Genomic DNA, 127,441 nt, shown 5'->3' with positions numbered 1-127,441 from the left:
GAACCTCTGATAGGGAACTCTTGAGTGAGGACAACTGCCACCAATGCAGGTTAGCATTGTCTGTGCAACTGACAGTATTAGAGGATTGCCCCAAGCACAAAGAGGTTAAGTGACTTGCCCAGGGTCACACAGCCAGCATGTGTCAGAACCCAGGCTTTTCTGGTTTCTGGGCCAGTTCCCTATCCACTAGGCCATAATGCCTTGCATAGTGGGTTGTTAATAAATCTTAGCTGAATAAAATTGGGGGTATAAGACAGACTTTAAAAAGAAGATGCCTACAATTTATTAACACACAGTTTCCATATTTAAGGTTAGACTTTATTTTAAGGCAAAGGATCATCACAGGTTTTATATTAACAAGGTGGCTGTTTGTACATGTGGATATTGCACTGGTAAGCGAACATTATAACATTGCTTTAAATACTATAAATTCCAGTTTCTATTGGGTTATTTACAATACAAAACTAGTATAGAAAACACATAGGAAATGTCACAGTGTTTTAGAACATTGTAACAGCAGTTTGTGAAATAGTAAGGTGCATTTTCTGCAAAAGCAGAATTAACCTTGGTTCTAAAGAGACTACATCGTACAATGGCTGGGAGCAAACAATTAGAATTACAATTAGAAGGGAAATAATATTAGGCTATAGCTCTCACTTCCTTATTCTGTGAGCAATCAATACAAGAACTTAGGATGTGATCAGCATTTTGAAGTTCGTTCTTTCAGAAGTGCACATCAGGCCACTCTGCCCTTGGACTCCTGTTTATAATTATACCTTCATATGTTGTTCTGTCCTTGGACATGTATCTGCTAGGTTCCATAAATGCCCATTTTTTCCCTGGCAGACATGTCCATTTAATTTCATATACAATTCATTGCATTTCTCTGACGGGACAGAAATATTGAAGAAGTTTTATATTAGGTTTTGGACAACAGATCACTAGGATCCTTATGTTTAAAAAAAAGATATATCAACATGTAACTTTCCAGTATACTTGAGACTACTGCTATGCTATAATTTAATTTAATTTAATTGCATTTAATTCAGCAACTTATGACCCTGTGGAATATGTTAAAGGATTTGGCAAAGTGCTGGTTGTGTTTGGACCTAATTGCCGTATGTCTATTTTTGAATGTACCCAAAAGTACCAGAAACAATTTGCTCAGTTGTTTTCAAGATAGCCCAGGGCCTTTCGCTTCTACAAAAAGACATTTGTAAAAACAAAAAAAAAAAAAGCATCCGCCCTTTACCTTGCAAAAAATCATTAAAAATTTGAATTATATGATGCGGAACTAGTGTTAGATTTAGCATTCTAATGTGCATTAGTAGAATTTTCAAGTGATAGTTAATTCTTATTATTTGACCACTCACTGATTGCTTCTATAGTTATATATGCATATGTCTGTTTGTGTAAGTATACATATATAATAATAGGTACGTATATACTTTACTAAATATTGTTAATTTTTGACTTGTGACCCAATGCAAATATATTACAAGGGATGTCATTTTATCATGAATATCATTGTTGCTGTTGTGATTCATGTGAACAGTGACATTAATAGTAATTCTCAGATATGACTAGGCATGTTAGTAAGACTAACAACAAATTATTCCTTTATGGTCGCATGGTAATTAATTAACTGCTTTAGTGTACTACTACTGCATATGACATATTCGTAGATTGTTTGACAAGGTGATAAAACCCTGTTTCTATAATTACTATTAGCTCTGTAAAAATATTTGTGCAATGAAGCAAATTCTGTGCTATTCTTTTGGAAATTTTCCATTCCTATCAGTGATTAAGATGTAGCATTGCCATACAAGTCCTGAGTGTATCTGGCATATGGCTTTTGGATATAACTCAATTTTAAAATATTCATTTTCTGGATTTTTGTCAATGTAGATTTGCTATAGCAATCCAAAAGAATACAGCACTCACTTAGCCATTTTTCACGTTAGTGATATAAGCTGAGGTCTCTTTTACCACCCATTCCAATCTGCAGATAGATAATGAGGATCAAGCCCATTCATCCATCTGAGCAGAAGGCCATTGGATGATCAAAGATGGAAAGAGTGTTGCCTTTTTTGAAAAGAAAATCATGGTAGAGGTCTCTGTCAGATTGATCCTAGATCTAATTTTTGCCTTTGGTTGTCACGATCTTACTCCTGTGAGGGTTTGTATAAAAATGAAATTGAATCAAAGAAGAGCACAGAGTTGCTTACAGCTATTGCCACCTTCAAAAGACATCTATAACACTGAAGGGTAAAAGGGTCCTCCCCCATCACAGAGAGAGAGAGATAGAGAGAGAGAGAGAGAGAGACAGAGAGAGAGAGAGGGAAAGAGATTTGGTCCTATAAACAAATCTACTCTGAAGAATATTTGTACTGTGAAGAAGAAGATTCTCCTAATCAAGTGCATTTATCACTGAAAAATGGAAATTATCTAAAGACCCTAAAGAGATGCCTAACTTGAGGCCTCTGTTAAGACCAAATTATAACAAAAGTAACTTGCTGATGATTGCCAACAGGCGTAAGTAGTATATAGTTCCTTTAGACTAATGTCTACTGCATTTTCTACTTTATAGAATACAGACAATGACAGTACACAAAGATAAACACCATAAATTAACACCACAGACAACAAAAAGCAAAACATCAGCCAAAGCTGCATTTCTCTGCTAGATTCCTATATGCCTTATGTTTACATCGATATACATTAAGATGTTTTACGTTGAATGTCCATAAGAAGTTGTCTTCCTCCCCCTACCACCTTCTCCCTTTAGAATATTGATATTGCGAAGAAGGAGACACAGAAATTGGGGTTATTTTGGAAATTGATACAGGCTCATGCCCAAAGATCTATTACAAACATTCAGATGATTCGGTCATGTATATAAAGCTGTGGTTGTCAGATCTGAAACAAGCAAACAAAAATATACGAGAGTTTCTAGTTTGATTGAGAGTAACAAGAAATGATGCCTCTGGGGAAATTGAGGGGTACAAGAGGAGCGCCCAATACCTTTATTTCAGCAACCCATTTGGAACATCAGTAATGACTTTCAAGATAACTTTCCCAGAAATTAGGCAAAACTGTTACTGTGAAAGCCGACACAATCTATTCTTGGAAAATTGAAAGGAGGAGAAGAAAAAAGGGAGGGGGAGGAAAAGAAATGAATAGAGATCTGAATTCAAACATTTTATTACAACATACAATGGAAACCCAACTTGTGTTCTAAAATGTTCTACAGTGATAACCACAGTGATGCCTTTAAAACCACAAGACCCTTCCATTTTAAAGGGAAAGGAATCCAGTATTCTCTCTAGAAGGAATTATAAAAGTGAGGTGCCAGACTTTCCTTGTTAATAAAAAAAGAAGAGGAAGATAACGGTATGGTCCAAAAAAAAGAGATGTAACATCTCCAAGGTACTTCACACACAGTTAAGAAGTCTAAACTGAAACTATACATTAAGAAGGACTATAACTGACGGGTTTCAGTGTGGTTCCATTCCGTTCCCCTGGGGCATTTTCTTCCTCTACCTGAGGAAACCTTACTTGGAGTAGGTCTGTCCTCACTTCACTGGAATGGTTAGTCAGATTTGTACAGAAAATATCCTCCAAAAGAGTCTAACAAATAAATACAAGGACTTCAGAATCAGTTATTAACTGTGTGCCTTTGGGCAAAGTCCCTTAACCTCTGTGGGACTCGGTTTCTTCATCTGTAAAATATGGGTGGCAATATCTGCCCTACTTTCTTCCCAGGGTCGTTGTGACCAAATTTGCTAATGTATCTGAAAGTGCCTCAGAAACTGTCAAGGGCCAAAGAAACATAAGCTCTCATGATTTTTAGTGTTCTTCAAGGAGATAGATTGATACATGGTGCCAGGACTGGGACATTTAATTTAACACATCAAAAATATTTATTTTAAACATATTAAAGTAAGATGCTGAGTTTTCTTCATTGATGAAATGAACAGGCCGGTTCTATTCTCCCATTTGTGTGAATTCAGGCCTTAGCAGGAAATAAAGCCATCTTTGAACCTCATAGGGGAAGGGAAGAATCATTTGTTAAATACCAACTATGCTCCGGGCACTGTGGTGAGGACTTTTACAAATATTATTTCATTTGATCCTTACAACATCTCTACAAGGCAGGTGCTATGATTAGCCCTATGTTACAGCTGAGGAAACTGAAACAGAGTTAAGTGACTTGCCCAGGGTCACACAGCTAGTATCTGAGGCTGGATTTTAACTCCTGTCTCCCTGACTCCAGGCCCAGTGTTCTTTCAGCTGTGCTACCTAACTGCCTCAGCAAAATGAAGTCTTTTGTGTAAGGTGACTCCTAAAATAAAGTCTGTCTCTGTCATACTCCTTTCGTTCTTGCCTTGTTGTGCATTCACGTCTGACACTTCATGACCCCATTTGGGGGTTTTCTTGGCAAAGATACTGGAGTGATTTGCCATTTCCTTCTCTAGCTCATTTTACAGATGAGGAAACTGAGGCCAACAGGGTTAAATGACTTCCCCAGGGTCACACAGCTAGTAAGTGTGTGAGGCCAGATTTGACCTCAGGAAGATGAGTCTTCCTGACTCCGGGCCTGAACTCTATCCCCTGCATCACCTAGGTCCTCTAAGGGGATGCAAAAGTCTATCCAGCTTGGGGGAGCACTATAGCTACTAAAGGACAGGTGTGCAGTGATTAATGAGAGGAGATTATCATTCAATAGATAGATAGAAGACATGACTAACCAGGAATGTGAATGATCAATATCAAATATGAGAACCAAAGATTTCAAGAGGAGCAAGAAAACAATAACATGCCCCATGTATTAGGCCAGGGGTGGAGAACCTGCGGCCTTGAGGCCACATGTGGCCTCCTAGGTCCTTGGGTGCAGTCTTTTGACTGAGTCCAAGTTCTCTGTACCTAATAGACACACAGCAAAAGTTAAATGGATTTTTTTTTTGTTTTGCAACATCCATTTGCTTAGTTTTAACCACAAATCATAAGCGTAGTTTATTTGGCTACTATCAAGTACATTCAAAGCCTTGGTGATTTACTGTCTAAAGCAAGGATAGGGAACCTGTGGCTTCAAGGCCACATGTAGCCCTCTAGGTCCTCAAATGCGCCCCTTTGACTGAATTCAAACTTCAAGAACAAATCCCCTTTATAAAAGGATTTGTTCTGTAAAACTTGGACTCAGTCAAAAAAGCCACACCCAAGGACCTAGAAGGCCACAGGTATCCTTGAGGCTGCAGGTTCCCAACCAGTTTGAAAAAACCAAAATGAGAAGGAATGCATCTGATGGAAGCCTGGGGGCTCTTGGGCAGATAACATTAAAAGGGGAGTCAAGGAAAGAGCTCAAATTCAGACAGCACTAAGAAATGCCATTGAGCTGATAACCACACTGCATTATGGGGAATATCAGGAAGGGATATTATTATCTTAATCTCTCATTTACTAGATTAAGAAATTGCCCTAATAGAGCTCACTAAAGGGTCCCAGTTAATAGGATTCAAAGTGAACCACTTCCAATATCAGAACTAAACGACCCACATTGGAAATAAATTAATCAAGCTTTCCCACCACCAAACAGTGAACAGTACATGCTGGATAAAACAGAAGTGGGGATAGGGATGATTTACAGTTTTATTTGAGGAAAAGAAATATAACCGTAGGATGGGCTTTCTAATTGACCTGATCTAAATGGAATACAAAATATCATTTCATTCCTTTTTTATGATTCCTCACAGATCAGCTTTTAAAATCTTTCATGACTATGTCCCTTAAACCTAATATTGGACTTCTACCTCCAATTATGAAAATGAAATGCTGTTTTACCTGCATTTAAAAGCTTCTAAAGACAAAATCCTATAGTTCCAGAAGATGTACTGTTACACAAAAGACAAGTCTTTGGTTAATAAAATAAGATTGAACAAATTCCAAGCTTAATTTATCATAGGTCCCTAGGATTAATCTCCCCCACTTTGCCCTTGCAAAAACAAAACAAAGTAAGTCTTCACTCTCGTCCTAGCTTTCTTATTTTCCTACTTCTGTACTATCCCCTGAGTCATACAGGTTTTCGACCTCAGAGATGTCTCTGACTCTCCTCTCTCCTTCACCTTCCATATCCAGTCAACCGTCAAATCCTTTCTCTCCACTGTACGTACCCACCTTTCCACTCCCACTGTAACCACCTTCATTCCCTCCTTTGTCACCATCTCAACTGGATCATTGAAATGACCTCCTTACTGGCTTTCCTGATTCCAGGTTGGTTGAGGCCTCCCCAGTACATCCTTCCTATAGTGCACCATCTCACCATTTTCCAATACATGGCTCCGATTACATCACTCCTGTCCTCAGAAACTTTCTTTGCCAAGAAAGCCCATTCTTTATTGGCCCATTGCCAATAAACAAAGGCAATTTACACTCTTTTTGTTGGCATTTAAGGCTTTAAACAATATGGTACCAATCTACTTTCAAGCCTTTTCTTTCAGCGTTTTCTTTTCATGTCCTCTACATTAAAGGAAAAGTGGACTACCCCCTGTCCCCAGTTCTTCCTTCTCTAGCTCCTGTATCCTTTGCTTTCTTGCTCACACCCCTGGTCTGAACTGTTCAATGTTAAGTCACCTAGTGTGTATGTTCTAAAACAGGATTTTTTTGTATTCATGGGTGGAAGGATCTTAGAGCATCAAGGGATTGTGCATTTATTTAAAGCTGGAATAGGTTTTATCTAGACCAACACTTCCTACGTGGACAAAAATGAAAAACAAACCACACAACAAAACATGCTATTTCACAGATGAGGAAGCCAAAAACCCAAAGAGGTTAAGTGATCTGCCCAAGCTCACATAGATTGGGTGATTGATAAAATCCTAGGCACCAAACCCCAAGTCCATCTCTTCCCACCACACCAAACAAGTTTATTCCTTAAAAAGAGAAGAGAACTCCCCAAATACCTGTGTGTTTACACTTTAGGTAATTTATTTTTTTTAAAATGTAGATTCTGGTAAAGTCAACCCATGCTTCTAACCTAGAAGAGTGAAATATTTAAAAGAAGAATAATGTAACTTATTTGGATCTTTCTATGGAAATGGTATACAAAAAGATGCTTTGGCCCACCAGGGTCATATTTTTCTTCCCCCCAAGAAAATTCCATTTAAATGAAAATAAATAATCATATTAGGGGTTGTTTTTCTATCATCGTTATTCTTAGAACTGAAGTAAAGGCAGTAAGGTAAGTTCTTTTGTAACCTTGACTTAATTTATTTTCTCAGTTCTTTATTTTAAAGGAAGGTAGTCAACCAGATATAGAATGAAATAATGGAGCATTCCAAGCAGGTACCTTAATGTGTAGCTCTCATTAAAATTAAAAAAAAAAAACTTTTAAAGTGGCTATGGAAAGATCTTGCTTTGATTGAGTGCTATTTGAATGTTCTGGAGGCTTCTGCATAACAAGTTTTAGGCTCTGCCCAAGATTTTCTGTTTCCTAACTCCCCAGAATTGAAATCACTGCTTCAGATAATGCATATAGGTCTGTGTTTATAAATATGAATATTCAATTATAGACAAAAGAACTACATTAAAAGTTTCCGCTTTGTTTGTAATGAGTAATAAATAACCATTAATGAGCAATTAATAATGAAAATATAAGGGAGAGCAAGTTATTAGATATGAGACTCGCTTAGAAACAGTTTTTTCTATTAAAAAATTAAATAGCCATCAAGGGAACAAAATACACAACAAATACAGTAATATAAATATAAAGAACAGTAAAAGAAACCAGTTCTGAAGAAATGTAATGATCTTTTTTGACCTAAGAGATCAGAAAATAAAATACATTTCCCAGTGCAGAGATGAGGAGCCCCATGCGCAGGATGCTGCATATCCTTTTGGGAGTGGTCACTCTATTAACTGGTTTTTACTCACTTGTTTAGCTGTGAGTGTATCCAGTCATGACTTTGATGTAAAGACAAAAGTCATCTATTTCTTAGGGAAAGAACATGGTCCATTGGAAAGACACCTGGTTCTGGCATCAGATCACATAGGTTTGTATCTCTCATCTCTCATTCTTACTATCTGTATGGCTTCAGGCAAGTCAATTAACCTTCTGGGCCTCAGTTTTATCATCTGTAAAAAGAGGGATAGGGACCACATGGTCTCTTCTAGTACTAAATGAACAGTACCAAGCTCAGGCTAACTTATTAGCTAGGGACAAATGGTTGTGTAACCAACCTTCTTTCATATGCTACACCTTATAAACTCCTTTGCACAAATTCAGTATCTTATTCATTTGCATATCACCTTAGTACTATAACATTGAATCTTACACTTAGTAAGCTCTCAATTACAAATGTTGGCTGTTCTGAATCTTGAAAATATAAGTGTGTTTTCAGTTTTCTCACCACCCTATAGTAGAAAATGGATCATCACAAAAATGTACAGATAAGCAGACAAAGGAAAACAATTTATACAATGTGACAACAACTTTGAAGGCTCTAAGATTTCTGATTAATGCAACGACCAACCACAATTCCAAGTGGCCCACAATAAAGTACAGTTGCCACCCACCAAGAGAGAGGTGGTGAACTCAGGGTGCAAAATGAGACATTTATTGGACATAGTCAATATAGAATTTTTTTTTTGCTTGACTATGTATATTTGATACAAGAACTATTTTTAAAAAAATTTTCCCTGCTAATGGCAGGGGGAGGTGGGAAGGAGAGAAAATAGATTTTTGTTGATCAACAATATTAAATAACAAAGTATGTGGGTGCATTCAAAATTCCGTAGTGTTTTGCAACTAAGTCTGCACTAAAACTGTTTTAAGATTTTTATCCATTCATGGCAGGGTTTAACCTTCTTTGACAGCTTGTCTTTAAAGCTGTGGAGCAATTCACCTATTGAATAGATGCCTGTGGAGACAAGTGAAACAATCTAAACTATTAATTTTACTGAGAGCAATGTTTTACCCAGGTTCACTGTATGAAGTCCCTTTGAGTCTCTGACCAAGATGCTGGGTCAGAGATATCCTACTGACAAAGAAGCTGACAAAAATATGATTTTGTAGTTAATTACCCCAGAATTGAAGTAGGGGTGTTGACCAATAGTTTTAAAATTCAACTAATACCCTAAAAGACAATACATACCTAAAAACGTTATTTAAAAAAATATTCTTATGCCTCATGCCTGAAATTGATCCACACCATTGCTCCCAGAATCCTTTTCCTTCACAGTCCATCTCAGATGCCACCTTGTTCCTGATTCTCTGAGCTAGAAATAATCCCTGCTTCTGCTAATCTCTCCTCCTCCTTATCCTGCTGGATCTCTTCAATGGACTAGCTGATAGTTTAATGTGTATTATAGTCACTGTATACAGTTTTCTATCCCCTGTACTAGATCGCAAACTCCTGAGGACAGGGACTGAGGTTTTTCTTTTTTATCTTTGCGTACTAACACCTAATATGGTGCCTTGCACAGAGTAGAAGCTTCACAAATGGTTGCTGACTTAAAATTCAATTACTAGACAATACTGTTAACACATCAAAACAGAGAAAAGTACTTGACAGCGACACTTGCTACATTTGCTAGGCTAAAGAATTTTATGTGCATTTCTATTTATTTTAGTGAAAGGGAAAGGGATCAGGGAGAGATACACTATGAGGTTGAAGGGAACTTAACATCTCTGGGTTTAGAATTAATTGTGAAATCGTTTCTTCAAAGTGTCCAAAACAATGTTATAAATTCAGGCTCTGGGCAAACATATCTGTTCAGTAAAAATAACATTTCCATAAGTATAGATCACAAGACTTAAAACAACAAGATTTTGTCTTTTCATCCATCAGAAAGCTTTACCCGTTTACAAAGTTTTCAGCTCTCGAAGACTGATTGTCTTTGTTCTTGGATTTAAGGGTGGGGAGCTCCTACAACTGTTTAGTTCTCTTTCCAATTTCCAGGGCATCCATATTTTTTATATTTTTGTATTCCATATTCATTTGTTTTTTTATGCTACCATCTGAAAAGTGATTCATGTTTCTTTTTCTTTTCCTCACCTCTGGTCTTATGTTTTTTTCCTTAAAACAGAGAAACTTCTAAGCTTTTAAGAAATGTAATTTTTTTAAAAAAAGATGCAGGTTTCCCTCTCAAATCTGGTATCATTTGCCATCACTTGAACCCCCAACATGCTTCTCTCCTTCCCGCCTCTGCCCCCCACCCCATACCCCAGCAATGTTAAGGCTAGTGGTAGTGATACCGCTGTCTGGCTTATGTATAAATTGCCTTCCCTGTATGCTAAAGGAACGTCCCAGACGCCTTTGCGTGACTGCCCTGGTGACTGTCATCTTCTAAACAAAGACGCTGAAGAGAGGGAATTCAGCCTGGCCAGGTTGCAGCAAGTCAATCAGGAAGCACACAGTTCCGGAAAAGCCTTCATACAGACTGTAAATACTCTCCAGTACCCGGGAACCAGCTTTGAATTCTTCTGTAAACAAGAACTCTGCAAACCTGAGAGAGAAAGCAAATAAGAAAGCATCACTAGTTTGCTAGTGAGAATTTCCACATTATAAGCCTTTGGGTTATTTGTTTCATCAGCCTGGGTTGTGTAACATCCAGTGAATTCAAGTTTGACTATTTCCTTTCTTGATTTTGGGGGGTTTGCCCCATTGCCTTTGTTTCCACTTAGAGAGAATGGACTTGGAATTGGGCAAATAAAGTGACTAAAATAGCCAGGTGATTCAACGGATGTAGTCCTGGACCTGGAGTCTGGAAGACCTGAGTTCAAATCCAGTTTCAGATACTTATTAGTTGTGTAACCCTGGGCAACTCACCTAACCTCTCCTAGCCCCAGGTTCCTCATCTGTAATGTGGCGGTAGTAATAACGTCTACCTCTTTGGTTATTGTTAGTATCAAATAAGAGATTTGTAAAGCATTTTGCAAATCTTAAATATTATTAAATATTTAATTTAGTTTAAATCTTAAATATTACTATAATAATAAGGAAAGGGATCAGGGAACAAGGTACTATGAGGTTGAAGGGAACTTAATATTTCTGGGCTTAAACTTAATTGTGAAATCATTTCTTGAAAGAGTCCAAAACATTAATATAAATGCAGGCTCTGGGCAAACATATCTACTCAATAAAAATAACAAATGTTGTTATAGGACATAAGCCTTAGGACAATCAAGATTTTGCCTGTTTGGAAAGATATTTGCAAGGGGTTGCTGTTGATGATGGTGATGGTGGTGATGATGATGGTGATGATGTTATGCCTTTTGACCAGGAGTTTCCACTGCTTAGACATGTACCCTAAGGAGGTCATTGATAAAAAAGAAAAGTCCTATACAGACCAAAATATTTATAGCAGCATTTTTTTGGTTAGCAAAGAAATGGAAACAAAGTGGATGTCCATTGTTTGGAAAAATGGCTAGACAAACTGGGATATGTGAATATAACAGAATCTTCCTGTTCAAATATGAATACAGAGAAGCATAGAAAGTATTACATGAACTGATGCAATGCGAAGTAAGCAGAGCCAAGAAAACAATATGCACAATGACCATAACAATGTAAGTGAAAAGAATAAGCAACTACTACAAAAAATGGAAAATGAATGCTGTGGAGAAAAAGCATGGCCCCAAAGAAGGGAGATGAGAAGACACCTCCCCTACTCCTCTGTAGGAGCCGGGAGTTCACAGGTGTGGAACATTTTATATAACTGTCAGATTTTTTTTTCAATGCATTAATCAGTTTTGCTGATTTTTTTCCTCTTCTTCCTTTTCCTTTTCCTCAAAAATATATTTGTCTTATATGTGGCTCCTCTTTCTCACTCTGGGAGAGAGGAAGAAAAAGGAACAAGGCAATGTAGAAACAAAACATATCAAGGAAATTTTATTTTAAAAAAAGAAATTCCAGTTTATGTAACCATACTGTAGATTTAGAGGCAGAAGGGACCCCCAAGATCATCAAATCCAATCCCCTTTACTTTACTTTTGAGGAAACTGAGGCCCAGAGACATGACTTACCCAAAGTCACATAGGGAATAAGTAGCAGCACTGGGCTATGGACCCAGGTCCTATGTCTTGAAATCCAGCACTCATTCCACTACAGAATAATTAAATAACTGTTGATGTGTTTTGTGCCAAACTATCATTTTGTCAAGCAAATCTAAGTAATTTCAGTGCTTACAAAACAAGGCAGTTTGACTTTCCATGAAGACTCTTCCACCCTCAACTGAAGCAAAAAAGAAAAAAAAATCAGTAGCCAGAGTTCTATTCACACCAAATAGAAGCAAGTGAATATTATAAATGTTTCTTTTAAAAGAAATTTGTTACATTCCTCTGGGGACAGTAGTTGACAGAGAATCTCTGTTATAAGAAAATGTTCCAGGTTGTACTGTAGGTTCTATTCTTCAACAAATAGGGATGCAAGCCCTTTAAAAGAAGGCAAGTGTTGTAGCTTACCTATGGCATCAAATCTTGTTGTTGAGTCATTACAGTCATGTCTGACTCTTCATGACTCCATCTGGGATTTTCTTGGCAAAGATACTACAACGTTTGCTATTTCCTTCTCCAGCTCATTTTACAGATGAAGAAATTGAGGCAAACAGGATTAAGTAACTCAGCTAGTAACTGTCTGAAGCCGGATTTGAACTCAGCTCTTCCTAATTCCAGGCCTGGCACTTTATCTACTGTGCCACCTGGCTGCCCTTTATGGCATCAAACACCAACACCAAAGCCAGACAAGCCAGATTTCAATTTTTTTAAAGAGAAAAAACCCTATCAGTGTGAAAATGTTCCATGAGGGAGACATAATCATAATCAATTAATTCAGTAATTTATTTTTTTTTGTTCATTGCCTGGACCACTTTGCTCTGTATAAAAGAAAAGAAAAAAAGGCAATCAATATATTAGATGCTAAGAGATGATGAGAACTCTTTTCCATTTAAACAGCAGCTGCTCAGATGTCATGTTGTTTAACAATTTCACAAGGGTTTATATGAGATTCATTAGCCATTTTATCTTGTTGAAGCATTTGGACTTTCATGAAGGGTACTTAACATAAGTAAAGGCAAGACCTTTCCAGTCATTTTAGAAGACACAATGGGATTCTGTTCGAATCCTTTTCATATCATTTATTTTTTTTCATATGCCCCAGTATGCAAATGTTTAGCTGGATTATTCAGTTTCATATTAATGCTTTGTTTTTAAGGGAAGAATTTTCATCCAAGAAGGACAAAAGAAAAAGATCATAGATATTTTTTCCTTGATAACCATGACAATCTTGAGAAGCACAGATACAACAAATCATGGCAAGCAGCATTTCCATTTTCCTGATGAAGGACCAAAAGCACAGAAGAATGGAACCGGGACAAAAATCCATGTCATCTTAGACCCTTATTTATACCATTGAGTCCATTAGGCAAATATATTTAATGTTATCAGATAATACTGCATGAAGGTACAGAATTACTCATCTTCACTTCCTGGGTCCATTGTGTCTCAGAAAAAGAGGGGGCCTTCCTCATTTGCAAGGCTAATTCCCACATCTGTGGACTTGATGCTTTTCTCTTCTATTTTCATAAGTGCTTTACACCAAGAACTAGTCTCCACCTCTCTGGCTTCTTCAGTTTCTGTGATACCTTCCCCTTTGCTTACAGCTCAATGCTGACCAAATATATATGTGAAAGACCAGAATGCAGCAAAGCCAGGGGCAGACAATGTCTTTGGCCCAGGGACATAGTCTGTTCAGGTCCCTTTTCCCCTTCCACACCTTTGGAGAGGAAAGCAAAAGGGTTTGGAGTTAAAAAAACCACTGGATAGCCCTAAACTCTGCCCTTCCCTTTTTTTTTCTTCATAAAAGAAGCAACTAAATAGATGCTGACTGGGAACAGTTAGCAATTGAAAAGTTATATAGGGAATTAAAAAGATTTTCTGACTCTAAGTCAGACATGGTCTGTTGGTGACTACTAAAAAGATTTCAATACGGTAGCTAGATGGTGAAGTGGATAGAGTGCTGGGAGTCAGGAAGTCTGGAAGTCAGGAAGACTCATCTTCCTGAGTTCAAGTCTGGCCTCAAACACCTACTAGCTGTGTGACCCTGAGCAAGTCAGTTACCCCAGCTAGCCTCAGTTTCCTTATCTGTAAAATGAGCTGGAGAAGGAAATGGCAAACCGCTCCAGTATCTTTGCCAAGAAAACCCCAAATGAGGTCATGAAGAGTCAGATATGACTGAAAAATGACTAAAGGACAACACTTAGTTAACAAGGGACTTCCTCTTGGAGAGAAGACATTCATTCTATTCAAGGCTCAGAGAAATGAACAGTCCCTTATGAGAGCAAAGCCATTGAGAACTTTTTCCTAGTTCAATGACAAATTGTGATAAATTTCAAAATGAAGGGTGGCAGAAAATCCTCTGGGTTTGAAGCTGAAAGAACGATGGCAAAGTCTATTCCTCCTTTAAGGAAACGGTGGTATCTCTGCTGGGGAATTTAACTGAAGGAAGAAACTGGAAGTAGAGCAAGTCTCTATAGTATGGCCATAGGTTCGGTGCAGCTGGACCTGAAAGCACCCACAGGACTAGCAAAACAAGGCCAAGCAGTGGCCACACAAGACTAGCATGAAGCAACACTTAGCAAAGACTCCATATCTGGTGGAGATAGCACACCACGCAAGACGAGCAGAAAGCAGGCCTGATAGGAGGTCAGCCAAAAGCAAGAGTAGGAGAGGCATGTTGTTGTTTGTCCTTCATTTCAAAGACCACCAGTGACAGCAGGGGGTGATGTCTTGACTTGCACATGAATTGAATTTAAGTGAGGCAGAGTTGTGCAAAGTCATCAGCCTCATTGTCACCTCCTGAGTCATCAAAATCCAATGGTAGGATGAAAGTCAGGACGACTGGCGATGGCCCAGGATGCAGTGAATGATCTTGGTGTCTTAGATGCCTGAGCTCTAAATGCTCCATAGCACCTGTTTCAGCTGCCTTCATGGCCATTGGAACAAATTGTTCTCATCTGTCCATTCTACTGGGGAAGTCTTCACGTGCTTGGGGTGGACATACCCTAACTCATCAATGTGTCTGAGGCCTGTGCATGACCCTCAACCTGGTTTAGCCCATCTGCTAAGATGGCTTTAAGGGGTGTGACTATAGTTTCTTGGATCCACAGGTGAAAGTTGGGTAGCAGGTGGACACCAAAGGTGGATGTGCAGCCCTGAAAGGGATTTGTGAAGCCCTCACACCACAGGTGCTAGTCTTCCCTGAACACCCCATAAAACATTCCCAGAAGACCTTGGTGGCTCTATAGTGATAGGGGCTTGAGTTATTACTTCACATGTTTGTGTGTGGCCCGGTCACATTTGATTCCTACACTGTGTACACCCCTGTCTATGCATTTTGGTTGCATATATTCCCTATTTGTATTTCTCTCCATGTGTGTTCCACATGTGTGTGTATATTTACATACATATGAGTGTATATGCATATACATGTATCTGGATCCATATTCATGAGCGTACGCACATATATACTCACATATACACACATATATTTCATATATATATGTATATACCTTTGCACTCCTAGACATACTTAGAACACTGGACCTGAAGTCAGGAAGTCAAGTTCAAATCCATTTTCAAACATTTACTAGCTGTGTGATTTTTAAGCAACTTTAGTTCTGTTTGCCTCAGTTCCCTCATCTATAAATGTGGAAATATTAGCAACTACCTCCCAGGATTGTTGTGAGGATCAAATGAAATAATATTTTGAAAAGAGCTTTTCAAACCCTAAAATATTATATAAATACTAGCAATTATTGCTACATTGAAGCAGCTAGGTAGCCCAGTGAATAGAGTCCTGGAATGAGGAAGACTTGAGTTCAAATCCAGCCTCAGACATTTGCTAGCAAATCACTTAACCCTGTTTGCCTCAGTTTCCCCATTTGTAAAATGAGCTGGAGAAGGAAATGCTTTGAACCATTTTAGTATTTTTGCCAAGAAAACCTCAAATAGGGTCACGAAGAGTCAGACATGACTGAAAACGACTAAACAGCAAACACCAATATTATAGCTATGTATATACATACAATCTAGCAGGAGAAATTACATATGTGCAAATGAATGTATGTAACTATGTATGCATGTATGTATCTGGCAGGGGAGATTTGTCCTGTTCTTACAGATACTTATTAACTATTACTTACTATAAAAATGGTTCTTATTAACTAATTATTGTGATCAATGATTGAGAATAAGGGGAAAGTAAACAAATTAGAGAAAATCATATTACTTGTATGCTGTCCCATAGTACAGAAACTTCTTTCAGCATGTAGGATAAAGGGATCTAGAGCTTGATTCCAGAGAAGAAGAGGGATGGTGTGGCTCATGCGCAGAATTTGGGACAGGTGCTAAAGTTTGGGTTACTTTACTGCATTTCCAATTCTGTTGCTCACTGGGAAGACTGGAGCAAGTCTGTACAGAGACATAATTTACTAGCAAATAATAGAAGACTCTTCATTCCAATCACCATTGTGTATGAATACCTTCTTTCAAGTCAATCAACGTTGCTTTACCCTACTATCACACAACTTCTTTGGGGGACCCAGTTAAGCAGAATTCAGGAAAACTGAGAAAAATTAAGATACAAGTCCTTAGATGAATGAATAAGATTTGAAATGAATCACCATCATTACTGATTCTTATGCTATTTTCTCAAAGGACAGAAAAAGAAAAAGGAGTGGTGCCACTTAGTGCTGTTGTTCTCAAGGTATGAGATGCAAAGTGAAAAAATTTTGAATCTAGGGAGAAATCTGGGTATTTTTGGTGAGAATAAAAACATACATCAATATGATGAAATGTTGTACTATAAGAAACAGTCAATATGATGAAAGCATGGAATGAATGCCTGGAAAGACTTAAGTTAAATGATGCTGAGTAAAGTAGGTAGAACCAAGAAAACAACGTACAATGACTATAATGATGTAAATGGAAAAAAATAACAAAAAAAAACCCAGCTGCAAAATTACTATGGCCAACTTGACCCCAAAGAAAAGATATGAGAAGACATCATCCTCTTATTCCTTGCAGAGGTATGGATCCATGGGTATGAAGCATGACATATCAAGTCAGAATTGTCCAAATTTTGTTAGTTCTGCTGAATGTTTTTCCCCTTTTTTATTTTTTAAAATTCCTTATTATAAGGAAGGGATGACTTTTTTGGCAGAGCCAAGATGGTGGCTGGAAAGCAGGGACTAGCATGAGCTCCGCGCCGAGTCCCTCAAAAAACTTATAAAAAATGGCTCTGAACCAATTCTAGAACTGCAGAACCCACAAAATAGCAGAGGGAAGCAGGGCTCCAGCCCTGGATAGATCTCTGGATGAGGTCTATCCCGCATGGAGCTGGGAGCAGAGTGGAGCAGAGCAGAGCCCAGCATGAGCGGCACGGACCAACCAGACCAGGAGCTGGGCGGAGCATGCCCTAGCGCCCTGAATCAGTGAGCTGCAGCAGTTACCAGACTTCTCAACCCACAAAAACCAAAGACAACAGAGAAGGTTAGTGGGAAAAGCTGCTGGGGACAGAGTGAAAAAAGGAGTTCATGGTTCGGTTTCCGTCCCGGGGGCAGCAGAGGTGGGGCAGCTATAGAACTACAGCTGCAGTTGCCTCCGGCCCGAGGCCCACCTGGTGGAGAATCAGAGCAGGAGTGAAGAGCCTGCTGAAGATCTAAGTCCAGTCCGGGTTGGGGGTCCTTGGGGAAGGACGAGTGCTGGTGTGGCAGAGCTGGTACATCCCCCCAAGCTTGGAACATAGAACTCTTTACTCTACAAGCAGTCATACTCTACTGAAAAACTCAGGGGTCAAGTTAGTTGGCTGGGAATATGGCCAGGCAGCAAAAACACACCCAGATTCAGTCTCAGACTTTGGATTCTTTCTTTGGTGACAAAGAAGACCAAAACATACAGCCAGAAGAAGTCAAAGTCAAAGAGTCTACAACAAAAGCCTCCATGAAAAACATGAACTGGTCTCAGGCCATGGAAGAGCTCAAAAAGGATTTGGAAAAACAAGTTAGAGAAGTAGAGGAAAAATTGGGAAGAGAAATGAGAAGGATGTGAGAAAACCATGAAAAACAAGTCAATGACTTGCTAAAGGAGACACAAAAAAATACTGAAAAATATACTGAAGAAAAAAACACCTTAAAAAATAGACTAACTCAAACGGCAAAAGAGCTCCAAAAAGCCAAAGAGGAGAAGAATGCCTTGAAAGGCAGAATTAGCCAAATGGAAAAGGAGGTCCAAAAGACCATTGAAGAAAATACTACCTTAAAAATTAGATTGAAGCAAGTGGAAGCTAGTGACTTGATGAGAAATCAGGATATTATAAAACAGAACCAAAGGAATGAAAAAATGGAAGACAATGTGAAATATCTCATTGGAAAAACCACTGACCTGGAAAATAGATTCAGGAGAGATAATTTAAAAATTATTGGACTACCTGAAAGCCATGATCAAAAAAAGAGCCTAGATATCAATTTCAAGAAATTATCAAGGAGAACTGCCCTGATATTCTAGAGCCACAGGGCAAAATAGAAATTGAAAGAATCCATCGATCGCCTCTTCAAATAGATCCCAAAAAGAAATCTCCTAGGAATATTGTTGCCAAATTCCAGAGCTCCCAGATCAAGGAGAAAATACTGCAAGCAGCCAGAAAGAAACAATTTGAGTATTGTGGGAACCCAATCAGAATAACCCAAGATCTGGCAGCTTCTACATTAAGAGATCGAAGGGCTTAGAATATGATATTCCGGAGGTCAATGGAACTAGGATTAAAACCAAGAATCACCTACCCAGCAAAACTGAGTATCATGCTCCAAGGCAAAATATGGATTTTCAATAAAATAGAGGACTTTCAAGCTTTCTCAGTGAAAAGACTAGAGTTGAATAGAAAATTTGACTTTCAAACACAAGAATCAAGAGAAGCATGAAAAGATAATCAAGAAAAAGAACAAGAAAAAGAAATTGCAAGGGACTTACTAAAGTTGAACTGTTTTGTTTACATTCCTACATGGAAAGATGATGTGTATGATTCATGAGACCTCAGTATTAGGGTAGCTAAAGGGAATATGCATATATAGCTATGTTTATGTATATATATATGTATATGTGACTGTGTACGTATGTATATATGTATGTATATATAGAGAGAGAGAGAGAAAGAGAGAGAGTGGGCACAGGGTGAGTTGAAGACGAAGGGAAGATATCTAAAAGAAATAAAATCAAATTAAGGGATGAGAGGGATATAGTGAGAGAGGGAGATAGGGAGAGATAGAATGGGGTGGATTATCTTGCATAAAGGTGGCAAAAGGAAGCAGTTCCGTGGGAGGAGGGGAGAGGGCAGGTGAGGGGGGAATGAGTGAATCTTGCTCTCATCATATTTGACCTGAGGAGGGAATACCATACATACTCAATTGGGTATCTTACCCCACAGGAAAGAAGAAGGAAGAAGATAAAAAAAGGGGATACGATAGAAGGGAGGGCAGATGGGGGTGGGGGTAATCAAAAACAAACACTTTCGAAAGGGGACAGGGTCAAGGGAGAAAATTCAATAACGGGGGATAGGTTAGGAAGGAGCAAAATATAGTTAGTCTTTCACAACATGAATATTGTGGAAGGGTTATACATAATGATATACATGTGGTCTATGTTGAATTGCTTGACTTCTTAGGGAGGGTGAGCAGGAAGGGAAGAGGGGAGAGAATTTGGAACTCAAAATTTTAAAAACAGATGTTCAAAAACAAAAAAAAAAGGTTTTTCATGCAACTAGAAAATAAGATACACAGGCAATGGGGTGTAGAAATTTATCTTGCCCTACAAGAAAGGAAGGGAAAAGGGGATGGGAGGGGAGTGGGGTGACAGAAGGGAGGGCTGACTGGGGAACAGGGCAACCAGAATATACGCCATCTTGGAGTGGGGGAGGGTAGAAATGGGGAGAAAATTTGTAATTCAAACTCTCGTGAAAATCAATGCTGAAAACTAAATATATTAAATAAAAAAAATTCAATTAAATTTAAAAAAATTCCTTATAAGAAAGGGATGACTCTTTTGGGGGAAAGGTAAGAAGAGTATGAACAGCAGTTAATATAAAACCAAAAATTTATCAATAAAACATACATTAAAAAAGTAAACAGAAGATAGTTATCAGTTGCATTACTCACAGACGGTTTGCAAAACAAAGCTAGAAGTCATGCCTCTGATCCAGAGAGCAAATAATGAAACAAACTTCCCTTCTCACTGCAAGGAGGGAAACTATTAAGATAGATAATTGTAACCATGGTCGGATTCAGTCCCTGTATGGTATGTGTTTTCTCAGTTGGTTGTTAGAGGGAAGCTTAGTCTCAAGTTGGGAGAGATTTTTTTTTCAGTTTTTTTTTTGGTCTTTTTCCTAGAAATGATTGTGATGTGGTGGGTGGGGGGGGGGGAGTATTATGAAACATTTTTGATGATCTGCTCTTTTCTTCTTTCAAAAGTTTTAGTTATTTTTATCAATACATTTTGTTTCATTATCACATTTGTTTCTAAAAATATTTCTCTTCTATGTCCTACCTACCGAGACATCCCTTGTAACAAAGATTTAGTAAAAGAAAAAAAAAGCAAGCAAAATAACCAACACATGATTAGCAGGAAAGATGTGCAATATGTCTCAACCTCAGCAATGAACAGAAGGAGGTTTTGTTTTTCCAATTCTTTGCTACCAGGTGTGTTCATTGTAATCACATAGCATTCCCTTTTTATTGTGTGTGTGTGTGTCAGTCATTGTGTATATAGTAAAACTCTTTTAAAAGTTAGGTTTCTATAAATCAGGGGAATTGGCACAGGGAAAAATTGAACAAACAGCAGGTTGTACCCATGTGTACCATTAAGGCCTTTGACTAAAGGGGCAGCTGATAGGATTAATAAACAAATAGGGGATTTTATTGTTGTTTCTTCATTAACAGCTGGGAATGATATCTAGAGCTCTGTGGTAGAGAAGGCCTTCTGCCTTTGTGGGGAAGAAGGGGAACCTCGAATGCAGATTAGGAAAACCTTGAGAAAAAACTGGGCAAGACCTGAAGTTGTGACATTAAAGCAGCAGAGAACGTCTACAGACCACTCCTTTGACCTTTTGGCTTCTACCTAAAAGAACACTGACAGACAGACAAACACTGTCCATTGAAAAGTCTGCTTTACTTTGATTTCTGAAACACTCATTCTCAAATATCATTCTTCTTTAACTGAATGCTCCTACAAACAACACAGAACAATTATATGTTAGAAAAAAAAACCACCTCCCAAAAAATGCCTCCCTCTTTTTTTATTTCTTTTCCACCTTCCTTACAATGGAACATGCCTTCTCCACACTGCAGCTCTGGATATAAGGTCTTTTCTGAGGTTTATTCCTGTCTGTGTGACCTTTAGATGAGAAAAGGTCTTGCCACTTTAATTCATTTCTGTGTGCTACCTACTACTGTACTACGGGACTGACAACATTTGATTGACCAACATGAAATAGTAACCACAGGGCAGCTGTTAGTGTGGACCCAAAGGACAAAATCTGACTGCTGTGATGTGAAGCTTTCCTGACAGTGTCTTCATGGATATTAGGTGTTAAATGAATATGAGATGGAGCTAATTTTTCTGTCTAAATGAAAGGTTCCCACCAAACAAGTGCTATAAACCCCAGGGATGCCTAATGCAGTAAAACCTTGGTTATTTGACACTCTTTGGGGGAGGGGGACATAATTCTGAGAAGCTGAATTTCCTAGATCTGAGGTATCAAACATGTGGCCCACAACATGTGACCTAACCCACATTAAAATGTAGTTCTTATCTGATTCAAATGCATTGATCTATTAATCACATATATGTATTTTATATATGTATATGTAATATATGTATATGTAATATGTATATGTAATATATGTATATATGTGGTTTTCTAGTGCAGCTAACTGGTGCAGTGGATAGCAGGGCCAGGCCTGGAGTCCAGAAGACCTGAGTTCAAATATGACCTCAGACATTTACTAGCTGTGTGACCCTGCTTAAGTCACTTAACCCTGTTTGTCTCAGTTTCCTCATTTGTAAAATGAGCTGGAGGAGGAAATGGCCAAAGCAGCATCTTTGCCAGGAAAACTCTAAATGGAGTTACGAAGAGTTGGATAAGATTAAAAAATGACAGAACAACATTCGATTTGCCAAATCAATATGCAGCCTGATGGGATCTTTATGATCTAGGGGCCCATATTTTTGAGTTCTCAATAACTGAGAGATATTACTCACCAAAAAATGGTTTTTGTTACTTTTTTTAAAGCTATTTGAGATGAAAGTATATATATATATATATATATATATGTATATATATATGTATATGTATATGTATATATATATACACACACATATATACGTGTGTATGTATATATATGTGTGTATATACATATATGTATATATGTGTGTGTGTGTGTGTGTGTATATATATATATATATATATATATATATACTTCTCTGACTTAAAGCTGATATTGAACACAATTTCAACCTTTCAGGATGATTCAGGATCATTATTACGAACATCTGTTATTGAACTATCTCATACTGCTGCTCTCAGGACCTATAGAAGTCTAGAACTATTTACCAAATGGTCCAGGAGTACTGTGCTTTTTGAGTTATTGGGTCTAATTTTTGTGTCTCCTGTTGTTATTGTTCATCCTTCATTTTCGAAGAGGACCAATAACATCACTAGGTTGATGTCTTAACTTACAAGTGCATTGGATTTAAATGAGGCAGAGCTTCACAGAGTCAATGGCCTCAACTCTCTCCTCCATAGACATCGGAGTCCAGTGGCAAGATGTAAGTCAAGACGACTGGCAATGACCCAGGAAACAGTGTGAGACCTTGGCCTTTTTAAGCTAAGGTCTTTCCCAGGTCTCAGTTTGTCTGAGGGAATGCCCATTCAGTGATTAAGGGCTAGGTGACGGTGTTTGTTCTTCATTCTCAAAGAGGACTGTGACGTCAAGGAGGTAATGCTATGACACATAAGTGAATTAGATTTAAGTGAGGGAGGGCTGTGCAAAGTCACCAGCCTCACATTCTCCTCCAGGGCCATCTGAGTCCGGTGGCAAGATACAGATCAGGACAACTGGAGATGGCCCAGAATGTAGTGGGAGATTTTGGCCTTTTTAAGCTAAGGTCTTTAACAGGTCTCAGTTTGACTGAGGCAACACCCATTCGGTGATTAAGGACTAGGTAAGAATTGAGACAAAAGATGGCTACTTTGCTATCACAAAAGAATAAGTCTGGGAAGGAAAGTCTCAGAGTTTTTGGCCAGAACAGAAAGTAATTGCTATTTAAAGACGGAGATTAATACTTCTAGGGAGCAACATATTCTGTCTGACCGTATCTTTAGGTTAGCTTGTGGTTCTCTATGACAAGCACTCCTACACAATGATCTAATAAACTTTTCCAAAGGAAACTGGAATTACACATTTCATTTATTTTCTCAGGAGACCATGGTTCCTTTCCAGTGATGGATGCTATTAAGTCATGAGCCAAGAGAGACTCCACCGTCTCAATGACATCTTTCTCACAAACCTTAATGGGAACAGATATGTGTGAATCATCATGAATACATCACTGAATACATCGATGACCCTGAAAGTACCTTCAAGACCTAAGATCACAAGTATACTCAAGGCCACTGTTTCACCGTGCTGAGATAAGGCCACAATTCTTTTGCCATATGATACTGTATACCATACTTCAGGGCTTAATTAATGCTACCACTAGATGCCCATCAGAGCCACAACTAGGAATTTTTATACCTGGAGCAAGTATCACAAACTCCTGAGGCAAGAGGCAGGTGGAGAAGTAGGGTGGAGGAGGATCTTGCTTCTTCCTGCCTGCCTGGTAGCTTCTTATTTTAACTAATTATTGTTGCTAATTAACTTTTAAGTTCTGTCATTTCTGTTCTGCTGAAAGACTAAAGTGTTATCAGAACCTATAAGTGTGGCATACATCCAATTCAGTGTCCTGGGACAAAGCTCTGATTGCCCTACCCCAGTTACAGAATCAGTACCCATGTGAAAGTTATGCAAAATTACACATAAGAGAGCACTTAATTCTTCCCAAGTGCATTTACTAGTGTTATATATTTAAACTTCCTCTGAATCTTACTCTAATGCCATTTACTAGTTCGTAGGTAACCTTGGGCTTTCCAAGCACAGCACAAGTTTAAGACTTCAAAGAAGAGCTTTGTTATAGGCTATGTGACTTCTGAGGACCAGTCAAGCTAAGTTCATAAAGGCCAGGTTGGCTATAGAGTGATAAATTTGTCAGTCACAAAAATTCTCAATGATTGTCAACCAAGTTGTAGAGAGTTGACAATCCATTGTTGGAAGGAAGTCATACCCACACTTAATGAAATAATAGATTTCTGAAGTATGAAAAGACATAAATCCTGAAAAATGACATCTGGACCATAAGATGCCACCATGTGGTCTAGGCAGGCCTCCTGTGGCTCAATGGGCATCTTAGCTGCCTTGCCTAAAGTAGTCTTGCTTCCTTCCACCTACCTTCCCTCTTATTTTTGCATGTGTAATAAGCTTGGGTCTGCAGAACACATAATGCACTTCAGGACAAATATGTCAAATAATAACAGCTATCATTTATATTGCACTTTAAGATTTGCAAAGCAATTAACAAATATTCTTTCATTTTATACTCATGACAACCCTGGGAGGTAGGTGTTATTATTATAGCCTTTTATAGATAAAGAAACTGAGATAGAAAGAAGTTAAATGACTTATTCAGGGTCACACAGCTAGTACAATGTCTGAGGCTGGATTTGAACTTTTCCTCCTAACTCCAGGGTCAGCACTCCATCATGTGCATGACCTACCTGCCTCAGAGTGAGGATTAGAGGTTTCCTTTTGAGAAAAATACATGGACTTTGAACTTGGGACTTGGACTTTGGAATATCTACCTTGGATGCTTGCATGTTTTTTTCTGCTTATTTTCCAGTTCTCAACTATGCTATAGATATTGCCAAATGGATGACTTCTGGTTAGATGAGATGTTTCTATACTTATCACCCAAAGATCATGATCAAAGATAGAGAATAAGGGGAAAATATATAATTGAGACAAAACCATGGTATTTGTATGATGTAAGTAAAGAAGGGATCTCTTTTAGCTTGTATGATAGAAGGCTCTAGATTCTGCGTATAAAGAGGGGTGGTGGGTCAGCTAAGTGGAGAAGTGAATAGAGCACTGGCCCTGGAGTCAGGAGGACCTAAGTTCAAATCCAGCCTCAGACACTAGCTGTGTGACCTTGGGCAAGTCACTTAACCCCAATTGCCTTGCCTTCCCCCTTTCCAAAAAAAGGGGGGTGGTGTGGTTTAGTTGGCAGAATTTAGGGCTTGGATGCTAAAGTTTTAGTTACTTTCCAAATTTCCCATTCTGAATTCCCAATTCTGCTACTCACTAAGGGGACTGGAAGAAGTCTGGAAACACTTTTACAGCAAGAGTAACAAACATATGGATGTTTTGCTAGGACAGATAATAGGGATGAAAAACATGAATGGGTTCAAAAGCATTTGACATACTCATAGACCTTTAAATATTTATAATGACAAGTTTTAGGGTACATTTGTAAACCCTGATAGAAAAAAAAATTAACTTTTTCCCCAAGTCCATTCAAAAGAGATAATATAGTACCAGATGGCTTGTTGGTCTGACCGTTTTATTCTATAAGTGGCTTCTACCCCTCAATGTCAGATCAGACAGGATGATTATCCTCTTTCCTCATTCAGGTGTAGAGCAGATGAATGATGAAAATAGACCAATCATGCACTAGGAATCCGACGTGATAAGGGCCCCCAGCATCACTAATCCTCTGTTTCTTAAAGCGGGAAAGCTGTAGCCTAACGGTTCTACAATGGGACAGACACAATTAGAAAGAGGTGTAATTCTTTGGAGATACGGCTGACCTTTGCGCTCTGTAGATATATTTGGAGTTTCCAGTCAGCCTGTATAACAGGAGGAATACGTAGGCACTGCCAGCCACACCATGGCAGATCCCAGGTCCTTTCTTCAACAGGCCCTTTCGCCACGTGAGCTCCCCACACCGGATACAAGTGTCCAGATACTGAGGTTTCTTGGAAATCAGGTATGCTTTGGCAAACAGATAGGCAATTCCTGTAAAAATATCAAAGGCATCCAAGTTGGCATCTGTCAGTTGACGCAAGGGGGCATACTTTTCAATTTATAAATGAGATTTATCTTCTCACCTGTGAGATTTATTTCAAATTGTTAACGATTCTATTTGGGTACCCTTTGGGGAAAATAGGACTGGAAATATTAGATTGGGATAATGCCCTTAATTTATAAGTGGACCAATATTTCCTATGGATATAGATAAATAATCTGTTGCAAATTTGAGTAATTGGCAGTGACTGAATGTTTGCACAGCTTAACTTTCTCTCACAATGTCAAAATGCACAATGTCTAAATGCTGCTATTACACAACATTTGTTAAATTAAAATCAGGAAAACCACTAAAAACCAACAAGACAACAGGCCCTTTGGAAGCCTGAACTGGGCAGCTGTGGAACTGCTTCTGCTCTCCCTCCTCCCATGGTCTTCCTGCATTGTTTCTGGGAGGAGACATTGATTTCAACATAAATCCATTTGATCAATAAAACATCAAGTAAGAAAGTGAGACAAGAAATGAACCAAGAAGACAAGTAACCTGGACTAAAGGTGCAGAGGCTCTAGCTTCTAAACTAAAGGTTACAAGATTAGGGGCCTTAGAGACCATTCAGATTTAATGAGACACCTCATTTTAATGATAAAGAAAATGAAACCCAGAGACAGTGCTTGGACACTTGGTGAGGAAGTTGCCAGACTGGGATTTGAACCTAGGCCTTCTGACTCCAGATCCCACGCTAATTTCTTGTAGTGACCAGGGCTGGAAAATTCAGTCATCCTTGATGGTAGTGCCACTACCTCAGAAAGAAACAGGAGAACCAAGAGGACTAAGACACTGTGTTCAGCACTAGCAGCAAAAGCTAATCTTTCCTTAGTGCATCAGTGTTTACAAAGCACTTCCGCTACAACTCTGTGAGGTAAGGTAGTGCATTACAGGTGAGTAAACTGAGTGAGGTCAAATGATTTGCGCAGGTCACAGAGCTAGGAAGTGTTAGAGACAGAATGCAAATCCAAGTCTCTCTAGATTTCATCCATCTTTTTTCTACTGATCCACACTTTTCATTTTAGACATGCTGAGTTTCAGGTAATTTGTAGGACAGCCAAGTGAAAACATCCTATAGGCAATTAGAAATAGTTTAATTACACCTAATGCCAAACTGCTTAATAGTATGTAATCTAAATTATATGCTAATAGATTATCAAACTAGATTACCATATAGTTTTACAGATTTCTATGTGTGAATGTATACATTAGGAAAGGAAAATTAGACAATTATGAATTACAGTGCATTTTATAATTCTATCCTAAAGGTAACTCAGGGGTTCTTAACCTGCAGAACATGAACTTGTTTTTTTTTTAAAATATCTTCATAACTATTCTTCCAGATATTTTATTTCTTTTGTGATCCTATGTGTTTTACACATTTAAAAACGCTATTCTGAGAAGGTATTCATAGACTTTGACAGATTGCCAAAGGATTCATGACAAAAAAAAATTCAACAGTTCATTATTTTTGAAAATTTCATTTGAAAAAATTTCTTTTTTAAGTTAATGAAATTCTATTTTTCTTACTCTGGACTCCCAAAAAGAAAAGAGAACCCTTATAAAACTACATTTAGTCATACAAAACAAATTCCTGCATTGACCATATAAAAAAAAATGTGTCCTGAGTCCATCATCTCTTATCAAGAGATGTGTAGTATGTTTTATTATAGCCTCTGGCATATGCATTGGTCAAAGTTTTTAGTCTTTCAGAGTGGTCTTTAAAATATTGTTCTTAATGTATGGATCATTCTCCTGCTTCTGCTCACTCTACTCTGTCTTCATACATGTCTTCCCAGATTTCTCTGAAACCATCCTCTTCATAATTTCTTATGCCACAATAATATTCTATTTCATTCATATCCCATGATTTGTTCAGCCATTCCCCAGTTTGGGGGCACTCCCTAAATTTTTATTTCTCTGCTGTGATGAAAACAGCTGTGATAAGTACTTTTGTGTATTTAGGTACTTTTCTTCATTTTTTGATCTCTTTGGGATATAAGCTTAGTAGTGGTATGCAGAGTTTAGTATTTGTTTTAGAACATCAACTTTAAAGAGCCTTTGGTCCCACTTTGGTGCTACAGTTCACACATCAGCCTATAATCCCAGGGGAGTGAGAGAAGACATGTTTATCATATCCCTGCATAAACTGTTTAAGGAATGAAGTTTATGAGATCATCATGCTGGTGCTGATTACTCCTTCTTGGGGTATGCTGCCCTTAATTCCTCAGTCTTTAGAATCTCTTCTAGCATCTACTTTCATACTATAGATGACCTCTGATTTATTGTTTCTGGATCATACACCATCTTTGGCTCCTCCCCCTACCCCTGTGGATTGCCCTTAAGCATCAGAACACAACAGAGCCATAGAAATTGGGGCTGAGGATTACACAAAATTTACATATTGATTTTAAGTATTAGTACAAAAAAAAAACCTTTGGTGAAATCTGGATTTCTGGTACAAAGCATGGGCACATGCTTTTACATGAGAATGAATGCAATAATAGGATTGAATAAAGTAGCTATACTTTCATTATTTTAGAAATTCAAAATTGTAGTTTCACCACATTTCCCAAAAATAAATTGAATGAGACCAGGGGGAAATATTATGTATAGATTTTGATGGTTGAAAATGGAGAACGAGAAGTATTTTAAAGATATTTTTCGTGCTTGACAAACAGTAAATTTAATGTTGACAACTAGGAAGACTCTGATCTTAGATCCTCTCTTGAACAGTAAGAGAACAATAGGTCTGGTTTTGTTGTCACTTTATCTCTTGGCATCATATCCTGGAGGAGGAATACACTGACTGTAGTGTTCTGGAAGGAGAAAGGACAGTTTTTGAAGCCCTGCATCAGCATTTCTAATGACATACACAGGGCAGAATGCTGTGACAAGACAAGGAACAGTACCCAGGCGCCAGCAGAAGGAAGTGTCCTTATCTAGTTTGTCTGGCAGAACTTTGGAACTTTCCAACCCAAGCTTTGTGCGTAGGAATGAAATTAATCAGTGGGCAGGGATCTCTCACAGTTGGCTAAATTTAGTCCTGGGTGCAACCACCTGTTGTGCTGTAAATCTGTACACTGGTTTTTCACTGTGCACTTCCTCCATGCTGTGGCTTAGAAACAGGACAGGTGTGAAAGGCTGCAAGAGGCTAAAGTAATAATGAGAAAAAACTTTTCAAGTAAAAGATAAAAAAGGTGTAAAGGAGCATGGAAGGGAAGAAAGGGAATGACTCTGGTGGGTACCCATTGGCATCAGAGCCTCTAAAATAATCTTTGCTTTCTAAGCTACATTTTGTTTGGGATTCCACAAAGAAAGAAAGCATTTCTCTGAAGTGACACCCCAGGAGTTTTATAAGTGGGACTAGAAGTAGGGGCAGGGAGGAGGCAAGGCTGGAAGGCAGAGTATCAAACTCCTTCCAATGCCTTCCTTTATAGAGAGCAGAAACTGAACTCTTGCTCATTCCACTTTGTATCTGCCGCCCTGCCTGATTTTAACTCCAGGAAACAAGATGCCCCTCCCAGGATAAACTCATAGCTTCTAATTTCATCAACAAGCTGCTCACTCAAGCTTTGATTGACACCACCCCCCTCATTCTCCTCTCACCTCTAATTGGAAGGCTGGAGGGCAGAGTACCAAACTCCTCCCAATGCCTTCCTTTATAGAGAGCAGAAATTAGACTCAGCTCATTCAACTCTGTATCTGCTGCCCTGCCTTGTTTCAATTCCACAGAACAAGATGCCCTCACACTTGGTGTCCTGTCCCCTCTCCCATTTTCTTGTCTCCTTTTGTGTGTTGTCTCTCCTTTTGTGTAATAGGGTCCGCAAGGGCAAAGGTTGTCTTTCTTTTTATTAATTGCATACCCAGAACTTAGCACAGTGCCTGGCACAGAGTGGGCACTTAATAAATGTTTATTGGATTGGATTGGATTGGAAGGTAATGGCTGTAAAGAAAGGGCTGGGAAGGGCAGGAGTGCTACAATTATTCCACACCAGCCATTATTTTAAAGCAGTAGATGTAACAAAGGACAAATAAGGGGAATTTGGAGAAATTTGTAATGATATAAACTGGTACAGAGTAAAACAAGCAGAACCAGGAAAATCACACAGGACTATAAAAATGTAAATGAAGAAAACATGAAAAGGAAACTTAACTAAGATTAATTGCAGTCTTGGTCTGAGAGAAAATATGACGAAACATACTTTCTGCTCTCAGGAAAGAGGTGAAGGATTACTGAGTCATAATGTTATGTACCTTGTCAGATCTGGTCATTTTGTTGGTCAGTTTTTCTGAACTGTTTTTGTGAGGGTTCAATTGGAGAGAGGGTAGGCTAGGAAATTGTTGTGGTACTAAAAAAAAGTATCACAAATTTCAGCACAGTGCTTAGTAAGGTAAATTTCCTCTCACTTAAGAAACACTATTACTGCTGTCACATGTAGAGGTGGTTGAAAGGGGGGAAGGGGAAATTATTACAGAAACCCATCTGGATTACTAGAGGAAAATGTTTCATCTTGGGCTTGCTGGGATTATTATTTTCATCTCAAGCTTGCTGCCAATTCAGTATGATTCTGGGCTGGATCATCACTTTTATTTCCTGTTAGCTCAGAGGAGCTAAACAAACAAACTCTAATGCCATCTAAACAAAACACAATCAGAAAAGAAATTCTGCTTTAAAACCATTCCAAAAATAGACTCCAGAGGCAAATGCTGACAATGACCTCCTAGTTTAGGATTGTCCGTTCAACTGTCTATTAGTATCATCAATTGAAGGTTCACACTACAATTTCTGATAGCCATCAGGAGCACTTCTCTTAGACACTTCTGTAACCATTACTAACAACAGACCAAGAAGAAATAATGATACGTTGAACATTTTGGTTTCTCATTTGTTTGTTTCTTTGTTTTCTGAAAAGGTCTGGTTTTATAGTTCAGTGAATAAATGGTTGCAATGATTCTGAGCTATAGCATATGTTGCAATTTTATTAAAGACACTAAACAATAAGAAAGTGGGAAATCCAAGTCATCACTATAGTAAATCCTAGAAAAGTCCTCCACCTAATGAATATGGACTAAAAGGCTTATATCACCATGACTCCTACATCATTGCATGCTTTTACTCAATCATAATTCTGTGTATCAAAAGTTCCTCCTAAAGAAAGTAAGCCTTATTATCTAATGTTATAGATTCATATAAAGGATTTACTTGTTTCCTCAGTGTATATATAATTTGCAAAGTCAGGACTAAGGCACAGTTTACTTGACTCTTTAGTTGAAATTTATGACAACTATAGTGATCCTCTATTCAGCACGGTTGAGAATTGAATTATTCAGTTTAATTGTATATTCTAGTTAACTGAGAGCTGTGATATATACTCTTACCAATTTTCAAGGTACTAGAATAAACTATATGAAGATCACATGGAACATAATTTAATTTTTCTTCAGTTTAGCGATCACTAAGAGTTGTTATGAGCATTAATGATAATTATATAAAAAACTGCCTTAATATTAGGCTGCATTAATATTGCCTCTTTGGCACAGTGCCTGGCCCATAGTAAATGCCTAATAAATGTTTATTGGTTGATTAACTCATTAATAGAAACATGATATGCAAAAAAAGGGGAGGTAACAGTCAAGTTTTGCTGTCCTATGGTCAGACCACATCTGGATCATTGGTTTCTTGGTGGCACATTTTTAGAAAGGCTACGCACAAGCCAGTGAGGAAGAAAGCAATAGTGAGAGAATGGCATATCAAGAGAAGACTTAGAGGGGGACCTGACAACTCTCTTCATGTGGAAATGATGCTACTCTTCTTGGCCCCAGAGACAAGACCTAGCAGCAAAAGTTGCTTGGCAAAAGTTGCCAAGAGGCTGATTTAGGTTCAATATAAGGAAGGGCTTCCTAATAGTTAGGGCTCCTGAAAAATGGAAGGCACTGCCCCAGGGATAGAGGAATGTCACTGCAGACTTTCAAGGAGAAGCTGGAGGATAAATTCTTAGTACACAGGGCTCCTGTTTAGATAAGTATCAGGTTTGGATAAGCATAAGACCCTACAGGTCTCTTCTGACTCAAAGATTTCATGATTTTATGATACAAGATGATCTCTGGGTTCTTCTCTGAATTCTATTATCTTAGCTGAAATGCGCTTTTTATTTTTTTTTGTTTTTTTTATTTTTTTTTGAAATGCACTTTTTAAACGAGAAGTTTTCCATGTTCATGATATTTCCTCTATAAAATATTATTTATGAAATTACACATTATTTTAAAAAGAGTTTTATATGGCAAATTTGGATATTAAAAGCAGGTTTAATTCTTTTGGGGGGCTTTCCTAATTTTTCAACTTCCCCCCTTCATCCTGAGAGTATTTCACATTCCATCAGAACATTTATTAGTTCTATGAATGTAATTTGAACATTAATGTGATCTGCAGCTATAAATAATACTTGGGGAAACACTAGACTATGTAATAATATTATTAAAGTATTATTAAAATAATATTATTAAAGAGGGGTTACAGGGATAGGTGCCAATGGAGCCAGAATTAGAATGAAATGATTCTCCCAAATGAACAACTGTGTTGACATTTATCAACTTGTGAGGCATTTAGGCTCAGTTTCCTCCACAAAGGTCCTGCTTTGATATAGCACAATGTGGTAGTCTTTCAGGTCTCAATGTTATGCAAGGGGAACATAAGCCCCGATGGTCTCAGACTGTATTTGGGAGATGGCTCTGCAGCAAACTACTTGCTGACATTTTTTAAAAAATCTCTCTAACACCAGTATTTCTTCCAGTGATGTGATATGGCTATAAATCATGGAGCAACAAAAGCTCCAAAGTGACGGTTGACAAAAAGGCAGTGGAGAGATGTTTGGTAGGCATACGTAGTCCTCAGCATATTAGCAATAATGGACTTGTGCATGAAAAGCAGCATAAAAGATACAATCCAGGACATATCTTACTGGAAAAAGGTGTGGGTTTATCGTGTAGGAAGAACAAGGGGTAACAGGAAGATAATCCCTGTGATGCACTGTTGCCTATGGAATGTTTAAAGACCTAGAGGAAAGCTGTTGGCGCATTGTATAGATCCATTAAGAAGAGTTTGTGGGAAAAATACAGGCAACAATTGCGCAGAATAAGAAGGCAGAGATGGGTTTTTAACAGTACCACTGGAGGGATCACCTATATCAATGCAATTACAGCTCCATTAAAGTTTGTTTAGTTAAGAGCTTCATCAAATAAGATGGCCAAGTAGGAACAACAACAAAAAGGTAGGTTAAATAGTGACAGCAAGGGTTAACAGGTGAATGGTTCAAGTTTCACTGTTACACTGATATCCATGACAGTTTTTTTAACTCCATCATGTTGGATAGACATCTCCAGAGCAATTATGTGAACAAACGGACAAGAACAGCACAGAATGAGAAGGCATGGATGGAGTGCTATTGGCACTAGAGTAGGAAGTACCCCCAACCAATGGGAACACAGAAGGTCCACAAAAGTATTAAGATATGGAAAAATTGAAGAGGAGCCAGTGGGAATGAATGAAAATGATTGAAGTGTTACTATGTGAAAAAACTGAAATGGATTCACAAGAGACCTGGGTTCTAATTCTACCTTTCCCATTAATTAGTTGTGCTAACTTTTGCAAGTCATTTGATTTCACTGATTCATAGAACCTAATTGGCAAAATGAGGATTGAAATTCTCTGATTCTCTGACTGGGAAACGAAGCAATCAGAATATATGCCATCTTGGAATGGGGGGAGGGGTAGAAATGGGGAGAAAATTTGTAACTCAAAATCTTGTGGAAATCAGTGTTGAAAACTAAAATATTAAATAAAAATGATAAAATTCAAAAAAAAGATATTCTCAGATTCTATACATGGAATACAAGGTCTATTAGGAGACATAAGGGAAATAGGAATTAATATTCTGCACACAATGGCGTATATCCAGTCTATAATTATCTAAAGTTATACCATCTGTGCTAAGAGTAATATCCAATGTCCTAAGCCCTCCCCCATGTAAGTTAGGCTAATTGTTCTTTCAAAAGTATCAAGTATAATAACTTTACATGTGTATCTGTGTGTGTGTGTGTGTGTGTATACCTACACACCTGTTTGAGTCTAATGGTAGCCATGTCTAGGGTGAGGAGAGGGTAAGAAAAAAAGAAATTTATGTGATAACTTTGTTGTATATTTGAAGGGAATAGCAAGTTGTGCATAGCAGATTTGCAGTTTCATGTGCAATCATCTTTTTTATCATACTATGTTATAGAAATGCTTGTTTTATTCCACAAATTAAAAATAAAATTAAAAACAATATATCGAGACCATCCTTGAGTGTTAGTTGGCTCAGTGGACTAAAGATACAGGTTGTTGACATCATTTCGTGGTTACCTGAGTACAAAATAGTTGCAAGAGAGTCTGGTGGTGCTCTGATACTTAGTTGGTGGATCACAATGGATAACTGAGGGAAGACAATTTCGCCCAGCTGAATTAATTAAAGGTGTCCTCCAAGCCCATCCTTATTGATTACCCTTCTGTTCTGGCTAAGCAAATCTCTTCTTGCTAACTGTTAAATGATCAACAAATATCTCATTTTGTTCCAACATTGAGCCTTAAACTACCAGCAGCCTGACCTGCATCAAGCTTAGCCCAGAACACCATCCAAAATGGCCAACTGTTCCTTATCAATAAGAATAAATCAAGATGTTATAGAAGACAGAATTTAACAGAAGTAATACCATGGCAGGAGAGGAGGTGAATAAGGCTATTTTAAAGTCCCTTTCTTCGTAGGAATGTAAGTCTAAGATAGAACATCTGGAATGGTTAGGTGCAACATTGTCTATAGACAGAGACATCATAAACGGCTGAGGTCTCAGAGTGGATTAAAACGGGGTAATAAGCAAGGAGCCTACTGAAAGCAGGCAAGTCAAGGCAAAACTGAATGATGTAACCAATTCTCAATTGCCTGTGCTTCTGAAGGACTGAAGAGCAAGCACTTAAAAATTAAAACCTTACACAATTCCCAAATCTCACATTAGCCCATACTTAAATATCTTCCCTGTTCAATTTTTTCCCCCACTGAAACTAATAACTAGCAAAACCGACTGCTTTGAGGGATTAAAAAAATTTCCCTGAGTTCCCTCAAATAAGATACTAACAGGTAATAAAATGGAGGGGGGCGGGTCAGGCAAATGGTCCACAAAGAAGAAAAACAAATAAGACCCTGAATTACTAGAAGTAAATCATAGGCTACTTTTCTTTTTACTTCCCTTTTCTTTGAGTTCTAATGGGAAGGAGTATTTCAACCCTGGTGGTGATGTTGCCTCTCTAAGAAGGCAATAACTCCTAGTAATTAGAAGAGGTGAGAATGGCCAGGTGAGAAATAAATAAAAACTTATAATAATAATAGCTAACGTTCATATAGCACGTACTATGTGCTAGGCACTGCACTAACCACTTTACAAATATTTCTCATTTGATCCTCACAACAACCATGGGAGGTAGCATTATTCTTACTATCCTCATTTTACAGATGGAGAAACTAAGGCAAATACAGATTAAGTGACTTCCTCAGGGTCACACAACTAGTAAGTATCTGAGACTGGATTTGAACTCGGGTCTTTCTCCATCACTGTACCCCTAGCTGTGGTGTTAATTGCTCACTATGTTCCGGTCCACTATAATTCTTCTTGATCTAAATAGTGTAACCAATTCTCAATTACCTACACTTAAGGAGGAATACAGAGAGAGCACCTAAAAACTAAACCCCACATTTAATTCTCAAATCTTTATTGGTTAGGAATAGCTGACTACTTTGATGGTATCTTTTCACGTACTTAAATAAGGACAGGCTAATGCAAATTTAGCACATCTAAAATAATTTTTCAGGGCTTAGTGATTCTTTTAGACACTCTGCCAAGCTGAACTCTATCCCTTCTGCAGGCTCCTTGAAGTCTTATGCTTTTCTGATTCTGGAAAATGTGTCCCTGAGCACTTTATCTCATCAGAATGACATAACACTTTGCAGAAGCCACTAGAGGTGCTCTCTCTCTCTCTCTCTCTCCCTCCCTGTCTCCCTCTCTCTCTTTCTCTCTCTGTCTCCGTCTCTCTCTCTCTCTGTCTCTGTCTTTGTCTCTCTCTGTCTCTCTGTCTCTGTGTCTGAGTCTCTGTGTCTGTCTGTCTGTCTCTATCTCTGTCTCTCTCTGTCTCTGTCTCTCTCTGTCTCTCTCTGTCACTGTCTCTCTGTCTCTGTCTCTCTCTCTCTGTCTCTCTGTCTCTCTGTCTCTCTCTCTCTCTCTCTCTCTCTCTCTCTCTCTCTCTCTCCTTCCTACTACACCAGATGGGAGAATACTTTCAGCTAAATTGAAATGTGTAACCTGGAGCTCCGTGACACCAGTGGACCAGCTCATTTTCCCTCTCAATCATTTCTCCTAGCTCAGGTGGCCAGTTGCAATTTTGTTCCTGCTCCATGAGGAAGTTAACACTCTGCCAGACCAACTCCCGATCAGCAGGTTGGAGGTGCTCGTGGTAAGAGAGCAGCATCTGGAGAATGGAAGACAGACCATGAGCGGCACCTATAAATGAAAGCAAAATGGAGTAAAGCTTCACTGTGGTACAGTAACTGAGGCCAATCTATATTAGTGAGGATATAGTTATAGATTTTTTTAAAGGCAGGTTTATTACTTCCAAATAATTGCAATTAGGCCAACAAAATATAGTCTCTAGGGAATCTACTTTAATGTAAAATTATGATGATATTTTTTATTAGCACATAGGTTTCCTCACTATTTTCTTCTTGAGATTGGGTCTCCACATGTCACCCAGGCTGGAAGTACAGTGATTACTAATATGCCTGTTCCCAATACTGATTGGCACCTGCTCCATTTTTCTGACTTGGGCTAATTTGTCTCTCTGTGAAGAGCCTGGTGGCCCTTCACCTCTGAGAGGCTCACTTTATTGGTGTCAGACTTAGTGTGGGCACCCAATTGGCTTTAGTCCTATTGGAGCTCAGAACTCCTGAACTCAAGCAATGAACCAGCCTCCATGACCCACAAAAGTAGAGATTACAGGTGTGAACCACCACACCAGGCCTATCTGTGAGTGCTTCTAAAGTGCTCGAGTGTACTTAAAAAGTCTTCAAGTATTTGAAACAGTTTCTTCAGCAATACTATTCACACACTATTCATTTGTACTCTCTTTAGAGGAACAAAAAATTATTAAAACAAAGTTAAACTTTACTCCTCTTTCAAATTTGAGTTAGTGTGGTATTCATTAATGGGGAGGCACCGTTGTCAATGTACAAATCTCTGGCTTGCTCTTTAGGCGACTTTTCGTATGCGATGCTCTCTTCCTCCCACTCAGACACCTTTGACTTTGCTCTTGCTAGCACACAATTTATTGTCTAGGCAGGAGCTATACTTATTCTTTCAGACTGGTGCTTTGCTGTCTTTTAGAAAGCTTTTTAGCTTTCTCATCTCCGTCTAATTTCTAGTCATCCTTATCAAAGGATTTGAGGATAAACATTGCTTCATTTTTTTTAATATGCCAATAATGCCTGAACTGCAAAAGGAAACTCAAGTAAGCATCTTACTTCCAAAATCTCGGCTTTCAAAATGACTTGTAAGGAGCTTTCTGGTCTCTGGATTAAAAATGATCATCTTTAAAATTAAAGTCAAGAAACTTGAAAGCATTGTTTTCATCCTTCACTGGCAGTTGTAGAATGGTTAAAGCGTCAGTTTGAAAAATCTGTTTTGTAAAAAAATGTCGACCTATCTTGCTACTACAAGAAAATAACTTTAGTAGAAAAAAAAAGTTTAAAAAAGTATTCCCATGTACTGCCAAGATAGAGTGGGCTGCTGTTAATATTGCTATTTAGAGAAATAAATGGGGAATTTTTTCATGTGATACGTGCACAGGATTTTAAGTGGATAACATACATATTTTTAAATCATTGTACTGTTAAGATACATATGCTGTGTAATAAAAGTTTATTCTACACATATGAACACATATGTAAAAACTATTGCTTTGTTGTTATTCAGTCATTTCAGTCGTGTCCGACTCTTGGTGACCCCATTCAGAGTTTTCTTGGCAAAGATACTGGAGTAGTTTGCCATTTCCTTCTGCAGCTCATTTTAGAGATGAGGAAACTGAGGCAAACAGGGTTAAATGACTTGCCCAGAGTCACACAGCTAGTAAGTGCCTGAGACCAGATTGAACTCAGGAAGATGAATCTTTCAGACTCTAGGCCCAGCCCTTTATCCACTTTCTCCTGGCTCGGGAGGCCAGTTGCCCATGTAGTAGAAAGAATGGCTATGGATAGCATATCTAGCCATGGCCAATCAAATTTATAACCAGAGGGCAGCTCAGAAGTCACCTAGCCCAACCCTCTCATTTTACAGAAAGAGAAAACAAGGTCCTGAAAGGTTAAGTTGATTTACTCAACATCACAAAGATAGCGAGGGGCAACACCAGGATTTGAACCTGGGTCCTCTAGACTCCAAATCTGGTGATTTTTCACAGCATAATGCAGAGAAGCTAATAGGTTAGGTTCATCAAGAATCCTTTCAGGAAGTTTCTGTTCCCGTGTTCTGTAGACTCATTCTCACAGGTACTCAGAGTTAAGAGACATAATCACTTCTCATTTGGTTTGGATTGTACCTCTATAATTATTATCAATCAGCAGTCTTAGCTTTTGGTCTATCTATTTTAAAGCTGTTTCTTAAGTGAAAGCAGCTGCAGTCATGCTTCCCTACTACACAGAAGAGATAGAATGAATTTTTCAAGGAGTTTGAAAATATTTCTAACTCTATCTAGGAAAAAAATCTACATCTACATTACAGGAACCTTTCTAATGGCTGTGTTTCAACCTCTGCTGCTACATGATGGCAAATAAAAGCAGAAATTAAACTATGACTGCCCATTTGCCTTTATTTTAAATGATTACCATCTCTATAGTTCTCATTATGTGAGGTTTATGATTACTATTTAAAACATTCCAGTTTGCTGCAAGTGTTATATTTAATCACAAAAGACCTTCATCCTTCGAATTTTCTTTACTCCTTCTACTTACCCAAGTATTCAGTTCCATAATAAGAATACATTAAAGGAAATGGTTTTCTCTTTTTTGCTGCATACTGCTTCCCTGATTCCAGGATTGCCTGGCAAATCGATTTGATCTGTGCCGGGGTCAACACCTAAGTAAAAAAAAAAAAAAAAACACAAAAAAAGAGGAAATACTGTTAAGATTTTTCTCTTCTTTCCTTCCTTCCTTCCTTCCTTCCTTCCTTCCTTCCTTCCTTCTTTCCTTCCTTCCTTCCTTCCTTCCTTCCTTCCTCCCTTTGTTTTTTTTGTCAAATACAGACCTTTATTATGGTCAGTTCATATATCCCTCACATCCTTTGTATGTATGGTAATAACTTCTGTACAATCCTTATCTTACCTGACTATTAATTTCTCTATCATGAATTTTTATTTTATGGTCATATCATATCTTCTCTGCTCAGAGTCCATTATCACACATACACACACACAAAAACACATACCTCTTCTGTTACAGGCTCTAGCAGACCACTTTTCATCTGTTTCATCATTAATCATTGTCACCTGGCTAGAGGCCTGGCTCAGACAACAGCCAATAATAAGCATCTTTATTTTCTGGCTTAACTAGTCTGTTACTCTTCATGTGCAGTACAGGTCAGGCCCGGACATTATGCTTCAATTAGAAGACATTTAGATTGTGCTTAGAGAGGCACTATTTTTGAAAACCACCACTGCCTGACATGCTCAGCTAAAGCTTTTAGCCATCATGGAACGATTTCACCACTGAAACCAAAGTTGAATAGATAATTATTAAGATAAATTTGCATGCATCAAACTGATGTCTCATAAAGGTCAAAATGAGATTAACTGCAGCATGACGTTCTTCCTGCAATGTTTGCCATCTAATGCATCAGTCAATATGATAAGCAGGATCTTCCAGTCATGGGAAATGGACAAGGCTGTTTGAAACAAAACAAATAGAAAACAGTTCCCTGTATAGTTCAGTCTTGCCCTGGATAAATATATTCCTGGATCAAGGTGAAGTCCATTCAGCTTTGTTCTGTCTTCTGAGATTAAGACTTCTAATTAATTCACATTATATCTGGCACTCGAATCACTACTTCATTCTGCAGTTAGATAGCAATGATTTATTAACCAGTTACAATGCACTACTCTGATCTGCTTGACCCATTTTATTATTTGCCTGATCCATATTATTATTAATAATAATAAACAAATACTGATTCAATAAACAAATATAACTGTATGCAAAGCACTGGGAGTTGGGGAGGGGGGTGCAGTGGCAATCTTTGCCCTTAGGGATTTTACCATTTGATTGTGGGAGGAGAAATGGAAAAAAAAAACAAAATATATACTATATATAATACAAAGTAATAAAAACTGTGTTCTATAAGTGAAACTAAAAAAAGTGCTACAGTATCATAAATACCCAATAAAATTGGACTTTCTCATCTTCATGAAGATTTCATCTTTTTTTAAAATCTCTTTACCAATGTAATGTTTTTATATTTTTAAGCAATTTCATCCTTTTGATTAACAATTATGGAGGGGTCTACTTTTTCAACCTCTCTTTTCTTAGCCACCTTTAGGGTGATACTAAACTGTCCTTCTGCTTCAAAATTTCAAAAACAACAAAAACCCACAGTTCCCTGCATCCCCCCCAATCAAAATCAGGCATTTTTCTTGGTTCTCAATATCAATTTTCTCTACTTTATCTTTCCAATTCATTTAAAGTGATCTTTCAAAATAGAAAAAGAAATTCCACTTTAAATAACTACATACAGTGTAAGTGGGTGCCTACCTACTAAGACATACACAGGAATACAATTACAAAACACTTTACAAATAAAGATAGTTCTAAATAATTAGAGAAATAATTAATCAAGCAATATAAAAACATAACATTTTATAAGTCAATATAATAAAAATAATAATTCTGCCTAGATTAATTTACTTAAAGTAGTGTTGATGTGATTAACAATCTTCCCTGCCCATTCAATAGGGCCTTCACCCTTTTGCTGACTAGGTCAGGAGAGGTGTGAGGCCTTCAGGGCCCTAAGGAGAGGTGCTAAGATCAGAGCCAATTATATGTGCACTGAGTTCTAGCCAATCAGATGTGCATGGATTCAGCCAATCAGAGACCTGAGTTCTAGACAACATGATGCCAGCTAGGACAGTTATATAAAGAGAGCCCAGAGGGTGAGAGCAGCAGAATTGAGAAGTAGAATTGAGAAGCAGACATCAAGAAGACATTGAGGCAGCAGACACTGAGAGACAGCCAGCGTCAAGAGAGACTGCAGAGCAGAAAGTGCAGACAAGAGAGTTGTGGAGATGAAAGAGTTGAGAATCCACAGCATTGAGAGATTAGAGAACTGAGAATCCAGAGAATCCAGGAGACTGCAAGGACTTTGAGAACTGCAAGGGCTTTCAGAACTGAAGGAGAGGACACAGGCAAGCAGTTAGGATTCCTGAGTGATTGTTTATGGGAAGGCCTTAGCAGGGGGGAAAGTTACAGAATGACTTGGTTCCTTGCTATAATATTGTGTTATAATTTCCTTGTTGCTACATTGAGGTGGGGTTACTGGTTTTGGAATATAATTACTGCTATATTGAATTGGAGTCATTGGTCTTGGGATTTGATACTCTGGTGTCTAAATAAATGTTATACTTCCTCTGCCTTCTTCCTAGAGAGTTTTTTATACTTTGCGATTCTGAACCATACAGGCATGTTCATGGTCATCCTTGAGGTCATGAATCTTGCCTTAGTGATACACTTATTCTCTGTCATATTAATCAAACTATAAAAGGACTACTTTGTAGAGCAAGAAAAATAATTTTTAAAAATTTGACTGGAGTAACAAAAAGGTCAAGAATATCAAAGGAATCAACGGGGAAAAAAAGTTGGGAAAGGAAAGGAGCTTAGCAGTACCTGATCTCAAACTATACAACAAAGTCATGAAATAGAGACTAACCAGTGGAATAAATTAGGTACACCATGCATAGAAGCAAATCAACACAGTAACCTAATGTTTTTCATGAACTCAAAGATCCCAGCTCTTGGGGCCAAAAATCACTATTGAACATGATTAAACAAAAACCATTGGGAAAACTGGAAAACAGACGGGCAGAACTAGGTATAGCGTAGAGCAACACCATATAAAAGCTAAGCTCTAAATGGGTACATGTTTTTAGAAATAAATGTGTCATAAGCAAATTAGAGAAGCATGGAAGAAATTACCTGTCAGATCTATGAGTAAAAGAAGAGTTTATGACCAAATAGGACACAGGACAGAGAGAGAGAAAAAGAAAGAGAGAGAGACAGACAGAGAGAGAGAGAGAGAGAGAGAGAGAGAGAGAGAGAGAGGAAGGGAGAGCGAGCACAAGTGTTTCACAGTAGGTAAAACAAGCAATTTTGACCACATAAATTAAAAAGTTTTTTTTTTTCACAAATAAAACCAATGTAGCTAAAATTAGAAGAAAAATAGGAAATTAGGGAAAATATTTGCAGCAATTTCCAAAGCCTTACTGCTAAGATATACAGGAAATTGAGACAGATTTATGAGAATAAGAGCCGTTCCTCAATTAACAGTCAAAGGCTACAAATAGATATTTTTTCAGAAGAAATACAAGCTATCAATAGCTATATGAAAAAATGCCTTAAATCACTAATTATTAGAGAAATGCACATTAAAGCAGTCACACCCACCAGATTAGCTAAATTGACGAGAAAGGAAAATGACAAATGCTGAAGGGGTTATGTATAAATCATTGTTGATGGAGTTGTGAACTGATCCAACCATCCCAGAAAGCAACTTGAAACTATAGCCCAAAAGTCATTAAACTGTGCGTATACTTTGACCACTACTAGGTCTAGGCCCCAAAGAATTCAAAGAAAAAGGGAAAAGACCATATGTACAAAAAACATTTATAGCAGCTCTTTTGCGGAGGAACAAAAAAATTAGAAAATAAAAGACTGCCTATCAATTTAGAGAATGGTTGAATAAGTTATGGTATGTGAATGTGATGAGACACTATTATGCTGTAAGAAATGATGAAGGCAATGTTTTTAGAAAAACCTGGGAAGGCGTGTATGTACCAATGATGAAAGAAGTGAGCAGAACCAATTTATGCAAAAATGATATTGTAAGAAGGGCAGCTAGGAGGCACAGCAGATAGAGTTCCAGGCCTAGATTCAGGTCTGAGTTCTTCCTAAGCTCAAATCTGGCCTCAGACACTCACTAGCTGTACAGTCAAATTGCTTAACCCTGTTTGCCTCAGTTTTCTCGTCTGTAAAATGAGCTGGAGAAGGAAATGGCAAACCGCTCCCCCCACCCCAGTATCTTTGACCAAGTGGTGTCATGAAGAGTTGGATGCAACCGAACAACAAAAATATAATGTGTAATGACCAACCAAAATTCCAAAGTACTCAGCAAAACAAACATACTATCCACCTCCAAAGAGCTTATGAACTCAGCAGATCAAAGCTGATCAAAGATCAACTCCTTCCTTCCTTCCTTCATTCCTTTGTTTCTTTCTCTTTCTTACTTTTTTTCTTTCTTTCTCTTTTTTTGGGGACAGGTGGAAATTCTAATTCTAAATTCCAATATGGAATTTGTTTTGTAGACTGTTTGTATATATATTGGCCTTTGTTTTTCTTGCCTTCTCAATTGGTGAGGAAAAAGGAGGAGGAGGGAGAAAATTCGGAACTGAAAATAAAAGAAAATTGAAAAAAAGAAAAAGAAACACAAAGTAATCTTCCATTTCTAATTCCACCCCTAACCCTTACCCTAACTCTAACTTTAAATCATCTTATTTTCTCAATACCGTAATAATCTCATCGCTTTTTGCTGTTACATCAACCGATAAGATTATCAGTGACTTGCCCAAGGTTTCACATTACAGTTTGGAACAGGGGTTCTTAACCCAGGCTCCTCAAGGTATCTACTAATTTTGGAAATTATTTTTTATAACTATGTCAATATGCTTGACTTCCTTTATACTCCTTAGTATTTTATTTTAGGCATTTAAAAACATTGCTCTAAGAAAGTGTCTATAGACTTCACCAGGCTGCCAAAGTGCCCATGACACAAAAGAAAATTAACAATATTTTTTCAGAAAGTTCTTTTCACACAAGAGCCACTAAATAGTGTAAATATTATTATATCTAGTTTACAAAGAAGAAAGTTGAAGTTCAGAGGGGTTGCTCAGTAACTTTAAGAACAGGAACTCCAACCCAGGTATTCTGCATTGCAATACAGACTGAGGGCCAAAAAAGACTTTAGAAATCATTTAGCCCAGCCCCTTCACTTTTACTGATAAGAATTTTTCAGTACCACAGGCTGACTTTCAGTGGTGTTAAACAAAATCTTAACTCAAAATCTAGTACCATTCTGGATAGATAATGAAGTTATATGTCTTCTTGAGCCTTAATATTTTTAACCTTTTCTCTAGGCCACAAACTCAATAAGCTTTGTGTCACTTACCTGAGAGAATCGTTACTTCTTTTTTTTTAATATTTTTTTTTAATATTCTAATATCCTGTCTGCCTAATTTGGCTCTTGGATTGACTTAGCCAGGAGATTCCACAAAGTGGGCAAGAACAATGCAAAGGAAGACTAAAATGAAGGGGTTTTTTTTATTAATCTGATAATTTGATAATCTATGCTTTCCCTATCTCAATTTAGTAAATTAATTTGAGTCATTTGTTCCCCAGTTAAGCATTTATCGCTATAAATTTATTTGGTTTACTTGGTAGCTTGTTTATTTGATTTTTTTAACCAGAAAAAAAGAGTATGTTTGATGGGTCCTGGTCATTTTTCTTGCATCTCTAATCAGCAGCTTAGAACAGAGAACTAGTTCATGAAATATTGTTGTAAAACCTCCTCAGGTCATGCATCCTGTCTGGGTGGTTTTCTCTTATCTCTCAAAAACACAGTAAAGAAACAAAGAGAAGCAGAAGCTCCTTCCACTGGTTAGAGACTTGTTATGCATGCAATTCCTTATCTCAATGCACAGACCAGACCTTCCCTAGAGTTTATTGATCAGCAAATAAAAAGAAAAAACAGTGCTCATTCCAGGGGAGGAGGGGGAGTGAAGGCAGGAAAATAGGTCTATAGATTCTCTCACTTTTCCCTCCCTCTCCCTCCTGCCCCCCATCCACGCATTCACTTGCCATGAAAATCTACCACTTGGAGGAAAGAAAGGTAAGGCATTATAATTATGTCTTTGATTTTAGAAATAATAATCGTTAGCATTTATACAGCATTTACTATGTGCCAGGCACTATACAATCACTGTCTTATTTGATCCTGAAAACAACTGGGGGGGGGGGAGTTTATTATTCCCATTTTATAGCTGAAGAAACTAAGGCAAAGAAATGTGAAGTGATTTGCTCAGGGTCTCACAGGTCATGTGTCTGAGGCTAAATTTGAACTTGAGTCTCTAGACTCCAGGGCTAGTACTGTGCCAAGTAACTGCATATAATAGGCAGTGAGTAGTCATCAGGGTGGGCGCCTCTGGGTGAAAAGAGTGGAGGGGGATTGCTATGAAGGCTCCTTTGTTCATTTAAGCTATTTCAAGAAGAGGAAAAGAGTGGGAGTGGGGGTGGGAAATCACTACCATGGCATTCTATCCCCATCCATACTGCATTAGTACCCTTCCTTGCATATGATAAAACTGCCTCCTGTAGACTGAGTTTCATTGTCTTATCTGAAGGCAGAAGATACCAGAGGGTATTGAAAGTTATGATGGATCCATCTCCCATGGTTCCCAATCCTGCTTGTCAATCAGCGTTGGAGAAGGTAACACCAAGTGTGCACCTTTTTGTATTACCTGCTACGTGTCACACACCCCTACCTGTGACATATGTACCCTTACCTGCAAACTGCAGTTCTTGTATCCTCGGTGAGGATCTGAGATGCAAGGACCCAGCCTCTTTCACTGAGGTGGACTTATCCAAATTGTCTTTAAAGTTCCCAATAAAAGCTGGCCTTATCTTGAAGCCACAGCCTATCTCCAGGGCTGTCTGCCACCTTGCCATACTCATAATAAACTCATTTAATTCTCTTTTGTCCTGAGTTTTGCCTCATTAATCAGGGTGAAATTTCAAATGAAGAATTTTCCTTACAACAATCTTATGGACACTAAAGAAAGTATAAAGCAAGTGTGAAGGTTCTTTGATTAGGGTAGAGTCCAAACAACCATTGAATTATAAATATTTAGAGCTGATGGGGTCTTTTGTGTCCAAGCCCTTCCTTTTAAACAGGAGAGAAACTGAGGCCCCAAAATGTCAAAGTCGGAGAATGCCGGAGGAGGAGAACAGCTGTGCAAGGGGGAGGAGGGGTGGGGACACAGCTGCTCAGAGCTGCCAATTAGTCCCTAGAGCTTTGTCTAAAAAAAAGAAAAAGAAGAAATGGGATGTGTTCCCAGTGCTGGCATTTGAAAGAATCATTGGGAGTGAAAACTAGCTAGCCTCAGGATGTACCGAGGAAAGAAAGGAATATGATGTTGTATTTAGAACGATTCAGTCATGTGAATAAGAGGGGGAGAGGAAGTGTGTGAATGGGAGCCATGCCACCTGTGTGTAGGAGTGACAGTAGCTTGGAATCCCCAGTGCTTTGTATGGTCAGTGTTTATAGTTAAAGCTGAGAAAATCGAAGTGAGTCAAGGCTAGGGTTATTATCCCACAAGTGTACATGCTTCAAGTGTAAGGCGTCTGCTGGCTTTGGGGTTCTTTGCCCTAGTTCCCCTCCCCACAAGTGGAGATGGCAAGGGGTTATTAATCAGATTTAGTCTTGTATCATTTATTTGAGATAGCTGGCTTCTGGGCTTCATCTAGTCTTCACAAGTGAAGCCCAAGGGCCCAAAGCTTACAAGGGGAAAGCAAGGCTCTGGCTGTGAGGGGAGTGCTTGAAGATACCCTAACACAGAAAGGGGAGACTGATTTCCTCCGGGTCGCCTAGCTTGTTCCAGAGCTAGAGTCTAGTCTTTCTTTCCGGACATCCTTTCACTACACCACATTCCTAGTATGTCCATCAGGTTCTGATTCCTCTCTATTAACCCTCATCTCAGGATTGTAGAGTTGTAAAGTATCTGCTGTTTAAGTGGCCTCTATTATCCAAATCCATATGGAGGGAAGAGAAGACATGCACTAAATGTACAAGGTGCCCTTTAAAGTACCAGTATAGCGGGCATGTATGCACATATTCAATACTGTACTTAAACAAATGTGGGCATGGCCAAACTGCCCTAGACCAGTGGTCTTCAAACTTTCCCACACCCCTGACCTGCAGTGATCTTCAATGTGAGCATTTGCGCCTCAGAAATTAGCAAAAATACTAAAAATTGTTGTTTCATTTTTTTTTATTGTCTATCCCTGGGGTTGGGAATCTGCGGCCTTGTGGTCACACATGGCCCTCTAGGGCCTTTGGTGCGCCCTTTTGACTGAGTCCAAGTTTTACAGAACAAATCCTTTTATTAAGTGATTTGTTCTGTGAAGTTTGGATTCAATCAAAGGGCCACACTTGAGGACCTACAGTACCACATGTGCCCTACAGCGTTCCCTAATCGCCCTTCCCAAAGGGGCCAGCGAGAAGTGGGAGCAACCACCCCTAGGTCTTGATGGGGTTGAGACAGGCACAGCTTGAGCGTACTCCTAAATCCCCTCAAGCCTCAATGGGGACCAGTTGAGGCAAACACAGATTGCCCCCAAACCTTGTGGGGGCCGATCAAGGCATTGCAATTTGTGCATTCAACCCTAAGGGTTCCCTGCTCACTGACCAGTGCCCAACTACTTTATAGGGCAACAGACAAGGAAGGCATATTGGCAGCAATAGCCTCACTAGTTTACATCCCCTCATCCCTGTATCTCACTGCAAAATTACAGTGGATGTTTACAATTTAAGCACAAATGTTTATATTATTTATCATTATATAATGCTGCGCAAGCGTGGTGGAGAGATTTTGAACCATAATCATGAGAACTCATATCTAACACCTGAGAACAAGAGATTGTTATGGTTATGGATCCTAGGAAGCTAAAACTCTAAGAAATAATAACAAAAATCCACTTTACACACACTAAAATCCACCTTACTTACACTAAAATCTGCCTTTCTTACAGGGAACCACTGGCAATTACTGAGTAGAAGAGTAACATGGTCTAACCTGTCCTTTAGGGAAATCATTTTGCAGCTAAGAGAAGAATGGATTGGAGAAGGAAAAAACAAGACTGGGAGACCAGTCAGGAGGTTATTACAATACTGGAGGTGAGAGATGAGGAGAACCTGAATTAGGGCAGAGCTTCTCCTCCAAGGAACAGCTGCCATAGCGTGGGGATGGAATCACAGCTGCTTCTCTAAGTGCTTGGGATCCCTGAAGGCCTAGTGGCCAGCTTTGAAGGAGGGAGGTTGGTAGCTTGCACTAAAGGGGAAAGAAGGGTCACTTTTTCTTGTTTGGGTGAGCACACACCCCTTGTGTCAGGCCACAGCCCCAATGGGGAACCCTGGTCCCCACTGTGGAGACCATTGCCTTAGAGTACTCTGGACGGAAATTGCTGGGTTTCTCATTTGGCATTCACATGACTACTGCCACTGAACAATGACTAAGACATATCCTATATATATATATATATATATATATAGATACATACACATATATACACATATATACATATATATGTATATGTATGTATATATGTATATATATATATATGTAGGCATTTATTTGAGTATATTTAGAACTTCCCAATGACCTGGTTCTTGCTCCCTGAAAAGGAATATTTGATAGATAGAGATATATAGATACAGATGCATACAAATACACTCATACAAACATATACATATGTATATATACACATGTGAATATAGCACACATGGGGACAATACACATGTGTATATACACATATACATGCATATATACTAACGTGTGTGTGTGTGTAAACACACGGATCAAGGATTATGTATTATCTAAATTCTATCTATTCCCCCATGAAGCGAGTGTCAGCCCCATTCATTCTGTTTAATGGTGTTTGTTGAACTGAATTGAACAATTTGGATGAAGTGGAAGAATGTTGTTTAGAAAATTGTGTAAGACAAGGCTAGGGAGATCAGAAGGAGATCCACTGAAGAAAAGGGCCAAGAAGAGGGATTCTTAACCTCCAGCGGGTTCATAGACACATTTCAGGAGATCTATAAACTTGGATGGGGGAATAAAAAAAACCTTACATCTTTATTTTCACTAACCTCTAACGGAAATTTTGCACTTTTTTCAATTATTTACAAATATAATTCTGAGAAGAGATACATAATTTTTACCAGACTGCCAAAAGGGGATGATGACACCAAAAAGATGAAGAATCCCTAGCCTAGAGTGACTTCATAAAGTAAGAAAGCTGTCTTGTATACAAATGTTTACATTGCCAGAAAACCAGAAGCATCGCCAGCAGGCAATTCTTTCAATGTACCACATCAGGAGAACTGTGTACCAAGGTATGAGTGGCTGGGGATGCTTAACCAAAATGGTTTTGTTTAACATATTTTTAATTACCCTTCAAATGGAGCACACCTGGCTATATAAAGTCTCTTCTATCTGAATTTACTTGGTGTTTTCTGACTATTATGCTTGGAATGTAAAGTAAGAGAGGAGTTTGAAGGAGGCTGAGGAGTTTTTAATTACCCATAACTCATTAAAGTGATTGAACAGAGGAATCTGGTTCTGAACATTTAGGGGAGGAAATCATTTCAAAGCTGGTGCTTTTCCATTCTGATGTTTAAAAAAAATACAAACCAGGAAAACACGAGGAACCAGTGAGGAAAAACAGGTCTTAACCCATTGCCACACAATGACCAACAAAAGCAAATATTTATAGACGTCTTCTGGTAATGCTGTATGCACTCAGTGTTTTCAGGAAGGAGTTAGTATTTTACTTTCAAGAGCTTTCTGGATGGCTTTGTTAGAGCCAAAAGGACCCCTAAAAACTAATTCCAGCAATATTCTTTCATTCTGCTTTAGAGCAATGAAGCCCTTTACTAGGTATATTTCTTTTTTCTTTTTCTTTTGAGAGGCAATCAGAGTTAAGTGACTTGTCCAGGGTCACACAGCTAGTATAACGTGTCTGAGGTCAAATTTGAACTCAGGTCCTCCTGACTTGAGGGCCAGTGCTCTATCCATTGTGCCACCTACCTGCCCATCTAGGGATATTTCTAATAAAAATATTGTTTGCTGGCAGCTCACTCCTATATATCAGCATGCAGCTGTGTGCCTCAGTGGCTAGGACATGTGGTCATGGTATGTTCTCATACTGCCTGAGTGAGGAATCTGAATAATGAATAAGAATAATACCAAGCATTGATGCAGCACTTGAAGGTTTGCAAAGCATTTTACCAATATCTCATTTCATCCTTACAGCAACCATGGGAGGCTTTTATATCTTGGAGGTATTATTACACCCATTTTACACATGACGAAGACTGAGATGCTCCTTTCCCCCCATCCCCCAAAAGTTAAATGTTTTACACCCAGTCACCCAGCTAATAATTGTCTCAGGCTGGATTGAAGCTCGAGTCTATGCTCTATGATAGCCCTTCCTTTTGGTGAAACTTGTTTACAACTCTGTGTGTGTGTGTGTGTATGTGTGTGTTTATTTGTGGTTCAAACCTGACTTCACTGATGCAGATAATTCAGTGCGTTCATTGATCTTTCAATGTACTTTAGATCACACAAGAGGCCCTCCTATGATATTTCTTGGCAAGTCACTAACTTCTCTCTGCCTCAGTTTCCTCATTTGTAAAATGAGAGGACTGGAGTATTTCAAGTCAAAAAGCATGTGTTAAGCACCTACTATATAACAGACACTTTGCTAAGTGCTAGGGATATAAGGAAAGACAAAATAAACAAAACCAAGTCCCTGCCCTCAAGAGGTTTACAATCTAATGAGGGGGACTACATGCAAACTATGTATAAAAAAGGCATATACAAGATAAATTGGAGATTTATCCCGCTCCCTCCTAAGTCTAGAACTATTATTTTCAACTTCATAGTCTTAGCAAGTTGTCTAGGGGCATTGTGAGACTAAGTGACCTATCCATGGTTTCCCATGTGTTGAAGACAGAACTTGAGCGCAGGTCTTACTTCAAGGCTGATTTTTTTAATCCACTAGGACATTTTGCCTCTCTTGATCAGTCACTTGGATGTTTTTGTTGTATTTTTTTTCCTTGTCTCTATAAAGAAATTCTTTCCATCAGCGCAGACCAGTAACTTTTCTGCAACTTAGATTCCTGGGGCTACAGGAAGGTTAAGTGACTAGGGTTAACCCAATCAGTATATGTCAGAGGAGGGGCTTGAACCCAGTTCTTCCTAACTCTGGCTTACTCTCTACCCACGACTCCATACTGCCTGTCATTATATAAATACAGAGCAGATTTCAGTCAGTCGATATGGTCTTTCCTTCCTTCATTTTACGATAATAATAATCCAGTAGGCTAAGAGCTCTTTGGGAATCCGAGATCATATACATGTTCCAAAAGCCTTAGAGCTGTTTTAAGCTGTAATTATAGCTTAAAAATATGCTAGAACTCTGATCAAGACAATGATCCAAGATAGTTCCAAAGAACCCATGATGAAAAATCTGATGAACTCTGAATGCAGATTGAAACATATTTTTTAACTTTATTTTTCTTAGTTTTCTCTATGTGTGTTTTCTTCAGCAACATGGCTAATGTAGAAATATGTCTTGCATGACTTCACATGTATAATTGATATATGAGATAGGTGTGGGAGAGGGAAGATTTGAAACTTGAAATTTCAAAAAATTAATGTTAAAAATTTTACGTGTAAGAGAAATATTTTAAAATTAAAATATATTTTTAAATTTTCTCATTAAAGTAAAAAGCTATAGTAATAATGATAACTTAAAATAATGTTAAACTGTAGTAGCTTAAAACCTCTCTAAGACTTTTGGGACACCCTGTATTTTACAGCAAGGCCACAAAATCCCACTGCAGTGAAATTGCATCATATCATTATAAGTTAAGCTCCAATCAGCACAGTATGTGAACCATGACCACGTTCTCACACAGAAGCTTTTTCACAATCAAAGCAGAATATCATAAAACCAGTCCCAGGTTGCTGTTTTGAAATCCGCAATATTTGTTTGCCAAAGTTGGAAAATGTTCATCCTCACAGTATCCTAAAGAAAATTATCCCATGTTATTTAATGGGCCTCTAGATGACAGTGCCATACCAAACCCTCAACTAATTCACTGTCTACTGACTGTGCAATTAAGGTATTTTCAAACTGCAAGGGCATAACCTGTTGTCATGACTTCATTTGTTATTCAGTCATTTTTCAGTCACATCTGACTCTTCGTGAATCTATTTGGGGTTTTCTTGGCAAAGATACTAGAGTGGTTTGCCATTTCCTCCTCCAGCTCTTTTTACAGATGAGGAATTTGAGGCGAACAGGGTTAAGTGACTTACCCAGGGCTACACAGCTAGTAAGTGTCTTGGGGCCAGATTTTAACTCAGGAAGATGAGTCTACAGGCCCAGCACTCTATGCACTATGGCGCCACCTAGCTGTCCCTGTAAAATAGTATCATCTTAATAACTGTACTCCCTAACTGCCAGGTTGTTATGAGGAAAGTGTTATGTAAATATGAGTGTTGGTACTAGTGAAGCTAAGGACTTATATTTGATCCCAAAGGCTTCAGTTAATTTCGTTCTGTACTTTAGCCCCAGACAACCCACTTTGACAATTTATGCCATTGGTCACAACAGCTGTTGGTTGAACGTATGTCAACCCATCATTATTATTATTTAAAAACAAAAGTTCAGCCCTCGACCTACTGATGGTGTCAGTAGCTTCATCTTAGTAGGTAAAGATAGCAAATGAATAGAAATATGTGCATGTTGGGGATTTTTTTTTGTCTACACCTGCGATTCCATCAGTGTGGAATATGCACAGATCAGCAATTTATGTGTAATGTATAGTGTTAGAGAGTTGAGTTGCCTTGGGTGGTGAGAAGCTAAGTGACTCATCCAAGGTCACAAAGCCAGTATGAATCAGAGACGGGACTTGATCTCAGGTCTTTGTGACTCCAGAGAAACCTACTGCACCTCCTCTCATATAAACTTGTATATATCTGTACATATATACACATACACATATCCATACATGTATACATGGATATACACACATATAGACATGCATTAATAGATGCTCCCATAATAATGTTGTATCATGAAGAAATATGTCCACAAAGAATATTTGTGGATAAATTAACTTCTAGACAATAAGTTATTAATAGTGACAGATTTATATCTCAGCCTTCCACTAGAATATGTTAGTCCATCAAATGGCATTATCAAGAAAACTGTCACTTTGACTTTTCCCCTCAAACACACATTATCTGTTCTTTGAGAATCTGAGCTTCCTTGGAAAATTTATGTTGGCCACTCCTGATGTGACTGGTGTTTCAGAGCACTTGATAGATGGCACCCTTTGGATTTCTTCCTTCAAGGAATTTTTCATTCTCTGCTCATCACCCCACATTTAGCCACTATCCATTCATCTTCCTCCCGTACCATCTGTGATTCTTTAGCACTGCTCTGAGGATTGTTTCAAAGGCAATGAAAGAATTGGAAATAGAGGGGTCTGGTCCATGTCTTTAACCACTATGTTCTAGTCTCTCTGCCAGAGGCTATTATATTTTTTTCATTTTTAAAAAAATTTATTTTATTCTGAACTTAAGAAATAAAACAAGCATTTCCAAATATAGTAAAATAGAAAAAAGATGATTGTGTACAAAGTTGCAAATCTATTATGTACAATGTGTTATTCTTTTTAAGTGTATAATAGTTCTCTTTCCCCCTTTTTTTCTTCCCTCCGCCCTAGAGATGGCTACCTTTAGACACAGATATGTGTGTGTGTGTGTGTGTGTGTGTGTGCATGTGTGTGTGTGTGTAAAGCCATTCTATACATGCTTTTATTTGTCATTTCTTTCTCTGGATGCAGATTAAAAAGATAATCAAATTACACTAACAATGCTTCAATAATCCACATTTTCAGAAATAGAATGAACACGTATTCTGAACTCGGAACAGGTTGAAGGAGGTAGGTAAAAAAAAAAAGTTAAACTGCTCCCTGGGAGGTACAGATAAATTAGAACTAAAGTGATTGAAATTGCCTTCGTTGTCCCAGTCATAAAGGACTTTTCAGAGGATGGAGCCACGATCAGTCCTTCTGTTCCAAGGAAAGGGGAAAGGAAAACTAAAATAAAAAGAGTGACTTATGTATGTGTCTACCACCTACATGATATATATAGAAATATGAATCTTTTGGCTAATTTAGCATATGCAAATTAGACTGTGATGAATGAAAATTACTGGTGCTTATTTTTATATTTAAACATTCATTTATCACTTACATGTCTAATGACAAAACTTTGGGGGAATGATGTAAAAAACTGGGAGAGATCTTATGGAAATGTTTCTTCATATAGTATGTATATTTACTTTTGGGGCAGGTAGGCAGAGCACTGGACCTAAAGCCAGGAACAGAGTCTTCAGTTCAAATCTGGCTTCTGACACTTACTAGCTATGTGACCCTGAGCAAGTCACTTATCCTGTACTGTTTTTCAGCTTTCTCATTTGCAGAATGGGGATAATAATAGCGCCTATATCCCAGGGTAATTATGAGGATAGAATAATATCATATTGGCAAAGAGCTTTGCAAACCTAACAATGGTAGCTAAAATTTTTATTACCGAAGAAATATGAACTTTCTGTCCCTCATACTCCTGGAACCATGACTCTTTCTTCCTACCGACCCCCCAACCCTGGCCAGGTGATCTTTTCAATTTTTTTTTAATTTATGGAATAAAATAAGCAGGTGATTTTTCTCCTCATAGTCTGACCAAGTGAATCAAATAAGAAAAATAGAAAATGAAAACAAAAAACAAAGGCAAAAACGTTAAAATTGAGTATTAAAAGTGTTAAAGACATGGGTAGTTGCCAAGGTTGTCTTATTCCTGCAGATAAAAATCTGAAATTCAACATATCCATAGCTAGACCTTAGAGATCCTCAGTCCCACCAGTTCTTATATTTTAGGCCACAAACTCTCAAGTTTTGCAAGAGGTCATTGAATATACATCCATGCAAATTTACTGTTCTTTTGATGTCTATGTAATTCCCATAAAATATGAAGCATGACACAGTATAAGAACTAAGTGAGCATATATTCTACAGACTGCATAAATATCTTACATATATATATATATATTTGTTATTATTTTCAAGTGTATATAGATGCTGTTAAGATTAATTTAAAAAACTCTCATACTCTAGCAGATCTGTGATTTTATGGGCGTATTGATTCCTTCCATTAACTCATCTCGCAACCCATCCATAGCTGTCCCTGTCATGCAATGCATCTCCGTGTCCCTTTATGTTCACCACAGGGTACCAACCAGTGGCTGGAAACCGTTCTTAAATTCTCTTAATATCACGTGTATTCCAGGGAGCATACAGGCCAACCATGAGCTATCCTTTCCCTTGGCTCCTCACATCACCAGCCCATTTTCCCCCCAGTCATATATTTATCCTTTATACCCCTCTCCCTGCTTAATTCCTTGTTTGTGAGATGTTGTAGGTTCTTATGCCCACCTTGTGCTTCCCCATTGAAAGTCACCTTTGGGTCATGTTCAGTTTCAATCTCGGACACTATTAGGGCTCACAACTTGCAGCCACACAACAAAACTTCAAATTCACCTTAAAATGTCCCTCAATTCATGGTAGCTTTTTGTCCTGAGGTATTTTCTCTATTACAGATACTTAAGAGTATAACTATTTCATAAAGGTACATGAAATGTATTGGATATTAAAAAGAGATTTCATACTCAAAAAGTTTTGTAACTATTTTTATAAACCCCATTTAAAGTAATATTAATATTTAGAGTAATATTAATAATATCATAATGTAGTATTGTTATATTAAAGTCCTATTTTACAGATAAGGTAACTTATGCTAAGTTTAGGTAGCTGTAATAAGTTTAGTGACTTGCCTAAGGTAGCACAGGCTAGATTCAAACCCCGTGTCCTCTGACTCCAAATCCCAATGCTCTTTCGACTCTAAAGGTACCACCACACCAGTCCTCATGAAGATACTAGAACTTTGCCATCAGAGCAGGAAGACAAGGCAGAAGAGATGATGTTACAACAAGCATAAGCAAATATCCCCTGAATAGGTAGGTAGATAAGGAGGTGATGGGGTGGGGTGGGATGAAAAAATCACAGGAAGCGCTGCTTTGGTTGAAGCCTGACTTGTTAATCAGAAAAATTTGAATCTCTCTCTGTGGCTTGTCATGTGCAGTAGAACATATGGCACTTTTACTTTTAGTACCAATGATCCAGCAGCAAGTATCTCGAAATAGACCTTTCACGTAACACTGCCAGATGTTTTAGGGCTAGAAAAAAAGGCAGTACTGAAGTAACCAAGCACACTTATAAGAAAGAAAGAAAACACTGCCTACCCACAGCAATTTCCAGTTGCAGCAGATCCGTAATAATCGATGATTTGGGGAAGGCTATTTTTGCTGTTGTTCTCCCCATACATATTCATACATATTATATAACATATATACACATATATGTATATTTATATACATACATATATATATAGTCACTTCCTGCTCTTCTTTGTGACTCTCCCTACTCTTCCTTCATCTCCGAACCAATGGAAACTTGGAATGTCTGACTCCCCTGGCTCTGACACAAGAGTTCTTGGCTTATCTTGTTGGGCCAAAGCCTTCATGCAGCTTCCCAGCTGTTTTCTCACTATGAATCTGAAAAAGTACCTTTCTCAATCTCCACATCCACCCCCAGCTTCCCAGCACCTTTTATGCATAGTTTGTTCCCACCTGGCATGTATTTTTATCCCAAGTGCCTGGCATATAGTAGGTGCTCAATAAGTGCCCTACCTGGCACCTCCTCAGTGCTACTCCCCCCTCCAGCTTGCACTCTCAGTTGCAAGTTGGGGTCTTAGATGATGGCTACTACTTTCAGATTCTAGAGGTAACCCTGTGGGGTGACTTCTCTTACTATTGGAGTTCACAAGTCACCCCCACAATTGTAATTCCCATTAACAGCCAGGCAGTAGCATATAGTAAGATAGCATAATTAACTTAAGATAGTATATAATAAGAACCATATAATAAATATAAGAAGATAGTATAGTTACCCTAAGATAGTATGCAGTAAAAACTAGATGGTAAGTATAGTAAGAAAGTATAATTAACCTAAGATGGTATGTAGTAAGAACTATATAGTAAGTATAGCACTATAGTATAATTAACCCAAGATAATACATAGTAAGAATATTAGCACAAAACATCCCCCCTCAAACCTGGGGTTTATCTCCTATAAATAGTGTCCGTGGGAAATTTGGGCTCAAACCGAGTACAATGGTAGTGAAACATACATGTACAACATACATGTGGCAAAGGGTAGCTGACCACTTCTGCTCTTGTATGGTCTAGAAGACTTCATACTTTTCTAAGTCATTATGCGATGTAACACTTCAACTGACGGGCTACTCAACTCTCATCTCAAATCAAAATCTCTTTTCTTTTAGTGAATACCCTTCTCTGCTGTGAGGGATCACATTCCTTGAAGCTGCTTCCTTCCTCAAATGACTATATCTGACCTAAGGGGTGTTTCTAGTCCCAGCTGGATGCATTGTCTCCCACTGGCCCATTAGCTCTTGTAGCATGCCTTAAGGATTGAGAGAAGCCCTCTCCTTCCTTTCTACCCCCGTCCCCTACCAACTACAAAATAAAGCTTGAAATCCTCAAGTATTGAATGACTCATTGCTTTTATATGTAAGAGAAGGGATATGCCTGATTCAGTCAACCACAAGCTGTTTTCTGTGTGGTGTTATCTTCTTTCATTCTATGGCCAGGTCTTCTTATCCTGTCAAAGTGATGAGGGACTTATTCACCATACATTGTTGTGGGGTTGTAGGAAAATTCTTTAATACCTACTGTAAACTTTGTGAATACATTCAGTGACCTTCCTTGACTACATCAATTGGAGTGGGGAAAGAAGCTTTCTCTCTGATTATCATTGGACCCTCTGTGATTATATCAGCTGAACTGGGGATGGGAGAGAGAGAGAGTTGGGAAGGAGAATAACAGGATGGTAGGTGAACAGTGACAGAAGAGTGGAATGTTAGAACTAGAAGATCATCTATCTAGTTCTGTGATTGTACCAGTGAGGGAACTAAACCCAAAAGAGGAAATGGGATTATACCTAAAGTCAAATAATTTCCTGCCAGGCTCCATCAGGACTCAGAAACCTCTTCATCCTGAAAGATCATTTCAGCCTCAGAATTCATATCTCTGCCCTCGGGGCCTTATCTTGTTATTGGGCTCTGTAACAACAATGCTACTTGCTGTTACTGTGGCTGTGCAAGGCCAGTAACACCAGCACACAGAAGGGCTGCTAGAACAGGTTCTTTGATTTGCTTTTCTAAGGAAAGCAACTTTAAGGAGTTAACAATCTTACTTTAATTAAACATACATTTATCATTCACTTAGTTCAGGGGAAAAAAGTCAGCAAATACAGTTCAGAGGTGTGATTCAAACAAACAAAAACTGAAACCACAATTGGGCTCAAACAGAGTACAGTGGCAGTGAAACATACATGTACAATATATATGTGGCAAAGGGTGGCTGACCACTTCTGGTATTGTATGGTCTAGAAGACTTCATCCTTTTTGTATGTATGTATAGCTTTGGTCAGACAGCTAGAAGCTTGTCTGTTGATTTGTGTTATTTGCAAATTACTTAATCCTGTTTACCTCAGTTTCCTCATCTGTAAAATAAGCCAGAGAAGAAAATGGCAAACCACTCAAGTATCTTGCCAAGAAAACACCAAATGGGGCCAGAAGACTTGGACATGACTGGAATGATTGAACAATAATATTCCTCATCTGGAGAATAAGGAGGTTGAACTAAATGGCATCCTGGATCCCTGCTGGCTCTAAAACTATTATTCATGTCCCTATAAGTGCCTCTTGTGCGATAAATGAATTTAAGGTACTTTATCTGAGCAATCAGGGTCTTGTGACAGTTTTAAAATGTCAGTGAAGCTCAAAGGATGGTTCTTACAAAGAATAAGGGATAAAAAGTTTTTGCTCAGTCCAGCAGAGGGAGCCTGTGAGACAGTTAAAAGATACACTGACAACTATCAACCTCTGATGTGTGGCAGGCATGGTGGCTCATATTCTTGGTGTGATTGAGTTTTTTAAAGCCACAACTAACAATAGTGCTTCAATAGTCTAGAAACAACTTACAAATTTTGGGTATATTTTAGCCTCCACAGAAATTACATTAGAGGTGTCTCATTCACTCCTTTCACCTTGGGGAAGAACAAATGTTACAACTGAGACTTTCTTGACAAGTTCACATTAGAAAAATTGTTAAAAGAGAATCTGATCAAGTCCTGACTTATGAAACTGACAATCTCATGTCTCAAAAAAAGAGAATAGGATGAAAAGGACTAATGGTTTTAATCTTGATCAATGACTATGGAAGTCGACATGTAGAGAAGGAAGCGAAACCTTGGGGAGAAATGAATACTTTAGAGTTATAAATACTGTAGAATGTTAAATAGAGTCAGATATGTATCTTAGACTTTATGAAACTACGTTTCAAAGAGCTGCAATAAATAATTTGCATGGCCGGAGACTTTAGAGAAGATCTTAAAGCTCTGAAAATACAACCACAAATGACTGGAGTGGGGAAGAAGAAAGCAAGTGTTTATTAAGTACCTACTATGTGCCAGCACATACTTTGTGTCAGCCCCTACTATGCTAAGTGCTTTACTAAGATGCTCTCATATGATGCTCACAACAACCCCCCATGAAGTAGATGCTATTATTATCTAAGTTTTTGGTTGAGGAAATCAAGGCTACCTCAGAAGTAGTTTATTTCCTTATCAGAAGAAACTTGATGGCCAGTTGTCCACAATATTGCAGACATAATTTCTAATTTAGGTCTGGACTGATACAGCTGATCATCACTAAGGTCCCTTCCAACACTATTACGTTCTCTATACGTCACTGGAAGACCCCACCATTCTCACACTGAGGAACCTTCATTATTCCAATCCTGTTCTCTTCCCTATGACTGATGCAAATTCTAGAGCTCCAGAAAACAGTAACATTTCTATTTCCAGATTTGTTTCATATAAAATGTCTGATCAATAATAATAGTTTGCATAGTATATCTGTACATTAATTTCATACAAGGAAAGCAATGGATGTTGCCAGTGACTAGCTAGAAATACAAAGTAGCTAACTAACACAAAGGGTCAGAGTAGGTAAGGAATCTCCTTTACTTAGGGGTATTAAGATGGTGTTGTGGGAAAACCTTATGGGAATGATTTGGTTAGTAACTCACATATTATATAAACTCCTAAAATAGCAGAGATGCAACTAGGTGAACTGGAACCAATTCACCCCAAGGCAAAAACACAATCTCTTTCTTGTAGCTGGCCAGGTGTCTCAGAATTTGGAAGTTTCAAGAAAATTTCCAGCTTCCAAAGTACAGAGGAGGGAGTGGAGCAAGAAAGTATGGACCTAGAGAAAGTCATGCCCCTGGAGCCACCTAATGACTTGAGATTCAGCATCTCTTTTGTCTTTTGGAGTGGGGAGAATAAAAAGATGAAATGCCCAGCAACCTTTGAAAGCCTGAAAGCCTGAGGTAGTACCGAGGTCCCATGTCTCACCTCTAGGTTCTAGGATGGCAGAGAATTAGACCAAGAGTGACCACAGTTTCTCAGAACCCTGGAAGATTTCAAGACTCATAGAAAACAATTGCAAGACCTAAATAGAAATCAGCTCTCTTGGGTTTATAGGGTCCTAGAAGACCTCAATTTCTTCTCTTATTAAAATATAAATAGATTTTGAAAATATTTTCAATGTCTTACACATAGTAAACACTCAATAAATGTCGAAATGACAGATTAACTCCTTGTTCAGTGAAGGATTGTGATTGATTTTATCCAACCACAGGATTAAAAGAACAAAACACCAGAGTATTTCTCTCTGCCTGATTCAAACCCAATTCCTTTCACTTACTGATTCAGCCACATTCCATCATTATGAAGCATTGTTTTTTTAGGGGAGGAGGAGAGAGAAAAAGTGACTAGACCTGTGATTTCATAGCCTTTTTGTTCAATCGCATCTCCGTGATCCCATTTGGGGTTTTCTTGACAGACATACTGGAGGGGTTTGCCTTTTCCTTCTCCAGCTCATTTTACAGATAACAAACTGAGGCAAACAGGGTTGAGGGGTTTGCCCAGAGTCACCAGCTAGTGAGTGTCTGAGGCCATATTTGAACTCAGGAAGATGATTCTTGCCCCCCACTTGACTTTAGGCCCCCCACTCTATGTACTATGGTGCCACCTAGCCACCCACTGTGATCACACAGGAATGGGTAATTTGTAACGAGGAACTGCCCTCCACCAAAGCAAAGCAACCACAATTCTGCAGCTCAGTTTCTTAGAGAAATGCCTGGGGGCACTGAGGGGTCAATTTTCTTGTCCTGACTCACAGGACCAGAATGTAACAGGTGATACTTGAATAAAGTTCTCCTTGATTCAGAGGTCAGCTCTCGATCTTCTTTGCCAAGGCTGACTCTTTTTTGCTGATGAAGGTTGTTACCCCATCTGCCAGTATAAGGAAAACTGTTTGGGTATGTTTTACTACTCATTTTTAGACAGATAATTTCGAAAGGTAAGATAATAGTAGGCTGTTAGATGGAACAGTGGATAGAGCACTGGGCCTGAAGTCAAGAAGACCAGAGTTCAAATCCAACCTCAGATACTTACTAGCTGTCTGACCCTGGGAAAGTCACTTAATCCTGTTTACCTCAGTTTCTTCATCTGTAAAATGGACTGGAGAAAGAAATGGCAAACCACTCCAATATCTTTGCCAAGAAAACCCCAAAAGGGTTCATAAAGAATCGAACATGACTGAGTAACAACAATAACAAAATAATAATAAGATGGATCCCCTCAACAAAATTATGCCCATTTCCCATACACACTGAAGTTTGACATAAGTTTCGGTCTCAGAGCTATTAGAACCCAGCAAAGATTTGGAATGACCCTTACTTCTTCCCTTGTCGTTGTCAAATATGTGTTCTCTTTGCTCATGCCTGGCTCCCTTCAGGTCCAAGAAATCAAGATTGGTAATAAACTGGTGACAGGAGAGAAAATAAAAGTGAAGAATGTCGGCACAGCGTGCCATGAATGCAGCCAACACTAAACATTTGCTGACTGGTTGAAAGAAGTGACAACCTTAGGAGCAGCAATAATAATGTTTTAATTAAAAATGCTTGAAAGCAGACTGTGCAGCATAAGTATGCTTATGAAAATAAAATAATAAATCTTTAGCCCACCCTAAAGTATAATCACCAGGTATGATTTAAATGCCTGCTCATAACCCAGAATAATAGTTCTTAGAACTGGAAGTAACTTTAAAGATTTAGCTCTAGGTCCTCATCTTACAGTTGAGTAAACTAAGGCACATAAAGGTTAAGTAGATTGTTCGAGGTCACATGGCTACTTGAAACTTGAAACTAGGTGTCCCGATGCTCCCTTGCTGTTCCCTTTCCATAACTCCATGGCTTTTCTATCACTTACTGAAGATAATCTCTTCAAAGAGACAAGGCTCTTACCCAATGACATCATTGTTAGATTAAGGGATGCTGAGCCTCCAAGGACCATTAGATTCCATTCTTTAAACAGATAATGACTTCCAGAGTTAATTAATGGCAGGATACATACATGTACGCACACACACATATATATACATGCATACATATATGTATGTGTATATATTATATACTTATGTGTTTATATGTGTGTGTATATATACATGTATACATACATATATACATATATATACATACATATATATATATATATACATATGGAAAGAGGGGGCATTATTTAACTGATAAGATAGTGGAAGGCTATCTGGGAGTTCTTTGACAGTCTTCACATAAAATAAGGATTTCGTTTTGTGTCTTATACTCCCTTGAAGATAAAGTGGTAAAGAACAAGAGATTATGCCACAACACAACTGATCAATGAGAAGGGTAGGTTTCTCACACATTCTATCATCTTGAAGTGTCAAAGTTGTCACTTATCCCAGACTAAAAAAAAAATCAAAGTCATCAATTATCTACTTAAGAGAAAACCACTTTTGCACTGAATACAAAGAAAGCATGCAGGGATTTAGTTATATATTGCAAAAGTGCATCATCCTTAGTGCAGATACAGAGATATCTCCTGCCAAAAATTTTAGCAGAAAGTGGTAGTCATCCATAGTATTCAGTGCAACAAAGAGGACAGGGACATCATATATCAGGATATATAAAGATGCCAATTAACTCACCATATCAATCATATCGAACTGTATCTAAATTCTGTGGTCTCAAACCTGTTTGGACACGAAATTATTTGAATTCTTTCGTGACTTGGGACATATATTATTTGCCCTTTGGATCATCTACACTTTCGATCTATTCTTCTAGACCCCCAGATGCACTTCTTCTCTTGAGACAATATACCAAAACTTTTGGAATACATGGAAAGCAGAAAAGGAAATATTATTTCTCTAAACACTATGATCAACAAAAGAAAGAACAGATTGGTGAACTGAGCATGCAACTAAAGAAATTAAAAAGCAACAAATCAAACCCCCCAATTAAACACAACATAGAAATTCTGAAATTCAAAGAAGAGGTATAAAATGTAAAACTAAAAAGCCATGGAATTTATAAATAAAATTATATTTTCAAAAGAACTAATGAAATAGGCAAACCATTAACTAATTTGACCTTTAAAAAGAGAAGAAAAGCCATATAAAAATGATAAAGTAGCTCACAGTAAATGGAAAGGAAAATAAAGCAAATTATTAGAAATTCTTTTCCCAGTCATATGCTAACAAACTTTATCACTTAAATGAAATTTATGTATTTAAAAATACAATTAGTCAAACAAGAGAGAATTTAAATGACTCACTTTCAGAAAAAGAAATTGAACAAGTCATATATGAACTCCCAAAGTAAAAAAAGAAATTCCAGGATCAGAAGGATTTACCAATGAATTCCATCAAATATTCAAAAGACGATAAATTCCAATACTGTATAAACTGTTTTTAGACTGGAAATAGTAGAAATACTATGACACTCCTTTCCATGACATAAACATGGCATTAATATCTAAACCAGAAATATAAATCAAATAAAAAATATACAGACCAATATGAATGAAAAGTTGTTGTATAAAATATTAGCATAAAGGTTACAGAAACTTATCAAAAATTGTATTCTAACTAGACCGGATTTATATGTGGAGTTTAGGCTTGCTTCACTATTAGGAAAACTATAAATACAATAGACAATATTCATAACAAAAACAATAAAAAGCATAGTTACATCAATAGATACAAAAAAACTTTTGCAAGTACATTTCTATTAAAATCTGGTCTGAGCAACTTGAATTCATCAAGGGTAGCCAGGAGTTCTCTTACTATTTCCTTACTTGCCTTGGAAATCAGCTCCCTATTAGTGGCTTCTAATCTGCTATTTCCAGTGTAAAAATTTTCTCTTTTTCTCTGAAAAGGAGAAAAAAAAAGAATTGAGCCCTTCGCCACTTCTCTCGTCAGTTATCATAGTAAAATCCATCCCATGCAAAGGTTCTCTCCTTTCTATGATCCTTCTTTTTCTTTTGAAATAACTGCAAAAATCAACAACTCTTTTTGTTAATCTTATTCTGAGATTTATGTGTGTGTATATCTATCACCTACCATCTCTATATCTCTCTATTTTTATATATATCACTCATCTAACATCTTTCTATTACCTACGTCTCATCTCTCTAACTTTATTACCTATCATCTCTATCACCTATCTCTATCTATCTACTTATCTACTTGTCTATCTATCTATCTATTTATCTATCTACCTATCTATCTTTCTATCTATATTGTAAGCAGCTGGGTGGCACAATAGATTAGGTGTTGGACTTGGAGTCAGTAAAACCTGAGTTCAAATCTAGTCTCAGACATTCACTGGCTATGTTACCCTGGGCAATCCTCTTAAGCTCTTTGTGCCTCAGTTCCTCATCTGTAAAAGGATAAGAATAGTACCTACTTCCCAGTGTTGCTGTGATGATAAAACGAGATATTCGTAAAGCACATTACAAACTTTAAAGTAGTATATAGCTATTATATATATATGTAATATACATAAACATGTATGTATACATAGTATGTGTGTGCAGATAGCTAGCTAGATATCCTATAAATCTGTAGCACTTCATAGAACATCTCTATCCATCTTATCCTTACTTGATTTTTAACTCATCGTCACACGGACACTTCTAAATTTAGGAAGATTCAAGTTTCATTCCTAAGTAAAAGACTTTCAGTAGAACACTCCAATCAGGAAATATTCTCAAAGGGAATTCTTTTATTCCTATAATTTGTAAATATGATACTGTCCTCTCTAGGAATTTACTGTTGTAATTCCAATTTCTTAATTTAGTTCTTTTTCAGTTCAAATTTGGAGCTTCTTCTATATTTTCCACTAGGGTGAATAGAGGAAATGCTTGCATCCCAATGTTTCCTGCAAACCTTTTCTTTTCATAGTCTATTCCTTATGGTTCACTCTTTAAAATAGATCAGTAAAGGTGAAATGTTCTGCGCATTTTCACACATTCAGCACCAAATGTCCCTGGGATCTAAGCTGCGTTGCTGTGATTTCTCTCATCTTGAGATTGGAATAAGGTCATTGGAAATGAAGCAGTATCCTAGCTTGAAGATGCAAGGCTTGAGTAACAGCAAGGGTAAGGTGGGCAGTTGCACAAAGTGATAGGTTTAGGGGTGGAAGGTGTGTAATCACAGTATACTTCCCGAATTACAAGCTACTCCATTGCCATCCTCATGGCTATTGATTCCGAAAAGTACTCACACCTTTTTTTGGACTTCAACTTAATTAGATAAGTCTTTATTAAGTACCACTACTATGATGTGTCTGCCATTCTTAGGCATTAGAGCAGGGGTGGGCTGGTAAATGTTTAACAACTGGCTCTCTGAAAACATGTAACATACTTTTAAGTTTAATCTGCATTAACAATTTCTCCAGTGCTTTCTTAGGTCTAGACCAGACCTACACAACTTGGCAGTAGGTAGGGGCCAAAATTAAAATAGATTAAACTTCTTTGGGCTGCAGATAAGTTAGACTAGAGACAGACTGACCATGGTTGGTTGCTGCGGGTCACATGACAAACAGGAGAGTGTGCAATAGCAACCCTATATTTTTCTTGGGCAGCCCAAAATCCTTTGGCAGGCTGCAAGTGGCCCAGGGGCTATATGCTGTGCAGGCCTGCTCTAGACAACCAACAAAACAATAAACCAGAAGTAGCTAGGTGGTATAATGGAGAGAACACCAACCCTGGAATCAGGAGGACCTGGGTTCAAATCCAGCCTCAGACACCTTGACACTTAACTAGCTGTGTGACCCTGTGCAAGTCACAACCCTAATTGCCTCACCAAAAATTGAAGAAAAAACAATAAACCAAGCCTTTATTTGTAGCATTTGACAGTTTCCAGGGTATAAATGCTCACACTGAAAATTAGCAATTGGCTCATAAGCCAGTTGTTGGTACCAGTGTATGCCTTCAATAGAGATAAAAAGACAGAAGAAAAACATTGACTACCCTTAAGTAGCTTATACTCTACTGGGGAAAATGTACTTTATCTTCAATCTAACTACGCTATTCAGGGTCAGGAATTAAGTTTGGCAGTAAGAGGCAAACTTTGGAGGCTACAGCAATGGATACCAGCAGCATCCAATCTATGTTGCCCTGGTTCCTTTCAGAATGTTTGTAATACAGAATTTTGTAAGTGCAAGTGTTAGCCTTCCTTTGTGAATGTAAATGAAACGTCATTGCTTGTGAAAAAAACATATGCAAGCATATATATACATATATATGTATATATAGACATTAGTAATCACCTGCCAACCTATCATGTAGATGAAGACTACCACATATATAAAGTGCTGAACAAAGACGCCTTTACAAAAATTCATCTTTTCACTGCTCCTAAAACACACTTTAGGGTCCAAAATTCCAGATGGTAAAGAATCAAATCTGAAATTCAGTCCAAAACCAAAATTTGGCATCTTCTTTGTTTTACCATCTTGCCCCTTATGAGCTCATGACCATCTAAGCAGAGGAGTGAGCCCCCAGGCTGTGACACTCAGATCCCAGGCACGGTCATAAGAAGAAGCCCTTATTTCATTAAGAGTGGACCCAAAGTCAACTGTGGAGTGAGACAGCACTTTTTATTTCCATAGGTCTCACCCAAACTTAATATTACATATTGTTCTCAGAAATGTGGTATGAGCAGAAATAGATTTCTGGGAGATGACTCTCACATGACCAGTAGAAATCGAAGAGGGAAACCATAAGTGGATGCTCAGAAGTAAAAGCTAGAGTTGGGGTGAAGAATCGACCTTCTGCCTGCCAAAGTTTTTGAGCAATTTTCGTTCTGAAAGTTGTTTGTGCTAAAGGCTATTCATCTTTCCTTAGTAGGAACAAACCATAAATCTTATAACTAACTTATAAAGGAGGAGAACCTTGAGAACTTAGGCAAAGTACCCTACAATAAAACAATATTTGTGTTCACCCTCACATGAATCCTAAGTAGGTTGTAGGATAGTTGCGAACATCTTCAAAAGCTTTGATTCCCAATTTAGCAGTCCATAGTGAAATGCATACAGATAAGCATCACTATGAAATTCAGAATATAATGTAGTCACATCAAAGCTCAATTTCGTGCCCACTAAAACCCAATCAAATTAATATATTTCTAAGGTTCTCCTAAGTAGGTTGACCTTGTAGATTAACATTCTCTCTGCATGGTCAGATGTCCTTAGTCCACTCCTGGAACTTTCCTGGAAAGGTCCTAGGGAAGTACAGCTGCAAATCATTATCAAATAAAAGAATAAGGAAAGGAGCCTTGTTGGCCAGAACTTAATACAAACCAAGAGTTAATGGAAATACAGCTTGGAACAACTGAATGTGTTCACTGCTGTGAATATGTTTGAAGACAGCACCTGAGTTGGACAGAAAAGGAAACCAGGCATTAATCAGAGCAAACTAGAGAAAGAGAGCTCAGTATATGATCTGTAATTATAGCATCAGGGCAAGGCTAAGAGAGGTTACTAGGTATTTAATAGCAAATTATACCTGAATATCATTGACAGACATTCAGAAAACAAAGACGGGTGGAAATAGGAATGGGGGTAAAGTCTACTGCTTCCCCATATAAGACTGGCAATGTTCCTTTTTCTCATCTTTGCAAAGCCAGAGGAAGAAATGTCCAGCAACTTGGAAAAGTACTTGGAGAGAAAAACTTGCTTCTGTCTATTTAAAATGGAGTTTAACTGTTTAACTGACAGGGAGAGCTCAGATAGTGTTCAACTTAGTGTGGAGAACTTGGAATGGAAAAAAAAAGAAAAGAAAATTTGCAGTCCCTTTTTTCCCTCCCTCTTAAGGAGCAAAAATTTTATAAGACCTACTAGAGGTCCCAGAAAAAGTTAACTAAATGTTGTTTTGAATCTCTGTGTGTGTTGCAATAAATGTTTGTTTTTCTTACCTCTTTGTGAGTCTTTTTAAATGAGATGAATCTTTCCCCTAATAAAATTAGATTCAGTTAAAAATAAATGTAGCTTTTCACTACTGGGGTTTCCCTAAGGTATCTGTTTGGAACTGGAGGCTTACTTAAGTGTGGGGTTTTTCTTCCTTTTTCTCTTGATCTGGCCAACCAGGAAGGAGTTGGAAAAAGGAAAGAAGAAAGCAGGGAGAAAGAGACTCTTGTACTTTCAAAACTTGTTACGCTGAAAAAAAGGAAGCGTTATGATCTCCTAAGAAACATATTAATTTGATTGGGTTTAGTGGGCACAAAATTGAGCTTTGATGTGACTATGTTATATTCCGAATTTCATAGTGATGCTTTTCTGTATGCATTTGACTATGGACTGCTGAATTGGAAATCAAAGCTTTTGAAGATGTTTGCAACTACCTTACTGTTCTATCTGTGCGTGTGTGTCTATCTCTCTCTGCCTCTTTCTCTCTGTGTGTGTCTCTCTTTCTTTCTCTGCTTCTGTCTCTGTCTTTCTGTTTCTGTCTCTTTCTCTGTTTCTGTCAGTCTCTGTTTCTCTCCTTCCCTACCTTCCTTTCCTTCTCTCCCTCTCCTCCCTTTTTCTCTCTTTCCTTTTCCCCCCTCTCTGCTTTCACCTTTTCTCTCCTTCTCTCCCTCCCTCCCCTTCTTCCATCTCCCCTAATTTCGTATCATAATGCATGAGACTTACTTATATTCAAGATCAATGACAAACCTTGCATCTAATGCACAGGAAGTTTCATGTTTCAAGCCTATGCGGCCAGACAGTAGTGGGAAGAGATGAAAGTAAAGCATAATATCAGACATCCTGACTTGGCTCCTTACCACCTGTGTGACCTTAAACCAGTTCACCTTTTCGGGCCTCTCTTCATCTTTCAAATAAGGAGCTTGGGCTACAGGGTCGGCATCGTATAGAGTGGCCAAAGTGCTGAGCTTGGAGTCTGGAAGACATGGGTGTAAATACCAGCAATGGCACTTACTCCTGTATGACCTTGGATGGTTAATAATAATAGTAGCTAATATTTACATGGCAGCTAGGTAGCTCAGTGGACAGAGTGCCAGGTGTGGAGTCAGGAAGACCTGAGTCCAAATCCAGTCTCAGACATTTACGAGCTGTGTGACCCTAGGCAATTCATTTAACCCTGTTTATCTCAGTTTATTCACCTGTAAAATGAGCTAAAGAAGGAAATGGCAAACCTCCAGTATCTTTGCCAAGAAAACCCCAATTGGGGTCACAGAGTTGTACACGACTGAAATGATTGAACAACGTTTATATGGCGCTTTAAGGTTTGCATATAGCCTTACATATGTCACGGCGTCTCTGGGACTTATATTCCTTACCTACAAAATGAGGGGGTTGAGCAAGATGAACTTCGATGTTCCCCTCCAGTTCTAAATCTATGATCCTCTATTATTACTAAGTCTGATGCCTGATAGAACCTATAAGAATATTCATACAACCTTCATCCACCATTTATTGAATATTTACTATATGCAAGGTACTGTGCCAGGAACTGAATAGTCCCCTCCCTCAACAGAAAGAAAAAAAACCATGGAAAAAATAATGAGTTTGTTAACAAGTAAGTTCTGAGCATTTGAGATAGTAATTTTCCAACACTTTCAATTCTTTAAATCTACTGATTCCATAATTCCAAGTTATTAAACAAAATACTTGCATCAGCAAAGGGTTAGGTTTGGGTTGCTTTTTTAGAAAAGCAAACCCAATGCTTAACAAATACACACAAAACCCCAAACAAAAACTTGCTGAGCTGTTGCTTATTTGTGCTTTGCCAACAGCAAAGGTGGCATGATTTGCTTAGGCTATGAAAAGAAAGATGAGTGAACATAATGGCTGACACTGGATCTGTCAGAGATCCCCTCAGGTCATGGGGATTATATTCCAGCCTTTAACTACAAAGTCAGTGGGCAATTCTTCTGCCCTAGTAACTGCTCAGCTCAGCCTATACATAACCAGCAGGAATTAGAAAAATATATACAACCACACGGGAGGACTGCACAGTGGTTCTCCCATGGCATTCCTCCACAAAATTACTGTGCCCACTCTTCATCTTGGCATGGAGATGAAGCTGGGTTTTCAAAGGCAATGCCAAGGGAACACACTTTGGCAAGTTACACCAAGCTAGAAGAGTTTTGAATATAGGCATATTTCTGCTGTCCAAGAACCAGCCTAGATAATTGTGGTGAAGCTTAGCAGCACCAAAAGGTCAACCATTAGATGATGAATGTGATTGGTCCCCGCAACTCCAGGGAGGGAGGGGAGGTATAATCTGCATCAGTGGAGGAAGTACCCATGTTGATGAAATGAGAGCTCATTTCAAGTAAAGTATCTCGTGCCGTTAACGCTAGATGCAGAAAAGGTTATTGCCACTACATGGAACATATACGGTGAATAACATTATAATTTATGGTCTCAGGCTTAAAAGAAAATGGCTGTAGACACCACTGAGTGACTAATGCAGTAGGAAAATAAGCCATACTCTCTGATTTCCAATATTTCAGTCAGTTCTCATATGGGATTTATAAAGCTGATTATTCAAAAGTACTCCACATGACAAGTTACACAGAACAAAATGTATTTAGCTCAATGGCAAACAAGGCTCAGATGAAACTATAAAATCATATAAATCAGAATAGACAAATTCTTGAGGTAGCTTGAGGACATAAATGTAAATGAGATTAAATTGAAAAGAACAATGAAGAGACAACTTTTAAAAACAGCAATTCTTTTTCTTTTGTGGCCTCATTTCAAATATATGTACATGTGTGTGTATATTTATATATGAGTGTGCATGAGAGCCTTTCTGGTCATTTACATGTAGATATACATGGGAATGGGCTTTATGGGCTATTTGAGGGCTTTATTCATTTCTGTATTGGTTTAAGAGCTCCTGGGAGTCCTTCTGCATCATCTGCCTTTCTGTGGGATTAAATAAAGGTTTTACTACCCATTTGCATTGCTACTGCCTGAACAAGAGTTGGGATCTTGTAACTTACCTTAGGGAAAACCTGGACACGAACCAGTTATGTTTATACATATGACAATTAAAAGTGTTCCTGGACTAACTCTAGATGAGGGCAATGAGCCTAAGAGAGAAAATGATGCTCTTGGAATTAGTCTCTGGGACCTTAGTCATGTGACCTCAGAATATTGATAGCCCCAAAGCACAGGTTTAATAAATGTTTGTGTTTGTCTGTGTAAAGTAATATCCTTGAAGGCAAGAAGCATTTCATTTTTGTCTTTGCATTCCTAGTGTCTAGCAGTGTTTATTTCACATAGTAGGTGCTTAATAAAGAAAGGAAGGAATAAGCATTTATATAGGACCTACTAAGTGTCGGACACTGGGCTAAGAATTCTACAAATATTATCTCTATATTCTATTCTATATTCTATCTACGTTCTATTCCACAAACATCTCATTTGATCTTCACAACGACCTTTCATGGTAAATTTTGTTATCACCTCCATTTTAGAGTTGAAGAAGCTGAGGCAAACAGACATTAAATGACTTGCCCACTTAGTATGTGTCTGAGGCCAAATTTGAACTCAAGTCTTCCTGACTCCAGGCCCAGTGCTTTAATGACTGTATGACCACTATATGACTTCATTGAAAATGCTTGTTGAGACTTGAATGAATGATTCATTTTTAGTAATCTGGTTTCCCAAGAGATAGAACATTGAAAAGAAACAACCAAATTAGAAGCAAGGAGAAAGGCAGCTACAAGCATACAGGCATAGTCAAAGTAGCAAAAAAAATAATAGCCAGACAACTAACAAGAAAAAAACCCTCTAAAATGCTAACACAAGAACTCAAAAAGCACAGTGGACTGAGAGTTACACACATTCTTATGCACCTCAAGGAATGGTTCTGAGGTGCCAAGAAAAGGTTAAGTTCTGTTCATTGTAATCTATTTAAGAAACAAATCAACTATCTTATACATTTTGGAAAGCTTTTCATCACAAATAATTGGAATAAAATAAAATTCTGATGCTAAAAGTGGTACCCTGAGTTGGATAGATGTAATACGTATGAATAAATGAGGATGCCAAGTAATGAGAAATCACTATGTTAATCCATCATGTCTCCATAATCGTACTTCATTACCTGCATCTATTATATCTTATTTCTTTCATTTCCCAAGCCACTAGATCAAACCATCTGTGTCTGATGATTAAATTTCTTTAGTTCAATTCAACAAATATTAACCTAGCACTTACTCTATGCAATGCACTATGCTAGATGCTGAGAAGGCCAGGATCTTGTCCCTACCCTCAGGAAGTATCCAATCTAATAGAGCTCATGATATGTATCGTTTTTTGTCATTTCCAAGACTCTGTGACCCTGTTTGGGGTTTTCCTGGCAAAGATATCAGAGTGTTTTGCCATTTCCTTCTCTAGCTCATTTTACAGATGAGGAAACTGAGACAAACGGAGTTAAGTGACTTGCCCAGGGTCACAGATCTAGTGAGTGTCTGAGGCCAGATTTGAACTCAGGAAGATGAGTCTTTCTGACTCTAGGCACTGTACTCTATCCACTATGCCACCTAGTTGTTCATCATTATATGGATATAAATAACTATACAAATTACATGTCAAGGAAGTAATTAACAACATTATAAAAATGAAATTAACTATACAGTAATAAACAGATAATTATTGGATGCTGTTGTGGGTGTCAATAGACTTATTTGTTTATACAGCCATATTAGAGATTAGTTATTATAGAGCAAAGGTCAAAATCAACATTAGATTAGATGTACTAATATAAAGATGACAAGAAGATGCCACACATAATTGCAATGGCTTCGATCTGACTACTCAGACTAACTGTTAATACTGAAAAATCTGAAATGGAAAAAGGCAGTACCATTTACATTAATTATTACCATATCCTACAAAATGTAACCTATGCAGAGAGATCACCATGACAAGGAAGCCACCTAGAAACCACATTAGCCAGGAAACACAATCTGCTTAACCAAGTAAATAGACATGACAGCCAAGGACAACACTGGTTTAACAACCAAGGTAATTAGTAAAATATTACAGAAGAGGATTGAAAAAAAAGCAGCAGCATCTCAGAAAACAGCAAAAGGCATAGAAGTGAAAATAGATTGCAGCAAACTTAGCAAATGACCTAACTGAACTATGTCATCTCAAGGACACTAGAAGCTGAAACTACCAAGGGGACAACAAATGTACATTTTTAGATATGTTGCCATTTCTACAATTATCTTTTTTTCATCATCAGTGACTCGAACCACCATACCACACATGGATCCTGAGACTGACATCTTGGATTTGCTACAAAAGGAAGCAGAAATGGCACATAAGAAGATGAAGTCAGGAGCAGCAGGTATATAGAAACAGTGATGAAGTGGGGAGGGAAGGGAAAAAGCATTTATATTGTGCCTACTGTGTGCCAGGCACTGTGCTAAATGTCTTACAAATATCTCACCTGAACCTCACAGCAACTCAACAAGGTAAGTGTTGTTATTATCCCCATTTGACAGTTGAGGAAACTGAGGCAAACAGAGATTAAAGTGACTTGAGTAGGGTCACATAGCTAGTAAGTATCTGAGACTGGGTTTGAACTCAGGTCTCCCTGACTCCACGTCCAGCACTCTATCCACTGCACTACCTAGCCTCTTCTAGAAGACTTCCTCCCGTAAAGATCAAGAACGCGGATTGCAATGCTGTCATGGACAAAGAAGCACAAGTGCCCATTATTTTTCAAGCACTTTGACAGACGTTTGATAAAAATATCTTTAGATCCTCTTTGATGAATTCACCCTGATGGGTTGAGTGACAAAAGCTACCGATATTTGGGTTACACGGAAGTTACCGAGATATTTCCCATGGAAGTTGCTGGTGTCAATAGAGCAGCAGACATCGTGGTTCTGGTGTCCAAATCTACAATCTATCAACGAAGTATCAGCACTCATTGTAACTAATTCTAGTCTTGTCAAGATATTATCCGAAGACTGAAAATAAGCTGGAGCCCAATGTCTACATGCTTTGATCCTGGAAGAATATGAGGAAAGTCTAATGAAGGTATTAGATTGACTAGAGAAAAATGGCCTTATGCTTTCCATTGACAAGTTTTGCAGAGCTTCTGTCAAGTAGCTGCTTCATGTGGTATCGTAACAAGATGTGAGCACCTATCTAGAGAAGATAGGCATGCTCATGGTTTGAACATAATCAAAGAACCTTCAAAATATAAAGGCTTGCTGGGATTTAGTGGTTATTGTTGTAAAATTGTTGCAAACATGCTGCCCTTGCTAACTCACAAGCTGTCCCCATGGGTGTGACTTTCCCTTGGGAAGTGTCTTCCTTCCTGTCCCTCTGCTCAAGGCTGATTAACAGAGTTCTGGCATGTCTCATTTCCTCAATGCCTGTCTCCTCCCATAGTCTCAACTTACACTCACTTGAATCTCAAGTAAGTCCACTTTGGTCTGAAACACTCTCATGTCTCCAAGCACACTTCTCATTTCTCCTCATTAGGCTTCTGCCATCCTTCAAAATGAGGGAAGAGCAGATTGTCTCTTTTCTAGGGCACACACAGAAAGATTCTGAAGACTTCTAGGCCTGTAGAAAATTGGAGCATAGAGTCTACTACTTCTCCACTAAGGGCCCCCATCTGTTCTAGATCCATGCATGCAGTCTTCACTGGTTTCAGTCCTGGAGGAGCCTGACTCTAATGAACTCTTTTCCCTCACTCTCCAGCTGATTACAACACCACTCTAGCACCCTAAGGATGATTTATTTAAAGCTTAGACTTTGATCCATATCTTACATTCTTTTCCAAAGTGGGGAGTAGAAAGGTACTCAGTGCGCAATATTATTCAGGTATGGGAAAGATATTTATTTTCTACACACAAAATAAATGTTAACAAAATATTCATAAGTATGAATTGACAGAAAGACTTAAAACTCAGTAATTTAATTTATAACCACTCCAGACTATGGTTATACTCTCCCAGAAGTTTGAGATTTAAACCTCATCAGAACATAAAGCATTTTGGGAAGCTGTTGAATAGTTACATTTTACTTTGGTTTTATGCTCTCTCTTCAATGTCCATGTCTACTGTGGGCATCTCTTCTTATAAGAGGTTGTCTTCTGTGCAGAAACTTCTCCTACCACTACCCAATTCCACCCATTGGAGCCAGAACCTCCAATCCCCACCAAGTTGCAAAGTTACCTCCAAGCCTGGACATCCAACTTGAGGTTATTATTCAGTCACCTAAACTTAAGAAAGAAACATAAAAGAAAAGAGGCGACTAAGGCTCACCTAAGTAACAGTGCCATGTGATCACCACTGCATGATGACCAGGTTTGGGAAAAGAGTCAGTTGCCCTTCTTCCTCCAACCCTCATGGGAAGGGAAAAACCAAAAATTTACAATAAATTATTAAATTTAAGATGCATCATTTTTTTAAAAAATAATTTTTTAAAAATGATGCAAAGTTTAAAAGTCATTAAAGGGTTAAAGAAAGTAGACTGAGTGGGGCGGGGAGCTGAGTAATTTTTTTAAGCCAAATAAGTTTGGCCTAAACAAAGGAATGGTTTGATCGGACCTAAGCATTAGGGGAAATGAAGCAGAGACGTGAAGATTGAACAGGACAGGAATAGGGGCAAGAAGATTAGTTAGAAGGTTGTTTTAAGTAACATAAGTAATGAGGGATTGAATCAGGGAAGTGGCAATATAAATAGGGAGGAAGGAATAGACCTTAAGTATTTTGGAGATATTAACAATATTTTGCAACAGAATGGAGGAGGGAAGGTTAGAGAGAGAGAGAAGAAATTGGGGTTTCAGCAGAAATAGAGAAGCTGGGTTTGAGGGTACACATTTTGGGGTGAAGTTGATGAATTTTGTTTTGTACATGTAGAGTGATGGGTGCCAGTGAGACATTCAAGTGGAGATACCCAGGTAATAAATGCAGAATTGAGCTCTGGGTCTTAAGGGATCAGGTTGGAGATATATATTAAAGAGTCATCTGGGCTTGGATGAGATACCAAGGGAGAAGGTCCAGAAAGAGAAGGCAAGAGCACCAAGGACAGAGCCTTGGAGGACATGCGCCTTTAGGCAATCAGAGGAATAAGAGGAACATTTCTGTTTATGATGCCTCCATTCCCCTGAAACCACCACCAAAAAAAATCATTTTTTAGCATCTGTCCCTGAATAAGGACACAGTTGACAAATGCATTACTTTGGGTAAATGGACATTAATAGAGTCAGCTTAGGAGCCAGACATTTACTAAATTGAGATGCTAGAAGGAAAAGGAACAAGGCTAAGGAATCAGAATAAGCTATAAGCCCTCCAGCACACTTTAGGTGTGATCAGCACTTATACAAAGTTGTTTCCTGACTCTCTCATTTACTGAGCAGAGAAAGATGACTCAGAATTTAGTTGATACTTCTTTTGTTATGAAGAAGGTTGGATGGTCTCCTGCCTCACTTTCTAACTCAGGCTTCCATATCCCCGACTCTCTGATTGCTTCTATCACAGTGATTTCTTTACAAGCGATTTCTTATCTTACTTACCTACACTTCATCATTCTATTAAGTAATTGACATTTTTGGCACTTTTCTTCTCTCCATCCAGCCTCTCTCCTTTGGAAAATCTCATTTGTTTCCAAGATTTCTTTTCATTTATTTGATACCCAACAACATGCAAACTCTAAAGAACTGGGACCTTGGATACTTTGTAAGTGTTTACCTTTCTACAGATACTTAATAAACAGTGAATAGAGTGCCAGGCCTGGAGTCTGGAAGACTGGGCTTCCTAAATTCAAATCTGGCCTCAGACACTTACTAGCTGTGTGACCCTGTCACTTTGTCTCAGTTTCCTCATCTGTAAAATGAGCTGGAGAAGGAAGTGGCAAACCACTCCAGTATCTCTGCCAAGAAAACACCAAACGGGGTCATGAAGAGTTAGACACAATGAAAAATGACTCAACAACAAAAAGGCTAAAAAAAAAAGGAAGAAAAATTCAAGATGAGATCTTTGGTAAGGAGAAGATGTACTTGATGCATACATAGATACTTTGGGGTTTTAAAAATATTTCATCTTCAATAACTTTGTAGTAAGGTTACTGGGGTCTACTATACTCACTTATAGGTCACCCTTCTGTAGGGGTGCTTACAAATTGCAACTGTTGTTTAATTGTTCTTGTATTTAATTTCATCATCCTGAGTGTTCAAAAGTTATATCTGGCTATTTCTTCAGTAATTACTAAAATTTCAACATCTCTCAATCAATTAAGCTTAGAACTCCCAGCCCCGTTAATCAAATGTTACTTATCTTAAAAACTGGAAAAACCTCTATTCCCAGTAGTTGCTCATATCCCTCTATATTAAAACCTTTAAAATTTTAGAATTAAATAAATATTAAAGTTACTGAATATGCAATTTATTGAAAATGAAATCAATAGTAAAGATATGGAAAATTATTTACAATGATTTAGCTGTGAGAAATATCACACTCAGAGTCACTTCCAACCATCACCACAACTGCAGATGGTTTCTCTTCACTTCTGAAAGCAAACTCCTACACTGTCCAGTTTATTTAAGACACCAGATAAAGTCTCTTTGCAAGAATCTTCTTCATTCTATTCATAAGATGAAGATTACAATAGTTTCCTAAAGAAAGGCAATCCTTCCATCTTCTTTCTTTCTTTCTATCTTTTTTGGCTTATCTCTAGCCGGCCATGACAGGGAAACAATCTTTTCATTCTCTCTACTCATTATTCTAAATAGTCTCTTTCCAGACTTGCTCCTCATAAAATTGTCTTTATAAGGCTTCTCCATAAAATAGCAGTTAAGAATTCTCCCAAGAAAGAAATTTTCGTTCCTCTTCTTTCTCCTCCACAAACTGTTTAAAAGCCTCATAGACCGAAGGTAAATTCATACTCAACCTAACTCCATAGTGAGGACAATTTTAATTATTACTCTCCAAGTTTCTCTGCCTCTCAGAGACAGTAAGAATGGCCATGGGATCTATATGAGAGACATCTAAAACAAGAATTACACTTTAGTGGATCAGTGATCTCTTCAGCGTAGGTATATTGTCCAACCCAGTCATGCCTTCTCATCCCGAATTACCTTTGTACACAAACCTTCCACCAAGAGGTCAACCAACGTGGCAGGTGGGAGTGGGAGAGGCATTCCTCTACTCTTCTGATGTTACATAGGCACAGATGCAGTGCCCATGGAACAAATATTGCCTTTTACTATAAATGGAATGAATCAGAAGAGCCCCTGATCAAAGTGAGGAGTTCCTCCACTCAACCTGATAAGATTATAGGGCAATTTCTAGACCTTGATCAAATTTAAGGACTTTCTCAATCAAACCAGAATAGATTATGTAGCCCTTTGGACCCTGTGAAGGAAATTGAAGGACAATGGAAAGTTACTGTTATCAATCATTGTGACTGAGGGTCAGCCATTCCCCTTTTGGGTCTATATAAGCAGCTGGCCCTAATCTCTGGAGCTTTCAGCTCTCTGTTCTCAAGGCTGCTCTTTAACCTTCTACCTTGTACCATATTCCAAATTGCAGAGGAAGGGAGCTTTCTCTCTCTCATCCCCATCAGGAGTTGCAATGGCGACTTACATCAGACATATAAGGGCTTGCATATGGGCTGAGAAGGAAGCTACAGGTCACTTCCTCAAGGCAAGTCTCAGGAAGGAAGGAAAAGTTGAATTTCCTGGGCAGTGTAATGCCATAATCTGGTCTTCTAGCAGAACAAAAGAGCATTCCCTTTTTCACACCAGCTTCAAGAGGTACCTTATGTTTTTATATGTTCTGAATTTGCACTCTGGGCAATGAGCTTTCCTCATTCTTCCTATTACATGGAGAAGGAAGAAGAAATCTGCAAGGTTCCTGCACTTCATCCTACTTGGAGAACAAAGCTAGAGTTTACTCAGACAATGCAGATCCAATCCACTTGTTCATCAAATTCCAAAGCATATTTATCTTTTGAGAGGGATATAAACCACAGGATGATGCTTTAAATCTTCGGAATACTGTGTAGAATTCTGCGTGGGTTTCCATGTTTTTCTAAGATCATTGAACTCGTCATTTCTTATAGTACAGTAGTATTCCATCACAATCATATAACACAACTTGTTTAACTATAAAAGACATATGAAGAAAGATGTTATCTGTATCCGGAGAAAGACCTGATAAATAGATGTATGTATAGAATAATTTTCCATACACACACATACATATATATGCCTGTTTGTGTCAAATGGTAGCCATCTCTAGAAGGGAGGGGAGACAGGGAGGGAAGAAAAAAGGGATAAAAAATTTACATGATAAATTTATTATATATTTAAAATGAATAGATTTACAATTTCATATACAATCATCTTTTTTATACTATGTTTTATTCCATACATTAAAAATAAATAAAAATTTTAAAAAAGAATAATGGTTAGGTTACCCTTACATTTATCTCAAGTCCAATTCCCTTCAAGAATTTGGGGGATGGGGCACAGAGCTGAAGGACTCATCAGGGCTCAGTGTTTCTCTGTGTTCTCCATGGGGTCCTTTGTACAGCATCTTATTCCTTTTCTTATGCAGAGGTAACTAGGTAGTACAGCACAATGAATGGGATGCTGGTCATGGAGTCAAGAAGACCTTAGGTCAAATTCAGCCTCAGACACTTACCAACTGTGTGGTCTGCCTGGACAAGTCATTTAACCTTTGTTTGCCCCAGTTTCTTCCTCTGTACAATGGGGATGATAATAGCACCCACCTCCCAGGGTTATTGTGAGGATTAAGTGAGATAATATTGGTAAAGTACTATATAAAGGGCAGCTATTATTAGTGCAATGGATACAGTACCTGGCTTGAAGCAAGGATGACCTGAGTTCAAATCCAGCCTCAGATGATAATTAACTGTGTGACCTGGGACATATCTGTTAGTCTCTATTTGCCTCAATTTTCTCATCTGTAAAATGAGGATGATAATAGCAGCTACTAAACAGGGGTTTAGTTGTAAGGATCAAATGAGATATTATTTCTAAAGTACCCTTGCAAGCCTTAAAGTACCACATAAATGTGAGTTATTATTATGATTTGAGGAGGAAATAAAAGTACCAGAACCAATAACCTTATTACATGTTGTTTATGTATGATTTGGGGGCCTGGCCTCTCCCATTTGGTATGCCCTAAACATGAGTAACAGAAGTTTTACTTAGGAAATTATCCTGCACTCAATCAGATGGGGGAAAAGAGACAAAGGAAAAGAAATTGACCCTTTGAGTCAAGCCCCCAGGACAAGACTTGATCTATGAGTCACAGGTTGCATTAATATCAAGAAATCTCTCTTTGTACCATCCACTGCAATTTCCTTGACTAAATGTCTACTCTGATTCTTTATCATGGCATAAAATGACTCTATGTTCTCAAAGGCTATATACCACGGGAGCTCAAGCTCTTACAGGTCCCCCACGCTTGAAATTCTCTCCCTCCTCATCTTGACCTCTGGGCATCCTTGGCTTCCTCCAAATTGCCACTAAAATCCCTTTTTTGTCTTTTTTTGTCAAAATTTGTTGCCTGGAAAAGTTCATCAGTATTTTACGTTAATTTTATGACAGTGTGCTGGCCCGGGTTCTAGATAACGGACAATGCTCTCATGCCTTCTCAGTCACCAATGGAGTGAAACAAGGCTGTGTGCTTGCTCCCATGCTTTTTAGCATGATGCTTTCAGTCATGTTGTCAAATTATTTCAATGAGGATGAACATGGCACTAAGGTCAGCTACCACACTGATGGTAAATTCTTCAACTTAAAAAGGCTACAAGCTAAAACCAAAGTACAGGAAGTGTTGGTGCATGATTTTCTGTGTGTGGATGCTTGTGCACTCAATGCAGCCTCTGAAGCTGAGATGCAATGAAGTATGGATCAATTCTCTGCTGCTTGTGCTACTTTTGGCCTAACAATTAACAGCAAGAAAACACAGGTGCTCCATCAGCCACCACCACACCATCCATAAGTGGAACCATAAGTTGCAGCAAATGGAGAAGATTTGAATGCTGCGGATAAGTTCATTTACCTTGGTAGTGTACTTTCCAGGGATGTACACATTGATAATGAGGTTGACACAGGCATCGCCAGAGCTAGCTCAGTGTTTGGGAGGCTCCAAAGGAAAGTGTGGGAGAGAAGAGGTGTTAGACTGATTACCAAAATTGAAGGTCTACAGAGCCATTGTGCTGACTTCATTGTTGTATGCCTGTGAAACCTGGACAGTCTAGCAGCACCATACCAGGAAACTGAATCACTTCCATTTGAATTGTCTTAGGAAGATTCTGAAGATCACCTGGCAGGATAAGATACACTGAGGTCCTTTCTCAAACTAAACTGCCAAGCATTCAAACTCTGCTTCAGAGAGCACTATTTTATTGAGAACTGACACAGGGCAAGCATTCACATGGTGGTCAGAAGAAGCGATACAAGGACACTCTCAAGGTCTCTCTCAAGAACTTTGGAATTAATTGTGTGACATGGGAGACATTGGCACAGAACTGCTAAGCATGGTGTTCCCACATCAGAGGAGGTTCTGTGCTCTATGAGCAAAGCAGAATTGAAACAGCTCAACACAAGATGTTCAAGTTTAGAGAATCCACCCCAAATGTTCACATGGACTCTTTGTGCCTGACCTGTGGTAGAGCATTCCCAGCTCATATTGGCCTGATCAGCCACAGTCAGACACACTGAATCTTGACTCAAGCACAGTGATGTCATTTTGGTCCTCTTCAAGAAAGAAGGACAACAACCAACCAACCAAAATCCCATCTTCTGCAAGAAGCCTGGATCCTCTGACTGAAGTCCCACCTTCTACCAGGTTTACAAGTCTTTCCCCAACCCTCTTAAAGCTAGTTCCTTCCCTCTATTGATTATCTCCATTTTATCCTGTCTGTATTTGTAAAGTATATTCATATATAGTTGTATGCTAATTGCCTCCCCCATTAGACTGTGACCTCTGATAATCATTCAATATTAATTTAGTAACTTCAATAAGGGTCAGAGCCTGAACTGATTAACCAGAGGAAGAGCCTCAACTGATTAACCAGAAGAAGAGTCTGAACCTAAACTTCTTTGCTCTCTAAGTATATTCAGAGAATGCCTCTTCCTATGTCAACAAGGCCAGATCTGGCTGACTTAAGGGCATTCTTTCCTCTGTCTATTAGCCATTAAAGATGAGACCCTTAACCGGAGAAACTATCTTGTTTAATATTTTATGGGCATATACTATGTTATAGAATATTAATGGTAAATTAAACACAGAAATACCGGGTTGTAGTTTCAATTGATCCTTGTCAACTCTCTTATCTTATTATATTTATAACATATTCAATTTAGAAAAGTCCTTTTCTTGTATCATGGTTAAACATACATGGAGATCATAAAATTGAGTAACACAGACATTCTGAGTTACAACTGTTCCAAAAATGTATTTAAACCTAGGTTCTCATTCTTCTGTTCAGGCAGTCAGATTTTGTCTGGCTCCATACATGTATGTATCCACTAGCTTTAAGGGAATAAACAATATGGATTTACATATCACCTAGCCTGTTTGCTTCCTTTAACCAAACTTTCAGGTCAACACCTCTTGGTATTCTCTTTGCTAAACACAGTGCCTGGCACATAATAGATGCTTGTTGATGTGACTACCAAGCTAGAAAATCTTTAAGAAGGGACAGAGAAATGGTTGTTTGTCAGTCATCTGAGAACCAGGAGAGTTCTCTACCAAATATCACTACCAGAAACAGGGTAATTAATATTTTGTTCATTTATGAAGGTGTTACCCCCAAGATACAGAATAGAACTTCAAAGGCCTAATTCAATGGAAATACACTCACAATGACAAAATCAGAGAATTTTGGAAGCCCTAGCTAGAATTTATATACTACTTTAAAGTTTTTGGAATGCTTTATCTGTTACCTCATTTAAAATAATGAAAATTTAAGGCCTATTCTGGCAATAAATACATGAGATAGCTATGCCAAAGAAAAGAGGAGGGTGGGGCAGAGCCTGGATGAAACACTTGTTTCAGTTCATTTTTCTAGTTCAATTCTAATTCATCCTAATTTCTTCTTTCAGTCATGATTTTTAATTCTTCCTCTCTCTCTTCTTCTATTGCTAAGTATAGTAGGTAAAACTGTTCAAGGAGGCAGTCAAGCAAACAAAATGACCTAGCTCTAGTTGAAAGGCACTTTATAGATTTTCCTGTGGGGATTCAGTTCCTGGGTAATATTCAAATAATTAACTAGTATTCCTTCTATCTCAAAACATTTCTGAAACAATAATTTAAAGCAATGGCTTTAACAAGCTACATATTCTCCTCATTTTTCAATATTCAGATTCCCCACAATCATAAGTCAGACAGGAGATCTCCAGGAGTATTCATGCTGAACTATGGTCCCTAGCCTTATCTGGTAATACTTAGCATTGTCACAAAGTATGAAATCACGGATATGTACTTCTGTTCCTTGAGCACAAAATCTATCTCCTTTCCACTTTTTCTGCTGAGACCTTGTAATGGCAAGCAAAGTGGGACTTTTTGTTTTGCTCTTTTTTCTTTTGGAGTTCTACTTCTTCTCAGCACTAAGGTAATCAAGTGCCTTTGACTGAGACTTGCCTTTGTTCGAATCAAGGGTCTTTGATTAATCAAGAGTCTTTGATGACCTGGTTAAGTCACAAGAAAGCCTAAGTCACATGAGTTGGAGTCACATGGTTGTGATGCCCTCACACAGTGTGGGCTGACCCTGAAGAAGTGTATCTATACCTTGAGGTTAGCATTTTGCTTTAGGGGCTCACTCATTGGAAGAGTGTTGGTGTGAAGACTCCAGGTAGCCATTAAGGAGCCCCCCAGCTTTGAAAACCCAGATGTTGGTGCTTCTCTTTTTGGTAACTATGTATGTATTGCTATGGACAGACAGCTAGAAACCCTGTCTCCTGATTTATGTTATTTGCTCTGTTTATATAATTTATGCTTGTAATTTCTGTTTGTGTTTTCTCTGAAGTTCAGGGTGCTGACTTTTTCCTCTAAACTAAGTGAATGATATATGTCTGTTTAATTAAAGTGAGATTGTAAACCCCTTAAAGTTGCTTTTCTTGGAAAAGCAGATCGAAAAACCTGTGTGCTGGTGTTATTGGCCTGACACCTCCACAGCAGGTGCAAGCACTTTGCTTGCCATTACAGACCTGAATATGTGTGTGTGTGTGTGTGTTTGCTTTTTCCCTCTTCTATCCCAGCACATCCCTTAGAATATCTGTTCTTCAAAGCACTAACTCAGGATTATAATACCTTGCTCAGTATAGTAGAAAGATTTCTATCATGGATAAAAAAATTTTTCAAAGAAGATATAACTCATCATGCCAAAATTGTTAAATACTTAAGATTTAAGACTTAAGATAGCTAGAAACCTTATTTGAATATTTCTTTCTGAACTAAGTCATTTTTAAAAATGGTTGGTGAATACTATTTGCCACTTAGTTAAACTCAATTGAAGTATAATATTCCTTAGCAAGAGGTATTAATCTCTCTGGTCAGTCTAAGAATCCTGCTAGTCCATTATTTTTATTCACTATTAAAATAGATTCATGCCTCTATTCTCATTCACAAAGAGTGTTCCTACACAGAACGACAAGGCATTCACTTGCATGGCTAGAGATACCATCCTATCATATTTTCCTGCTGTGAAGGAGGCTATTTCAGAATATCATAACAATAATATCAAACATTTAATTTCCATGAGAAATGCTTTAAAAAATTATGTTTCATGATTTTCTGCTATTCTCATTTTGAACAGACTTCACTTTTTCTACCTGCAGAAGAAAATTCAATATAGCATTTGTCAGCTGCAAATAATCTTCAACGAGAGAGAGAATTCATATCTAAAGATGTCTGCTGCTCTTCACTGTATTTCAAGAGACTGTGACATCCCACAAAATCCTATCCATTTGAAGTAAAACTTCAAAATGTGACAAATGGATACCCTGAAAAGATGGAGACAGACTTGCCTGATGTGCTGAAATCCTGACAGAAGTGGTTTGAAATTGGTTTAATCTTTGCCCCCATGGAGGGAATGAGTATTTAAAAGATAAGGTTCTACCTACACAGAAATTGCCAATAAGTGAAATGACGAATTTAAGTATTCTGGGACAAAAGTGCTTTAGGATTCAGAAACAGAGAAAGGGGGTGGGGTGGCGGGAAAGAAGAGGCACATCTCTTCATTAACATTAGCCAGTGTTAACATTTAAGACTCAGACAGTGATAACATAATAATAGTTTAAGAATAGGACCATAAAGAAGCTATGTGGAATCAGACAATTCTTTTGAATTCATTTCAGCCGAGAAATATTTCTGGAAGACATAGTATATACTTAGTATACTACACAAGGCACAAAAGAAACACTGTTGGGTGGACATTTTAGAGCGTTAGATCAGGAGTCTGGAGTCACTGACTACAGGATCTCAGGGAACCTCTGTTTTCCTTTACCTGCAAAAACAGGGATTGGGAACTAGATGATTTCTAAGACTCACTCCATCTGTGAAACTTTTATGATTTTAGATCTGATCTGGACCTTGAAGGAGATGAGACGCACCCATGAAATAATCAGAGAATACTCTGAGACATCAAAAGTGCTAAATATAATTTCTCCCTTCTCTCCTTTCCTCTCCTCTCCTCTCCTCTCTCTCCCTCTCTCTTTCTTCCCACACCAACCCCCCCTCCACATATGTGAATGTGTATGTCTTGCTAGCACTTTAAGATCTACAAAACACTTCCCATGTTATCCCATCTGATCTGCTCCTCACAATATCCCTGTTAGTGGAGGTTCTATTATTTATTGTCTGCATTTTTCACTTGAGGAAAATGAGGCTGACAGAGATAAGTGACTTTCCTGGTATCACACAACTAACAGATGTCTGAGATAGCACTTGAACTCAGGTTTTCCTGACTCCAAGTCCAGAGCTCCATGCTCTGTGCCAACTAGCTGCTTCTTGTTTTTCAATTGTGTCTGACTCTTTGTGACCCCTTTTGGTGGTTTTCTTGCCAAAGATTTTGGAGAGTTTTGCTATTTTCTTCTCCAGCTTATTTTGCAGATGAGGAAACTGAGGCAGACAGGGTTAAGTTACTTGAGCAGGGTCACACAGCTAGTAAGTGTCTGAAGTCAGATTTGAACTCAAGAAGATGAGTCGTCCTGACTCCAGGCCTGGAACTCTATCTCCTGTGCCACCTAACTAGCTGCTTAGCTCACCATATGTGTGTGTATATGTGTATTATATATATATATATATATATATGTATATATATATATATATATATGTGTGTGTGTGTGTGTGTGTGTGTGTTTATATGTATTTGTGCATATATGTGTGTCATACATATCACTATATCACACTGAAGGTTGCAAAGGGCTTTATTTATATACATTTTCATATCTTCCCTCAAAGCCTGTGAGGTAACTGCTTTTATTATCCCTATTTCAAAGATGCAGGAACTGAGTCTCAGAAGGGTTAAATGACTTGCCCAGAGTAATGTAGTTACTAAGTGTCTGAGACAAGACTTAGGTATTCCTGACTCTAGATCAAAACATTCTGTCCATCTTGTCATATTCCTCTCATTAAGTGTCAAAATATGTAGTAGAGGGATAATAAAACTCCTCCTGATTTCCCCTCTTCTTTTAAAGGTGTCACTATTCTTCCAGTCACTGAAGCTCAAATAAGTAGTCTTCTGTGACTCTCGCCCTCATGCCTGAACAACTGCCAAATCACTCATTGGAAGAGTGTGTTCTTGTGAGTTGGCCAGACAAGACTCTGAGTAGCTGTTAAGGAGCCTGCCCCCACACTTCCCCACTGCCCCCCCCGCCCCTCCACCCCGACTTTGAAAACCCAGATGTTGGTGCTTCTGTCTCTGGTAACTATGTATGTATTGCTATGGACAGATAGCTAGAAGCCCTGTCTGCTGATTTGTGTTATTTGCTCTGTTTATATAGTTTCTGCTTGTATAATTTCTGTTTATGTTTGTTTCAACAATCAGGCTAGCAGCTTCAGTGGGGGTGTAAGATCCACCCACAGCCAGCACCCGGAAAGCTGCCAACAGCACAGGTTCTTTTGGTCTGCTTAACTAAGGAAAGCAAGGTGAAGGGGTTGACAAGCTTACTTTACTTCAGCATACAAATATCATTCACTTAGTTCAAGGGAAAAAGCCAGCACACTGAACTTCAGAGCAAAATACAAACAAATTACAAACATCAACAGACAGACCCAACACAATTCATAGTTACCAACATCTAGGTTCAGCCTGGGAGCTCAGAACAAGGGCTGTCCCAGAGTCACTCACGCCACCACTGCTGTGGGTAAGAGCTCCAAAGAAGAGACAGCCAACCCCTGGTTTTATATCTTTTTCAGGGTCAGGGGTGAGTCACACATGCGACTCACCCACGTGACCTAGAATCATCACAAAGAGGTGACTTAAACCCACGTGGTCTAAAAGCCTCTGGTCTCCCAGACTTGTAAACTAGGGCCTCCCTGGAGTTAGCCCCACCTTGGGCCCCACCTTAGTTGCCAATCCACACCCACTAAGGTTTTACACCTAATAGGGGTTTGGGCCTGGGGCTTAGCACCTAGTAAGGCTCAATGAAATACACTGAATTACTCAAAGGGAACAAAAGTCAAACTATTCAAGGGCACTTGGTTGAACTAAGTGCTAAGGAGCCCATTTTGCTTACCAACACAATGTTTTCTCCGAAGTACAGGGTCCCCCTGTATCAGTAAAGCATGTTCATGGTTGTCTTTGAGGTCATGAATCTTGCCTTATTGATACATTTGGCAAGGAGGATAGGATCCCAGGGCATAAGATCTCTATTTAGAGAAAGAGAGACTTCAGAGGAAAAGATGAATATCCCAGGGTTGGAGGACTCATCTTATCCTTCCCTAGAAAAGGAACGGGCTAAAGGAGCTGGACTCTGTGAAAGCTATGAACAAAAACTACAGAGGGGACACCCTAGGGATTTGGAAAGATGTTTGTGAGGGATTAAAATTAAGCTAGGGAAGGAATTGCCAACAGCACTCTCTAGGCAAGGCTGGATATTGTTATCAGCCTACGGGCTGATCATCAAGAGAGAGAAATGGGGATACTTCTATGCCACAGCAAGATGGGGAATCTCAGGAGGCAGAAGGACAGGTTATTGCTCAGGAATCTACTGACTCGAATGAGAATTTTACTGTTAGTGTGGCCAGGAGAAACAGGAAACCAAAGAGGTCAAAAGTGCATTTCAACTCAGCTCAGGTCAAGTCTAACTGCCAATTTTGTTTGCCACAGTGGCAGGGGAAAGGAGTGGGAAGAAAATGAATCAATGTTAATGTTAATTTTTCCTCTGAAAGGTCTGTCTCGTCTCATCTGTCCCTTCCTCCTCATTCCCACTTGTGGCTGAGACTGGATCTTACGGCAGAGTGGGTGGTTCAAGAGACCATGAGGGCAGGGGTATGGACTACAGTGTAGATTCCTAAAGTGCAGCCACTATGTTCATATTTGCACATCAAATGCCTAGGGAGATACCTTGTACATAAAAGATAAATGTTTGCTGCAAGGAATTGTCTAGTGTACCTGCTTCCGTATAAAGGCGTCTCCAACAGCTGGAGGTTAATATGCCAGGCTTCAGTTTTCTTAGCTAGTTTTGGAAAATAGCTGTCCACTCATTGGCCCTTTGAATTGCCCCTTGGCCTCAGTCACCTGTACTTATTGCTCACCCACCTCCCTTTGCTGACTTGGCTTTGCTCTCCTAGCTCCAATTAAGATGTCTGTACTAACTGCTCACGAGGCAGCTGGTGGCTCAGTGGATAGAGAGCAGGTCCTGGAATCAGGAACACCTGAGTTCAAATTCAGCCTCAGACACTTCCTAGCTGTGTGATACCGAACAAGTCACTTAACCTCTGATTGCTTAACAAAATGGATCCACCTGAGAAGGAAATGGCAAACCACTCCAGTATCTTTGCCAAGAAAACCCCAAATTGGGTCACAAAGGGCTGGACACAACAAGTCTGAACAATAAGCTGAATGCTCAGCTTGACCTGCCCCTCAATGGTAAAGCGCCAGGGCTAATTGGCCTCCTTGTACATGCTCCACCTGACAACTCGTAGGAGCTGCAAAGCTCTGCCTGTATCCTCCATCCCCAAGTTGAGATGCTGGTTGAGAGAAATGCTAACTCCCCTAGTTCATGCCTTTACTTCCTCTCACCTAGATTATAGCAATAGCCTACAAATTGTTGTCCCTGCCTCCAGTCCCTCCTCATCCAACTATCTGGCACATTGTCACAAAATCCATCTAATAAAGCCCTGTTTTGATTGTGTCTCTCCACTGCCTGAAACCTTCAATATCTCCCCATCACCCACTAACAAAGCAGTGACACCTTAGGCCAGCAGTCAGTAAGCTGTCAGCCAGCAAGCATTCAAGTGTCTACTATTTACCAGGCGCTGTACTGAATGCTGGAGATGAAAACACTTCTCTAACCCGCAAGGAGCTCACATTTGAATGGGGGAGACAACCCCTATATAACAAGATATATTAAGAGCAGATGGAAGAGAGTTTCACAGGGAAGTCACCAGCAGTCAGGGAAGACCAGGAAATGTCTTCAGCAGAAGGTCAAAATTTGAGCTAAGTCTTAAAGGAAGCTGGAAAAGCTGTGAATTAGAAATGAGTCCAGAACGGGTTCCAGGAGCGAGTGACAGGCAGTGCAAAGGCAAAAAGTTGGAGAGCTGTATCTTATATCATAGGAAAGTAAATAGGCTGATGGAGTTAGATCATCAAGTGTATGGAAGAATATATACTTCCAATGAAAACACATACATTTGTATGTGTGTATATATATATATATATATATATATATATATATATATATATATATATATATGTGTGTGTGTGTGTGTGTGTGTGTGTGTATACATGTTTACATACATATGTATGGGCACATATACCTATGTGTGTATGTGTGTGTGTCATGGTAAGAATACTGAGAGGATAGGAAGATGGTACAATGCTTTAAATGACATTTAAAAAAGACTTTAGGGGCAGCTAGGTGGCACAGTGAGTAGAGCATGGGCCCTCGAGTCAGGAGGACCTGAGTTCAAATCCAGTCTCAGACACTTGACACTCTTACTAGCTGTGTGACCTTGGGCAAGTCACTTGACCCCAATTGCCCTGCCTTCCCCCCTCAAAACCAAAAAAAAAGGCTATTGCAATAGTCCAGGTGTGAGGTGATAAGAGCCTGACCTAGGATGGTGGCCATGTGAGTGGGTAGAAGGGGACCCATGGTGGGTGAAACACTGTGTGTCAGAGGGAGGACTTCAATGCCTCTCTTCCAGAGTCTGAAGCAGGCTCTCTATCCTTCAGGCATACAGCCTCCAACCTACTCTTAGTTTCCATTATAAACTTCAGAATGCTATAAAGACATCAATCTCACAGCGTCATTCGTCCTCTTTGAGAACGAAGGACGAGCAACCACAATGACAAATGTGAGACGTCATTCAGCAGGAGAATCCCAGGTTTTGGTCAGTGATCACTGCCCTCTTGCTACAGAAAATGCATCAAAAGCAGCAACATAACACACTAACAGCTAGACTATCATCACCCTTTTCTAAAGAGCACATGTCAAGGGTAAGGCTCAGGCATTCCAGAACATCAAGACAATCTCATCTCATCTCAACCTTTAAAAAAAAACAAGCAAACCCTATTTTATTCTGAAATAAAACAAGCATTAGGAAATAAAGGATTTCCATAATATAATAGAATAGAAAAAAAGATGATTGTACACAAAACTATAAATCTATTAAGTACAACTTGCTATTCCTTTTAAATATATAATAAAGTTATCATATAGCCTTTTCCCCTTTTGTTGTTTTAATTCTGCACTGTCTTCATCATACAAAGAGTAAGTATCTAAGATCCCCCACTTTGGGGAAAGAAAAACTACAGTTGGGGAGGCCCCTATGGGAGACCCACAACTTCTATGTAACTTTATTTCCAAAGATCCAAGCTTTCTTCCTCCCATCTCTCCTTCTCCCTTTCCTATTAAGAAAGCAAGAAAAACAAAATCTCTGTTACAAATATATATATATCATCAAACAAAACAAATTCCTGCAACGGCCATATTAAAAAAGGCCTCGGTCTGCACTTTGAGTTTACCACTTCACTATCAGAATGGTAGAGAGCATATTTCATCTGCAACAGCTCTTGATAATAACATAAATAAATCCATGCCTTGGACAGTAAAGGGGATGTTCATGTAAAGACTACCTTTTACTCTCACAACTCCTCTGCCATACATCCTTTTCTCCCCATTTATTCTTTCATCATCCTAACATAAGCTCTCCTGCCCTCTTTTCTGTACTGTTGCAATAGCTCCCTGATTGGTCTCTTTTCTTTGAGTCTCTCTCCTCTTCAATCCAACCCCCAGTGGATGTGGAGAGGAATGTGTGCTCCCTTGTTGTATTGTATGAACAATAGCAGCCTTCACCACAACATAATCTTCCACCTTGCCACTTTCATTCATTCAGAATACACACACACACACACACACACACACACACACACACACACACACACCCCTCTCTCTACCCAACACTTCTATATCCTGGCTTCAACATGACATTCCAAAGGCCAAACGTCTCTAAAATAGTTCTCAAGATCTCATCTAGCACTATCCCCAGAGATAAAACTGAAACACAGTCTATCCCAATATTTCTTTTAGCACAAAGGCAGGACTAAGTACCTCTTGAAAGATGATATGTTGAGGCATGCTGCCAAGACAGGCAGGACACAACATCAGAAGGACTTTGTGCTAGAGTGTTCTGTAGTTATCACACTGGAGTTGCTTCTGCTTCATCAGGAGTGGGACTTTTTACGTCTTGAAAGGATCCTATTCTCAAATCCCACAAAGGACAGATTCTCACATGGTTCAGGGAAGGAGAGCAGTTTGGCAGAGTCAAAGAACAGCAGGACAGGTGCAGATGTCAGAACAGCTGAGAAAGAACTCAACGGCCCGGGTGAAATGTCGGCAAGCTTCCCAACAGAGACTCTGGCATTTTGTCAATGGTATAGTCTCTTTTTCTGGAGTTGATAAGATATTTCATGCCCCAGAGAATAGCTTAGCCAGCCACATATGGGTGTAGAACTTGGACAGTAAAGTTGAAAGTTAATTTAAAATCTGGAGATGTCAACCTTGACATTCAGGCTTCTTCATTTATTTTCTTGACTTTACTCCTGCATGAAGCATCACTAAAAGGTTCTCTTTGTCCTAAAAAATAGGTCAAGATACTTCCACTGCCCTTTTATGCCAACTCAGGCATTAGCTCACAAAAAGTAACAGCAGTACAGAGGAAAGTAGGGTCTTAATGTTATTTTTTGGTAGTACTTAAAGTTCAGGGAAGCAAGAGCTAATTTCATATCTCAGTGGAGTTGGAAGAAGTTTTGCTTAGTCAGTCAACATTTAACACAGTCCTGCTATTTGTCTCCTGGCAGCCCCAAAGTGTTTCTTTAATGCTCCTCAACATCTAAATTAAAAGGTTTTCCCATAAAGCATTTGTTTGGCATATTTATATCAATTAAACCCCAAAGATAGTAATATCATAGGATCCTAGATTTAAAGCTAGAGGAGACCTTAGCAACCATCTAATCCAATGACCTTACTTTACATAAGAAGAAACTGAGGCCCAGGGGTCAAATGATTTGCTCAGTGTCACAGAGGGAGTGAATAACTGAGGCTGGATTTGAAACTCCAGCTTCTAACTCCAAAGTCAGTGTTCTTTCTATGGTTCCATGCCACTCATCCTGTAGAATCGGTAAAAAGATTGTCATGTACCTTCTCAATATGATGTCTGGAATTAAATCTACATCATCAAGTGGAGACAGGAGTATATTATTTTTGAAGTGAAATCTACCACTCGTTTGCTGTCACCAATTTTCATTCATTCATTCATTCATTCATTCATTTATTCAATCATTCAATAAACTAATAGGGCACCTATTCTGTGTAAGGCACTGTCCTAATAACACTGAAATTTTCTGGGGGAAAATCTACGTAAGGGTGCTTTTCTTCAATGGTAGTAGGATTTGTCTCGCAACAAAGGGAAGGATAAGGATCTTTGAAAAATATCATTTTTGAGAAGAGTGGAAAGAATGGGGAAGAGGAATACATTGGATGGGGGGAAGATAGGGAAAATTATCTCACACAGTTAGCATTCTAAAGTAGACATCTATACAAACAAGGAAAAGGTCAGCGGGAGCAGCTGACACTTGAAGCTCACTCTTATCAGAACTAGCTGTCAAAGGATAGAAGAATACACTCACACACACACTCACTCATGCACGCATGCTTGCACACACACACACACACACACACACACACACACATGCATGCACCTATACAGTCAGGTATAGAAATATTTTCACTCGACATGGAAATAGGGAGGAAAGGAGAAGAAAGCGAAGGAGGAATTCGAGGGCGAGGGACAGCAAATTAGACCTAAGCAAAACAAACTGTAATTAGAGATGTACAAAAATATTCATAGCTCTTCTTGAAGTGGTAAAAAATGGAAATCTGAAGAGTTGCCCATAAATTAGAAAACGCCTAAACAAATTATGATATATAAACATGGTGTAACATATTGTGCTGTAAGAAATGATGGAAGGATTAGTTTCAGAGAAAACTGGGAAGACTTGTATGAACTCATCCAGAGTGAAGCGAACAGAATCAGGAGAACAATTTATATAATGACATTAACATGATAAAGACAGCTTTGAAAGGGGCAGCTAGGTGGCGCAGTGAGTAGAGCACTGGCCCTGGAGTCAGGAGGACCTGAGTTCAAATCCGGCCTCAGACACTTGATACTTGCACTAGCTGTGTGACCTTGGGCAAGTCACTTAACCCCAATTGTCCTGCCAAAAAGCAAAAAAAAAAAAAAGATAGCTTTGAAAGACATGGCAATTCTGATTAGTGTGATCAACAACCATGATTCCAGATGACTGAAGATGAACCATGCTATCTACCTCCTGATAGAGAGATGAAGGACTCAGATTGCAGAATGAGACATATTTTAAGTTATGATCAATATAGACATTTGTTTTGTTTGACTATATACATTTGTAAAGAGGTTTGGGGGGATTTTTTCATTGTTCTTAACTAGAAGAATTCTTTGGGAAGTGGGGGAGAAGAAAGATTTTTGCTGGTTAAAAAATAATTTTTTAAAAAAAGAAAAAAAATGTAGCCCCAAATCGCACATAGCCAAGATGATGAGGCTGAAGAACAGAGGGATTGTGAAAAATGGAAGCAAAACAACCTACAAAAATATTCAGAAAGAGGCTGCTATAATTTCCCACTTCTGGGGAATGAGATCTTCCCAATATTGCCAGCCAAGGAACATACAACTTATTTCCCTAGAGAATTTCTGCACCATCCAGAAAAATGCTGTTGTACAGAAAAAAACCTAACACGAAATCATAGGACCATAAAACTAATGAGATTATGTATGTGAAATCACTTTATAAATAATAAAGTATTATAGAGACGTAAGCTATTGCTGTTATTATCATCAATAATAGGTATATTACTTTCCATTTAACTTACAGAATCACAACATATTCAAATTGGAGGAGACCTTTCCAACTCCTTCATTTTGCAAATGAGGACACAGAGCCCCAGACAAGGAGAGTGACTTGCCCGAGGTCATGCCTAGAAGGACCAGAACTCAGGCCTTCAGACACTCACTTCATTGTGTTTGATGCCTCTCACATCATGTAATAATTTGTCTCTAAGCACTTTCCAAAGGTCTCACCATATGACACACTGGATGTCCATGTTGGCATTTCAACATAGACAGCTCTCAGAAGAAAATGATGTCCTATGGTCACTAAACAAGTCAATCTATCACAGGATGAATTCCTTTCAATCTCCTCCTCTCAGAAGACTACAGTTCCTACCCTAAATGTACAATTTTATCACTCATATTACTTTCCTTCATAAAACCACATATATTATCTACTAGTTGTTATATATTGATGAACTTTCTTTGTCTATTAATTCATTATCATAAATCACCCACAGACTTTCTGTTTATATACATAGAAATGTAAATGCACAACTATATGTATATGTCTATTTAAATTAATATTTCGAGAACATATTAATTGACTGGTATGACTACTCATACCACTGTCATGTCTACACCTTGGTTAACGGTCTTTGAAAATTACTGTGACTCTCCCTCACCCTCTCTCACTCTCCTTCACCCTGCTAGTATCATCAATATTTTGGCAACGAGCCTCTCCAAATGTAGCTAGGTTGGTCTGTAGAAGATAGATATACAATCTATAGTTCAATTCTCTCATTTTAAGTATAAGGAAATTGAGGCACAGAGCGGGTAACTTCCGCAAGGAATTTTAGAAAGTGTGATTATTGATATTAGAATTACACTTAAGAGCAGCTAGGTGGCACAAAGGATAGAGCACCAGCCCTGAAGTCAGGAGGACAGAGTTCAAATCCGTTCTCAGACACTTACTAGCTGTGTTTCCCTGGACAAGTCACTTAATCCCAATTGCCTCCAAAAAATGTTTTTAAAGAATTATATATAACATATGTATCTGTATACTTATTACTCCACTAAAGTCCTATAGAAATATGACTCAGCATGTCTAGTGTCTCAGCATGGCATGGATATAGCCCTGGGTTTTTGAAACTGTGTCCAGTTTGGTAAAACCTGTGACAGCCTGTATTCCACTGACATAGTCTTCATGAACCCAGTGTAAGAGAAACAAGGTCCCATTAACAATGATTTGTGCAATGACCTGAAGTTAATGAAAAACTGGTGATTGAAAGGAGAGGGAGATAGTAAGGAAGAGAGCTTAGCATTATTACTGGGAACAAGTTAAGTTACTACTTGTGTCTTTAAAAGATTACGGTACATAGGATCTCATTATAAACCAGGTGTTACTTGTATAGTGGTTGTCATAAGCCCCCTGAAGGCAGGAGTTATTTTATTTTTTGATGTTCATTATAAATGCTTGTTGAATGCCATGCCTTCCCATAGGGCTAAAGAAATTTCTTCATTTTTGAAGGGCATAGAAATCCAGATATATACATTTCAACAAGATGCCTCATGTACAAACAAAAATCCCCCCTAAATTCTAGTTTATGTTTGCAGGACTGTTCACAGCCCCATGTCCCTAAGCTCATAAGCTCTTCAAAAAATTGGAGAATCAAGCTATTTTATGCTTTCTTTTGAAAACAGAAAAAAGATCTATCAGGCAGGAACCAAGTGATTCATGGGAATAAAAAAGTACATCTTGTCACACTTGCTATCCTTTTTCAAAGTTTCATATCAATCTACTGAACACAAATACTTAAGAGACCAAGAGAAGTCACCTTTCAAATCCCTTTTCTTGTGCAGATCCGAAACTAAACTAAAAAAGAATTCAATAAATTCAGCTAACTCATGTCTTTTATCTGCGGGAAGAATCATTACTGGGTTAAGAGCTATGATAAGTTCTGAGATCCAGAAAGCTCAGTTTTGGATTACGTGAGGCAATTGCCTTCAAAAGTTTACAGAGACATGCTGAAAAGCTGAAGTCGGCTTACGAACATTCATTCAGCAGCAGTTAAAGGGAAAAGAAACATAACTCATCCTTTACCTCTTCACTATTGCAAAAAAATTCTTCAACTTCAAAAGAAAGATTTAATGCCTGAGGGAAGTTGATAATTTTCATGAAGCTACACAACACAGTATGCAAATGTCTAGATTCAATAGTGTAAGAGATTAAGAGCAACCAGCTAAACTGAATATCCAGCAAACAAAAGCACAACCACGTCACTGGAAAAAAATCTTTAAGGAAACAGATCAATTCAAAGCTGAATCTTCTTCTTCGGGGGGTTCAGGCCCTATCCTTATTCATGGTGTTGGCATAGGCTCTTTTCAGTGATAATTCATGAATAGTTTCTTATCAAGGACCCACACTTAAAGCAGCCAGTCAGTAATTGCTGTCAAAGAGCTTTACAACTTTTTAAGTATGTGACTTTTGGTCATTCTTTCGACTCTTGCTTCTGTTTTGTCTTTCCATTCACACCCCAGCTCCGTTGTAGTACTGACCCCCATCACCTCTTACTTCAGCTACTTCAATACCATCCTGCTAATCCAGCCTCCACACAGTTACTAAAGTCATCTTCTTAATTTGCAGGTCTGACAATGTCGCTCCACTACTCAAAACTCTCTGGTGAGTCCTTATTACCTCTAGGTTAGTGGTTCCTGACACATTAGGTGTGATGTTTTTACAAGAGATTGGAGAATGACCATGGGCACTGACAAAGGTCATTTTGATTTTGCTCCAACAAAACATGCAGCCTGACCCAACATAACAATTAAGCAAACATATCTCTTATAGAATGACTAAAGTACCACATCCACAGGTATAAATATTTTTCAAATATATAGAGATACTAGGATAATTCAGGTCATCAGTCTAGAAACAGAAGAGGACTCAGAAGCCATCCATTCCAACCCCTTTGTTTTTCAGATGGGGAAACTGAGGCCCGTGAAGGTTAAGTGTCTTTCCATCACAGGAAGTAAGCATTAGAAGCAAGATTTGAATCCAGATCCTCTGACTTCAGAACCTCCTGTACCACATGATAGAAAGTAATTTAAAAGCATTACTGACTTCAGAGTAAGTTTATGTCATAATGTACACTCTCAACCGATGTCAATAGTATAAATACTCTCCTGGAGGTGTTCATGGGATGTTTATATACCTTAAAAAGGGAACTACTGCTTGATGGTAAAATGCAAACTCCTTAGGTTAACATTGAAGGTCTTCCACAATCTGCATCCAAACTACCTTTATAGATTCATTTCACAGCACCAGATATGGCACTGCCTGCTCTATGAAACATTTTCTGAATCTGTTTCCTTTTCTAAACTGTATTCTCTGCCTTCTCAAATTTTCCTAAGGACAGTCAGTCCCCATCATGCTCTATCTTGTAACACATTTATCTGTGTATGTGCCACATCATCCCTAAGTAGAACAAGCCAGCTGAGGGACAGACTATGTCGTTTTTTGTTTTGGTTTGTTCTTCTTTCTTTGTGTCTTAGCACTTTGGATATTATAGGTGCTTATCAAATGTTTATCAAATTGAATTTTAATTCATCCTAGTGAATAACTGCACCACAATAGTCGCACACATGCACCTAAAAAAGCAGTCATAAATTTTAAAGTCTGGAAATTGTATTGAATCTATTACAGTTCAGACCTAAGCTTCCCTTCAAGCTGCTCGAGTCACACCGACCCATTTAACAATTAAGCAAACATATGTCCTACAGAGTGACTAAAGTGTCACACCCATATGTATCGTGCCAAACAATCTGCAAAATGCCTTCTCATTCATTATTTCAGCTGATGTTCATAACTCAGACCTTTACAGCCTCTTAAGAGTTAGAAGATGCTTTCCTCACACCAACCTGGTAAAGTAAGTACTCTAAGTATTGTAATCTCTATCTCACAGATGACAAAAGTAAGGCTCAGAGAGGTTAAGGAATTTGTCCATGGTCACACAGCTGACAAGTGTGGGTACCAGAATTCACACCCAGGTCTCTTGGTTCCAAGTCCATAGCTACTTTCTCCATACTATGTAGGCTCTCTGAGCCTCACCCAGGGGACTGAGTTATTATCCTCATTTTTCAAATTAGAAAATGAAGAATCAGCAAGATGAAATTGGTCGGCCAAGGTCACACACATAGCAAGTGGTAGAACTAAGACCAGAATCCAGTCCTTCTGACATCCAGTCCAGTACTCTTTCCTCTAAAACATGATCAACCTAGAAACTATCCATAAAAGCTTAATAGCTCTATTTGTCGACAATGAATAGGAATAAATGGGTTACAATTTGCATTGTTGGAGGGGATATCTATATTAATGAGATTGCCAATCCCGCTGAATATTACTATACACAATTTGGAATTCTTGAATTTGGGTTTTTGCCTCCTCGACCTTGTGTTTAGGAGAATAAAACAGGAGAGGACAAATTCTGGAGAAAAATATTTTGTAATCAACAAAATCAATCCTGGTAGCTGATGTGTAAATGCAAAACTTTAACAGAAAGAGGGTTAAAAGCAGTAGAAGAAAAGGGAAAGGGGGACAGGAAAAGGACTTTTAACACTGAGTGGTGATTAAAAACCCTGGGAATTTAAAAAAAGATCTCTTTATGTGTAAATTAGACATTTGGCAGATTCAAAATGAAACGTTCTAAGAGCTAGCTTTCAGCTTAACAATCAGAAGATTTCAATTTGCCTACATGAAATCATTCAAGTGAATTACTTTAGCACGTCAAGAACTAGGCAAATTTCCCACTTCACACTATGAAAGGAATCGCCTTCTTCCATCTCTGTGCTATAAATGGATATATGACCAGATCCATAACTGACCCATCTCCCTGTCAATCAAGGGACTAATTCTAAGGGGCTTTACTGGCAGATCCATGAATGCTGAGAAGTTCTTGTGAAAGATGAAGTCAGTCTTCTCTGAAGAGCCTGATTTTTAAATTGTGGGTTGTCCTTTTGCAAATGATCAACATCAACCCTGAATGACGTGAGAGTTTCTTTTTTTGTTTCATGAAATCATGAACATTTCAACTTGCTTATTTCTGTCCATAATAAATAGGTTATTTTGCATACATATTTCAAAGAGCCATAGTTAATGCCAAGAACATTTGAGGGAGTCAACAGCCAGAAATGGGTGCAAAGAAACTGAACATGTTATTTGTGAGGCAGGATGCAATAAAAAGAAGAGGATTACATGCTGCATGAAGGGAATGGGAGAGATAAAAAGCTTTAAGGCAAAATAGCAGGTGAAACACTGGAAATTATATACATATATATATATATGGAGTGGGAATCTTTCCACCCACCATCCCAGCGACCATGAAGCAATCAATCAATGAGCATTTATTATAAGCACTTATTATATACCAGGCACTGTGCTAAGCCTTGGGGAAACTGAGAAAAATCAAAAACAGTCTGCCCTGAAAGAACTTACATTCTAATGAGAGAGATGAGTGTATGTGTGTATATGTATATACACAGAGATATATATGCATATCTACACATACATATACATATATGTACATACAAGATGCACACAAAATAATGCAAGCTAACCTGAGAAGGGAAGGCACTAACAACTTCTTATAGAAGTTACAAGTTGATTTCAGTCTTGAAGGAAACCAAGGATTCCAAGAGATGGATGTGAGAAGTTGCATTCCAGGCAAGTTTCCCCAATGAATTTTTTATACTTATTTAAATGTAGCATTATGAACTATCTCCTCTCTAATCTTGCTTCTTGACCTCCTATGCCTTGATATTTCAAATCATCTTGTATGTACATATGTGGCATACCTGACGAAGTAGGAAGACCAGGGGTGTTAGGGAAGATTCTGTCCAGATTACGGAACAACTTCCTAGACTGCTGGGTGTCTAGAACTTACCCACTTCCTGAGAGGTGCTCTAAATTTTCCAAAGTGACTCAAGCCTGGAAGAGGTCCTTCAGATATACATGAGACTCAGCCTAAATCTGTACAAGGTACTGACTGCACTAGAGTCCAGAGCCCACCCGCGTTGAGGATTTAGGTCACAATAAAAACACAGCCACATCGTGCTAAATGTCTGCAGTGAGATGCCTTGTAGGTGACTAAATCGCAGTGATTGGATTCTCACAGTGGTCCCTTTGGGCCAGCATGGATTAATTCATGTCCCAAGTTGTGATCCATGTGTTCCAAGTCAGCAGGAAAAGGGACGACTTTAGCAGCTACCTTGGTGCAGCTATCCTGACTGTCTAACCCCGCCACTTTCATTGATGACTCACTGCTGCCCCCAGTGGCAATTACTACCACTCCCAATCCTCAGCAGTAACCTGGATGAGTCAGAATAGAGAAAGAGAAAAGAGAAGGGGAATAAAAGAAGTGCGTAATCCTACCGCTCTAGAATAATCCATATCATTTAGATTTACATAACACTTTACGGTGCTTTCATATATATCATCTCATCAGATTCTCACAAATCCATGAGATAGGTAGCACATGTCTCCATTTTACAGATGAAGAAACTGAGACTCAGAAAAGTTAAGTGATTTGCCTTATGTCACCCAATTAGTACATGACCAAGTCAGGCCTAGAATCTAGGTCTTCTCATAAACAGTTTGCCTACTTCTTACTCTTCTTACTCAACCTAGTGGCATTCCTCTTTGCTTCTCCATCCCTCATGAGCTCCAACACCTCAAGTCCTGTACAAGACAGATTTACATATGTGATGCACTAAGTTCTCTTTTCTGACAGAGTTGGAAAATACAATTTTCTGGTTAATCAAATATTCTGGTTAATAGACATCATATACAAAACATAGATGACTATCTTTCAGAGAACTAAAATACAATAAAATACAGTTGATACTAAACTATTGTGAGCAATATTTAATTTTTCAGTGATTCACAGGGCAAGATTTTAGAGGCTCTCATTCATTGTTACATGTATCAGGTGCCAATACACTATGAATGTGTAGAAGGACCAGTTAATACCGATTGAATGACAAACAAGCTAACCTTTCTGCACACCAAATGTATTTAGATTTTTATTCTTAACTTCTAACTGGGCAGAATCCTCTTTAATAGTCACATATGGCTGTCACTTAATAGCTATATCCTTGGGCAATGATCTTAACCTCTCTGACTGTCAGTATCCTCCTCTATAAAGGGAGGAAGTTGGAATAAATATCCCTCCAAGGTCCCTTCCTGTTCCAAATCTGTGCTCCAGTATCATTTGAATATGGTAGGAGCTTATCTACATGGAAATTTGATAATATAAACTTCAAGAAAGCATGAATTGCATTGGTCAAATACCTGGAATTGTGTCTGGCATATGAATACGATTAGATGATATTGATTTAAAAAAAATACAGAGATGTAGTAGATTGTTACAAACTGATGCATGCAAGCTCTTTAAGTGAAAATACTAAGTCTTGTCCAAATTTAATCACTGTAGAGTTTTGGTGTCAAACTCAGCTAGAAGGGGTCCAGGCTGCATAATGACTTAAAAAACCATGAATTAACATCATCTGTGTTGCACTGTATTTTTTTATTTTATTAAATATTTTCCAATTAGATTTTAATCTGATCCCACAGTTTTGCAGATGTTACTTGCTAGAATGTTATTTTTGGGGTGGAAACTAAAATGATAAGTTGACGCTGAATTGAAGTTGACGCTCTAGATTTCAGTAAATGAGGCCTGCCTAGCTACTTAACTAAAACAAAAGGAAGACCCATTTCTGTTTAACTATCACTACTAACAAAATGTCACTGATTCAAATGTTTCATACTAATGAAAGCCTACATAACAGATGGCTATACTGATATAAATACAGCTAGGTCCCAATTATTGCAGATAAGGAATCCCCTAAAGTGGTCACATACATTTGAATTTAGACCATTCAAAATTATAATTATATAAAATATGATGATTGGTTCCAGTCCAATGGAAATATGTAGCACAAATTCAAATACTGTGATGACTTTAGGGGATTCAGTGTTCATATTCATTGAGACCCAGCTGTATATCGCTTGTAGCTGCTTTAATAGAGAAAACACCATCCCCAGCATTTCGATGGTGATTAGTAGGTGAGACACTTATTTTCCAAAATCTTTGGGGGTGGAGAAGGCCAGGCCTGTGATTTCATTAGTGTACGGAACTCACAGTGAGAAAATGCCCTTTATCAATGCAGTTCGGCAACTGTTCTGCAAGCAATAGTGTTGCACTAAGTGATTTACCAGATGTCACGCAGTCAGTATAAGTCAAAGGACTGTGATTGTTACTCTCTAGCCCACTATATCACGTTGCCTTTCTGTAGCTAAAGTCCATAAATAATATTATCGATGGAATTAATAATTCATGTGTTGCATAAATGCTTTCTTAGAAGACTATACAAAACCTAATCAAATTAATTAAATGTGTGGGTAGGAGAGGGGCAACTAGAATGTTATAGGAGCAATATCTTAATCCCTTCTTCCACTGAGGTTAGGTTTATTTTTCCTTAAAAGGTATTAAGATATTCTTCTAGACGTGGTTGGCTCGGGGTAAGATTAAAGGCTCAGACTGTCGATGTCACATTTCGTGAGTCCAAAGCAGAACAAGGCCCCAAAGGGAGCTTAGATGCTTGGCTGGTAGATCATGACAGGAGCTTGGGTGAGCAGAATCAACTCAATAGGGTTCTTAATGCCTACCCTTATTGAGAATCCTTCTGCTGCTATGGCTAAGTAAATTTCCTTTAAAAAAAATCAAATGACCTATTAGTATCCCATTTTATTCCAACATTGAGCCTAAACTACCATGTAGCTAGCCTGAGTCAGGCCCAGCCCAGAACATGAAATAGAAATACTGTGGGAAAAGAATGACTAACATTTAAATGGTGTCTCCTATGTGCCAGGCATTACACTAAGTGTTTTATAAATATTATCTTAATTGATCCCCATAACAATCTTGGGAGATAGGGGTTATTTTTATTTTCATTTTACAGATGGGGAAACTCAGGTAAACAGATTTGCCCAGGGTCACATAGTTAGTAATTATTGGAGCCAGATTTGAACTTAGTCTTCCTGACTCCAAACTCTGAGCTCTATCCACTTGCACCATCCAGCTGCCCTACAGGGAGAAGTCATAGATATATACATTGGGGGGAGGGCACAAGTGGAGAGGTGTCAGTTTAGCAACAGAGCTTTTTAAACCATGTATCACTAAATACTCAAATAATTGGTGAGCTGAATACCAAAACCATCTTTCCTTACATAACAGAAACACTCCATTTCTTTTACAGTGATCTCTAGAAATCTGGTCTTTCCTTTATAATTCCTTACAATAGCACTTGGTAATAATGCGTTGTTCTTCATTTGGAAACGTAAAGCCCTTGAATTGGTGGCGCATGTATTTGGATTTATTTTTCCAGTAGGGGGGGTAAGTTTTATGTTGAACTATCCATACTCTCCCACCCAATCCTTCTGACTCAAAGTACATATTTAGAGATGATTAGGAGACTTCAGGGTGCGGTCTGTGGCAGTGGGATAAAACAAAGCTTAACAAACAACAATAAAACTCATGTGAGGAGTTTTATTTCATCAGGATACTAAATGGGTTATTCTACAACAGAGGGCCATCTGACTTACAGTTCACGAAAAGTCACTAATTGTAAATAATGGGGAGAAGGAGTAATAAAACATGATCTAGGAAAAAAGCCTGAATTATAGGGTATCTTAAACATGGTAATTTATTTCCTTTAAGTACAGCATACATTAGATTTATATGCACATAGTATAGACACCCAAATAAACGTGCATGTCTATATGGTCTTATACTGACTAATCTCTTTATTAATAAGTAAAATAAATTAATAAAAATTATTCTTCATACAAGAGCTATATGCATAGGAATATACAAAAACCAAACATTTTTAACCTATAAAAATTAATTGAAGGACCCAGAAGTTAATGATCTTTTGAAGGAGTCTCCTTGGCTTGAACCAACTATTGAAATTAGCCCATATTTCCTTTGATTATTAACAAAATGCAACATATCTTCCTTCAGAGGAAAATCACTTTGAACCTGTTATTCAGTAGAAACCAGCAAGTAGTAAGCTTTCATTCTCACAAATTCTGAACCACCAGCATCCAAATTAATACAGTTTTGCTGTACCTACATAATCCCTGCCCTTTCTGTAGTACAGGGGATCATGGGTTTAGAGATATAAGGGAATTCAGAAATCATTTAGCCCAACCCCCTCATTTTATGTATGAGGAAAATAAGGCTCAAAGAGTTTAATTAATTTGTCCAAGGTTACTGAGATTAAATAGTCTCAGACTTGGAATTTGAACCCAGGTCCTCTAATGGCTCCAAATGTGATGTTCATTTCACTGAAATGCAGAGATCCCAAGTGATGATTGACTATCTCTTAAATTAGTCCATCAGAACCTGTGGAGTGATGGGAAGAAGGGATGGGCAGGGACGAGATGAGGATCTTCTAACACAACCTTAATAGTCAAGGCAGTCAGGTGAGTTACTCTAAAGTTGTCAAAAACCAAGTCACAAGAAACTCAATACCTAAGAGAATTCTGCAGCGTGCCTGCCTCTTTAAAAAGGAAAATAAGTCTGATCCATGGAGAGTGAAAGGTATAATTCAAAAGGATTAAGTCAGGGATGATGCCTAGTTTCTTCATCTGCTTTGACACATAATCTCCCTGGGCAGATCAGTTTATCTACCTGTAAAGTAAGAAGAGCTCAGCTCCTTAAGCACCGATGAATGCCAATCTCCAAGTACCGCTGTTTTTATTAGGAACACAGGTCTGAATACCAGTCCATGAATAATGGGCAATGTGGCTGAAGGTTTTCTTTGGATGGAAAGAAATTAAAGAAGAAAAAACGGCAAGGTGGGGGTTTGTTCTTTTACCAAAGGCAGTTTTCCACAGACAGGCATGGTGGTATAGAAAAGCAGTAACCTGGGTTTAAATCCTGGTTCAGTTTAGAAGAATGTACTTGGCATATGGCTTTTGTTGTTGTCCTTTAGGCAAGTCTGTCTCTGTGACCCCATTTGGGGTTTTCTTGGCAAAGATACTGGAGTGGTTTGCCATTTCCTTCTCCAGCTCACTTATAGATGAGGAATTTGGGCAAATAGGATTAAGCAATTTGCCCAGAGTCACACAGCTAGTAAGTATCTGAGGCCGGATTTGAATTCATGAAGATGAGTCTTCCTGATTCAGAGCCCAGTCCTCTATCCACTTTGCCATCTAGCTGCCCAGGCAAATTACTTAACCTCCCTTAATCTCTATTTCCTTCTCACCTGTGAAATGGGGATAAGACAATAATACTTGGGTTACCCACATCACAGAACTGTTATGAGGATTAGAGCTGGTAACGTACACACGTTATCTTTGTACTGCTTTGTAACCAAAAAGTGCTATATAACAGTCAATTCTTATATGTCTAGAATCAGAACCATGGTCAGATATATTGACAAGTTTGTCATTTCTATTACGCATGTAATTCTTTTGCCACGCACACAAGAAGGCGAAGGTATTTTAATAAGAAAAAGCATACTGACTGTTTGAAATGCTAGGACAGACAAGATCTTTGCTTGGGGCATTAAGATTAGCCTTCTACCTCTATACCAGTTATTAGCTAAGAAGTATTGGAAGAAAGCAGGCTCAGAAGATTTCCAGCAAAGCCATTTTGTGAGTGGGAATTCAACGAGTCCCCACAGTGCTTGCCTTGAGGTTGATGATGGCATGGTTGCCATGGACACTGCATTTCACTCTACTAGAGCACGTGGGATCCATTCTGTTCAAAGCCCACTACTATTACTCTGAAAAAAGTGCTACAGCTATGGCGTGTTTTGTTACCATTCATTTGTATGGCGTCTTCTTAGTAACGCCTACAACTTTCCATTCCAATCTGGGAAAACATGATCGAAAGCAAAGTCACACCTCAACATGTCAGAGCCATACAAGTGTGCCATAGAGGGTTAAATCTATTACATAAAATGAGATCAGATCTTTTAAAATACAGCCCTTTGTCTAGCATGACAAATCTAAACCTATATATGGATGAAATCAGTAACAAGATAATGCTTATCAAGAAACAACAAGGTCAAATAGTCTGTAAGCTTCATGAGTTGCCCTAGTAACAAACCCCATAGGGAAAGAGAAATAATTGGGGAATAATAAATGGTATTATGATGAGCATAAATAATGTATGAGAATAACATTGTCCTTTATGGGACAAATAAGGCACAATATCAACACATTAATTGAATCCAATTAATAGATGCAGTCAGATTCCTAGTTTAAAAAATTGAATGACAGAGAGTATTAATTGTCTTGACAAGTTGTGAGTTCCTATGCTTATGCCAATTTATAAAATTGGATTGGAGATTTCTCAAATATATTTCTGCCACATGGAATAAATTGATTGGCTATTACTTTGGAATCAGTTGAACAGTAAGCATGATTTGTTAAATTAAGCAGCATCAATTAAATTAACCAAGTTAATGAGAAATGAATAAGATCTGTCATTTTTACTTTAAAGTTCACTTACTACTCACAGTATTGCAAAACAACTTCAATGAGTGTATAGACAAGTCATTAGGATATAAAGCTGTTTGCAGGGAAAAAATTCAATATGCCCATATTAATTCTTTCAGAAACTCTCTATATTTCAAATCTCTTCAATTGGTCAACAAAAAATTATGAAATAGTTCATTTCATGTAACAATTATAATACAAAGGAAAGTTAAATTTTTTTAGCAAATACACATCAGCAATATCTTAATGAAAGAGGTGGTATGAAGAAACTATGACTAAGATTATCTGATTTGGCCTGTTGAGAAATGATAGGAAAAAAACCATCAAGAACACATATTACCCAGACTACCTTCATTCAGAAGTGATTCATTTGATGCATTTCAAGTTTTGGCCAACACTCCTCTATATCACAAAAGTAAAATTCAGTTAGATGAATTTTAAAACATCAAAGGAGTTTCAATAGCTATTAAACTGTTGAAGTTTTTTCTTCTGTCTGATTTTGAAGTAAATACAGTATCTTCTCCTGAGTTTTTAAGAAACCAATTTAAGGGTTGGCCTGAATTGAACTATTTTGTTCCTATGACACTGATCTATATCCAATAGCTGAAAGTTTCCAACTTTCTTATTTGGATAGGGATTATGGCTTTATAAAAGAAGGAATCTTTTCCTTTCATTAATGAGGGAATAAAGAGCTTCTTTCCTGGCCACTATAAAAGAAACCATTTTCAAAAAACCCCACAAATAATAAAAATCATAGAGTATTTCTAAACTTAAATAAATAACCAGACAAAATACTTGTAGAATCAGTCAAATTTGCTTCTGTATAAATCCACATGGCATGAAATATTTATAATATCCCATACCATGTCAATTAGCGTGTTCTGGCTCATGAGGACTATCTTGGAATAGCTGAGAACACATAGGGTCCTATATTTCGCTGCTATCAGGTCCCCTGCCATCGAGGAATCAGGGTCTGGGTTAAGTCCAGACACAAACCCTTTAGGGTGGTTCAGAACTTCCCAAGCTTGTTCTAGTGCTGACCTAAAGCCCTGGAACCACTTCCTATACCTCTTACTAATTTCCAGTTGCCCAGTGACAATTAACTCCTCTCAGCCCATTCAAAGAACTTAAAACATTGGCTGGGTTCATTTTACACCATTCCAAGTTCCACTCATTTCCCTGCTTTCCAGGCTGATGGCTCCCATCTCACAGGGAAGTGGCCCTTTCTCAGGATCCCAATTTACAATATTTTAATACTGAAGACCCAAAGCAATAACTTTTGCAGTTCTCACCCACCAGCAGAAAATGGTCATCTTCCTCATGGGAGATAGAAGAGATAAGAGCAGGAAGCACCCAAAAAAAAGGAGGGGGGTGTAGAGACCACTGCTAAAGAGAAATTCCACTTGCTTAATGATTGTGCCTTTGTGTGCATGTGATTTGGCTAGCTGAGTTAGTGTGTTCACTGGCCATGAATACTAGCCAGTATTTTAATGCGAAGTACCCAAGTCATTAGTATAGTATAACAGCGAAATATAACTGGGAGAGCTATTTCTATATTTTATTCTCTTTCAGTCCAAGCACCCCAACTATAAAATTCAGTCACAAGTGGCTTGCTTTGTTTGTGTCTGGGCAGTTAATTTTGAGAAGTTCATATGAATGGCTGGATGAAACACTTATTTTTACTGGTTTTTCTTTTCTTTTCATCAACTAGACACAAGTTCACAATATGCTAAAAAAAAACCACAACCAGAAGCACAAAGACATTAATATTCACAGATTTCGAGCTAAGGAAAGGCCCTCAGGTGTCATCTAGTCCAGTGGTATCAAACTCAACTAGAAACAGGGGGCACTACAGCATACAGAAGGATATTGCTGGCCACATTTGGGATTAGTTTTAAAATGCACCATTATCTATGTCTTATTATATTTCTACTAATTTTGTTAAATATTTTCCATTTGCATTTTAATCTGACTCTGGCCATACTCAGGAGTGATGGGCTGCAGGAAGCCCAAACCATCGCTGTGTCTGACACCTCTGAATTAGTTTAATGTCTTCATGTTATAGATCAGGAAACTGAGGCTCAGAATATCTAAGCGACTGGCTTGAGTGTCCACAGGGAGTAATCAGCAGATCCAATCCTAGAATTCAGGTTCTCTGGTTCCAAATCCATATACCTTCCCCTGCACCACTGCCCTTTCAGCACTTCAACAGATCAATCACTTTGTTGGTATGACCATAGACTGATGGCAATCCCTCCATGCCTTACTATAGTTTCATGGGCTCCTATACCCCAAAAAATATCACCACTCAGTGGCCAACCTTCTGGTGATGAGGCTCTCCACACTTAGCTAGAGTGGTCCCCAGACAGCAGGTATTGTTTGTCATCAGGACTGGACCTGAAGTATTTCCAGCTTGACAGAACCTGGCACAGCCTGTTCTCTGCTGGCACTGACTCCAAGAAAGTGTTCTTGAAGTCACCTGAGTCACCTCCAATGCAATGATGAGGCACTGAAGCAAGATTTCCAGCTAAGCAAGTAAACTGAGTCATCTCATGAAATAAATAGGTGAATAAATCATTTTAAACCAATCAAAACAATAAATACCAATAAATCAAACATGATGAGTCCTTACTATATGTGAAGCTAATTCAGTGCTGAGAACTGTGCAGAATATTGTATAACACAAATTGGGGGAAGGAGGAACCATTTTATTTTTTGAGCAGAGGAAGAGTATTTTAAAATTACTTCATTATCTTATACAGAGTGGATTGGAGCTGGTAGAAAGTATAATCGAGGAGAGAAGCCAAATAAAAGATAATTGCAATAATCTGGACAGGAGATAAGACAGCTTGGGTCAGGCTGGTGACAGTAGCAATGGCTATTAAAAGGATGAATATGAGAAATTTCGAAAAAAGAAAAATCCACAGGACTTGGTGCAAAATTTCCCATGGTAGATAAAAAACCTACGGAATAGGTGATTATGCTAGAGCTAGATCATCTCTAGTTTCCCTCCTTTCTCCACAATGCTCAGTTTCTAAGGAAATGGCAATCTTTGTCCTCTTTCATGAATCACTTCTCTTTCTTATTTCTGCCACCCTTATCCCACCTCATCCTCTAGCTATTCTACTCTGAATATCTGTGGCTGACATTGGAAATGACAGGAATGCTTAAATTCATAGCTATTATTTACTTATAGTGGTAGTTCTTTCTTCTAGGAACTAGAGACAAAGGGAAAGAACTTGCAAACTGGAATATAAAAAGATAGGTATGGTCTAGCAGGAGGGTAGAAAAGATGTGTCAATAAATGTCTGTGTAGATAAGAGACCTCCTCCAAATTGTGGCCCAGAGGCTATAACTGTTCTAAGCAAAATTTCCTGCCTATGGCTTGGTCTGTCTCCTCACACTCTGCCATATACTTCTGGTGTAGGGGGCACTTTGGGCAATGACAATGAAAGGGTAAAAAGGAATGGGGGAAAAGAACAATCCAACCACCATAACCTGGGGATGGGGGTGGGACTGAAGGATACTATTAAAAATGCAATTTGAAAATGTTCCAAAAATGTTTGCAGCATATAGGAAGCAGTAGGAAATGTGATGTAAAAATACACAAATACACTTGTGGCTCTACTAATTAAATGTTATTTAAATAGCCCTTGAGAAAGTCCTATGTCAGTGACTATTGCACTAGAAGCCTTTATCACAGAGACATAGCCTTTCTCTTACTGTGAACAAGCTTCCTATCTCACTTTAATTGATTTGTCACCTTCTGAAAATCCAGAAAATATAGAGTGTGAATCTGTGGGATTTAGCTTAAGTCAGTTACAGCTTTTAAAATAGACTCTATATATACTTTTACCTTATCTTCAAACACCTCATTACACCCAAATAAACCAACAAAAATTCAAGTGTTATGTCCTCAATAGACCTGTCTCTGACCCTAGTAAACTTTAAATGTGATGACCCCCAGACAATTCTGTTACTAGTTACTATGATCCTTTTGAGGCTACATTCCACTTCATAGGAGTCAAGATATTTTTTTAACCCTGCACCCCACCCATAATTGCTTTTTTTTAGAAGTGAAACTAGAAGAGGGAAAGGAAAAAAACAAACACACCTGGAGTAGCTAAATTCAGTCCAATTCAAAAAAGGCACTGGAAAGTTGTTTATCAGAATCCCATGACCCACAAAGAAAATCTGTGATGTTAAGGAAGGTTAAGTCACAAATTTTTGAAGGAGGAAAAGTGTAGTAATTTCCATACAGAATCATGATTGCCTTTTGTCCAATAGAATGTAATCTCCTGAGGGCAGAGACTGTTTAGGCTTTTTAAAAAAAAAAAACTTTTGGTCATCAACTAAGAGAGAATTTATCCTAGTAGAGAGAGGACTAACTTTGGAATCAGGAAGATCTGGGTTCAAGTTCCTCCTCTGAAACATACTAGTTGTGTGATCTTGGACAAGTCAATTAACTTCTCAGCTGTTTAGGACAAGTTGCAAACAAAGTACCGACCTGCATTGGTAGGAGTTTCCTCCAGGAAGAGATCCCTATATCAATGAAATCAGAGGTCCAGTTTCTATGCTGAGTACCTGACACATAGTAGGCCCTCAATAGTGTTTGCTGAATGTTCTTTGTGCAAGATTTATATACTTAATAAAGCCACATTCCATTCTTCACGGTAGTATTTTTGAAGGCATTAAATGAATTGGAAAGTAGCCCGAATGGTAAATAAATAGCAAACCTACGGCAAGGCAGTTATTCTTGTCTTTGGTTTCTTTCCAAGGAGTCGGAAGAAGCACCTTACTCTCACATGACTGCATATAAACAATAGCTAGCAAATTCAGACAAAAAAAAGTCGTTAATTTTTCAGTATTTCAAAGTGAAGCATATCTATAGGGTTTTGAGCGAGGTTTCATAGGAAGGGAAATCCCTTTCATATTTGATGGGAAAATCCCACAACAATGTGCTAAGTGTGGAAAGAGTATCAGATTCAGTAAAAAGGAAATTCATCCCCTGAGTCCTCAGCTCTGCTATCTACCTATGTGACCTTGGGTAAGTCATTTCAATTTCTCAGAATCTTAGTTTTCTTGTTTGTCTTAATGATAGTCCCTTCCAGTTCTAACTCTATGTTTACTTGAAATGGAAAATCGACATATAGCTACCAGTCACTAAATGTAGTTGGGAAAAGAGCCTAAGACTAAACAAAAATTTTTAATTAAAAAAAATAACATAGCCAGGAATAAAATATTAACAAAGTCCGATGGTAAAGAATCCCAGACCGGGGTGGGGTAGGGGGGAAAGCTAACTGGAGAAGGAATAAAGGAAAGAGAGGCTGAACGGAGACAGAGGCAGAGACAATGAGATGAGACACAGGTAAAGACTGAGGATGATAGAGTGGCAGAGGCCACTGCTGTGACAGATACTGGAGGAGACAGAAGAAGGGAAGGGGAAAAGATGGGGAAAGAGGAATAGAGATTGAGCGCTAAGCAGAGGAAGTTGGGGGAGGCGCACAGGGAGAGAGAAGGGGGATCCTTACCTCCAGAGAGAGTTTCTGCTTGAGCACCAGGGCGGCGCACAGGTAGCCCGCGCGGCCCACGAACAGCTCGTCGGAGCCGCACTCCAGGAACGAGACCGGGGCGCAGATGGCACACAGCTCCCGGAACTTGCCCAGTGGTTGCACATAGTCAGGCCGGCCCAGGGCGTGGTAAACTAAAGCTGCCACCGCGTAGACACCGGCTCCCCCAAGCAAGAAGGCAGCGCGAGTATCCGCGTCCGGCTCCCCCCACTCCTCCGCTCGAGTGCAGGCGTCGATGAGCCGCTTGGCCACACGGAGATACCTCTCCCGGGACGGGGCGAAAAGAGGGCACTGGGAGACGTGGTACAGCATGTAGGCCACCCCGGCCACGCCGCTGTACAGACCCCCTTGGCAGCAGCTCTCCCTGGCCGCAGCCCCCTTAGACTCCCCGCTGCTCCCAAGCTGAGGCAGCTCCTTCAGAATGCGATCGATGGTGGCGGTGACCAAGGGCGCTACCGCCTCCTTGCACTGGCCAGCTAGCAAACTGCCCTGGTAGTCATCGAAGCGGTTGGCGAAGCAGCGTTTGCTCTCCATGTCCCACCTCCCCTTGATCTCTCTCTGTCTCTCTCTCTCTCTCTCTCTCTCTCTCTCTCTCTCTCTCTCTCTCTCTCTCTCCCTGCTCTTCACCTCTTCCAAACCTACCCCACTCCCCAAAATAAAAACCCGGAGCGGGCTGGGGCGTGAAGTGGGCAAATTCCGGAGGCTTATGGAGGAGGTAACCTCGCACAGCACCGACACCCCTGCTCTCCCGAGAAACTAGATGAATGCAGCAGGGGAAGAAGGGAAGGAGCGAGAGAGGTGAGAAGAGGAGGGGGATCACAAAATGGCAAGCAGAGGCTGGCAAAGTGGGTCAACGGAGTGGTGACCGATAGGGCTGCCACTGATGCTCTGGACGTTGTAGTGGGAGAGCAGCGACCCAGGAGGAGGCTTCCTTTCCCTGATATCAGTGCAGTCTGCTAGAAGCTGCCTCCTTTCCTCTAGGGATTGCCGCCTGCTGCTGCTGCTGCTGCTGCTGCTGCTGCTGCAGCTCTTGCTGCTCCTGCTCCTTAAAGCCGCTGCTGCGCTACTTAACGCTGCTGCTGCTGCTGCCACTGCCGCGACTGTGCAGCCACTCACTCTCACCACCTTTTCTCTCTTTAGGCAAAGTCCAGCTGAACAAAGGGGGAAGAGGTTATCTGGCTTAACCTATTGCTAAACCTCAGCCACACATCCCGCTCCGCCTCTGGCTCCTCACCTTCCACTTGTCCCAGCCTGGAGATGCTAGGGGCGCGCGTGGTCTCCCCAGCTTGAAATTTCTTAATACTGAAATGTTGACTCTAGGCGTGCACCATTTGCTAAAGGTGAAGAGAATGCTCAATAAGAAACCTAGTTACTTTTTGGGGGTACTTTTAAGATACTTCTGGACACTTTACGGTTCTCTCTCCTATCTTCTTAATCCCAGAAGTTCTGTAGGTTTAGTAACTTCCGTTTTATGAAAAATAATGAATCTTCTTCCAAGAGAAGGTAATGGCACAGATTTGGTGAAATTCAACGTACTGTTCATTTCACTTTTGAGTACATAGACTTTTGAGATTTTAACAACGTAAAAAAAAAAAACCAACACAGCAACTGTTTAAGAGCAACACATCTTGCAGTCAGAGAACAAGAGAACACAGCACTGCCATATTTTATTATTTTTATTATTATTATCACTAATACTACCCAACATCCCTGAACTCTTTAAGCTGCCTCTACTCCTTTCTAGGTGTGTCTCTTGCTTTTAGTTTGAGAAATCTAAGACCAAAACAAAGTGAGCTAATGAGGATTTAAGATTTTTATGGGAAATTGCTAATGGTGGAATTTTAGACAACTTGGAAAGAGAGAAGAAATTATTATGGGCAGGGGAAAACAATTACTCTCTTTGCAGGATCATAACAGGGGTGTGCTAGTAAATGCTTAACAACTCTCTCAAAAAAATTTAGGCAGGGCATACTTTTAAATTTAATCTGCATTATTAACATGTTTTCAGTCACTTTTCTAGACAACCAAACAAATCAAGCCCTAATATGTAGTATTTACTGATTTCTGAGGGGTGTGTGTAAATGTTCATAATTAAAATTTAACAATCAACTTTCCCCATTTGAGCTGGCTCCAGCACACACTTAGGTCATAAAATCCTAGGATTCAGAGCTGGAGGAGACATTGGAAGTAATCTAGCTTAATTAGTTTCCTTTAAGTCAAGAGGAACAGAGACCCAGAAAGTTTCAATTACTTACCCAAGTCATGTAGGAAATAAATAGAAGAGTTTTAATTTGAATTCAGGTCTTTTGACTGCAAATCCCACCCCACAACATACACTCTACGTCCAGTCTTGATTAACAGCATAATATTTCTGGAAATTGTCAGTGGGTTTTTTATTAAACAAATGAAGAACTGAAGATTTAACAGTGTAACTTTGGCCCTTGCTTCATACAATCTGGAGGTGGGACTCAATTTATGGTAATTGCTAGAGACATAACTTCCTTCCACCTGGCATGAATCCTGGAGCACTTACTCTCACAGTGTCCTTCCATGGTAGGTTTTTCCTTGATCTATAATCATATAAAGTGGGTATTTGAGGCAGAGTGGAGAAACAGCAATTAGAATTGAATTTCTCCTCCCTCTACAGTGGAAGAAGGGACTGTGGAGGAAGGGCAGGGGAAAGGAGAAAAAGGCCACAGAGCCTTCCAGAGAGATTTTCAATCAACCAGAAGCAGTAAGCATTCAAAGAAGCCTTGTTAAGAAAGATAGCCCCATTCCATTCAATACCACTCCCCAAAACCTGGATGTTGGGTCATCCCCATCTTTTCTAAGGCTGTCCTTTTATCTGCTCAAATTAGAAGTTTAGTTCCCTGACATTAAGGATTGTTTAATTTTTTTTTTCTCTGTAAAATATCTACCTTGGACAGTACCTAGAACATGGTAGGCGCTTAATAAATGCTTGCTGGTGGATCTTCTACTCTCCAACTTTATAGGAAGGACAGTAGAAAGGGTTTGGAGTTAGAGGACCTGGGTTCAAATCCTACCTCTGCCACTTAGTACTTGTGGAGACATGAATAAATTGCTTCCCTTTTTTGGGCCTCAATTTCCTCAACTGCAAAATGAAGGCAATAGACTTAGATGACCACAAAGGTCCCTTTCATCTACGAATCTCTGATTATATGTACTCTATGTGGTGGTGATGGAAAACAAAACAACAGATATGCAAACTGGAGCTCAGCCAGATTTTGAATTCCTGGTGGAAGTGAAGAAAGAAGGTCCTTGGAGTATAATAAGGTAAGATTCAGGATACAAGCAGCTTCCGCAAAGGATTTAAGGAGATGTGGGGACAGTAAATCTGGAGAGCAGAAGAACCTACAAGTTCCTCTGACTGCAGGGATCAAAAAGTTATAGGGGGAATATTTTATTTATACTTTATTATTATTTTTGGAACCTAGCTTTATGTGGTTAGACACTGTCTCTAACCCAAAAGCTTACTGTGGAGGTCAAACTGACCTCAGAGATGTTCCAGGGAAGCTGAATGGCTGTAAGGATTGCTTAGATCGCACACAGTGCTTGATTTGAGTCTTCTCAGTTCTCATATTAAGTTCTACTCCAAGCTCATGTTTTGGCTTTCCTAGATTTGAATGCCGATACTTACTTGTTGATACACATCTCCAACTGCACTTCTTAGCCAATCAGACAAATGTCTTTATGCCTTTGTCTGAACTCTGTATAATGTAACCTCACAATGACTTTGGAGGGAGCTTCCATCTCTCTCCTTTGCCAAATGACCTAATAAATTTCTTTCTAAAACTATTTCAGATTTTGGGGTTAGTTCTCACGACTAACAAAATTCTCAGGGAGTAACAGGGACTCTACATCCAATGACACAGGCACTCTCTTCCTAGTGTAATAGGAGATTGCACATGAGCAGAGGGCTACTCCCCATGTGAAAGAGGCTAGGGACCCTGATTCTGGAAGGTGTGATGGAATGGAACAAAAGTGCAATGAAGAGACCTTGGAGCATGTGGAGACATTCTACAACTGGTTCCAAACTACAAAGTGGTGGACAGTCCTCACTTTGGCGGCAGTTCCATAATTGGAACTGGAGGTGCCTTCAAAAAGCTTTAGTTACATTATTCATCTGGCTCTCTCTTTGGGGATCTCTGCTCCTGATTGGGCTCTGTGGTCCAATGGTCGATTGAGTTTGATGAGAGATAGTGCTTCGTCCCTCTCCCTCCAAAGTTTGATATGTGCCCCTGTCAAAATAGAATTCAATTCTTCTTCTCAGATTTTGTACTTTTAAGTGAAGGAGATTAGTTAGGAGGCTCTAATCTTGTGTGCTTCCAAAAGGTCAGGAAGGAAGGTAACAAGCATTTATTAAGCACCAAAATGCCAGGTATTGTTTTGCCTTTACAAATATATCTCATTTGCCTCACAACAATCCTGGGAGATAGGTGTTATTGTTATCTTTATTTTACAGTTGAGGAAACTGAGGCAGACAGAGTAACTAACCCAAGGCCATACAGCTTCTAAGTGTCTGAGTCTAAATTTGAACTCAGCTCTTTCTGACTCCAGGTACAGTGCTACATGAGATCAGATGTGGCAAAGTTTAATATCTGATGAAATCACTTGATGAAATTTCATTATCAGGCTGTTAATGGTATGCCAACCTAGCTGCTAGGTCAGGGGGATAAGCCTACAGAAACCCAGGAGTCTGAGAGTCTGAGGAGTTGGGAAGGTGAATCCTTACTTGTTCTTGCAGGCAGCCCACCATCAGTGGCATTGAGGATTGAGGAATGAACTTTAGGACCCCATACAGCAACAGCTGAGACAAAGATTAATCTCAGTTATTCTTCATCTGGATATGTACTTGATGGGACCAATCAATGTTATATAGAAATTGTGCTAACTCTGAGACCCCTCTCCCAATAGAAAGAGGTGGTACAGGAGGAGTATGCCCCCATGCTCTTGGGAAGAAATGTTTTTACTTTTGTTCTCAATATTTCCAAAGCAAATGTTTCTTTGTAAAAGATAATTGGTGTTCAGTGAAGTGGAAGTGGGGCACTAGTTACTACTGACTAACAGTGGGAGGAAAAATATTGAGGAGGCTCAAGCTGATGCATTAGAGAAAGACACTGCAGTTCCTCAGTGGGAACCCCTAGAATCCTAATGTGCAGCAGCCTGACTCCGGAGTAGTGAGCCCAAGCCATTTTTTTACACTAAAAAAGAAATTCACCCACAAGATTTGCCTTGACATTTGCTGTTTCTACAAGAATTTGCTGATGTGTGTTTCTGAACACATGGTTTCCATACCTAGACTGTTTAGCCACATTCCTTTCCCAAAGCTGTTGTATTATGCAGATTATGCAAAACTACGGTCAGAAAATAACTTTGGTAGGTTCATCAAGGAACTCAAATAAAATTATGCAAAACTGTCCAGGAATAAAATATTAAAAATCAAATGGGGTTTGTTTATGCAAATTGTGAATATCTGTGTTGATAATTGTAGGTGATTATGCAAAAAAAATTATGTCACTCTCAAATCTCAAGACCAACGCTATGCCATATTTTATCAAATCAAGTGGATTGAAATATTTCCTAGAAGTTGATCATATTGAATTATGCCTTTATCTCTAGTGCCTAACACGGTGCATGGTACCTATCATTGTTCCCTGAGCCCCGGTGTGCTTAATAGTCAGTGCTTAACAAATACAATGGATTGAATTATATGGAGACTCTTCAAGATATAACCAAAGGAGAAGGTGCAGATGGAGCCTGCATCACACTAACATGAAAAATACTATAAACATAAGAACTTTCCTGTAGAGGGCCAGCTCTGAGAAAGTCCATTCTGGGATATAGATACAGGCTAGAGGCCTGTTCTTGCCCTTGGGCTGATAACTAGGCACGTGGGCTCTCCATCCCTCCCTCGGCATATGTGTGCTGCTCAGGATGAAAGCTCTTCAAGCCTCCTTGGAACAGACGTGTTCTCTCCAAAACCCCCATGGCACACACGTGCTAAATACCACCTGTGGGCTATTAATACAATATTGTTTATGGCAAAAGGGGAACTAAGCAGGAGGAAGTCATGCATTATGCAAATGTCTCACATGTGGATTTGTTGATCCTGCTTGCCTAAAAGGGTATATAAGCCCTGTTTCTCCGCATAATAAATGGAGCTGTTCTTCACTCTCCCGCCTGTCACTGTCCACAGCATTCGGCCATCTCCGGCCATTTCAATGCCACAGCCACTGGTTAAAAGAATACATTTCACTGAAAAATTTAAAAGCAACATACATTTGCAATCTGGAAAAAAGACCAGATTTGGAATCAGAAGACTTGGATTTGAATTCCAATTCTGAATCCCATGGAGCCCATGGAGAAATCATTTAAGCCCCATTACCCTCCCTTTTCCCATCTCTAAGATGAAGATATTAGATTAGAAGATTTCTAAAACCTGTTCTAATTCTAAATCTGTGATCCTATGATCTCATTCCCCTTAGTTCTGTTCAATAATCAATTAATTAATAATTATCTGCTATGTGCCAGGCACTGCACTAGATTCTGACAATATAGACACAATAATGAAAATAACATTATATAGTTCCTAATATTTCCTCAAGTAAAAGCGGCTACCTGAAGCAGCTCAGCGTAATGGTATTATACATTAGATCTTAGAGGAAAAACTGGTAATGTGAATATGTCAAAAGAACAGCTATTAGATGTTAATTTAATTTAACAGAAACTTTTCAGCCCCTACCATATGCAGAACACTTCTGGGTATACAGAGGATGTGACATATGCCCACAAATTTACAGTACACTGGGGAAACATGATACATATGTATCTTAGGCATAGTGTAGACCAGTGGTATCAAACGTAAATAAAAAGGGGGTCTACTAAACTGTACATAAGAATCCTTGCAGCAGCATTTTTCACTTATAAAACCACATATTAATACTATCTATGTTCCACTTTATTTTTATTTATTTTGTTAAATATTTTTCAATTATAATCTAGTTCCTGCTATACTCACCGCAATGTTGCTTATGAATAGAATGTATGACATGTCTGGCATAGAATCCTACTTTCATTCTCTACATTGGATCACCTGCCCAACCTGCACTCAAGTGGGTAGGTCTAGGGTTCCAAGAGAGGGATATGACACACTGATACAACTTGAAGCTCTTGGAGTTTTAGGAGGTAACTCTGAAATAGAGGGATATACTCCTTTACTTGTCTCAAACTCTGAAAATAAATTACCAAAAAGCCACAGAGATTGTGCAACCACTGTTAACTCTGAAAATACCAAAGAGCTCACTGAGGTTAGCACAACAACTGTTAACTCTGAAAAATAAAATAAAATAAAAATAAACCAGAGAACTAACAGTGGTTATAAGCAAAAAACCCACTTTCTTTATTCTGCTGGAAGAGGGAAACTAGACATGAGTGCCAGGGTCTCCTGAGGAGACCCAAGGCAGCAAGGTCGAGCCTTGATACATAAAACTGTGGATAGACAAATAGCCAAGCAGTGAGAGGCACCAGCAACAATGAGGCAAGTTTGCCTAATGAAAAAAGTCTATTCATAGCAGGGCTACATGACTGGAACATGATTCTTGCAGGTGCTTGACTGAGCTCAGGGACCACCTGGGGCTTGCTTGAGCCAATTCTGTGATTTAGCTGCATTAGAGTTAATCCAGAGGGTGAGCACAAAGGATTATTGCTGTGCCAAGCTCAGGGCATGACTTGTTGCTAGGCGTCAGCTCTGGAAAACAAGCGTTCTCCTAATAGCAAAAAAAGAGACGTAAAAAGAAAGGGGTGGTCTTGGCATGGAGATCCTGACACTTTTCACTCTATGTAATGGAACCATTGTGGTTCCATTTACACAAAATTAATCATTAAACCATTAATAAACATAAAACATTTATTTAATGACAAGACAAGAGCAAGAATAATCATAATGTTTACTCAGAAGAAAAAAGCAGAAATAATCATAACTTTTATGAAAATAAGGCAAAAGTAATAATAATCAAAACACCCCTTTCCATCCATATAGCTAGCTTATATTCTTCAATACCAATGCACATGGTATTTATGAGGAAAATAGAAACATGTTTACATGTTTGAAGAAACCTAGAAGAGAGACAAATGAGTGGGGGAAACATATGTGCCTAGGATTTCTCAGAAGTAGATTTTAAGCCTTGATATCATTGATCCCTTCAAGAAAAATCTCTACCACTTGAAACCTCTTTTCTGTTTGTTGCTAACTTTCTGATCCTCACTGCTCTCCTGCTTAGCAAATCTAATCCTCTTCAGATATTCAAGAGATGAAGTATTGATTCTCTTCTCACACAGCCACCCTTCAAAGGTAGTGTTGCACTCTTTCAGTGACAAGCAGTTTCTTTGAAGCCAAAGAATGCAAAGCTCCTCAGATCTGCAAATAGCAAGGGCTTTGCTCTGTTCAAATAGCTCCAAAACTCTTCTCACAACAAAGCATAGCTCACAACAAAACAAATACAATGTCTGCCTCTCTCCTACCTTTTCTTCCCTTCAAAACAGAAGGAAAAAAGCAGCAGTAGAGATCAACACAAGCACCCCTGACAGGTTTTCCCTCTCTGGGTCTATAGGTGGCAGTAGAGAGCAATAAATTCTGATAGCTCTCCCCCATCCCACCAATATTTGAGTCTCTGCCAATAAGCAGCACAAGCTTTTATCTGGACAGTCAGAAAATCAAAGCCTTTCTTCCAATCAGAAAGTTTTCAGCAAAACAGCTGAAGGGTCAGTTGTCTCCCCTGGAAGCCTATTATGTCACTGTCTCTGGTCTCTTTCACTCCTTTCGTGCTCAGCCTACTCTACTAATCTATCTCCTATAGCTTCTTTTCAGACTTTCTTTACAGGCTTCTTAAATCTCCCCACATCTCATATTAGAGCCCCCTGAAGGTCAATGACTTATATTTACCTTATAAGGTAAAACTTAAGTATGATTGTGAAATATAAACCCAATAGTCCTTATATAATTTCCCTATAGTCATCAAAGTTATTTGATTTATTTATTTGATGAAATCACTTGATGGAATCTCATCATCATGCTGTTAACTCAGCTTTAGACCTCAATACCCTCTCAACTCCCTCAGCCTCCTCTCAGCTATGATTGGAGGGCTGGAGGGTGGAGGTAGAGCACTAAATTTCCAAGGCTTTCCTTCATAGAGGGCAGGAATCTGGACTTTCCAACTAACTCTCCATTTTCCACCTGCAGCTGTACTTGATTTGAACTCTGCAGAACATGATCCTCCTGTGCCAGGCACCCCCTGGGAGCACCCTTCCCCAAATTCCAATTTTCTTTTGTGTGTTGTCTTCCCTTATCATATTGTAAGCTTCTTGAGGGCAGGGGCAGTCTTTGTTTTTTTCTTATTTGTATTCTAAGCACTTAGCATAGTACCTGACACACAGCAGGTGTTTCATAATGTTTATTGTGTTATATTGTTATTGACTTGAGAAAAAGAGGAGAATCAGGGAAGGATTCAAAAAAGTGTAGTACTTGACTCTTTTAAAGATTAGAAAGGATTTCAAAAGATACATGATGTCCAGAATAAGGGAACTGATATTTTTTTTTGCTGTACCATATAGGTTGTCCTAGGCTAACTAAATGTGGAGTGTTGTATTTGATTCGGGGAGCCAGAGGAGGAATAATATTGGCCAATTGGAGCAGTTCCAAAGGAGAGCAATGAGGACCATTGAGATGACACTGTCTCAGTATGAGCTGAAGAAAACAGCGGTGTTAGCATGAGGAACATAAGACTTAGTGGCTCATAATAAGTCTTAAAACAAGTGAAGAGAGCTTATGTGCAAGACAGATAAGGACTTAACATTTGCATGATACCAGAAAGCGAGACTAAGAGCAACTTCTGGAGCTGAAATTGCTAATCCACTTAGGGAATTGGGAAAAGGGGGGGATTTGAAGGGCTAAATAGAATAACAGGTTTGAAAGGGACTATAGAAGTCAACTAGCTGAACATCACACTTTATAGAAGAGGAAAATAAGATCCAAAGGAGTGAAGTTTAATGCCCAAGTTTACCTAGCACATCAAAAACAGAGCTTGAACTCAAACCCAGGTCAATCAGTCAATAAACATTTATTAAGCACCCACTATATGCCAGGCCCCTGCTTTCTAGCCCAAAGCATTTTCCACTACACCACAGCTGTCTCTCACGGTTTTTGTTTCATTTCAATTGGAGAATGAAGAGGACTGAGATGTTTATTCATAGGCATAGTTCTATGGATAAAACATGAATTTAAATCACAGGAGAGGAAAAAAGGCAAATTTCCTTGTGCCATGCAAGGAATGCCTTTTAGTGTCAGAAAACATTATCTATACTAGATATGCTTTGAGCTGTCTGAAAGTGAGTACATAAATTATTTAGGATGAATAAATACAGCACAATGATTTATATCAACTCTCACAAAGAGATGTATTTTATTCGCAATAAATTGAGGATGTTATATTCTTGGGGATTTTGCTGTTGTGCATATTTCAATTGTTTAATTTCTAGACCAATTGCAATCTGTATGAAATTGGACATTATGTGTCCTGGGAATTTTGAATGTATTTCTGGTAAGTCATTTTTATTTCCTTTTTGGTGTATTCTTTTATCTCTAACTAGATTTTAAGCCTCTACAGGACAGAAGTCATGTCTTCTATTTCTTTGTATTTCCCACAATGCTTCTCAATCAATGTTTGTGATAATTGATCAACTGATACAAGAGATGGAAGAGTTTGTCCCTGCCTCCCTCCTTCTCTCCCTGCCTTTTTCTCTTCATTTCTTTCATTCTCCCTCACTTCCTCAAGTATTTATTGAGCATCTATTTTAGAAATTCTTAACACTGAGTCCATGAACTTAGGTTTATCTTTTTTAATCAATCAATCAATCAGTCATTAAACATTTGTTAAGCACCTACCATGTGCCAGGCACTGTGCTAAGTGCTATTTTAAAGAAAACATTGTGATATCTACATTTCAAAATAACTGGTTTCCAGTGTAATCCCATATATTTTATACATTTAAAAACATTGTTCTGAAGTGGGGTCCATAGGTTTCACCAGTTTGTCAAAAGGGTAAACAACACAAAAAAGTTTAAGAATACCTGACCAAGTGCATGCTTAGGTCTGTGCTAAGTGTTTTCAATACAAGACACATTCAATAGAAGACACATTCCTTACCACAAGAGGGAGTATAATTGAGCTGGAAAGATAGAATATGCATAGATCCGGAGCAGGCAATGACCTTGAGGATCATCTAGTCCAGCTCTCTCATTTCACATGTAGAGAAGCAACTGCATGTTGTAGCAGATTTGGTGGGAGTTGGAGCTAGAGAATCTGGGCTCAAATCCCAGCTCTATCTCTTGATGCCTGTGTGATTTGGGGCAAGTTACTTAACTGGACCTCACTATCTTCATCTGTAAAATGAGATGATTTTCTTCCAACTCTAAAGCTATGGTCCTAGAAAAATGAGGGCTAGAGAGAGTTAAGTGACTAGCCCAAAGTCACAGAAGCAGGATTTGAACCCAGGCCCTTTAACTCTTCAATGGCGGCTTGGGTTTTGTTTTGTTTTGTTTTTTTTATTCCACCACATTGCTTATAAAATAATTAGAGAATAATGATTTTTTGGACCAGATTTATAATTTCCTTCATTTCTTGTCGAGGAAACTATCAATATAAATAAACATCTGTTCCACAACTATCTCACAAAGCTGCCTAAGGTTGCTGCCAATATGTGTCAGAAGCAATCCTGGAACGTAGATCTTCCTGTAGGAGGAGGGCAGCTTTTTACAGGGAAATATTTGACTAAGTTTAAAACAATATACAAAAAAAACCCCACATCTATACTTAAGTGTTGAGGGAGGAGGGATCAGAATGGCATCAGGGTCAAACAGGGGAGATTTCTTGGAGGTCGTTTTTTAATTAATTTTTTTATTTTTAGTTTTCAACATTCACTTCCACAAGATTTTGAGTTCCAAATTTTCTCCCCATCTCTCCCCTCGGCAAGACAGCATACATTCTGATTACCCATTCCTCCAATCTGCCTACCCTTCTATCACCACCCCCCTTTCTCTTATCTCCTTTCCTTCTACTTTCCTGTGGAGCAGGATAGATTGGAGGTCATTTTTGAACTGGATTATCAATGAAGCTGAATGAGATAATCAGAAGACACTCCCATCTACTGACTTGGGATATTGTCCCTTAGAGCTGCAAATGTGTCCTGGTACCTTCCAATTAATCAGTCAGTCAGTTGATAACCATTTATTAAAGTCCTTACCAAGCCCCTACTCTCAGGAAGCTCACAATCTAATGGAAGAGACAAGATCCAAACAAGCTACATGTAGGACAAACTGGAAATTATAATAATAGCTAACATTTATACAGCACTTACTGTGATCTAGGCACTGGGCTAAGCACTTTATAAATATCACCTATCTCATTTGACCCTCACAACAACCCTGGGGTGAACGTATTACTATCATCCCTATTTTATAGATGAGGAAACTGAGGCAAACAGAAGCTAAGTGACTTGCCCAGGGTCACACAGCTAGTAAGTATCTGAAAGCATATTTCAACTCAGGTCTTCCTCATTCAAGGTCTAAGACTCTATCCACCAAGCCACCTAGCTGCCTAGTTGATTGAATAATCAGTACGGGGATAGCTGATCCCCATACATTTCTTCCCTTCCCCCATATCCTGTGATGGTTAGTTTTGGCAAAGAGGATTGTCCACTAAGCAGCAAGAGCTACCCACTCAGATTTTAAAAGGCAAGAAAACTTCCACTCTCTGTCTCTTCCTCCTCTCTTTTTGATGAGTGTCTCTGAGATGTTCTCTGGACTTTCTGTGAGGAGGAAAAAAGATTTCTTCTTTCTTACCCTCCTTCACACACACACAGTAAGAGTGTGTATTTGCCCAGGAGTACCTAAGACTGTATCTCAAGGACATGGCTTCCTCAGTCAGCATCAGGTGTCTGCAGACAGTTTTCCTGGGAGCTACCATGACATAGGAGGGTGAGCCTGAGCCCTGCCCTGGCTTACCGAAAGATATGGACCTTGAGCTAGTTGTTAAGAGGGTACAGAATCAAGGTGAAGGTGGCATTTAAAAAGTTCAAGAGATATAATTTCTGGGTGATTAGTGATTCTATTAATAATGCTAGCATTTTAATAAAAGAGGTCAGTGGCACTCTTAAATGACCCTTATGACAGCAGGCTTACAGTTTATATGGCCTTAGTAAAGGGGGTATTCTAGAGGATGGCAGTCAACTCTGATTGGTTAACAGGTAATGAGAAAATGAATATTGCAATGAAGGGTTCGACCTATTCTAATGAACTTGAATTATGTCGTTTAAGTTACCCCCAGCCTTGGTCAATCTAAACAAAGAATCCAGCCTGAGCAGAAGACAATGGGCCAGGAGTTTCCCCTTAGATTAGAAGTCAGATCTAGTTGGTTAGAGTAGCAACACCCAGAATGAGAAGAATGTTAATCCTATCTTCCATTAACCCAGTCCTTGAGAGATTAGACACAAAAATAGGACAGGGGAAAAAAAAGC

At 38.7% G+C, this 127,441-nt stretch overlaps 1 protein-coding gene across 1 annotated transcript; it reads right to left on the bottom strand.

Moving 5' to 3' along the window:
• Nucleotides 1-10,343: 10,343 nt before the first annotated feature.
• On the bottom strand, nt 10,344-114,386 carry LANCL3 (LanC like 3). Its single transcript, XM_036742619.1, has 5 exons — nt 113,814-114,386; nt 39,352-39,475; nt 36,656-36,853; nt 26,007-26,214; nt 10,344-10,503 (listed from the first exon to the last, which is right to left on the bottom strand). Exons 1-5 carry the CDS (start codon nt 114,384-114,386, stop codon nt 10,344-10,346), a joined length of 1,263 nt encoding a protein of 420 aa, XP_036598514.1.
• Nucleotides 114,387-127,441: the final 13,055 nt, after the last annotated feature.

This window comes from Trichosurus vulpecula, chromosome 2 (assembly GCF_011100635.1).
Source record: "Trichosurus vulpecula isolate mTriVul1 chromosome 2, mTriVul1.pri, whole genome shotgun sequence".
Lineage (NCBI taxonomy): Eukaryota > Metazoa > Chordata > Mammalia > Diprotodontia > Phalangeridae > Trichosurus > Trichosurus vulpecula.
This window is presented reverse-complemented; position numbering and strand designations above follow the sequence as displayed.

Excerpts from the sequence above, each read along its gene's own strand:
- LANCL3 (XM_036742619.1), bottom strand. The coding sequence starts at position 114,386 with ATGGAGAGCAAACGCTGCTTCGCCAACCGCTTCGATGACTACCAGGGC. Across the intron at positions 39,476-113,813 it reads AGCAGAAACTCTCTCTGGAG|GTGTTGACCCCGGCACAGAT; the intron begins GTAAGGATCCCC and ends TTTTTTACTTAG. Across the intron at positions 36,854-39,351 it reads TTATGGAACTGAATACTTGG|GTGCCGCTCATGGTCTGTCT; the intron begins GTAAGTAGAAGG and ends TTTCATTTATAG.